A 143,662-nucleotide genomic window follows, 5' to 3' on the forward strand; every position below is an offset into this window, starting at 1 on the left:
CATCTTTGCACTGCACTCTGCATTGCAGGCATCCCCCAGAGCTGTCCCCACTGCTTGCAGCTCTCAGAGCACACACACACCTGCCTCTGTCATCAGGAAAATGAAAGAGCAGAATTATCCTGTGGTGAGATCTCCCAACAGGTTTGAAATGCTGCTGTCAGCCAAGGTATGTGGAGGCATGAGCTGAGGCCTGTGCTGTAGTCTACAGACAGCCTTTATTGTCATGTTGTAATTCCCATCAGTAACCTCTGCCAGTTACAGCTTCATTTTTTTTTTCTGCCCATATGTCCTTTATCTGAACAAAAATTATGCCCCTAAAAACAGCACAGCAACATGTCAAAAGGGGGGGCCTCTCCTGTCTTAGGAACCCCTTGATGAATTCCATCTCCACTGGTGAGGATGCACCAGCATGGAAAACCATCACCACTCAGTCAGACATGCTGCTAGAAACAGCCATGCTTTATCTACCAGTTTAGCCTTTCCTGTCTGAGTATTAAAATATGCTAGACAAGATCTCAAACCTCATATGCTATCAGTTTCCGTTTAAAAGGAGCACTGAATTTCGTTCTGCTGATTCTTGCCTGGTGTATGTAGTAGTGCAAACTTTTCTCTTCTATGTTTTTAGTTAGAATTTGTTAAATTCCAGTATTCAAATTAGAAACTTGCTAGGCACTCTGTAGGTGTGAGTCAGATTTTCCACTGATTGTAGGACATCACAACATCTGAGGATCTGACATTTTAAGCTGACCATATTTGCCCTTCTAGGTCTGTCTGAATAAAAGCAGATAATTTTTTATTTCCAGTTTGGGAATTCTGCCCTCTCCAAACTGTTTCTGAAACCACTCCTGGGATAAACAGGAGTATTTCATGTGGGTAAGATGTGACTTTTCCCTAAAAACCAAATTAAGACGTGTTACCTGATGACATACAAGTCCTCATGCTTGCTGCATGAGAACAACACCTATTTTAAATGCCAATTCATAACTTCTTTACAATAAATCACTTGGACAACTGCAATGTCTTGTTTTTGTTCCCATATAAAGGTCAAAGTGTCGTAGTGAACAGAAGTTCTCTACGAATACGAGGAGCTAATACCCTGCATGACTAAATGCTTGACAGAGAAAACACATCACTTAGAGCTGACCTGGACAGAGCAGCAGAGTTTATAAAAATCCTGGATCAGACTTTCTGATATTCCTGTCTGAGGGACAGCATGCCTGAAGGGCAGCAGAAGCAACACAAATGGCTTTTTGCCATCATCTCACACTGTATCTTCCCCACAGCTTTATCTCAGACCTCATCTTATCTAAAAAGCATGAAGGCTTATGACACTAAAAGCATGTATATGTGTCTTAGTGCAGTCTTGAGCTCCCAAACATTTGCTGCCTTTTAAAAAGAATGGTTGCACAAATGACAAAACAAAGGTGCAGTTTTGGTCTCACATTTATTTTAATCTTCACAAAATTCATGGCTCAGAAGAGATACACGGGAGGCGTAACCAGGATTATTGGGGTGTTTGTTTTTTTATGGCACTATTTGGAACAGTTTTATCAGGAAGGCTGAACACCAAATTGTATTGCAGACAGCTTCCAAGAGCAACTTTTTGTTTTAAGACCATAAAAGGCAAAAATAAACTGCCTTTTTCTGTGTGATCAAAGACCCAGCATAAAAAGTGTCAGGAGGACCTTAAATGCCAGTTCCTGTACTCCCAATGTGTGTATCTTGGACTTCTTCCAGTGTGGGAGCAAGATGGACTTTTATTTTTATTTTCCTTTTAAATGGAAGAAAGCTGCCAAAATACATAAGGAGAAGGATTAGAGCCAGTTGCTTTTTGTTGGTTCTTTGGTGGGAACACTGCCAGGCAAAGCTGTATGCTGAATTCCCAGGGAATTTCACTCTCAAAAGCCAGCTTCTGGATTTCCCTCATTTGGGAACCTCTCCCTGAAAGGGATATTCATATCTAGGAATCAGCTCAATGCAGAATTGTTGTACTGGCAAATTGGCTGCTGTCTATTCAAATGCTGCTCTGCATAGCAGCCTTTGCTGTTTTGGTTTTTTTTTTGTTTTGTTTTGTTTTGTTTTTTGTGGGTTTTTTGGTTTGGTTTTTTTTGGGGGGGTGGGGGGGGTTGGGTTTTGTTTTGAGTTGGTTTTTTTTTATTTTTTTTTTCCCATTAGGTTGGGATGCCTGGTGAGCTGGGCATGTTTCAAAAGCAGGATTGCAGAGCACCCTGGGTAATCCAAAATGTGCTTTTACAAAAGCAGGAAGAGACCGTTGCTCCTGGTATCAATAGCTGCTAACACTGACTCTCCAGGGTCACTTGCCAAGGCTGAACAATTGGCCACAAACACATTATTTCTGTCTTCATGGGGCCTGTGGCAGTGCTGCAGCTGTTATCCCATAAAGGGACAGAGGGATGTCTCTCGCTGCTCATCCACCCGGTGCCAAACATCCTCCCTGTCCTGTGCCTCCCCTCTGCTCTCTTAGGTGGTCACATTGCTGGGGAAGAAAGGAATATTTCTAAAGGAAGCTGCAGCTTCCCAGAATCTTCTTGCTTGCCTACATAAGCAGAGGAAAAGGATGTGAGAATCAGACAAAAGATGCAATTCTGAGAACTGTTTTGACATGGCAACGGTTTTGTCAACTCAAAAAAAAAAAACCTTGGCAGGAATCACACTTATTATTTTTCATGTGTCAAGGAGAGATTTCCTTGAGGCTTTCCAATAAAATACTGTACTGTAGAAAGGCTAGACCCATGATTAAAGCATTAGACAGGGCATCTGGATTTTTCTTCCTTGGAAGATAATTTTTACGTGTCTATGTATCACTTCGTGCCCTTATATTTCACTCTGTAAAATGGGTACAATAACATTTATGTAGTACAAATAAAATCTTGAGCTGTTTTGAGACATTCAGAGGCTGTAGTGATAAGAACAACAACAAAAAGTGCTAAGAAATAGCAGTATATATTACAGATACTGCTCAGAAAAACTAAGCCACTTGTCAGACATTTCAGTTGGCTTCAGCAGATTGCAGAGAAAGAAGGCAAGAGCATACATCATTGGCCAAGAATGAAAACCACATAATCCACCTTTAACCTATAAACTCCTGTGATTTTGAAATAGATTATTTCTCTGTTCATTAGTGCATTAGTAGAAGCATTATTTACCTTTGCAATAAAGTCCAAATGTCCTTATTACTGCTGAACCCTGATGCTGAAATGTAGCTCTTTCAAAGTTAGCAGTAATCATTTGCAATACAGTAAGCAGATGGAGACCCCATCAGAAATCAATGTCCCATTGTAATAGGTCCTGTGTGTCTAGACAGTCAGAGACAGTCCCAGCCTTTTGAAAAGATTACAGGCTGAATAGACAAGAGAAACAAAAAATGTGGAGAAGAAGCCAGCAGACCACAAATGAAGTGTTGTGCTCAGGTTCCCAGTGCTGGTCCCTGGTGAAACGGAGATGAGGATATGCCTGGGGGTGCTGTGGCTGAGTGCCTCACACCCCACCTCCCACTCCGGGCGCAGAGTAAGGACTGCTGAAGGGCTCCTGCTGCCAGGGAGAATAACAATGAAAGAAAGATAACAGGATCATCCAGGGATTCAGCAGCAGAGGAGAGCTGACATGATATTTATCTGCTGTCTGCAGGAGAGAATCATATTTCTTTTGCACAGATGGATGTGCCCACAATCAGCTTCTGAAGATGCAAAACAAGGGTTTCTGATTTCCACCCAGGCTTACCTAGCGATTACTTTAAAGCCAGAGATAGCTGTACCTGCCTCTGAATAATTTTAATTAGCAAAAATTAATTAGTGCTCATACACAGCAGTACCTGCAGGTGTAGTGGACTTGCTTAAGGTTAGTTAAGGTCTAGTTAGGATTTAGCTTCTGTGAAAATAGTTTGTATGACCTCCAAAATCGCTTGCAAGTTTCATCCAAACTTGGCAATTAATTTCCCCATAAGAACTGTGAAAATCTGTGAAAATCTGTGGGTTGATAGTGAAGACAGAAACAGTGATAGTATCTCTGCAGCTGCATAACTTTGTTCCACTGGATTTTGAAGGTTCTATGCAGACAAACACAGTAGGAACTGGGGTTTCTTTTGTCCATTGCCCAACTTGGTTGTAAATGCACTTATTGTATCTTGTTTTAACACTCCCTTACGTACTCTTCTTCTCTTTAACAGCAGTAGGATTGAACAGTGGTTAAACCAGATTTGGGTTTTTTTAGTATATATGCTTTGACTGTGAGGAGTTAGTTTTGATAGATACTCTTTTTCTTCTTAGCATTTTATCCTGAAGCTTTAATCAAAAGTCTGAAGTCCAGAAACGATCCTGTCAAAGTTACTTATGAACAAACAAAAATCAGCATTAATCTGAAAATGCATGTCTTGTACTTACCTCACTGGTCCAGGACTTTGACAGTGTAATCATCTGAGAAATCTGTCCTTGTTGGGTTCCTGGGGCTGGGTTCTGCTCCAGCCCCAGATTTTGTCACCGCCAACTCAGATGGCTGTTGGGACAGGCTTCTCTCCTCCTGCATATCCTGCCTGTCCCTGCCTCTTCTTCCAACCTGCCCCAAGCCTGCACACAGCCAGAACATTGTTTTGAATTCAAAGACAAAACATTTCTGTGGCTAAACCCCCGAATCCCTAAGGATCCCTGCGTGCTGCTGGCTAAGCATGCACCCCACTGCCAGCCCAGGCCTTGCACCCAAAGACTCTCCCACTGCTCCCTCTGCTCAGGGACTGTTTCCCTGTGGTGAAAAGAACAGAGATGTGGTGCAGCCCAGGCAGATGCTCCTGGCAGAAGTGCCAGCTTCTCCTCCATGGCTGGAACCATGGCTGGCTAGACAGGAAGAAGTGGCCTCTTCCCTCACTGAACCAATGTGTGCCACCAGACTGTGCCAGCTGGCCTTGTCCAGGTCAGAGAGGCACTCAGCATTTTGTCCTGGCTGGAAAAGAGGAGCTGAAGAAGAGGGGTTCAGGGTGAAAGGCAGCCAAAGGTCTTAGGGGGATGCAGAGCTGCCAGCTCACTGTCCGTGGTGGTGGTGGTGGTGCTGCACAGCAGGAACATTCCAGGACAAGGAAAAGCCTATTGTGTTTGGGGCTGAAACTGCATATTGAGGTTGCCAGAAGAATGTGAACAAATGGCAGTATCTTTTTCTTCATTGGTGTGAACACAGAAAGCCTTCAATGATTCAATTTTCTCATCAAGAGGATGTTGGTCTGTTAAATCATTGCTTGGCTGTTTGCAATACCGAGGGATGTAGGAGGCAAATTAATAGGTCAGATCTACACATCTATATCCAGCTACAAAGATCACATCAGTGCTTTTGCTGATCACCCACAAACCCACATTTGCTGAAAGCCTTGCTTAACAGATTGTACTATAGGGACATTGAGATTTGTTTTCTGAGCAAGACACAAAACTATCAACATCTTTTTGGTCCAGACTGTAGATTAATTGCCCACAATGTTTCAGTCCAAGACTCACATAAATTTTTTTTTTATTTTAATACATTTACAGATTCAAGAGCTGAGTTACATAATAGTAGTCAAAACATGGCATAGACACATTAAAAACAGACTATACCTTTTTTTTCCTAGTGAGGTGGCAATTTACAACTAAAGAACAAATATCTGAGTTCCAGGAGATCAATTTGGAGAAACAAACATAATTTATTGCAAGAATCTTAGTTATAGATGAAGAATCCACTTTCTTGAGCATATAACTTTCGATTTAAAAGTACGCTTTGATCCAGCTGGGTTGCATACTAATAAAGAGACTTTTCTTAATCAGGAAAAAAGATATAACTCTTCTAAGTAAGTCCATTTTGCACTTTTTTTATTTGTGTCTATCTCTGTGTGTATGCAAAGCAACCTGTTAACCATCCTGCTTATAAACTCTGTCTGATACTAGGGACCCTCTATGTTATTCTATTCTACATTGCAAATTCTGTTCTCACTGTTGTGCATGCCTGTGACCTTTTGCCTTCAGATTCAGCTGAAGTCCTCTGGGAGGTGACAGAAAGGGAAAAAAAAACCCTTTAACTTGGCTAGATATAACAGTGGAGAGTCATTAAATCTTGGTGACCAGCTATTCAGTTACAGTCCATTTAATCATACAGCAGCAAAATAATTGGCAATGGCTCAAGGCAAACTAATTATTCCAATCTGAAACTCGTCAGGGAAACGAGTAAACTGTGGATGAGGTGGTGATAGATTTTGCACATCTGACAGGCAAGATCTGTGAGGCTCTTGACAAGGAGACTAATGACAACCCAGGAAGTGTTCTCTCTTCAGCCATGCCAAAAAATGAGAAAGACTGAGAGCAGAAAAACATCTGCTGGAAGGAGAGGAAAAGACCACTTTCAGAAGGAAAAAGGAGACAAAGAAGGGTGGGCTCTTTAAAAGCCTTTAATCCAAACCTTAAGGTTGCATGGCCACAGGGGCACAGAGACAGGCTAATGTATACAATGTTCCCTTTCTTTTTTTGATGATATTTTTCTCCCCTCTGAATGCCTTGCATCAGCCAAAAAGTAATTAGGCTTGCTGGCAATCATACGTGTCCTGGGAAAACCATGTGGCAAGCTCAGAGAGTTCTTGGACTTGCAGCTTGGGGAAGGAATTAGCCAGAGCACTCTGGATGTCAGCACCAGGGCTGGGAGGCTGGCCTGTGAAATCCCAGCTACCAAGGCTGTGGAGTGTCCAAGAGACAGAGCCTGAAGTCTCAGCAATGTTGGCTCAGCCCACTGGAACTCAAAAGGCAATATTTGGATGAGTATTTGCAGGTTTGTGACAGCAGAGCTTCTTCCTCTTCGGCAGGTAATCACACCACTGCTGTCTGATGAGGCCCTAGAAGGCTCCAGGACACCTTAGGGGAGTAAACATTATTCCCTCCTGGAAAAAACACAGTAGTCAGCTGGATATTGTTCTGGTGCAGGGTGGAAATTCAGGTGCTCCTCACTAAGACCTAAAAAATCAGATCTGCCAAAATCTTTGAGGGATAGTTTTGAGGACAGAATTTCCTGGAATGGAGGGACAAAATTGTGCCTCCTTCTTTCTGTGTGGTAGCACAAAAGCTTTCCAAAAAGCAGAGCAGGGTGTACCAAAGCAACAGAGCAACAAAGTGGAAACTATTCAAGTGGGAGCTGTGAAGAAATTATCACATCTTGCCCTGTAAGGCATAACCTGGTAAGTAGCTGCAAATACCAGAAATTACAACAAAATTTTATCATTAAGAAAAAGTGCTTTTCCACTGACCCTTAAACAGAAGTTAAGAGCTAATGACAGAAGCCAAAGCTCAAACATTATGAGCAAATAATTCCGAATAAAAAATTTAGTGTTTCAGGGAATAAAACCTCTCTCTCTGCAGCTGCTTCTGTGATCTTTAGTGCTGGGGGACAGGACTGTCAGACATACAAGAAAAAGAGAAATAAAGTTTAAACTGAAGGGATGAGCTATGTACAAGTGTTTATTGAAGTCACCACTAGAAATGTACAATGGGTTTGTAATCAGACTACTTTCATTCATTGTAATTCTTCTGCAGAAACCAGAGGTGATCATAAAAACAACATAAAAGTCCAGATTTGAACAGGACTTCAAACTTCCATGGAAAGCAGTGCCTTAGATTAAGTTCTCCATTCTCTGTCAAACTGTCTCTTCAATACTTTCATCAAGAAAAGTCCACCACTTTCCTGGCTCCCCTGGCTAGTTATTCTCATGGTGATTCTTTTACCCCCTGAAACTGGGGAAGGTGTGTATAGATGTCCAGTTTGTGGAGATGGTCCTTAAATGAACTCTCTGATACATTTGTTTGTCACTGCTTCTCAGCACGGAGACCTGGGGGCTGATCTCACCCATGATGACTGATGTGAAGAGGGCACTGAGTAGTTCTGTCTTTTCTGTGGGTGCTTTTAATTAACCTTCCATCCCCCTTCAGCAGCACACCTGCAGCTTTGTCGTGCTTCCACTCTCTAACAGAGCAATAACAGCCTTTTATTTGCTGTGTTTGACATCATTGCCAATTTGAGCTCTGGCTGAATTTTTCCTTTGCTAACTACATCACTGCATGCAGGAGCACTATTTCTATATTTCTTTGTGGTATTCTCACCTTTTCCATCTCTCTCATATATCTCTCTTGCATTGGAGCTCCTTCAGTAACTCACTGTTTACAGGATGTTTTCCTGTTATGACTGTTCCTTTTTCTGATGAAGCATGTAGGCCAATTTTATGCCTTGAAAGTGAAAATATTCCAGTTCTCCTGGGCTCCTTTGCCCTCCAAGGGGCACAGAGAGGTCAGTAGCTGGTGCAGCACTGTGCTGTTTTACCAGCAAATACTGAGTTAGCGGGAGGATGCATGTGCCATTTGAGTGAGCTGCTGATGATCAGATGAAGCTGCTTTTGACAAAGGGGTGGTTTTCCTGCACAAAGGCATGAGAAGAGAGCCTGTCCTGCCCATGCAGGATTTGCTGTGAGCCTGTATGCCCTTTCTCTAATAAGTTGAGACCAAGAAACAAAGAACCAGAGAGGTGCTTCTGAGAGCTGATCATACGTAAGACAGGCATAAGACAGATTTATGGCTGGGGGTGAACACCTGAGGCTTCAAAACATGAAGAAGAAAAAGATCCTTTTCACAGGTAATTAGGGAGGATAGAATTATTAAAACCTGATAGAATTAACAGAACTTGAGCTACCTGCTGAAGGAACAGAGAAGGCCTTTTAATTGTCATTTACTGTCTGCAGTGGGCATGGAGACAATGACAGCTAACTGAACCTTGCCTCCTAAGCACAGTTACAGTCCTGCTCACTAACTCCACGACAAAGAAAGAAGCTGAGGACACCAGTTCAAGTGATGCTCACCTCTGTTTGACCCTCCCTGCCATTCCATTGACTTTGATGATTGCAGGGAAAGAGCCTGCAGACAAAATGTGCTCACAAACCCAGTTTTTTCTCCTGCCAGCAGAACAGGCAATCTGGATATTACCACCCTCCATTTCCTAAAAAAATCTAACCTCTGTGGAGATTCATCTGAGCAGGAATTCTGCTGGAACAATAGACAACTCTTTATCAGTTGTACTGCAGCCGCACTGGGGGTTCAAATGGTGTTGGAATTTAGGGTATAGGGAATGTATTTTATTTCTGCCTTTCTACCAATAACTAATTATTTGTCAGTTCACACAACATTTGCATTGTGGCTCTTTCTAACCAATCACCCTGTGCTCTCAACACTGCAGAAAATGGAGTAGATGAAGAGCAAGAAGGAGATCAGACAACACCCAAAATCCTCCATCTTGTCTTCTATCTACCTCCATACTAAAACCCCAAAACTCAGTTTTTCACCCTGTGATAAGCTATACTGCTATCTGTTTCACACACTCGTAGATTCCAATGCATCCCAAAGTCTTGGAAGCTTTCTCCATTAACAAAGGTTAAAAGCAGTGTTCTCCTGAGGATCAGGACTTCTCAGGAAAGGCAGAGAAATATAGTACTTGCTTATTAAGAATGTGATAAATTATGTCATATTACATATCTGAATAAAACTATTGTTAACCAGCATGGAGAACCTCAGTGAAACAGAATTAAGAATAGAGAATTAGCATAGTTTTTAAGAGTAGAGTCAATAATAATAGAATCAGAATTAATACAAGCTGTAATTTTTAATGATATGGAAAATAATCACAGAGGAAGACACTTGAATGTCCTGTATAATCTAAAAAATATACTGCCCAAAACCTAAGTAATGCTTCAAGAAATCCTTAACAAATATCTTTTTTCACAGAATCCATGCCAGTTGTTGATCCAGATGCTGCTCTTTTCCCAACATCAGTAACTGAATTCACAATGGATAAACTGGGAACAGGCAAAAATTACTCGTCCAATGTCTACATTGACAATCCATTATTCTGAAAATCAGAAGGAATCTCATTGCCAGAAAAGGTTACCTCCTATCTTATTTAAGGCTGAATGGACTTAACTTTTTAAACTTCTCTTATCTATTGTATTGTTCATGTCAGGGAGACACTGAAAGACACCACAAATTATGAGGGATGAGCTACAGTAATTTCATCCATAAATATTTTAATTAGATAAATGGCTCAACACTTTTTTTTCCCCCTAAAAGACTATTTTCTGGATTTCTGAAGAAAAATATTCTACCATACATAAGTTCTGTTGAGCTAAGGGAATTATTTGGACTCCCCATCATGTGTAATTTAATATTCCTGTTGTTGGCCGTGTTAAAATGGTTTTGATATAAAGAAGAACAGCAGGAAAAAACGCTACTAATTGAATACTTTTTCTTGTTCTGTTTGCAACTATAAAAAGTGCTTCCTAGGAAAGAAACTGGCACAAGACACCATGAAGACTAGTGTGTGTGGGATTAGACACAGACAGTCAGCTGTCTCTTGCCATCCTGGAAATGGAAAATCAAATGGGTTATACTTTACTTTTCATAAGAACTGAAGATAATTACAAATTCCTTTCTCCTGACAAAGTATAAAAATCAGAGTCAACTTTGCAACTGAATTCATTAGATCTTATATATATTCACTGTGGGCTTTTTGTATTAGTTTTTTTAAGACATGAAAGCAGCAGGTTTGCACTGAGTATTCATAAGTTATTGAATGCTATACATAAACTGTGAAGTCTAACATCAGAAAGCCATACTATTTAGAAATAATATTACTTTAATACATTTGATTAACATCTGCTCTTTTACCCAAGTCAGCATTCATAGTAACCAAACTTCTGGAGAACAAATATTATTCTAAAAAATGAACTTGAGAAATCAGACTTAAAATGAGATATAAAACAAATCCTCACTTAAAAGTATTATAAGAGAAATTCTTAAACTTACTCTAAGTACCCTGACGGAGAAAAGTAAGTTAAGCTTCAGGAGAAAGACCACAAAATTTTAAAAATGCGTACATTTACTACTGTCAAAAGGTTCTTTTAAGTTAACAGCAAGCCAAATGGAAGCCTATTGAAATAATAGTGTTTGCACCAAGATGTCGAAGCCAAAAAGAACCTGGTCATGGTCCGAGACAGTGGTGACGTTTCTGGAGCTTCGATGCCATCTGCTGTCCGGGTAAAAAGAGTGCAGTGATCCCGACATCCACACAGCACTTTTCCATTCCCACATGGAAAACTGACCACGGGCTGGCCCCACAACTGCCGATTCCTAACAAAGTGACAGCAGAATTGGAAAAAAAAAAAACAGACGCAAAAGCTTCTTGGGACTGGGCAGCTCTCTAGGGAATGGAAAAAAAGAAGAGGGATAAAGAAGGATGTAAACCAGAAAACTGACGCCTCAATTCCATGCAAAGAGGGAATAACTATTTCAAGGAAGAGGGAAGTGGGCACCAACTTCACAGCTTTTGAAAAAGTTTCTCCAGCAAAAGATTCCTTTCAAGACAGTAACCTCTCTGCTTGGGTCCCAAAGTTAGGAGGAGTCTTATCCTTAAAGACTTACACTTCAAAGATGAGAGACATGAGAAGAAGCTGCAACAAAACTGCAAGTGCAGATGGTCTAAGATTTACATCTTAGTTGTAAATGGCAGGAGACAGACAAATAAAACTCCAGGGATAAAAGATTCCAAAGGACTTTATGTCCTTTGAAGGCCCACGAAAGTGAGATTTCTAGTCTATTTTACACCACTGCAGATTTCTGCTGTGCAAGTTTGGACTGTTACACTGACAAATTCTGTGACATTCACAAAGCAGTAAGGTTTCTGTGACACTCCCACTTCAGAGAGCAAATGGCAATGTCACTTGACAGAGAAAAATGAGGCAGTGCAGTAAGTGAGCAGTAAGATTTGGTAATTTCCTACCTGAAGCAGCAATCAGACACTTGATGAGGCATGAGCTAACTATTTTCCCCAACCCAATATAGTCAATATGTGCATATTGGTAACAACAGCACTTATCATATTCCAATTAAATTTTTACTATAGGGGTGAACAATAAAATAGTTTTCCTTGGGGAATGCAGACCTGAATCTTCATGCTAAGCCAAATAATCTCTACTGCAGTCTTGTCTGTGGAGCTTTCTGCTCTTTTGGAGGGTCCTTTGCCCTGTCTTTTTTTTCTCCAGCAGGATACTGAGAGTGTCTTCTGCAAAGCTGGAAGTCTCTGGGATCTCAGAGCTCCCAGAATGGCCTGAACCATGGCAACCAGCTGCAGCAATCGTGCATGCCTGCTGTGCTGAATAGCTGGGACTGATATCACTTGGGTTTCCAAGCACAGGACATGTCCTTTGTCCTGTTCTCAGCAGGTAGAAGAGGTTTAATCCATCCTGAGTGCATTGGGTGGCATTTGTACGTGGATACACATGTAATTCACATGAGCTGCCTGTCTCTTGTGCTTCAGCTGGAAACATAAAAGCCTCGTTCCTTATAAGAAGCAGCACACTACTGAAGGTTGTGGTTATTTGGGTCTTTTGCCTCTCACTGTGAAGTGCTATTGAACATGTACTATTGTTGTTCCACTGCCAGGTTCTTTCTGTTTTCCCCATTATGTCTCTTCTGCTCCTTTTTTAAGTGTGCACTTCTATGGAAGCAGGGTCCTTTCAGTCTTTTCTCTTACAGCAACCATGAAACAGCAGTGCTCAGGAGAAAGGAAATTTATAACTGATAAATTTATAATCCTGATAACTCTAATTTCTCTCCTTGGTGCCAGTTAACTTGGACAACATGACCTCTCCACTGGGTCTCACCGAAGCTTGGGTAAAGTCTGCCTGCTTTGCCTGATCTGATGTTTGCCCTTTATACCAAACTTGAATGACTTTATGCTTAGCTTTTTAAAAGTTCTTACGTCAAGCAAAGTATCCCTTTCAGGCCTCTTGCGCTTCCAATAATCTTATTTGTATGTGACAATTGTTGTAGAAATGAAGTCCCACTGTAACTACCAATATTTGTAACCTGACATGCAAGCAAACTCTGCAAAAATCCTGAAACAGAATTGCTGTTGCTTGGTTGGATCTCAGAAAACACCACTTAGCCAAGAAAGTATGAAGACAAACCCAGCAATACTGATCAAGTTTGATTTTCCCCTTCACTGAACTTGTTTCCTGACAAACAATTAGTGAATGACTGTTACTTCTGTTCTCACTGTCAGTAATTTAATTTCCCTTTTCATTTTAATTAAAAAAAAATTGTGAAGCTAATTTTCAAGTCATTGCATTTTGCAGAGTCTGCCCGATGGGAGAGGATTGAGCCACATACAGCTAAAACCAAAACCATTAGCTGATCATTTACTTTGGGCAGGATTAGCAGGCAGGCCTCTTAACCTCCAGTCAGGCATCCTCCCCACTCCTCTGTACCACTTCTTAAACTTGCAGTTGGAAACTGCAGAAAAAGAAAAGAATAAAAGATTTTAGCCAGTTGGCAGTAAATAGGAGGAAAAAAAAAAAAAAGCTACTAAATCCCAAGGAAATCGGTTCTCTGTTTTATTCATATTTGATTTCACTGGTAACCATGGGAAACCAGAGCCAAACCTGGTACCCTCTTGTGTACTGCAATCCCTCACTACAGTGCAGACAGAGACAGAAGAGCTGCAATGGAGAAGGGCATATCAGCTAAAGGTGGCTCAGTTAGCACTACAAAAGGCTTTTTGCGAGGTTCAGTAGGATCCAACCCTGAATATGAAATGACCGGCTGGACTTGAGAGACTCTGCTTGGGAACAGCACCCTTGGCCATGGTATATTGCAGGGACCTGGTGTGTGCAGCCTGGGCATGAGTCCTGGTGATAGGCTGGTGTCAGAACACAAAATACACTGACTAAAGATGTGTGCAATGCAGTCTAAAGCATGATTCTGGGCTTTGGGAGAGAGGGAAGGCCCCTCTGAGCTAAGAGACTGCCTCTACCTAGAAGCTGAACTTTTTTCCCCCACCAAGGTTGACAGGTAGAGGGAACAATCTGTTCATCTGTTTTACATTTCAGCCTTTCACAACTCTGTAATTATTCCGTCTGCCCTAACTCAATTGCTTGCTGAACCTTGAAATTTGGCTGGTAAGTAGTGCTCAACTGGAATGTGTTCTGCAGCCAACTAAGTATCTGTGCAGATCTCAAAGATAGCACCCAGCACGCTCCTCAGCCACCTAATGAAGCAAGGCAGTGCTTCCCTGTGAGTTTGCCGCCCCATTAGCATTCAAGCACTTGCTGTGGCACTTGTGTGCAAGTGTCTGTGGATGGCTTCCTAAAAAATGATATTGACAACGTTAAAGGGAAGTACAGAACACGGAGATGTGTGTGGGTATCCACTTGGGTGCTAGGAGTGTCTAGGCACAACAGCATCATTCAGCCCAAGTCACCTGAAGCAATCCAAAACATAAAAAACAATCTTGAGTACCAAGAGCCATCAAAAAATACTGTATATTCTGCTGATGCCCTTTGCACAGACAAAACATTATCCACATAACTCAAGGTCATCTGAGAAATAATTAGCATTACTGGCATGAATGGTGATCAGTGCTGTCAAGGTTCAGCAGGTAAGGAGCTGACTCCAGGAAGAGTAGGAAAGAGTAGGAAAAGCAGATGCTCCTTATTTCAGGAGTAAGACCTTTGAGAAATTCTCTGGGGACTCACTGTGAGTTTCCTTTAATGACAGGGCTGCAAAATGTGGAAACACTTTGCAGAAACTTAGGTGTGTTAGCTCAAAGTTTACAGACACTGTCCATGTGGAAAAAGATGTGCCCCTGAAAATGGGAAGAAAGTGTATGAATGTAAGCAGCATGCACTCCAGACCCTTGTTTGGCAGCAATAGTAAAAATCTCTGTGAGACCAGTGGTTGAAAACTGCTGAAAGAGACAGGAAAGTGTGTGTAACTGTGTCCTAAATGTATCAACATGTCGCTAAGAAGACAAAGCTGTGAGAATCTCAAGTGGCTGCACAGGGCAGGTTCAAAGCAAGATCCAGAAGCACAAACCTCGCCAGTGAGATGCTGCACAGGCTCCAGCTCAAGTTCAAGAAAGATTGAATCAACTCAGAACAACTGCAGAGAATGACAACTAAAATATTCATGAGAAAGAAGGCAAAACGACAGAAGTTCGGCATATTTGGTCTCACAAAATGAAAGCCTAGAGTAGTACAATTACTGTACATGAATACAAATGAATGCTGAAAACCTAAGTGGTCGTGCTGGCCCAAGACTAAACAGGTTTAAACTGATCACAAACACATTATACAGCAGACAGGAAGACATTCAGTTACAGGAGAAGCAGTTTCTGACTCATCCTAATTAATTAGGAGAGTCATATGGAGTAAAATACCCTGAACAAAACAACAACACAAAGCCTACAACAAAATCCCTGATTTTATTATGTTTTCAGATATTTCTAGGAAACAGGGACTCATATTTGATATGCTGGCCCTGTCTCATATTCCTGCATTCTACATATGAAATAGAGCACAGTGTGGGAGACAGAACAACAGTGCTCCTGCCATGGTTGAGTTTCTGGTCCCTAGAATTGGTTCTCCTGGAGGGATTCATCATCCCTGACATCTGCAGCAAGGGAAAGGCCATTAGGGAGATTTCTAGAGGATGTCAGGGATCACATAGATGTTAGATGTACCAACTGAGATTATGCTGGTCTGGATGAGCTACTTAAAAATAAGGAAGAACTGGTCAGGGCATAACTGTAATGATCCAGACCCAGGGGAGTTCAAGATCCTGGACCAAGGTGGGGATAGGAAGCACTGAAACTCACTACAGAAAGCTGTGGGTTACTCAGGGAAGAGGTAGGTGTGAAGCAGCTCTTATGGGAGCCAGCTCTTGTGGGGTTTGAAGGGCAAAGTAGCTCAAAAAACAAAAGTCCTTGCTGATGCTCAAGGATAAAACACATAAAACACAACAGATATTTTAGGAGGATGGCTTGGCTTAAAAGAGAATTCATGGCAGAGCAATGCAAAAAAAATTATAAGCACAGTAGGAATTAGGAGAGGTTATGACAGAGATTATATTATTATTTCTGCTGAGATGTGCAGAGGTGTGATCAGGAAAACCAAAGCTAAGTCAGGGTTCAAGAAGTGCTTCAGTTGCTATGTAAGAAGTAAATCAGGTAAAGAAATTATGACAAATGGGTTCAACAGTACATTGACAGCAAATACAGGCAAAAATTAGGTACTTGGTGCCTTCTTCCTCAGTTTCCACTGACACTGTTCACAGGTGTTTTAGCCCAAAGGCAGGGATGAAGAAGCAGAAGAATTCCAGGAGTAGAGGATATTCAGCTCAGGGGTCTCCTAGAAAATCTTGTCCTATACAATTCCATTGGCCTGGTTGGGGGTTGAGTGAGGTGGCTGAATACAGTGTGAGGCCACTCTCAGGCCATTTTTGAGCCTGGGAAAGGTCTCTGATGATTTTATGTGCACCTAGAAGGCACCTAATGATCCTGTGATTCCCAGGGCTCCATCAGGTGACTCTGTCTGGGGCAGTGAACTCCAGGCACGTGAGGTAAGAAGGTTCATCGGCCTCGTGTCTCCCTGGGAGGCTGCAGTGCAAAGTTCCACTGGCTTTTCCCACATCTCAGCACTTCTGGCCAGCCCTCTGGGCTCTCCTGATTCCTCCCACAAGGAGATTTTCATGGAATCTTGGAAAGGTTTAGGTTGGAAGAGACCCCTAAGATAACCTAGTTCCATCCCTCCCCTTCATCCCCAAGAGCTGGGATGCCATCCACTAGATCAGGTAGCTCTGGGCCCCATATGGCCTGGCCCTGAACACTTCCAGGTACAGAGCACTCACAGATTCTCTGGTCAAGTCTATCACCTGAATTAAGATTTTCCTCCAAATATCTGCCATCTTTCAGCTTAAAGCTATTCCCCCTTGTTTTATCACTACATGCTCTTGTAAAAAATCTCTCTACAGGTCTCTTGCAACCCCTTTAGGTGCTGGAAAGTGCTCTAAGGTTTCCCTTCACTTCTCCAGGCTGAACAACCTCAACTCTCTCAGCCCATCTCTCCTTAGTACAAGTGCTCCAGCCTTCTGAGCATCTTTGTGGCCTCTTCTGGACCAGCTCTAAGAGGTCTACATCTTTCCTGTGCTGGGATATCCAGAGCTGGATGAAGCTCTCCAGGTGGAGTCTCCCGAGGGCAGGGTAGAGGGGAATAATCACTTCCCTTGACATGTTTCCCCCCCTTGCTCTTGGTGCAGCCCAGGCTGTAGCTGGCCTTCTGGGCTTCCAGCCCACACCATGGGCTCATATCCACCTTTATTTTCCACCAAAAGAACTCCAAAGTCTTTCTCTCAAGGAATTCTTCTGCCAGTCTATGCTCATGTCTGGGTGCAGCACCTGGCACTTGGACTTGTCGAACCTTATTACGTTCTTTGGGCCCCATCCTTGAGCTTGACCAGGTGCTCCTGGCTGGCTCTATCCTTCAGATCACTGTACCTGCAGCTTGGTGTCAGCTGCAAACCCATTGAGGAGCTGCTCTCCCTGTCTGTGTCACTTAGGAAGGTATCAAAGACCCCCAGTCCCAGGACACAGCCCTAAGGGAGACCACTCAACACCAGCCTCCAGCTGGACATGGAATATTGGAACATTGTCAATGGAACTTTGACCATTGACCACAACTCCTTGGCAGTGTCCATCCAGCCAACTCCTCCTCCACTCAATCCCACGCCCTTCAAACCAAGGTCTCTCCAAAAGCCTCACAGAAATCCAGGTGGATGACATTGGTCAGTCTTCCTTTGCTGACCATTGCAGTCACTCCATCACAGAGGGCCACCAGATGGGCAGGGACAATTTTCCCTAAGTGAAGCCATGCTGGATATCTTAGAACACCTCATTGTCTTCCATGTGCCCTAACATTGCTTCAAAAGGATCTGGTCCATGATTTTCCCAGGCACAGAGGTGAGGCTCACTGGTCTGTAGTTCCCTGTGTCTTCCTTTCTCCCAGTTTTAAAAATAGGAGTGATGCTTCCTTTTTTCCAGGCAAGGGAACTCCCTTGACTGCCATGACTTTTCAACTATGATGGAGAGTGGCTTGGCAACATCAGCCAATTCCCTCAGGATTCTGGGATCTATCCCCACAGACTTGCATGCATTTTCTCTCCTATCCAGGGTGCAGGGAGGTGGGCCAGGGTGATTTCCTCTTCTCAGCACCCACCAGGCTTCACTGGGGCACTGTGTCCTCTTTGGCAGAACTGACAAACCAGTAGAGCTCAGGGGAGCCCTGGAACTGTGGGACTGAAACAATCACCCTGAGAGGAGGGTCTGTGGGGCTGGGGCTGGTTCAGCATGGAACAGAGAATGGTTTGGGGTAGCTCACAGCACACCATTGTGCTTGTGGGGAAGAGATCAAGTGGATGGGGCCAAGGTCTTCCCAGTGAAGAACACTCCCTGGCAGGAGGACAAAAGAGAGTGACATCAGCAGAACTTAGAGAAGTTCAGCATATGGTTAGAAGAGGAAAAAATTGGAATTATTATGCACTATAGCAGGAGGCAGAGGAGGCTGTGGGATCTTTGGAAGTTTTCAAAGTCTGGCTGGACAAAGGTCCGAGCTTCAGGATCTGAATTCTTTCTGGAATCCCATCTTCTCTTCCAAGTAAAAGTTTGGGGTAGAAGCTACCCATATCTGTGCCAACTACTATGCTTTTTTGGTCTGTGACCTAGGAGTTGGTATTGTTTTACACATGGCTTTATGTAGACAGAATAACTACACATCCAATTGAATTCCAATTGAATCCAGAGGGTTCACATTCTCCAGCTGTCAGGTTACACATATGCTAGGAAAGCAACGTACTGTAGCAGCAACATTACTCCACAGCAGATGGCCTGTACAAGCTACGAACACTGTGACAAAAGCTTCAGAGCACAGTGTATTGTTCTCTTTTATCTGGCAGTCAGTACAGAAAGCAATGTGTTGGAAAGTGCATGCTCAAAATCAAGTAATGTAAAAATCCATAGTCAGGTCTCTGTAGAAAGATCTGTTTTGGTGTTTAATTCCTCGCGCCACACTGGAAAAGACTGGTGTGTGTGTGGCTGTTCAGCTTAGGCCAAATTTGTTTACATGAGTTTTAACTGCATTTTGATTAAATTAAAATACTTTCAGATAACCACAGTGATGACTGCAATATGATTAATGACTCATACAAAATAAACTGATCTAATTTACTCATAGTAGGCCCAGTTAACCTGCAGGATTTGATTCACTATTTTTCAGACAAATATTATTCTTGGAATTGATGTTCCAGATTAATTGCTGATGATTCCTGACGTCATTTTCCTAGAAGCTTTTTACAGAGCACTCAGCAATCCACTCTGGAACTGCTCAGTCCTGTCCTAAAGCTGGGAAGACTCACCCTGTGACAACTGTCAATAGAAATGGGCTGGCTGCAGAATTTGCCATTCTAATGGCTCATGAAATTATTGGCCTTGCTTTGGAATATTCAGATGTCTGGCCTTTCCACAGCAGCTCTGCAGAACCACAGGAGCACAATGCACAGCTTCCGGCTCCCATTTGTCCTTGTTATTACAGGACAGGCAGGGACACAGACAGGACAGAAGCTCAAACAAAGCCTAAATATTAGAATAGTTGGCAAAGAGTTTGCACTCTGAAACACTCTAAACCCCCCCTGGAGCCACAGCAGCCCTTCCTGCTAACAGACACAGACATCAGATAACTGTCTTCAGAGGCATTTGTCAAATCCCAATCATTTTTATTCCCTTCCCTTTTAGCTGTCTGGCACTCCAAAGAAACCAGTGATTAAATAAGGAAAATTTACATGTTAAAAATATTTTTTCATTCCCAGATAAACTCTCTTGAAGCATATAGAATTCAATACCTCCCTCTCCTAGGTTGTTTCTGCACACAGAGAGTTTGATTCCAGTGCCAGTCAAGAGTATGTTCAGGGCACTGACACTGCTGGGCTAAGCTTCCAAAGTCACCAGCCATGGGTGTTACAACCCTGGAAGATGACCTCTTCTCTGAAATGCTTGGGGCAAGAAGCACTATGCAGCCTGGTACTCAACTTCAAGTCCCATTTGGCCTCTCTTGGCAAACCTCATTTCCTGCAGCTGCAAAATGACACTGACCTGATGGCAAGGGAGCATATAACCAAACAAACAAACAGATAAAACAGATAAAGCGGTTAGATTCCAACTGCAACCCCAGTGCTGTTGTGAAGCTGGATTATGCTATAGGAATAGCTCCTGGAGGCAGCACGCCTTGCAGACACACCCTGGACTGAGATGCCCCTCCCCACCCCTCATCCCTTACTTCCTTAATAAATGATATAAAATAAATTAATAGTGATTTAAATTAAGAAGTTTATATACTCACTATAGCTACTGCTTGTAAATCTCTGTAGAGAGGAAATAAATTAAAGTAAAAGGCTTTTGCTGAATGAAAACTTTTATTATATGTTTAAGGAAAATTTGCAGATTAGAGTCAGCTGAGAAATCTTTTGCACGTTTCCCCATACTTGGTACTGATTTTACCGATGGAAAATATCTAGATATTCCTAATACAATTACTACACCCACATAATTAGCATAATAAATATATAAGCCTGTCAAGATGATAGCCTAATGCACTTGCCACACTGTTATTTTAAGTGAATTCCAAGTATTCTTGGCAGCTGTTTGAGTGTCAATCAGGCTAAAAAACTAACAACAGAAAGGCAATTGCTCTCAAAATAAAAAATAAAAATTGCTCTCAAGTATGAACCCTGCATAAAAGAAATTTCAGTCCCTTTTATCAGTAACCACTGGGTTTCATTTTGATCTCATAATAACTTTCCATCAGTGTGTGCAACAAAATTGAACTGCAGGTTCTTCTCTGGAGACTCCAGTGCTAACATCCATGGTGTCCAAGGGCTGATAGGAACTCCAGTGGGAATTTCCATGCTTCTGAATGCTGCTGAAAATGTACCCAGTGATTTCCCTCATCCAAGGCAGTACCACTGCTTCAAGGTGAGATGTCTCCAAGTCTGAAGGATCCAGCCCCTTTTGCTGACCTGTTTTTTTCAGACCATGAGGTGTGCAGAGATTACAGATAAATCCAAGGAAAAGCAAGATCCAGACCTTCTTTTCCTGCAGCTGGTAGTGGCTGAAGTGGTTACAACCACCTTGCTGCATGTAACCACTGCTTCCATGGTCAGTGCCTAGTATCTCACTGTCTATACTAGAGTGACAAACAGTGTGAACCTGCTTCAGTGTTAGTCCTGCACAATAAATTAGGATGACTGAGGGAGCGTGGTAGCAGTTTCATAGCACAAGCAAACCTCCAAATTATTTCTGTACCAAAAGCAACAATGCTGCCAACAGGAGGGAGATAAAGCTCCAGAGTGCCTGCAAAATAAGACTGAGGGTGAATTGATGAGTTACTGCAAACTGGAATCTAAGCAGAGGTTCACCTGCTCCAGAGACAGGCCTGCAGTTGGTTCAGCCTTCACAAAAGGTCCACTGGTGTTCTCAATTAATTTGTGATACAGGGAAAGCCAGTGGGAGATCTGCATGGAGAAGTCAACTCAATGGAAAATCTCACCCTAATGGCAAATAAACACTACAGCCTAGGACACCTCCCATTAATTCATTTCTATCCACATCCACAACCAGTGGGAAAAGACTGCTTTAGAAGCATTTTTCAGGGATAGGTCACTTATTGTGAAATAAGTGTGAAATGCTGCTTTTCATTAAGGGTAAGGTCATGCTACTGCCTGTCAGTGATGGTGCTAACTTCCCTCACCTCTCCCTTATCAGCATGTGCTCTATTTGATCCCAAGCCCCTCCAGGCTGTGCTGCCCTTCTGGGGCTCTGCTACCTGTGTAACAACTCTTCCTAACCTCTACCAGCAGCTCAAAAGCTTGCTTCTCCCTTCCATTATGTCTGTTATCCAGACTGACAAGCATCTGCCTGGAGTACTGCCCTCTGCATGCCTCCTCCCAGTTCAACACAGACAAAAAAAAAGTTGCTTTTTACACCTTCAGGACCTTCTTCAGGCCACTTCTGTCAGTGCTCTCTTGTTTTTGAAAAGACTCTACCCACCTCAAAAGGTCTGAAACAGAACGTGCTGCTTTCTTGCAAGCACCATTTCACCCCTTGCTTCCTTAAACAATTCTTCGGGGTGAGAGTCACCTTCATATCCTTTATCTGCCATCAGGCCTAGAATCTGGGTAGGACTTGTAAAAATTATGGCAATGATAAGGCAGCCTGAATTGCACACAGATTTCTAAGAGAGTGGGATGACCCAAGTCACAAGGAGGGTGTGTGTACTTACTGCATGTTACTGTAGAGGTTGAATTGACTTACCAAGAGCACTGATTTGAGTCTTTACCTCAGTATTTGCCATGAAAACCACAGAAACTCTTCCCAAGATAAGCAGACAAACCTGAGTATCGTGCAACAGGGACTTCTTTTGTGGCTGGAGAGGTGACACACACATAACCGGAGGTGACAACACGCAGACTGTGCACACTGATACTGTTACAACAGGTTCTGTAACAATTAGGGTCCTTGAAGCCAGGAGTATGAACAGGTATGGGTAGAGAGCAGTTCCCGGCAAATCATGGGCAACCAAAAAGAGCTGAGGGGGCAAAGCCATGGCAGCACACAGCTGGAGCGAGTGCACCAGGGAAATCAAGTTACTTGGAAGCAAGAATCCAAAAGTAATCATCGTATGCATTTGCCATCAAAACATCTTTCTAAGTCTTTGGCTTCATTTCACATCTCTCTCAAATCGATCCAAGTTTTTTTCTCTTTGCCTAGGAGAGGTTTGTATGCTGACTGAGTCAGCATATAAACTGTTGTAAATGAAGTTAGCTAACTGTGATGCTTCAGTCTGTACACAGGGCGATTACCCAAAATACTTCAGACACAGAATGAAAAAAAAAAAAAAATTCCAAGCACTGGCTGTCAAGGAGAAGCACTATGAAACTAAATGATGAGAGTGCTCTGGGGAAGAAATTCCAACCCTCAATTCTGCAACTGCAAGAAAGAACTGGAGAGCTAAGCCCTGCCAGGTTTTATGGAGCTGAATGGGCTGAGCTAGAGGAAATACCAGGAATCTGTTTATTTATTAGATTCCCCATATAGTAAGTTGTCATAAGTTCTTGAATGACTGAGAGGGGAAAAAAAAAATCCCAGCTTCTTTCCCCTTCCCCCCCTCCCCATTCTATTTCAAAATTCAAATAAATGGTCAGGGAAAAAACCTTCATCCTTAGCTGTTCACAGCCTCTGGAGTTGTTTCCCAGTAATTCTGGGGCTTTTACAAGCAGAGCTAAACAGCCACTGTGCAAATGGACCCTTAGCCCTGGGCAGAACTGCTTCACACACTAACCAGCAAACACAGAAGTCAGAATGAGTAGTTTAACACAATCTAAACAGAAAAGAGTAGTGAAACTGACACAACCCCACAGCATGAGGTACTTTAGTTTGCATGTGAAGCTCAGCACTTACATATCTGGACAGCTGAAAGAAAAGTTTTTAAAAAAAAAAAATCCCTTTTATCTTCAAAGTATAGACTCAGGTATCAGGCAGGAGTAAAAGTGAACAAGCAGCATATTTTAAGTTTTTTAAGTTGTAACCACCTAAGCATAAAATAGCAAGAGATTTTTTTTTTTTTTAATGGCTCTCCACGCAGAGCAAGCAAGTTACTCTGTGCTGTCAAGAATGCTGGACTCCTACTAGCAACAGTCAGCGGTTTCTTTTTAGTTGCGAAAGCTGCAGGAGGCTCTGGCTGTCTGGCAGCTGTGTGTCAGAGCATGAGCAGCCCTGTGTGTACGTGTAGCACGTCCCCATTCCCTCACTCCTGCAGGGAAAGGGGTCTCCCTCTTTCCCTCTGCCTGGCAATGCCGTCTGCTGGCTGTGCTGCTGGGAGGAAACAGTGAGGAAGCCAAGCCTACTGTAAAAAAATGAGTTAGAAGATGGTTCTTATTACAAACATCAAGCTGACAATGTGGCAGGCTAGAAATTCTCTGGCCATTACACAATGCTAGGAAATTTGGAGTTTAACTGCAATTAAGTCAGCCTGACATAAGTATCCCCTTGTGCAGAAAGACAGCCTGTATACAAAGAAAATGCCCCAGGAGATCCCACACCTGCAGATGGAAGAGGTTACATGGCACAGGGGAAAGGGTCTCTTTTACCAACACAGCTGGCTCAACTTTAAAGTTTATTTGTAGCAGCTTTCCTCCTATATTATCTAAGGAGCACTAGGGCAAACACAGGTTAATAACCCATCAAAGGCATGCATCAACTACTCAAACACTGAACTGCAAACCACTAAACTCACCATGAGCCAGCAGCGTGCACTCACAGCCCAGAAAGCCAAATGAATCCTGGGCTGCATCCAAAGCAGCGTGGGCAGCAGGTCAAAGGAGGCAATTCCGCCTCTCTTCTCCTCCCGTGAGACCCTCACCTACAGCACTGCATCCAGCACTTGGTCCTCAGTGTCAGAAGGACATGGAACTGCTGGAGCAAGTCCAGAGGAGGCAAGCAAGTTCATCAGGACCACCTTCCCTGTGAAGTCAGGTTGAGAAAGTTGGGGCTGTTCACCTTGGAGAAATTTCCAGTATCTGAAGGAGCCTACAGGGAAGCCAGAGAGGGACACTTTGTTGGGAACTCTAGTGATAGGACAAGGAGGGATAGGTGCAAACTGAAAGGGGGGAGATTTAGGGAATCTCCCCTTTTTAGGGGAATCTCTGCTATTTATTCCAAATTTAGGTTGGATATAGGGAAGAAATTCTTTACTGTGAGGATGGTGAGACACTGGAACAGATTGCCTGGGGAAGTTGTGGTTGCCCCAGCACCTGGAGGTGTTCAAGGACAGGTTGGATAAAGCAACCTTGAGCAACCAGATTTAGTGGGAGGCGTCCCTGCCCATGGCAGAAGGGTTGGGACTAGATGGTCTTTAATATTCTACGAAACCAGCACCGGCAGAACTGAGGTACTATAAACCCGCAAGCGCGTATTAATAAACTTGTGTGACAACTTACAAGTGGTGTGTCCTGTGCCATTCATTTGAAGGAGGAATTTGAGGGGCTGGAGCATGTCTGGGGAAGGGAACGGAGCTGGGAAGGGAACGGAGCCCCGGGAGAGGCTGAGGGAGCTGGGAAGGGGCTCAGCCCCTGCTGGGGCTCCGTGAAAAAGGAGGCTCAGGGGGGCCCTTGTGGCTCTGCACAGCTCCTGCCAGGAGGGCACAGCCGGGGGGTCGGGCTGTGCTCCAGGGAACAGGGACAGGAGCAGAGGGAACGGCGCCAGGCTGGGCCAGGGGAGATTTAGCTGGACATTAGGAAGAATTTCTTCACAGAAAAGGTGAAAAACATTGGAGCAGCCTGTCGAGGGAGGTGATGGAGTAATCTCCCCTGGCCGGGCCAGGGGAGATTTAGCTGGATATTAGGAAAAATTTCTTCACAGAAAGCGTGACTGGGCATTGGAATGGGATGCCCAGGGAGACTGCAGAGTCACTGCCCCGGAGGTGTTCAAGCAACGACGGGACGCGTCACTCAGTGCCGCGGCCTGGCTGACACGGTGCTGTCCGCTCACAGGGCGGACTCGCAGACCTTTTCCCCTGCAATCGCTCCGTTCCTTTTATCTTTCTCTTTCTCTCTCTCTCGCCATATATATATAAATACATATTTTTGTATTTCTGCGTCTCGGCCCGCGCCCCTCCTCCCGCTCTCCCCGCCCTCAGGCGCGCTCGCGCCTGCGCCGTGCCGGGCGCCGCAGGCGGCGCATGCGCGTCCCCCCCTCCCGCCGAGCCCGGCGCCGCCTCCCTCCTCCTCCTCCCTTTCCCGGCCTCTTCCCCGCCACCTCTTCCCGGGGAAGGGACGAGGGCGGCCGGAGCGCGGCACGTACCCGCCGCCATGCAGATCACGCTGAAGACGCTGCAGCAGCAAACCTTCCGCATCGACATCGACCCCGAGGAGACGGTGCGGCCATTCCCGGGCTCCCTCCCCGCCCCCGCCATTCCCCCCCCAACCTCCGCCGTCCCCACCTTCCCCCCCCCAATCCCCGGGACGCCGCCGTGGACAGGGATGCGGGGATCTGTGCCCTCGCCCCTGGGGAAAGGGAGGGACGGAGTCCTCCTGTGGAGGAGGCTGGAGATTCAGTGAGGGGTTAGGGCCGCGGGGGTGGTGCGGTGTCCGCCCGGAATGATTTTGGGGGATTCGGGGCCGCGGGGAGGGGGTGAGCTTAGCCGGCGGTGATGAGGGACCTCTTTTCCCTGGGATGCTGGTGGGTAAGAGTGGCTTCCCATCGCCGAAGGAAAGGGGCTGCCGCGGCCAAACCTCCGGCGGAAGGACTTTTTCCCCCCCTTGTTTTTGAGGAGAACGCCCCGGAGGTGGGAGGGGGAATGGCTCGGGAGATGGAAAGGGGGAATAGCTCTGAGGTGGAAAGGGGAATAGCCCGGGGAAATAGCCCAGGAGGTAGAAAAGGGAAACAGCCCGGGAGGTGGGAGGGGGAATAAAATATCTCACGTAGTCCTGGGGAGGAGAGGAGCTCTATAGGAAAGGGAAGTTTTTCCTGTCGGGAAGCGGGGTGCCGTGCCTTAGCGGTCAGTGGGGCGCAGACCGCTGCTGGTCTATAATGGGAGCACTGGGAGAGGGGATATTGCGGTTGCATCCCTCTCCCGGGGTGGGGCTGGGGTCCAGCAAAAGGCAAATATGGTGGTTCTTCCCATCCTTCCATGGATTCCCACAAGGGAAACGCTGGGAGGGTGGCGGGGCTTTTCTGCCGTGGCAGGAGTGTGATCTGGAGAGGGGCTGGTGTTTGCATCGCTGTGTGCCCGGGCAGGTGTGTGGAGGTGGGAGGTTTTATTGTTTGGCCTCACGGGGCGAGCTGCAGTGATTAATCAGTCTGCACTTAGGAGGGGAGGGAGTGCAGGAGAGACTCGGCTGACCTCGGTGCAGCCGGTGTTGGGGTGTGTGATGGGGTTCACAGCAGCCTCGTTCCCCCTCCCCGCTGCCTTTGGATGTGTCTGAGGATGCTGTGAGCGGAGGAGGAGACATGTTTTGCTTCCAGGTGAATGTTTTCTTCTGGCACACAGGAGCCCGCTGGAAAATCCTCGGGGAGATGCAGTATTCTGAGTGAGAGGAAGGGCCCTAAGTGAGTTGGCAGGGTTGGAAGTTGCCTTGTCACTTGCCTGAGCAGAGATGGTTGTTTTGATCGCCAAGTCCAAGACACACTTGTGGCCTTGGTTTGAAAGATCTGGGGAGGCTGGCAGCTTTCCTTTCCAGCAACCTTTCCTGTGACAGGTGGGCAGTGAAGCTCTAGAAACTGTGGAGCATTGTATCTGCTTTTATAAATGCTGTTGGTTCATCCTCTTCCATCTTAAGAAAATAAAGGGTGACAGTTAAAAGTTGGACTAAGAGCTCATTTGGGTTACCATTGTGACTGAGGGGCATGGCAAATGCCTAGGAGAAGCAGGGGTCAGAAACCTTCAAATATTTAAGACATAAGTCTGTGCTGTTACTGAGAAAACTCTCTTTTCTTTTCTTTTTTTTTTTTCTTTTTTTTTTGTTTCCCCTCTTGCTCTCTGCATTCAGTAAGGTCCTGGGAAGTAAATTCAAGGAGAGGATTGAAGAAGTGTTGCCAGTCAAAGCCCTCACCAGTTTATGAGACAGCAGAATGCAATGACTACAAGTTGGATTGTGGGAAAATGAGACTGCACCCTCTGTTTATAAATGTAGCTGCTACAGTAGCTCAAAATAAAAATGCTCCTCATGAGCATAGCTTCAGGTTTTGGCCAGGAGGAAATCTGGTAGAATTTGAGGGGAACTTTGTTTTAAAAAGGGCAGAATAAAGACTTGATCTTATTATTAGCTGTAGAGGTGAAAAACATGTTTAAATTTCCATGGCACTCTTTTTAGAAAATTACTTAGAAAATTACTGCTGGAAATACTAAAAATCATAGAACTTAGTAAAGAGAAGTTTAGCTTTGAGCCTTCAGTTACAAACTGAGTATTAAAATCAGAAAACACTTTGAAATATACTATGTTGAGGAAGTGCCTCACAAGTGTGTGCTTTGAAGTTCTCAGTCAGATTTTTTGGAATACACGGATTTTAGCTAAAAGTGTGCTGGGTTCTTAGATTAGTTTCCTGAGACCTTGAAAAATGTTTCATGGATTTTGAGAAACATTACTTTTAGTCTTTGGACCATGTGTGTGTTTCTCAGAGGTAGGCTTGTTTACTTGGATTTCTGCCCTGTGCTGTGACAAGGCCAAAAATCATGTAGTTGCAATAGGCACAGGAAACCAGTTGCTCCCAAGTTGGGTTCTAGTTCTGTAAAATTGGCTTTTGTGTTCCTCGCAGTTTCTCCCCTTACTCTCAATACCCAGTTAATCTGGAGAGACTTGATGTTACTGTGCAAGGTAGCAAGATTTAATGCTTGTAACTGAGAGCTGTCATTGATAGGAATATTTAAACCAACGTCCAGTAATAAGTAGAAGCAACATACTTCCCAATAGCTGATTAGCCTTGCTAATTAGCTCTGTGCACGAGCAACTGGTCTTTTTTTTTTTTTTTTTTCCCTATTAATCACGCAGTTGAATTTTAAACTTGTCTTCAGTAGTGTGACTAGTTTTGGTTTGGTTGTGTTTTAAAACATTGGCCAACTGAGCATTTTGAGTGAGTGAAAACTCTACTTGAAGCTATTATCTAGCTTGCCAAAAGCACTGGGTGAAGACTCTCGGGTATCCTGACTGACTAAAGAAGATGAAAATATTTAGCCTCAGGCCTTATTATTGGGGAAGGCCTGTTATCAAATTAAATTTTTGCAAACCTGGCTGTTTTTCTTAAAGTTTTGTGGTGGGCCCATCAAGCTCCACAGGGGTTGATTTACCCATTGTGGCCATTCTCCTGTTCAGAGTGGAGCCACTCAGGGCTTGAGTGTTTAGACCTAACCGGGGTAAATGAAAGCATGTATCCATCTGTACAAGCTGCTGCTTTTTGTTGGCTCTCTGTGAGAAAGTAAACATGTTAAACATTGTGTAAGGAGCAAATAATAAGCACTGACATTGGTGCAGACCTGTGTAGCCACATCTCTCGTCTGAGGTGACAGTGTAGGCTTCTAAATGTGGCACTTCTGTTGTAGCTATGGCTATATCGACAAGAAGCAGGGTTTTAAAAATCTTCAACAAACATTCTTAACTTTTGCCTGGTGTTTCACTTTCAAAGTTAAGTCTCCTCTTTTGTTTTCAGCTCCCCCTGTGCTGTTAACCTAAAAACCTGATTGTCAAAATGCAGAGAAGTGCAAGGAATATTCAGGATGTCAGCAGTCTTTTGGCTGTAGTCTCTGTGTCACATAATATGGGCTTTCACATTTCGCTGTTCCACCACAGCCCTTGAACACCCAGGCAAAGCCAGCTTGTTTAACACCATGTCAGCAGAACACTTAGTTGTGGAAGTTTGAGCTTCTGCCGTGTTCTGGTGTGTCCTCAGTATGAGTATGCTTTATGTGGAGATTTCGGGATGATAACGTTACTGTGTCAGAAGAATTAACTTTGTAGCAGTTCTGGAAAAATCGGGGCTGCTGCTGGGTGAAATGGTGAAAGCTGACTCGTAGGCTTGTATCTTGTGAATGAATGTGAACATACCCTTAAAAACCTCCTTCCCACATGTCTTTCAGTGTAGGTTAATCCTACAGCAGTTGTGGGTAAGGGGATTGTTTTTGTGTTTTCCTGGCAATTTATCATTTTATGGTTAGAGGAAAAGTGATCAGTTCAAAATCCGGAAGTACAGATGTTTTTCAGGTCTTGGTATTCTTTTTTAATTACTCTTTGGGTTGTACAGTAGGTATCTTTATTCTCTTCTAGAAGATTGTTTTGTTGTTCTTGCCTCTGTTTAGGATTTTATTACTCTGTGTGTGTGCTTGCACAGGCAGAGGAGGTGTGAATTTGAGGGTTTTGTACTTGCTGCTTGTAGTTTGATACATGACTCTGCAAAATTGTAACTTCAGAGATCACTAGAATAAAAGTAGCTCCATTTTTTTTCATTGTTTTCATGTTTTGTGCACAGACTGTAGCATTTTGGAATTTTGGTCTGTTACAATTTATACTTGTTTAATTAACTCTGTAGGGGCTTTTCGTTACTGCATTGCTTTGGTAGATAGTCCTTTTTCCTGATTAGAGTTAGGATTTTCAAGCGAGGAGGTTATTCTGATTCTTGGCTGAAGAAGCCTAGGCTTTCACAAGTTCAGGAATATTTTCCTGAAATTCTAGTGACTGTTTTAAATAAAATTTCCAAAGAACTTTGGGCAGGATGACACATTTTTTAAAAAAAAATTTAATAAGGGAAAGTATAAGATAGCATAAATTAATACAACTAAAATTATTTTATTCATATTGGAATATGTTTTTACATGTTGCCCACTTTTCAAATGCTGTGGCTCTGCCCATAATTTTTCAATTACTTTATTGAGAATGTTCTTACCTAGTTTAGCTGTCAGCAAAGAAAAGTTAGCTTTGTACTTTTAATAATTTGGCAGTATTATGTGCCGTATTTCTCAAAATCTAAACGTCCCGAGGTGGCCAGTACACTGGGAAGTTAAATATACAGATTGTATATACTTAAAGATGGTTCTATACATATATTTAAGGTCTGTTTTGCAGTTATGACTGGAAAGCCAGGGTATCTGTCCTTGATATGGATAACAACAGGCTGGAAGGTGTTCCCTTTGAAAGTTGGTGAAAAAGGAGAGTGCGTTTTAATTAAAAAGAATTAATATGAGCAGATGATCCTGCTGCTGGCTGGAGTCCCATTGCTGCCCTTGTGTGTAAATGGCTGTATTTACTGACAGACCTTTTGAAGACATTTTCTTTGAATTCCTGAAACACAGAAAAGGTTATCTGTAGGTGTGAGGTAGGGTGGTGTAAACTTACAGCACTGAAAGGTAGGGCTGGCACTGTTTTTTCCCACACAGGTTTGTGTCTTTGGTCAAGGTTCCTGTGGGTGGAGTGGGCTCAGTGAAACAAATCTCTCTTTATTTCACAGGACATGGTGATGTGCATGTCTTACCTAGAGCCTGTAAGGATGGCTGTCCTCTGCATACTGCCCTGCAGGGAGCACCAAAGGAACAGGAAAAGGAGATGGAAGGGCTTGCCATGGCTGTGAGCACACAGAGTGTTGCCTACACACTGGCTCTCGTTCTCCCTCTCCTCCTTGTCTTTCCCTGTGTTTTTGTGTCAGAGGTACGCAGTGTTGGAAAAGGGTTTTTTAAGTGTCTTTTTAGCATTGATCGAAATGGCTTGCCGGTTTTCTTCATACTCAAACAACTGTGTCACTTTTATACTTGTAAATCAGTTTGTGGGGAATATGCCTATTGTAAAAGCTGTCTGCCCAAATCTACAGGAGAAGTTTTTGTGCTAATTAACAAGACCATTGCAAGAGTCACCCCTCAGGATGTAAGCTTTCTTCCTAAGACAAGCTTTTGTGGCTTCAGAGGCAGAACTGTCCATCTTGCTATTTTTCTTCAAGTTGCAGGTAGCTGAAAGCTCTGCTTTAGGTTGACATTTGTGTTCCTGTATTAGTATGAAGCTGCTTTTAGTCACCTTTTTGCATCAGAGAACTGGCCCTGGTATCTCCTTTTTCAGCAGGGCATACATGAGTTTTGAAATGCAGGACAGAAGTGTGTGGAGGCCTGGAGGCCAGCTTTGAGATCTGAAATTATTTCTCTTGATCTCTGGTCAGTGCATAACGATGACTAGACCTATAAATGTCACTTATGTGTAGATGAGCTCAATTTTGTAGAGGAAATTAGAAGGTAGAGGTAATTGCAGAGAAAGTAAATGTCAGGGCTAAATTTGGATTTTTACCTTGACAATTCCAGATTATTTTTCTTCAGAGGATGCTGCTTCTGTCTTTGTATACGAACTTCAGCAGCAGTAAATACAGCAAGTAAATAAAGGAGCTTATGAATGCTGTATCCTGTCTGTTTTTAAATACTGGAGTAATTCTAGATGCCTTGTTTAGTTGAGTACAACTGTTGTTTTTTTTTTTTCCGAGGCACTTACTAAGCTCGTAAGCCTGACTGGATTCACAAGGCTCTTCGTCTCCTGTGGTTCTTCCCAATTACTGTATCTGTTATGCCTTTGAGGCCTGAAGTAGGGCAGTGATCTCTTCATGTAACCACCATTATTATTGCCTTCTGACTAAATATGACTGTCCTGTTTAGAAACAAAAATAAGAGAACCCTGTAAATTGAGTTTTGTGCCAGAAAAACCTGCTTTTATGATTTGTAGAAAGAAGTAGCTGGAACCAAATAGATTCTTACCAGTAAAATTACTGTAAAGCACTGACTTATGAGCTTAGTAATTTCTTATCCTCTGCATGTTTTCAGTAGTAGGCACAATATTTGTCATTAATCAGTTGCTGATCATGGAGTTTGATTAAGGGTAGTAAAACCTGTTGCACTGGTCATTTTGTTGCTTCATTAGCAGGTTTATTGTCTGATACAGCTGCATTGTCCTCGCCTGACTTTGAGCAGTATTTATGTAGCAGTATAACGTGGTAAATATTTTTGCAAGGCCAGTGGGAGGAGAAAATTCAGGAATATTAAGTCTAAATTCTACACAAGTTTTCAAACTATGATACCCTTCATCAGGGAGGAGGAAAAGAGCAAAGCCCTTTGAAGTAAATGCTTTTGTCCTTGTCTAACCAAGACTTTGAGAAAAGTCTGGGAGAAACATGTTACCTCTCTACAGAAAAAGATTAAGAGTGGTAGAGAATTATAATGTAGATTTTAAAAACTATGCTCTGTGCAGCATTTATTCTCCAAGAGAAGCAGTTCAGCAGAGCTAGTTTGGTAGTTAGGGTCTTTCAGAGTTGGTCTTGGGATCCATCTCTTCACAGTCCTTTAATCCATTTGATAAGAATTTGATTTCAAATCAAGAGAAGCATGATGACATTGAAAAACACAAGGTTTAACATTAGTACCTGTCTGCCTATTCGAGGGTCAGACTTTAGTAAACAGATCTCAAATGAGCAGCAAGGATTAATTGGAATTGGGTTCATTAAAAGGTGAAGCCCTGAAGATCCTGAAACATCCAGAGAGAGTAATGATGCTGTTCTGCTTCAAGTGTGCTGGCCACCTGTTCCCAAGGGCCATGAATTTCTACCTTTGGAAAGAGGTACCTGGAGCCTGTGGGAGACTCTGACTCTGACATGAAAGGAAACTAAAGACACCTGCTTGGCTTAGCTCAAAGTTTTGGTGAATGTTTTACACTGGCAAGCACCAGTGGATGTGGAAAGGCTACTCATGCTTGAATGATATCAGCATAAGAACAAATCAGTATTAATAGTCTATGAATTAACTTGGGGTGGAATCTAGGAAAAGACTTCCAATATCCGAGTAAACTTTGTATCAGCTTCATGGTGGAGGTAGCAAACAACCTTGTCTGTGGGTGCATCAGATTCCTGATGAAGATCATGGTGTGGAAGATGAGTTTGTGGCTTGATGTCAAAGAGTCCTTTCCATCTTTGTATTCAGTTTCTCTCAGTATCTCAAGAAATTCAGCAATTTGTCTTGCCTATGTAATTATACATTAAAACCGATGAAAATGCACTGTTCATCTCTTCATTAGGATTTATGAGATGAGCCTCTGAATAAACTGATGATTCTTGCCTCTTCTGTGTTAGCATTTATATGAGGTGGGAGAAATGAAAATTGGTGTGTGAGAGGGAAGGGTGGAGGGTGTGTGATCAATGGGAACTGCTTGCCTGGATGGAACCCAGCATGCCCTGCTTGCTTAGCTGGCAAAAAGTGACTGCAAGGAACAACTGGGAAACTCAGCACCGGTGATTTCATGAAACCCATTTTTAGATGCCTGTCTGGGATGCAGCTGATGACTGGTATTTCTTTGGAAGACCTCAGTTTTTCAGTTAGGAGTCAGTCAGCTCTGTCTCTTCATTAAACAGATTGCATGGCGTAGTATATTCTCAAGGACATTGAGTTCAGTTTCTGATTAGTAGGGAGAGTTTCACATCGGAGTTCATAGGGGACAGAAGAAAGTCATCTTGGCTTGTAAGTGTGCTGTTTCTGAATCTTTAGGGTAAAGTGTTTGTAGATGAATTGATACTCCTTGTTAAAGTTGTTGCCATAAAGTACAGGCTCTGTTTATTGTGCTGTGAAATTTCATAAGGGCAGAGGAAAAATGGGATTTGGTGAAGTCTGAAATACATTTTGAATCCTAATCTGGTTGAATAAAGCTAGGAAGCCTGAAGGTTTGGTTTATGGGTCTGTATTTATGAGTGAAATAAATCATAATCTATGAACGGTTTCTCAGTTTGATGGATCAATGTGCTGGGTGTGCTTTCCCAAAATTAATTTTCACTTAATAACCAATGCTGGTGCTGGAGTTAGGTTCTCAACAACCTAATTTGCTAGAGGTAAAGCTTAGGATGTGGTTTTTTTCAGCCTTTCATTGCACCAGTAGCTAGAAGATGCAGTTGTCTTCTCTGAAAAGCTTGGAGAGGGCTCCTCCCTCCCTCCCCTCTCCCCTCTCCCCTCTCCCCTCTCCCCTCTCCCCTCTCCCCTCTCCCCTCTCCCCTCTCCCCTCTCCCCTCTCCCCTCTCCCCTCTCCCCTCTCCTCCCCTCTCCCCTCTCCCCTCTCCCCTCTCCCCTCTCCTCCCCTCTCCCCTCTCCTCCCCCCTCCCCTCTCCTCTCCCCTCTCTCCCCTCTTTTTAATTCCTCCTTGAAAATGGAACCTCTGTGGTTTAAATCTAAATGAAAGTTGGTCATACTACTGTCTGACATACAGGTTGTTGCATTGTTTTGCATTTTCCTGTCTTAGCAGAATTAATGGCACAGTTATTTCTCACTATGTCTTCAGTCACTCCAGTTAGAGAAAATTGATGTATCTGATCTTATCTATTCCTTTTTTTATTCTGAGAATTAGTATTGTATCCTCTGCAAATGATGTGTTTCTGGCCTCCTCGGCTAGGCAGTGATGAAAGCCAGAAGATAGGCAAGCACTTTTTATTTTAGCCTGAGTGTTTTCTTGAATTTCTGTCTCTAAGAGGAGAATGATGAAGTCTGCAGCTGACTGCATTTTTTTGCGGGTTCAAGCTCTAGTAGTTAAGAGTTGGTTTAAGTCCTTTTGTTCCTTTGAATATGTGTGATCCAATCAGTTCATTGTATTCATTTGAGATAGGATAGATTCCCTTATCTAAATCACTATTCTTAATAAAGCAGTTAAGCAATGCTCTGAAATGTTTTTGAATTTAATCTTGAAATTACTTGACTATTTGATGTATTTCCAGTTTTAAAGGAGCAACTTGAATGACATGACAGAATTTTAAATTTGTGATTAGGAGCCCATGGTGGATTACTGTCAGTCACCATAAGATATCGAGTATCTTTGGATGGCAAAAGTTTACAGTAGAGTGAATGCCCATTTAAATGACAGACCCATGTAAATGAACTTCCCCTCTGCAAATGACAATGTCCCTGGCTATAGATAGCAAAATACTGTAAATTGGCTCAGTTATGTTAAGCTTAAATTTCTTTTAGATTTTTGTAAGCTGTCAACCAAAGTAATTTGTGTTCCAATTTAGGATGTAATCTGTTCTTAAACTGATTGATGTATGTGGCAAGAATACAGGCAGAGAATAAAGACCAGTGTTGAAAACTGTAACGGCCTTTTCTCCTCAGGATTTCCAGTCTTTTCAAGAATTAAGAAGTTAATGGTGGCCCCTGTATTGGCAAGCTTTAGCCAAAGATTGTCTCTGTTGTGTAGGAGAAAACCTGTAGTTTGTTTTTATGTTCAGAGCCACTATGGTTCTGTAACCTCATGGTGTTGTTTGCATTGATAACTATTTCACTGAGGCAATAAAAACCAAACTGCATCACATGGATCCAGTTACTGCATAGTAATTAGTGCATGTCTTTAGTCTGTCCTGACCTAGACCACCACAATAATAAAAATTATGTTAGTATTAGTATGCAGAGAAGGTTTTTGGATTGTGGAAGGGGCCTGTACAGCTGAAGCACAGCCACCTGAATGTCCAACAAGGCTGGAACTGCCTGTGGCCGCTGAGTTAGTTTTCCTAGGTGTAACCCTGTGGAACATGGATGGGGCTGTGTGCTCTTGGTGTGCTCAGCACATGGAGGATGTGGACCTTTGGGAGCTGGTCCTGAGGAGCCCATGAAGGTCTTCAGAGGGTGGAGCACCTCTCCTATGGAGACTGGCTGGGAGAGCTGGGGTCATTGAGGCTGGAGAAGAGAAGGCTCTGGGGGGATCTTGGAGAACCTTCCAGTGCCAAACAGAAGGTTCTTTGTAAGAAGGATGGGGACAGACTTCTTAGCAGGCCTGTTAAAATAGATGTAAGGAAGGAATTTTGTACAGTGAGGATGGTGAAACACTGGAACAGATTCCCAGAAAAATTTTTTTCCTCATTTCCCTTGGCTCCATGGTGTAAATGGAAGTTTGCCTACGTCTGGAGGTGAGTGCTACCTGCCAAAGGGATGAAAGCATAGTCCTGTTTGTTGCAGACTTATGGAGGGGGGTTTGCAGACTTATTTTGGGAGGTTTTGGAAGATGGCAATGCCTCTGGTTGCTTGCAGTATATAAATCACAGCACAGTAATAACAAGGGGAAATGCTACACACAGGTGGTCAGCAAAGGCAAATGAATTGTTGGATCCTCCTACGATAAATATCTTAACTCCTTTTCATGGATCCAATTATTGTGTAGTAAATCAACATGTGTGTTCAGCGTGTCCTGGACTGTTAGCTGTTCAAACATTTATGTTTGAAAGAACACGTCTTGATTTTGTTCCCTGTGGGAAAAAGACTGTTGTCTGGAATAAAACAATAGAAAATAAAGGAGACTAACTAGACATTTGAAGCCAGTACTTTGATTGATGCAGTGGACATGAAACAAACTTTAATTTTCTCCCTGAAAATAGATTACGCATGTTAGTCACATTGCAATATTTCTTACAAATCTATGACAAACATGGTACCTGGGTATACAAGTAGTATGGAGTCATTATTTTTGAGTGATTGGTACAAGTGCATAAGTATAAGAATACATAAGGAGAGTGTTAAAAAGTAGACATTTGGAAACATAACAGGCTTGTAATGTGTTTCAACGGATTTGCCCTAGTGCATGCAGGACTTTACCTGAAGTTGTGTGAAGTATTAGACAGTATTATTATTAAAGTTTAGGGAGAAAATCCTTGGTGGCTTATCTGTGGTGAAAGAGATTGTTCAGTAGCAACATGAGTCATTTCCATCCTTAAAACTGGGGAGGAATTAACAAGTTCATATTTTTAATTTTCAAGAAAATACGCCTTAAAAAGAAATGTAAATCCAGGGATAGGACAGATTGTTGTAAAGTAAGTGTGTGAGAATGATGATGCTTTCAGCAAACTCCTGTCAAATTTGACTATCCTAAGGACTTATGGGTGGCAGTGAGCTGCTCTTAGTTTTGCTGTGGGAGAGCAACTGCCTGGTTGGAGACTAATTCCAAAGCATTTGGCGGGTGCTGGGGTGGCATGTATGGTACAAAATACCAAAAGCATCCTTTCTTCATCTGCTGGGGAAAAAGAGCTAGCTCCCTATTTTTGTTTAGTTCCATAGAGGGAAGCAATATGTTGCATTCTGTATCCTTGCAGACCTTTATGAAATAGATTTTTTTGAATATTCAGGAAAAAAATCCCCAACCTTTAGAAGGTGGTGTTAGCTTGTAGTAATAAGCTCATAGCAGATTGGTTGTCTTTGTTTTCTCTACACTGGGAGTGTCTGCAAAAAAGCAAGCAGAATTGACTGTGTGTGCAGGCAGTTTGTCTTGAAACATGACTGCAGATGTGTCAGTGCAGGAATGCTTTTACAGGAGCTTGCTTTACCTCCTCAAGGTAGCACTACAAAGCCTTGCTGGAGAACTGAGAGCATTCTCATACAGAGAATGCTAGCAGGGCCACTTGAGCTATTGGTGGTGTGAAAGTGTGGGTGATGGATCAGTGCAAGCAAGTAAATGTATTGGCTTAGAATTGCTGTGTGAAGCTCCAGAAATTGTGGTGGAGAGGGAGGAGTTGAAAATAATTTATGTAAGAAAAGCATCTGAACACTTTGCACTAGTCTTTGCATATGGGGACTTCAAGGTTGGATGTCATGGTGATCTCACCAAGAAAAAACCCCAGGCATTCCCTGAAAAGTGGTTATGATGATGAAAACCTTCTGCTCTGTTTATAGCAGGTGTACCCTCGGCATTCAGGGAAAGGACAGGGCAAATGGGTCAAGAGATAAAAACATTTTTGCTCCCCAAATTTCTTAATTTACTTTTTCACGGTGTTGTGCACTCATACTAATAACTTCTCGTGGAAAAATTAATTACTTGATTTGATTCAGCACAGACTATTTGGGAAAGGGGCATGTTGCTCTGCAAAGTGGTTACAGTGACATATTCTGAAGGCTGATAAACTTGAACATAATCAAGGCATGATTGAAACTACTCTTCAGTATTTAAAACTTAAAGTATACTTAATTAGGTTTGTACTGTGAACTTTGTTTTCATTAAGACTGTTTTTGTGCTTTAGGTGAAGGCACTGAAAGAGAAGATTGAATCAGAAAGGGGGAAAGATGCCTTTCCAGTAGCTGGCCAAAAACTAATTTATGCAGGTAATGGATATTCTGAACATAACTTATCTGAACCTGCTTTATTTTATGTTGTTGTTTGACTTGGATGTGAATGTTAAGTCTTCTAAGAATTCTAAGAACTGAAGTACAGACAGAATAAAAACCCCCACTAACACAAAAATTAACTCAATGTCAAAGGGAACTCTTAATTTTGAATTAGAATTTTTAAAGTTTTCATGCATGTGTGTCTGTCATCTTTTCTCTTGTAACATGATGTCTTAGGGATATGCTTAGGGTGAAGAAGAAATAGCTTTTTTTTTACAAGAATTCAGGATTTAAGCAGGTCAAAGCTGCTGTTCTGGCTTAATTTTTTTCTTGTTCAATTTATGCTGTGTATAGCTGAAGCATTGCTGTATATACCACAGAGAATTAAAAACTAGATTATTTCTTTTGGATTGACAAAAGGACCCCACCACCAAATCCTTGCTGTACAAAGGTACTTTCAATACTTTTAAGCTCTGTCACTAGAAATGTGCATTATGTACTAGCAAAAAGCAGGCTAATGTCAGTTAAAAACATGAAATTAACTTTATTTGAGCTTACTTGCCTTGTTCATTCTGGTGCTAATACAGAAATCCATTTTTTTGTTTTCACTTCATGTCAGAACTTTGGTGCTATTCCAGTACTCCCTCTAGTGTTTTTTTTTTTTTTCTCTCTCTAAAACTGGGTTTGAAAGAAACTTTGGTGGACTTTTCACTTTTGTCATATACTTACTGCTTTGTAACAAGTATTGTCTCTTTCATTTGTGATAAGCCAAAGCCACTGTTAAGAGTGGGGAGATGCTGATGGGAGAGAAGTTGTGTGTACAGCTCCTCTGGACTACATCTCATAGCAAGTTTTATGTCCCTGGTACTTAAGTGGAGGGAGTGCATGTCAAGAACATGAAGGTGGAAGTCTCATGCACAACCAAGAAATGTGAACCAGGCAGAAGGTTTTGTGCAATGTGTGTAACTGCATGGCACTCTTAATATTGTGTTTCTGTGACTGCGAAAATCAAAGATTGCAAAAGATTCTGTGACATGACTCAAGTGTTTTGTGAAGTCAGAATGTATCTCTAGTGTTGAGTAATCCTCACAAGCAGTAGGAAATATAGGAAATACAATTGAGAATATAATATTGTACAAAGACGGATTCTCTTATTTTTCTTTTTCTTGGACAAGAGATATGAAGGTATATTGATGACTTTTTTATTTTTATTAAAATTAACTGTAGAATTTTCATAGTTTGGTAAGGCAAACTGATCCCCCCCACTGACTTTGATTAGAGAGGCAGATCCATTGTGTTGACATCTGAATTAGGGTGAGTTCTAGAAACCCTGAGAGTGGTGGGTTCTGAGAAAACAGGATGTTTGTATATATACTTTCATAAAGTATATATATCATATTGCAAACACATTCATTAAAGCCATCCCCGAAGTGCCTATAAAAAATTGTGAGTAAACCCTTGTAGGTTCTGAGTCAGATGCTACAGGTATTGCTATTACTGCACTACATGTAATACTTCCTTGAATGTTTGACCTGCAAGGCTGGTGGAACCAGTCTTTTGTGTTCTGAGTGCCATGAAGTGTTTGTGTTGCTAGATTTCCTTGCAATCATCAGGATGTGTCCTTCTGGTTGCAGTCCACTGGAGAGGTTATGAAATTGAAGTGGTCTGCGGCACATCTTCAGAAAATTAATCATTTAAACTGTAAAATATTCCCTGAAAATTCTGTAGTGGAAATCAGTGCTATAAAACTCACTGAAATACAGACTTGTTTTTCTGATTTGTGGTGCTACCTCTAAGTCAGCTTATTCTAAGAAAAGGCAAAAAGTATGTGGCTTACTGTGTTCCCAAGTTCTTGTAGAAGTGATGCAAATCTGTTTTGTCACAGTACCACCTCTGCTTATGAAACATCAAAAGTCGTAGTATAACAGATGTTTCTGGGTTTGTCTGATAGCTTTTTATCCTTCTGTCAGGGTGGCAAGTTACGGAATAGTTCCAGCTTTTTCTAATGTTTTAACCTTGCAAATAGTTAAAGTGGCAAGGTCACACACTTGTTATTGCAGGTAATGCTCTTATCTGAAGAACAAATGGAAGATAAGTAGAAAGGAATTTCTCTTGCTCTGTAAGCAGACATAAGTTACTTGGTTAAGCTTTTTGTGTGTTAATGCCTTTCCTCTGTATTACATCTTTGTTAAGGATCTTTCCAGATTCCAGTGAATCTTTCCAGATTTCATGCTTTTATTTTAAATGGCTTTAAAGCACTTAGGGCAGCAGCCCTCCAGCTATCCACTACTCTGTACATCACATGAGGAAAATTGTAGCTCTGCTGCCAAAACTTAATGGCCAAATGGCTTTTTGTTGGGTTGTTTAACATTTCTTTATAAATCTGCATAAAACATGTATTTGTGAGGAAATCCCAAGATCATTTATTAATTTGTTAAACAGCTTCTTAATTTCTGCCTGTTTAATTTCCCAGGTAAGATCCTTAATGATGAAACTGCTCTTAAAGAATACAAGATAGATGAGAAGAACTTTGTGGTGGTTATGGTGACAAAGGTGAGTAATCATTTCTTTTGAGTAGAAAGCTTCATTAATTTAATTCTATTTTTTCTTGTGATGAATGGTTGTATATGTCCATCCTTAAAACCAGTGGAATTTCATCCTAAGCAAATTCAGGTCAACATTAAAAAGCTTGTGTGAATAAATAAAAAATATTGCTTCACAGTCTTGGTTTGCCTAGGCTGATTTTTACTTTTGCTCTGTGCTGAATATTTGTATCAAGAAAAAATTGCTGATTTTACTGTTTATTCTTTCATGTCTCTGTTATTTTTTTCCCTTATATTATTAAAAGGAAGAAGGCAACCTAGGTAGTTTGTGGTTAAATCTTCTGCATGGAGCTCTTCCAGCCTTGCCATGTTGCTTTTCATAGTTCATGGCTTTTTCTTCTGTCAAAATCAACAGCATAAACCGGTAGAGACAGGATACATCTGGCAGTAAACAAACCTGTGGGTTTTGAAAGACTGCAAGTGCAATTTATAGGGAATGGCTGTGACACGTGTTTGAAGTATGTCTTCTCTGAACCACTTGTCTCGCTGCTTCCAGGAATCAAGCCACTGATTTTCCAGGCATTCCAGACCATTGCGAGCTGAATAAAGTGGGCTTCATCTGTGTTTTGGAATATTAAATTAATTTTGAAGCTAGAGTTCCTCCTCCTGACAAAGAGAACAGATATTCTGATGCCCCTTATTTCTATCTGATAATAGTAAACATAATTAAACAGGTGGGCTCGTTAAAGATAACTGTTGTTGCTGTCTTCCTGAATGAACAGCTTCCTATTCTGTGGTTTGCCACAGGGGCTTTTATCAGTACTAGAAAACAGGTGCAGATGAGATATCAGAGTCCAGTTTTTCATTTTGTTGATAGCAGAAGACTCCAGAGAAGTTGTGCAATTGCCACTCCTGGAAGTGTTCAAGAAATGTGTGGCTGTGGCACTGAGGGACACTGTTTAGTGGTGTGTGTGGCAATGCTCGGTTAGATTCTATCATTTTAGAGGTCTCCTCAACAATTCTATGAGTCTAAAGGCAGGTCTCCATGAAAAACTACTAAATTCGGTATATTCTGATAATAAAGGACCTGTCCCTTGGGCATTTCTTCAGTCTTACAATCTTTTTGCTAGTCTTGGAGCTCAATTGCTCTTTCCTGATTCTGTTGTGGGTAAGACATGCCCAGTCATGTAGGCACAGACTGCTAACTTTGTCTGATGCTCAGACGTTGTTGCATTAAGGGTTTAGGAATCCAGCAGAAAATAACCCTCCTTGCATTCCAACAGTGTCAGTGTTTTTCTTTGAGTGCCTATTAAAATGTTATTTGCTGTGCCCATCATGTTGGAAGCTATTCATTCTTAGCTTTACCTCTCTTTGCCAACAAAAGGAGGAAGTAAATGTTTTCTTCAAGCAGGCAATGTCTGAAAGTGGTGCACCTTGAATAAGTAGTTTTGTTAAAGTTCAGCTATTTCTCTTGAAAAGGCAAAGATTCGGGTCAGCTTTGTCAGCCCTTGGGGCTATTTCTATATAATGGGATTAATACTGCATCCAAGAAAAATTCAGGTTTCCATTAGAGATGTGAAGATTATTTCACAATTGCATACAAGTATTATTCAGTCTAAATATTCTGCTGTAAATTTGGTAGTCCTTCATTCTGCTGTTTCCTGGGTGCTTACTTCATGAACTGAAGTATATGAGATGTTATTTTAGTGCTCTGAATGCAAAGATTGCATAACTGAATCATGTTGCAGACAAAGTTGGGTTTTTTTTCCGCATCTTGTGTTCCAGCAAACAGAATTTATAATGAAATGTGATTTCTGTCTTAATCACTTTTCTCCACATCTGAGTGGTGAGAGAAGCTTATGCTTGTTCTGCAGATGTTTTTTGTCAACTCTCTTGGTTTCTTCTGGAAAATGTGCTTTTGTAAAACACAGGATTGCTTTCCTGTATAGAGTATTGTGGTCTGTAAATATTTATATTTTTGCATTTCACTTTGTCCTCAGAGTGTGAGCGCTCAGGTGTGTGAGTACTTCAGTGACGCTCTCAGTTGCTTGTTTAAACACAGTGAAGGACGTTAGAAAATTAATGTCTTGCAACATTTTAATGTTGTGCTTGATGTTGAGGCAGCAATAGCAAACACAAATGGTCTTAAGACAACTCAGAGAGGCCTGGATTTATGATCTTTGTTCTGTGCCTGAACTCTTTTGTCCTCCTGTAGCCCAAAGCAGCAGCTGGAGCGACTCAGCCATCAAATGCCACTTCCACTGTTGGCTCAACAACTGCAGCTCCCACAGCAGTTGCTGCACCAATCCCTGTTCCTGCCCCTGTGCCAGCTCCTGTCCCTCCACCACCAGCACCAGATGCAGTGGCTTGTGAACCAGCACCTGTGAGTGCTCCGAAAGAGGAGAAGCCAGAAGAAAAACCACCTGAGGCACCAGCTGCTGTCAGTCCATCATCAATTGACAGGTATGAATAAGCCTCCAAAAATGGGTTCCCATTTCTGTTGCTTCAAGTTTTGATTTTAGGTTTTTATTACAGTGTTAGGCCGATCACTCTCTCCATTCTATATAATTTTTCTTCTTTCTTAACTGTAATTCAGTCTCTGACTCAAGTATGATATTACTGGTTGTAAGCAGCACTTCTCCTTGCTTATGCCTTCTCCTATGGGAAGTGTGGTCTTGAGAGCAAACATGTGGAGGGGGGAGTTAAATGACACAAGATCTGAGCTCCTGTTAGGCATTTCAGAGTTGCTATCCTGCAAGTTTCTCTTCAGACTGAGGATATTCACCTGCAGTAGAGATCTACTGCTCACAAAGCTCTTGAAGTCTGAAGAGGAATGTGTCCTGTCCTGCTCATAACCCTCTGATTGTGCTTTTGATAATGTTGGTCAGATTCAAACCATAAATTCCTTATTCCTGTATGAGTGTCTTTAATTTCTGCAAAGAGCTTTTTTCTTCCAAAATGTAGGATGTGGTATTGATCTTAATCATGTAATGCCTTAAAGCTACAAGGTTGGTTTTTCTTCTGAATGTTCTTTGACCCATCTGCAGGTAATTAATTGTGAGACCTAGGAAGACTTTTCACCTCAATTTTCTACAGTTGAGAAAATCAAGTGGAAGTTAGAGGTTTCATCCCTGTTGTATGCTGTTGCCTTTTTTTGCTTAAGTTGCTGAAGTACAGCATGGGATTAAAATGTTGTTAACTGGAATTTAATGGCCCCTGAAGTGCTGCATAGCATCAAATCTTTATTTTTCATGCTCTGGGTTTTAATTATTTGTGTGTTATTTCTGGGAATACTGGTGCAAAAGACAGTATTTTTAAAGTTATTGTATTTAAACACCATCGAATACGGATTTGATGATAACAAAGCAAAACTTGCAATTGCTTAATATCTTGAAAAACTCATCACAAATTTCTTACACTAAATACACAAATTGATGATTAAATTTTGCAGTTCTGAGAATCTAGTATTTCTTCGAAATGGAATGCAAATGAAGTTTCATTTATCAGTCAAATTAACTTAGTTGTTAAAAAATACTAATGAGTGGGGTTATTTTCTTTTTTTTTCCCTGCTCAGTTTGTCCAGTGGGTTCAAAGATCAATCTGTCATACTGAAATAGTGTTTTTCCTGTACAGTTTGCAGTTTTGTAAAACTGCAGTAAGGGACCCTCAGTGTACACACTTGACAGGAAGGAACAAAATAATTTAACATAGACATCAAAGTTATCACCTGCCTTGACTTCAGTGAATGCTGTTTGCTTCTGATTTGCTTTAGAAGCTCAATTACTAAGGCAAGATTTATTGACCCCAAGGCCAGGCCAGCTGGCGTCCTGCTTTGTCTTTGATCTTTTTTTGATTGTAAATCTTAACTACTGACAGATTCTAGTGAAGCACTCTTGTTGGAACAAATTATTTCTTGTACAGATCTTACAGAGATCTCTGTAAGTGCCTTGCTGGATTTTTAGTGGTATCTTTGGAAAACATTCAGATCAATCTGATGATCTTTCACTTGCTGGTAGGAGTTGCCAACTCTGGTAGCCTGATAAATGTGAGGCTCCTGCAGCTCCATGTCGTCAAGTCTATCATGTTATCAAGACTGTGTATTCCCAAAATATACACACAATATGGATATACCTATAAATATATGTCTGGCTGCTTAGGTCAGCTCAGGCAGGGAATATCCCAGCACTCATGCAAGACACATCAGCCACATCCACTTCCCCTCTGGCTGTTTAGAGCAAAGCCCACTACTGCAAAAGGAATATGTCGAAAACACAAATGAAAAATAGGAATTTGTTTTGATAGCTGGCCCCTTAGAGTTTGCCAAGCTTTTTCGGTACCACGGCGTGGGGACTGCCTTAGCCCTGCCACCCTGTTCCAGGCCCTGCTGCTCAGATTGCCATTGCACATGCACCCACACACAGAGGGCTCACCCAGGAACTGGCTGCAGTCCTTGGCCTTCAGACTTTCACACTGTCTGGTCTCAGCAGTTGCTGGCTCCACAGGTGTCTGGATCCCCCTATCTCACAATTCCCTGTTCCTGTGAACACTTAGAATTCCACATACACGCATGTGTGTAGAATAGAGACACACACGCCCCGTATTACAAAAAATTTTTAGAAGTAGAATTTAATAAAAAGGCAGGATGGATGGGTGGTGAGGTGCAGAGCATGGCCAGGCAAGTGTTTCTTATGTATGACTGGCCCTTTTTCTCCTCTTTTTGCCCTCTTGACCCATGCTTTTGTTCTGCATGGTGCCTTAAGCTTTCCTTTCCCTGCCTTTGGTTCTTCGTCTAGATTTCCCCCAACACTTTTTCCTGCTGCCCCACAGTGAGTTGCACCACCCTGTAGGCTGAAATGCCCTTGAAGGAGTCCTGCTGACCCACCATGGGTGTCGCCCTGAGACCAGGGGGCTGATGCTTTAATTTTGCAGCCCTGGGAACTGGGCAGCCTTGGCTGTGGCTGATTAAAACTGGTATTCTTCTGCCTAGTGTTGTGCCTCTGTGTTCCTTGCTGTTCATGGAGGTGAGCTTTTAATCCTGTAATTTAACAACTTTGATAACTTGAGATGGAGTAATTGCAAATGTTAGCAGTTTATATTCCTGGGAAAGCAGTATACTGAGATTTTAATAAGTGCTTGCCACCAACCTCCTTGGGTCCTCATTGAGGTCAAACTGGTGACTGTGGGGAAGCAGTTAGTGAGACTGCTGTGTACTTTTGAAAATCCACCTTGTTCTCCCACCCTTTAAAGCATTCAAACAAGCAGATGGCTAATCCCTGAGCAGATGGGCAAGAGCCAAACTTCTGGGGGGTAGCGGGGGAAGGTTGGCCTTGCTTTAAAAATGCTAGCATTGTAAGTTTGTAAAATCTATTCTCACTATAGGACTAAAAGAGAGGTCTTTGGAAAGCTTTGTTGGTTTTTTAGAAACAAAAGGGGCTATTAGAGTTACAGCTGCTGCTGCTTTTTTTTTCTTTTTTTTTTTTTTTTGAAAACCAGGAAGTTTTCCAAAGTTTTGTAATTACCATTGCACTTGTCTTCATCTTGCAGTACAACAGGTGATACATCTCGATCAAATCTTTTTGAGGATGCTATAAGTGCACTTGGTAAGTGGAGAGTTTTTTTTTTTAAATTAGACATTATTTTGGTGCAGCAGAAACATGACGGATTAGCAGATGTTGACATTTTCTTCTTTATCTGTCATTGTTAAAATTATAATCAAAGTGCTCTTCTCTAAGACCTGAAGTTGATATCTTGGAAGTAGCTTCAAGACCTTCAAGTATCTTGGAACCAGCTTCAATATTCTTCTTTTACTGAAGAATATTTCCCTCTATATATTTTTATTGTGTAAAAGGAAGATCCTTGCACTCCTGCTTTTTTTCCCCATTTGCTTTAATTTCTCTTCTAACTATTGACTTCGAAGTAGCTTGAATAGAAGACTAGATGTAAATATGTGTGTGCTTTTCACTTTTGCACCCCAGAGTGCAGGGCTGGTAAAATGGCAGTCTAACAGAGTATTGCTGCCGCTCCGCAGGGCTGCGCAGCCTATAATGCAAAGGCAAAAAGGAACAGAACTCATGGCAGAGACTGTTTTTCGAGCTTCTACCCCCTCCCAGGAGCAGAAATACTCACCGAAATCGAAGCTGTTGCTGGCAAGGTCGGGCAGGGTGTCTTCACCGGAATAGGACCCCCCGGGCAGGGGGGCTCCCCTATTCTCCTCTGGAAAATTTGCTCACCAGAAAGGAGCTGCACTTTCCAGAGGCGCAGAGCGTTCCACGAGACTTCTTGTGGGACTAGTCCCAAAGTCTGTCTGGAGAGCTGTGCAGCCAAAGCTCTTCCAGTGGATGCTGAGCTGCCTAAGAGCTTTTCCGAGGTTCTGAGGTTCTTCTTGGGGGTGCAGAGTCGATCTGCCCCACGGTTGGGCGCCAAATATCGGAATAATATTCCAATATTACAGATAGCACGTGTCTGGGCTCGTCCGGCCCTCACTGCTCGGCCAAAGGCAGCTCCTGTGGTTTTTCACCACAGAGATCCCTCTGGCTAGCTAGGAGTTGCAGCTAGACACTGAGAACAAGTCCAGTCTGGTAGGAACTCGGCTTTACCTCGGGTGAAAGTCCTTAGGCTAGGTGAGACGAAAGGAGAGAATTCTACCGCAGGGTTTAATCCAGAGCTTTATTCCAGGGTCTCTGAACCTTGGTAACAGCCACAGTAGAATCCGGGCCGCATGGTCCCAGGTCCTTTTAAGCCCAGGAGGAGGGGGAAGGGAGAGGATAGGTGAGCTACCAACCAGGTGGGAGAGGGCGAGTCTCAGGGGACAATGACACTTAAACAGGCCAATGACCCAGGGCTGAGAGGCATCTTTTGAACTTCTGCCAATCACACAACGCCCTTGCTAGAATGTTAAGCTTGATGGACATCACTTAGGACGAGAAAGGGGGAGGGGAACAGAGAAGCTATTGCTACCTGGGAAAGGACTGGGAAGTCTAAAACAGGAAATTGCAACACACTACAACATCACTTGTTACAGCTTTGAAAGTATTTTGCTTTTTGACACATTGCGATTAGAGAGCACCAGATCTGCTGCTCTCTGGGCTGAGAAATGAATGCCTCCAAGTATTTACAGTCAACTTACTCTTATTTTGACAGTTTAAATAATTTTTGTTTCTCAGTGGAATAGACAGAATAAAGACAACGGAAAGCTCTGCCCATCATTTATGCTGATTTGGGTAGCTAGGAAATTATTAGACAAACCCACAACTCCTTACTCCTACTGAAATTTTAGGGTTCTTTTGGAGTGTAACAAATTCAGGTACAGAAATAAGGAGGAGGTGGGGTTTTTATTCTGTCTTTTGTTTTTAAATGTGAAGCTCCAATTTGGTACAAAGAGTGAAACCAAGTAAAGAGTTTCGCTTAGATTTTTATGTGGATATATTGGAGGCAGGTGCTGTAATTAAGCAGCTCAGGGTGATTTAGAAGCAGCAGTAATATTTTACATGACTTAGTGGTAGCTACTAGATTTAGTCTGTCCAGCTGCAGCTTAGATCTTAGGTGTGTCATACTGTTTTAAATTGTGTGATCCAAAATAGCTGATAGAGACTGATAGCAGGAGACAAAAATGTAACACATAAACTAAGCTGGCTGAAGTGATTGTTGTTAACAAAGGTGCTTCCTTAACCATTCATATTATCTTGGTGGCCAAGATGATGTCATCACCAACACTTAGTGTTAACAGTGTTGGTCACCAAGTTAAATGAAAGTGGTGGTCTTGATTCAAATCTCTTTCAAAGTGGGGGAAAAAGCCCAAAATATTTCAAGAGCAGCACCTCACGATCCATTTTGTATGGGAATTCTTTGGTTGGTGTCTGGTGGAGGAAACCCGTGTGTCCCTAACATGTTTGGAAATAAGAGGTATTGAGTGTGATTTTCTGGGTAAGCATACTCTAAGTGTTGTCAGCCAATAAATTTTCAAGGGCAATAGGCATGAACTCAGTTGTTCTTTTTCTTTAAAAGCTGTCCTGAAGGGAATTTGCTCGCACAAATTGATGGAGTGTTTTCACATCCTAAGTTGGATCCAACACATATTCTAACTCTGGCTTCTCAATTACATTGTCTGAAATTAATTAACTTCGCTTTAAAAACTGGGATTGTTTTCTGTGATTTGCTGTTGTTTTCAGTTAAATGCTGAGAATGAGGGGGCTTTGTGTGCTACGTGAAGATCTGCATGTCTTGCAGTCCTTGTGCAACCACATCTTTCACAGAAGCAGCCTAAGATTTCTTTAGGGCATAGGACGAGAATTATTGTGTGGAGTGTGATGAACTGGATTTGAGAGTTAATCCAGACTTAAAATGTTGCTTGAAAGATGAAAGCAGAGAGCAGAATCAATTCAGCATTGACCTCAAACATTTCCACTAGCACTAGGGACAGATAGGCCCGACTCTGTATCATGACATTTCAGAAGTTGCACACCAGCATTATTATTCTTGATCTCTCTCTTCCACAAGTTATAAAGTAGACTGTATGGAGTACATGCACCTGCATTTTCAGTAATTCTGCTTTCCTCCTTTAATTATGCCTTATGTAGTACCCTGTGTGGAGCTAGCCAGCTTTTTTGCACCTTTTTCCTGTATCAAATCTTCTGGTCTCTACCTTGCCTATAGTGAAAAAGCAATACAGAAGTGTTTCAAGTAGTAACTAATTACATCAACAGGTGTTCTGTCTGCTTGGTTAGTTTCTTAGGAGTAGTAAGGGTAAACTAGTGCTGTGTAAGGAACAATGTGAGCAAAAGTAGCAAAATCATTGTGTTGGGACAATTATTGGCTTGGCTTTTTTGCTTCCCTGAAGTTATGTATAGAGGTATATGTCTTTAGAGCAAAGTTTAGGTGATTTTTTTATTTCATGTTTGAAAAAATGGGAAATGAATGATCTTGTAGTTCTGTATGAAGACATGAAGAACTTACCATTCCTTAAACTCAGGTTGGCACTATTACTTTGAAGCCCAAATAATAAATACTCAGATTATTCAAGGCCTTTAAATGCCTTGTTTATGGGTAATGCACATGTGCCCTTGGACTAGGGCTGTTTTATTGTTTGTTCTTGAGTATACTGCCTTAAGTCATACACCCACTGATTGTTTAGAAGCACACATTAAGAAACAGGCAGTGGGTCTGTATTAATGTTGGCTTGAGTTAAACACCTTCTCCCTAGGGGAATAAAACATTATGTTTTCTTTGATTCCTTTAATTACAACTTACTTGTCTTAACTGAGTAGCTCTTGTATTTGTTTTATTTGGGATTTTTAAAATATTATTATTAATTAGTTGTTTTTTTATGATGACTGTTAATTGTTTAACTTTCCTGTCACTAACTTGCTAGTTGCAGAGTCAGTCAGTGGTAGGATTTCACTGAGATCAGGATTACCTTTATCCAAGGAAGGAGATGGTATTTTAATGCCTAGGGTTGTTTGTGGCTTTTTTCCTGCCAGAAAGATAGCCTTGAAGATTTGCCCAATTACAAAGTATGATAGAATAGCTACTTTTTTTTTTTTTGTAATTGTACTACTTGCTGTCTGCATTTGAGGCAGGAATATTAAATGAATTATGAAAAGAGATAATAATTGTCCTTACAGTGACATTAGTGTAGTGAACATTTGCCCTTAAATAGTTCCATATAGAGTGTGTGTACCTTTTGTCTTGATTGCTGCAGGTGGGGGACAGTTTTCATCTATTTTTGCTGTAAGAGGTGGGGGATTTGATGTGATGGATGTCTAGTCAAATGCTAAATTGAGTGAGATAAAAATTAAAACTTAAATGAGATAACTTGGTTTCCTGAACCCCCACTGAAGTCTTGAGCGAGTTTCCTAGATACAACTTTTAAGTCTTCTGCATGATTTGAGTTGGTCCATATTAAGTTGATTAAATTACTTTGGTCATCATCACCAGCATGCAGCAATATATAGCAATATCTAATCACTAATTGTCATCTATCTAACAACAGCATAGCAGAAAGTCTTTATTTGGAAAATCCTCAATGGCTAATAATTTGACAGGCAGATTTCAAATTAATACATTTCCAAATGTAAGCTGCAGGAGACTTCTCTTGATTACATCAGGAATTGAATATTAGCTGTGAGGATGCCCTTGACCTTAAATGAAAACTTGAAGAGAGAACATTATTTCAATTACAAGTACAGAAGCATCACAAGTACTGCTTTTGTCAGTAGAAGTTTACATTATCTTCATTACCCTTCACTATTTCAAATCAAATTCATAATGAAACCACTGAATATATTTGGAATTAAAGCCACAGAACCACGGCGTGGTAAATATGAAGTACTCTTTTCAATGAACGACCAGAATTCAGGTGGAAATTTCACTTACCCATTGGAACTTTTTTGTGTGTGTGTGATTATTTTCATCTTATTCCCTTAAAATGGTGGTCCTGTGACTTCCAGTGACCGGTCAGTCCTATGAGAACATGGTGACTGAGATCATGTCCATGGGCTACGAGCGGGAGCAAGTGATTGCAGCACTGAGGGCCAGCTTCAACAATCCTGACAGAGCGGTGGAATACCTTCTGATGGTGAGCACTTACCTTACCTGCACCTTTGTTTTCCACTTAATACCTCTCACTTTGATTTTCGTGTTATTTTGAACTCAGTCACTGACAGTGACATTTGCCATCTGGAAAGGTGAGATTGGAATTTTGACAGACATGGTATAGTGGTTATAGAAAACACTGAAGTAATCCCTAACCACCTCTACCACTTCTTTGCTTTCATTTTTTGTTGATCGATATGGATATATCTGTAAAGTGTGTCCAGTTACAGTGACAGCTTTAACTGCCAATGGTTTTGTGTCACCTCTTAGTGACAGCATTAATAGATCAGTTTTACTTTTGTATCTATATCATCACTGTTCCTTAGGTTCCATTTTACTGTTTTTGTTAATAATGCAGTGTTCTTTATATACTTCACAAGCAGAAAGGTTTGAGAGGGTGTTTTTTTGAACCGTGCTTAATTTAACTGGTGTTTTCATTTCAGCAGTGTTTTAGGGAAGAAACAGTTTTCATTTGATAAATCTTGAAGGGGTAAATGAACTTCGTTGGCATGAGAGGAAGTAGTAGTGTAGTTTCATTTCAATGAAAACCCTGGGCTTTTTGGATTTTTTCTTATTGTATACCTTTATCTGACAGGTGAATTGTAACCGCATAAAATCTGTCTGATTCTGTTGCTTAATCAGTATTTCTGGTACATTTAATTTTTGCTCTGGCACACCATTTTAACCCTGATGAGGTTTTTCCTTTTAGCAGATCTGTATTTTATTAAAATCTGGCAACCAGATATCTTGACCTAATCCTTGCAAAATACACATGGATTGAATTTCTGATTGATTGATAAGAAATTTGGCATCTTTACCCTCCAGTTATAAAACTTCAATTTTGTTAATGAAGTTCTCCTTCAGTAGTTACAGCTTCAAGTCCCTGGCATGCTTCCTACTTACGCTAATGTTCCCAAGACTGTAATCTTCAGATTTTAAATTGACAACAAATGTTTAGAGTACAAGAACATGAAAAGTTTAATTTCCAGCTAGCATAGGCCAAGCAAGGGTGAATGCAATAGCTCCTAACTCTCTGTCATAAGTCCTCAAGTTCAAACATTTGTTTTTCATGTTGTAAAAATGTTGGGTTTACTGTTCATCTAGTCTGTAAATACACCATGAATTCAGTGCCTCCCCTAAGTGTTTGGCCTGCTGTGGGTGTAGCAGTCTTACACAGTGTGCAATTCTTGTGAACTCAGTTTATGGCATTCCCCTCCTCTAGTTTATTTCTGTTCAGGAACTCCAGAATAGAGATAGAGTATCCCTGTGATGGAGCTACATGGCACATCTCCCAAATGCATTCACTGCTATGAGCATTTAATTTTTAGTCCTTCAGTAGGTCCTGTACAAAAAGTGGGTCCTTCTGTTATATAAGATATCCCTTTATGTGTCGTGTTATCCTTCCCTGGAAAATACCTTTTCTTTTTTTCTTCCTCTTCCTCCTGCTGGAAGACAGAGTAGGGAGGAATGGTCTTGCTCTTGGAGACCATATTAGATGGCAGAGTTTTTGTTGTCCTAGAAGAATACTTTTGCTGTAAATGGTCTTTATAACTGTTCTGGATTTGCTGGGGTCTGAAGTAATCCCTGCTGCATCACAAAAAGGGTCTTTTTAGTTACTATGATCTGATCTGTTGAGGACACTGTTCTTTGACCCTTTCTCTACATTACTGCATCCAAACTAACATCAGCACTATCTTTTATATAATCTGCAGATTAGGATTAAGACATTGAGATCTATAAATGTAACAACACTGTCCAGGTTTAAAGAACCTTGGTACAGCAAGGGTAAGATGTTGGGAAGGATTTAAACTGTAATTAAAGCACAGCTGTTCCTCAGATGAGCCCTGAAGAGTCTACTTGTTGTCCATGGTTCAGATGGCAAATTCTTCAGTTTTCATGGCATGATCATTGAGGATTATAGGTGTAATCCTGTGGAAGGACTTGCAAAAGATGATCTTTATTTTTCTATGCCCCACACTCATGTTTGGGGGCATTTGCATTCAGATCTCTATTTCAGCCAAGGATTTCCTAACCTCTAGTTGAGAAGGAGTTTTGTCATCTCTTCAGTAACCAGCCTCTTTGTCTGGATATTTTTAGGGAACATTTCTTTAGTGTGAGTATAGTCAAATGCTGAACAGAATTCCTAGAGAGGTGGTCAACGTCCTGTGCCTGTCAGTGTTTCAGAGGCATTTGGACAGTGCCCTTTATAGGCTTTAAGTTTTGGTCAGCCACGAATTGGTCAGTCAGTGGGACTAGATGATCATTGTAAGTACCTCCCAGCTGGAATTATTTTGTTCTCTGTTCTGTGCAGAAGCTGGACCTGGTGTGATTATTGCCCTGCAGAGAGCAATGTCAGCTAAAAACCACTGTACTGCTCAGTTAAACAGTAAACAATTGTTTCATCCACCATAAGGCAACAGTGGCCTTTTTTGCTGTCCAAGCAGTGTTTGCATTCAGAGTGGCTTGTGTGTGGTTTAATACCATGCTTTATTCTGTTGTGTGGCTGTGTGAGCAAGGTCCATACGCCTCACTGGCATTGTCTGGTTGCAACTGTACACAGTCTCTGTTATTTGGAGAGTGATACTTCAAGCTTGTTTTCAAGAGTTAAGATGATGTTCAAGATGACAAATAATTTCTAAGTAAATTTGTTTGAACTAGTTTACACAGTCCTTCCATTCAAGAGCAAACTTAGAAGTTTAAGCAAGCACATGTTGTTTGATCTGGACACAGATTGCAGTGATGACGTATGCCTGTGAATAGGTGAAATCAACTAGTAATTTCATAAGATTAACCCAAATTGTTACATTATACTTGGATTGCCAGAAATGACTGATTTGATGGGAAAGGTATTTAATCAGTGGCTCTGTAAGCCGCTGATAAGGGAGAGTTACATCAGAATTATACCATGAATGGAATCCTCCTCCCCCTCAGCAGAGGGAGGGATGTGTACCAAGCTTACTGAGCCATGTGAAGGTAATGAAGTGTGTGATAGGGAAATCTTGCTTTTATTCCCCTGAGTGGCTTAAATGTGCACTTGATGATCAGGTGATTTATACCTTGATGTGCTTCTTAATTAACAGGTAAGGCAAAGAGCATTGCTTGGAGCACTGTCCAGTTCTCCCTTTTCTAGATGTGCCCTCTATATTAGCTGTATATTTGTCCTTTTTGTTCAGGTGTAATGATGAACATACCATGTGAAGATCATGTTACAGCAGGACTTTTAATCTACATTACCTACCAGTGATTTTTATGGTAGGCTTGAGAAACCTTCATTGTCTGGTTACCCTGTAGTTCTGTAATATTTTCACCCACAGAGTTCCTTACATTTTGTGGTTCCCCAACACAAGGGTAACCCACATTTGGGTAACTTCTCTGGGCTGTTCCAACAGGGTTTGTAGTAACATTCTTTGTGTCTGTCCCATGAGTAAGTTTCCAGGCTTCAGAAAGGTAGATTAAAACGACAGACTTGGTGCAGGAGTTCAGTGCCAGTGAGGAAGGCAGGATTAGGGTAGGAAGGATTTCCATGCAGGAGAAAAGTAGTAGAGTGAGGTATCGTTGTATAACCAGCATTCTAGTTTATTATAAAATTGTGTTTTAGCTTTGTCCATTTCAGCCCTCTGAGCAGTCAGTTCCTATATAAAGTTGCTTGCACATAAAAAAAGATAAAAAGCAAACGTTAACTATGTTTTTTAAACTTGGTAAAGCTGGGTGATATACAGACCTTTTCACCTTTAAGAGATAGTGAATGACAGCTTTTCATTGAGGAAAGAGGTCCCAAGAGCTGTCTTCTTGTATCTCTTCTCAGTTCCTTGCCAGTTGTATAGAATTGTTAATCTTAGCATTTTGTATGGCAATTTGTTGCTCTATTGTCACTTTTGCACAACAATATAGCATAGCGTAACAGTATATTCAGCTTAACTTTTTCACTCATATCAAGTATCTTTAAACAGGATTCAAAGCAAGTATTTTTAATCAGGCAAAGTGTGTTTTAAAGTGATGCAGGGCATGCTTTACTGCCTTTTTATACAAACTACACATTTTTCCTGCCAAACAATAAAATTAATCTTTTCACAGTGTTCTCTGTCAGTTTTAAATGCATAACTCACAGGATCTTGCCTTGTATTTGCAGTGAAAGCATTAAGTTTTTTATTTTTCCCCCTTCATTCTGAAACTCAAATACTGCATGCAGTTGAAATGTCTGTCAGCATTCTGTGGGTAATGATGTGAACTGTGGCTTTAGGGTATACCTGGAGATAATCAGGCTGTGGCTGACCCCCCTCAACCACCAAGCACTGGTGCATCTCAGTCTTCAGCAGTGGCAGCAGCAGTAGCAACTATACCCACGACTACTAGCTCACTAGGAGGTAAGAAAGGCTCTATTGGAGAAGATGTGATAAACACTGTGCCCCTAACCAATCTATTTTTCAGTCAGTTTTAAATTCCAAGTACTTGTGAGCTCTTCAGAGGGAATTGGGTAAGAGCTGTTAATGTGCTAATTCCAGGTGTGGTACTTTCTTGGGACAATGACGTGTTGTATGTCATGTGCAAAATTTTCAAAAAATGCAGTGAACTCGCACAGTTTCTTTAATTCAGTATTCTGGATTCTTACGTGCAAGACCACAGATGAGAAAACACAGATGGTGTTTTCTCTCTTAAACTCTGATTTTCTACTCTGTGACTGACTGGGGACTGTCCACTATGACTATATTAATATATTTCCCACACAGAAGCTGTGATATCAAGGGAGAGACCTGAAATTAAGCCTGAAATGAAGTTTAGTACTGGAGTGACCTATAAATGACCTAGGACTCCTCACTCAGCAGTGCAGCACTTTGACAGTGGTTGGTGCCTGCTGAAGAGAAGGGTATTTATCATGCATTTATCTACCTCTTAAAGGGAGATAGAAAAATACATGAAAGGAGCCTAATGAAGGGGCAGGAAAGGTCTGTCTAGAAATGGTGCTCAAAATACAAGAGACAAGACAGTGGATTGGGTAGATGTGTCTGATTGAGATGAACCAGAGGTGAGACATCCAGAAGAAAGTGTTGGAGATAAGGACAAGGCTGTTGGATCTTAAAGTAAGACTGTGTGACAAAGAAATGCATTGTTTAATCTTAGAATAAAGAAATTTTCCTTAAAGCTAGAGTGAGAAAGCAAATTCTTTTATTCTTCAGTGAGTGGTGTATTAGTCACTTTCATGTCCTGTTTCTATCTAAAATTGCAGTGTAGATATGCAGTTTATTAAGATTCTCAGTAACTTTTTAAAAAAACATGTTATTTCACTGATCTTTTTTTCAGGACATCCACTTGAGTTTTTACGAAATCAGCCTCAGTTCCAGCAGATGAGACAAATTATCCAGCAAAATCCTTCTCTGTTGCCAGCATTGCTACAGCAAATTGGACGGGAAAACCCCCAACTACTTCAGGTGGATCTTAAAACAAGAAAATAATGCTTACTGATTCTGATTTAGCTTTTGCAAGAGAGTCACATGTTGATATTGTCTGGGATCATATGTTACTAGCTGGTCCAACATTTTATTGCTGGCTTTTCAGCAGTTGTTGCTGTCCAGAATGTATTTTCTGTGACATTGGGTACAAGTTTGAGACTTCATAAAAGGTGCAGAGGGGGTGAGGAAGCAGGAAGGATCACTGCAGTTGAATTTAAACATAAAAATTGTATTTGTTATAGTTAGATATAACAGTTTTCTTTCTGTGCACTCTTTGCATGTCCCTTTGACTTCTTAATTCTCTGAAAATAAATATTTTTACTCGTCTGTTGGCATGCTTAAACTTCAGTTACTTAAACATACATATTTCTTTTACTGTTCTGTGCATCACAGCAAATAAGCCAGCACCAGGAACATTTTATTCACATGTTGAATGAGCCAGTTCTAGAGTCTCGCCAAGGTTTAAGTGGCAGTGATGATGGTGCCAGCACTGGAGGAATAGGAGATGCTGGGAATGCTCATATGAACTACATTCAAGTAACACCTCAGGAAAAAGAAGCTATAGAAAGGGTGAGCCTTCCTTCTTTAAAATTCTTGTTGCTGTTGGTTGTTGACTCCAGTGCATGTTTAAGACCTACCTAACTTAAATTTTGTTTAGCTTAGTAGTTCTTGCATTATATTTGGTATTTTCATGCTTGGCATTTCACAGCTGTTGTAGCCTTGTTTCAAATCATATCTTTTCTTGCTTTATAGCTGTTGAGTCTAAAATATCTTAACTCTGTCTTACTGAGAAGAGGCTGAGCATTTTAAATGATCAAAGACCATCCTGTGATAATTGGTGAGGGAATGGGTTTCCCTCAGGAATTATTCAGGAAGTAATCCCTCTTGTAGAAGCCTCAGCCAGTACTGTTCTAAATCATGCTATGACAGGTTTCCAGGTACAAAGACCTGGCTGTTTGAGCAGTGTTTGTAAAGTACTTGGAATGTAAGAACACTCATAGTTAAGTAGATTAGTCAAAGTCAAAATGTTACCCAGGTATTTGTCTGTCCATGAAAATGAGATAATTATTGTTTTCTAAAAGTACTGGTGAGCATGAAAATATACTCTAAGGTGGTATATTGCATTCATGAATACTGTCTAACTGACTAAAAATGGTTTTGCATAGATGGCAGTGCCTCTGAGATTTTTCTCAGGACAAATTGCAAGACTTTTGTCATACTGTGGTAGTGTTTTGGTACCCCAAAGAGAATTGTTTTTTCATCTAGCTAAACCAAAGTTAAAGTAAGGATCATTAGAAGATACCTATTTGAATATAGGTGTCAGTTCTCTAGATCTTGAGGAAACTGGCAAATAATAAAATTAGTCTAATAAAATTATTTGTCCATGTACTTCTTCACAGATCATTGTCTTAAGTCTGTTGCATTTCCTTTTAAAGTAATTTTATGAAGTAGAACTTTATTACCTCTACAGCCTGTTCTGAAACCCAGCAGAGATCCATATGCTTCTCTCTCTTTCCATGAAAACCTCAAAATTTAAGTGTCTTAGTATTGCAGCTGATGCCTTCATGCTGTTTGTGGCCTAGAAATAAAATCTAAGAATGGCTGGTGAGGGATAATAGGACACAGTTTTTCTCATGGTTATTTGATCTGCCCTATACATGAAATGCCTTTCAGGTGCTGTGAGGATTTTAAGAAAATCTCCAAATAGTGGAGTGTACTTGCCTTTGGCTAAAACAATAATTCATTTGCTGAGTGCCCCTAAGTGCTGCTAAACCCTTGGCACAGTACTAAGTTCTTCTCTGATGTTCTCATGCCCTGTTGTTGCTGTGTTCCAGATATTAATTAATTCCTTGACTTCTGAAAACCACATTGCTCTCAGCTTACTTGTCTTGGCTGCAGTGTGTAGTTAATTTTTTAAGATAAACAATTGAAAATATGGCCTAATGTGATATGCTGGACAGCCTACTAAAGATCACAGGCTGGGAGCTTTTGTTCCCGGCAATTTTTTGTTAAAAGTGCTTTGGAGCTTTGTATACTTGCTTAAAATGAGCATGGTTTGAAATTGTTTTTGGTTTTTTTTCTGCCGCAGTGCAGTGTGCCCTTACTTCATGATAATACTGTGACCAGGGTCTGTTTTAGGCTTACTGTGGCACTAAAGAAGTGACAAGTTTTTATGGTGGCTCATTAGACTTAATCCAGTCACTTTTTCAAGTGAGGTTCCTCTTTGCTAAAGGCAGAGGCAGCACCCTATTTTTTACTTGCTAAAATCTCCATTGAGCTAGGCAGCAGTATTATTTTCAAGAAGGCAGTAATTGCTTTAGTGACATCTCAAGACACTAGAATACAAAGAAGCCTAACATGCAGAATGCACTTCCTAAATATGTTTCTTTTCTTCAGTTAAAGGCATTAGGATTTCCTGAAGGACTTGTGATACAGGCATATTTCGCTTGCGAGAAGAATGAAAACCTGGCTGCCAACTTTCTTCTACAGCAGAATTTCGATGAAGACTGAAAGAATTTTTTTTTTTTCTATTTCACACCTCACACCAGTGCATTACACTAACTCTGTTCACTGGATTGTCTAGGATATTTGGGCTTATATTCATAATGCTTGGTGTATGGAATATAGGGGGTGGGTGGAAGGGAGAACATGGGAAACAAAGCAAAGAAAGCAACAAGTTTTCAATGTCTGTTTTAAATTAGCAGATGCAGAAAATCGCACAGTGTAAAAAAAAAATATATATACAACCAAAAAATCAGCTTCTGCAGATAATTAGTTCCTTCTGTAAACTGTAGGTTAACTTTTTCTAGGTTTTCACTCTTACTGTACTAGTTCCAGAAATGTAGTGTAATGCACTGCTTCATGTTCCTTTCCACTTAGTATTGACATTGGAAGTAGCCTGTGCTACGTAGATTTTACAGTCTGTATTTCATGGCAACACTGGATAGCAGCTTTGTGAAATCTAAAAGATCTGAGCAAATGTAATCCTGAATGCCAAAATAGGGGTATTCGGGTTTTTTTCTTCAGCTGTGTTAAAGTAGTGCAAGAAACACAGTATTTTTGTCTAATGCTGAACTAGAACAGTGTTGGCTTTTTTTCTTTTTTTTCCAATGAAAACCCATTACAGTTAAATGTGTCCTGATTATTGAGAAACACCACCCCCTCCTTTGTCCCCCTGAAATGATCTGAGAAACTATATACATACAGAAAAAAAATTATTATCCTGTTTACATATTTTCTCTTTGGGAAAAAAAAATTATAGATACCTAATTACTGTTCTTTTAATGTTATCTTGCAGTAAAAGTTTTAAAAGCAATAGATTGCATGTTTGGTTTTGTTATATGCACTCTAGTGAGCTGAATATTCTTTTTCTGCCAGCAAACAAAATGCAAGCTTAATTTTTGTCTGCTGAAATGAGACTTTAACAAATCAAATTTCACCTTCCCAACTTTGTTGAACCAGCTTTTATAGTAGAGCTATAAGTGTTCTGTTGCTCTTGAGTAGATTGTAGTGTTCAAGCTATTTCTGTTAAGTAAGGACTTTTGGGGATTTATTCACTTTATAAGGATGAGAAGTTCAAAACTTGAGATATCAAGCAAACTAGGAATTTATTCCAATGTAAAAAAAAAAATTGACACTCGAAACTTTATATTGAAAATAAACTCTGGTTACAGAGTTTTGAATCTTACTTCTTCATACTTACTTATCATTTATTTTGTTTAGTCATCATAAAATGTTAACAATCTTTTTTTTTTAAAACACGTTTACTTTTGGAGGTAATTTTGCCCATCATTGCAATACTATGAATAAAAACAAATGTAAATTTAATCTAAAACTGTTCTGTGCAACATTACATGAACACAACATGGGGATAGTTTGATTTTTCTACTGTTGTAGTCCAATTACCTGGATTACAAATTTACCTCTACAGTAAGCAGGAAAAAATATTATTAGTGGTACAGCACTGAATTCCTGTACTACTAATGATATTAATGATTTTAATGATTTAATGGTACAACTAAAAAAATTATTTTCTGCTGAGTTTGTTTATCAGTGGATTAACTGCTTAGCTACTACTTAAGCTCAAAGTACAAGTCAAGTGTCTTGAAAAATGAGCTAAAAAGACTGAAACATTTGTATTTCATTTGTTCATTGATTGGCCATAGTCTGTAAAAATATCTGCACAAAACAATGAAATGTATTAAAGCCTTTTACTTTTTTTTTTCTATTCTTATACATCTGTGATATTTTTCCAGATAGTGTGTATTTTAATTATTCAGATTTTATTCTTTTAAAATTTCTTAGGTGAATGTCATGTAAGTGATCAGTAGCACAACCCAAATCTATTAATAGGAGATGTGATACTGCTAAATAGGAAATAAGTCTTTCATAATGTTTTCATTTTAGAGAAGTTAACATTAATACCTGAGTCAGCTAGTAAACATCATCTAAATAGGATTCTCAGTTTGTCTGTGAACTGGGAGAGATGGATTTTGGTTTAAAACTGCATGCCAAAAGGGGCTGTTTGTTATCTGTAAAAGGACCAGCTGTCAGGTACTTAAAAAACACCAAATTGATACAAGGACTTCTTGAATGTACTTTTACTACATAGCTGATACCTAACTAAGACAAAAGCTTTTAGTTTGTGGGAGTCTTCTGTACTGATCAAACTGCTATGAGAAATAACCATTCCTTCTCTAGGAGGGTGGAGAGTAAAGCAAGAATGTCTGGGTGTTTCAGTCCACTCCCTCCAATTTTGATTTTGAAATGTTTACTTATTATAAATGTATTTGAATTAAAGTCTGTTGAGCTTGTTCTTTGTAAAAAAAAAAAAAAAAAAAAAGAAAGGAAAAAAAAAAAGCTAGTAGCTTTGTTCATTTGTAACTTTGTATGCTGAGTGACTGAGGGATTTATGGCTGCTGTGTTTGAAGCCTTACTAGTCATGCTGTTCCCGTTTTTTCCAGCAGTGAAACAGTGTTTTTGTGACTTCTGATGAACAACAGGTGTCTGACCTTACATGCTAGCAAAAACTGTTACCTGTCCAATAGCGGGATACTTGCCAGGGAGAATCATGTCTCTCTTTGTAGTAGCTGCCAAAAGGGAAGAATACATGGAATTCATGTGGTTTTGAGGAGGTGTGACCTGAGCAAGCTGCCTAGGTATGTTGTGCCTCGTTTTCTACCAAGTACTACCGGGAGTTGTCTGCTCAGAGTGCTTCTCAGCTTCTCTGCTGCAGATCTCTTAGGGATTTGGGGATCAGTTTCCTCAGGGCTTTCTGAACAGTAGCTGAGAAAATAAAGTATTTCTTCCTAAGTTTTGGTACTGTAGTCCTTACCTTTGTTGTAAAACTTCTGAATATCTGCTTAGACAAAAGCTATTTATGATGCACTTTTAATTGGGATTAAAAAGTTACTCTGAAGTCATATTAATTCTGTAGTTGTCTGTTCTTAAGTCCTCTCTAAAGCTGCATTTTGATGCTGTGGTTCATTTACCTCGTCCTGAGCTGCCTGATGAATCCAGCTAAAACCCAAGCAATTTTACTGATTAAATGCCCTGTTCTTACTCCACACTAACAACTTTTTAGGAATGTGAGATAATCACTCCTGAAGCCAGTGACTGATTTTGGAGTGCTGGGTTGAGCTTCACTTCAAGAACATGCATGAATGAATCAAACAGAGACACAAAGCCAAGTCCTCAAATAATGCATGCAGATTTGTCACCTGTGGTTTCATTGGACATTTCATTTGGTTTTGTAGAGTTTTGGAGGCAGCCACATTTTTCTTTTTTTTTCTGATTTCTCTTAAATCCATCTCTGCACAAAACTAACCTAGAATTTCTGCACTTGAAAGTGCTCTCTAATTCAATGGAAACAATAAAGGTGGGAGTGGGGAGAAGAAGTTTGTCAGTAACCATTTCAGTTCTTCTTCCCTGCCTGGTTTGGGATGCCAAGTGTTCAACTCACCATCCTTTGAAAACATTATTTTGACACAGCTACAACCACCACGCTGTGGTTAGAAGCCACAATTTACAAAATTTTGTCTTCACTAAACCATCCAGAAAGGCAGGCTTATACCCTCTGTGATTAAGTGGTGTATGGAAAGAAATTAAGTATTCATTTACCACTGAATGCATGACTGCTGCTGATGCCTGTATCTGCAGACTGCAGCTGATGTTGCTGACTTCAAATTGTCAAGTGCCAGTTCTGTATTGATTTCTTCATAGAATATAGGACCTGTGAAGGGGAGAAAAAAAAGGTCATGAAACTTCTTGGTTTTTGTTAGGACTCAATTTCTTTCCTTCTGTGCAAGAGAAATAAATGTTAACCACACACAATTTGACTCCAGTTCTAATCAAAGCACATTTTCATGAAGACATCAGCATCTCTGGCATTTCCTGTCCAATCTGCAGTGAAACTAATAAATAAGTGCTCTTCAGTAATGGTAGTAGTCTGGAATAACTTAATAGTGGTAGAGTCTGAAGATCTTCCCTCCACGTCATCCCTTTGCTTTGGCATTTTTCAAATGGAAAATTGGTCAGCTGTTACAAAGCATTATTTGCTGTGTGCCTCCACTTGCTGAAGGTCTGGCACTAAAAACAGTCCCTAAGGTTTCGTGTTGTCTGTGCTCCATGCAGCTCCTCAGAAACCTGGAGTGCAAAGTGTCTTTCAAAATAGGTGTCTCTCTATTTTTATATGGCTCCACACATAAATGTGAGTACTCTGTGGTGCTGAGGGCAAGGAGCAACATCCTTGAAATTCTTGTTGCATGAGATAAGAGATTTTAGATGTGATAGAGGAGGAGTAACCAGATACACCAGCAGGCAGCTGTTTGCCATCCCAGGGGAAGGGTTGGTTGCTGTCCTTGTAATGTGAAGCACTTGACTTTAAACGTGCAGCAGCCAAAGATTAAAAAAAAAAACCAAAAACAACCAGGCAATGTCTCCCACATGTCTGTTTGGCTGTATCTGTAGAATTGTCTAAAGTCTTGTCAAAGCCTGACACGTAATTTTATATTTGAATTAAGCTTGTTTCTTCCCACCCCCACTCCTTTGTTTTTACTCTAAAACTTTTTTTTTTTTTTTCCTTTGTCCCTTTCTTTTCCTTATTGAAGAAAGCATGCCTGCTGCAGAGGGAGCACTACCAGCTTCTGTTAGAGGATGGAAGAACAGTATTTCATAATAGGAAAAGGGGCAGGAAATAGTCTTCAGGGTGGGATAGGAGCCAGGACAGTAAAAGTGTTGAACATCTGGAATAGAGGTCTCCACAGGGAGGTTGAGGTGAGGACTCTGGACCTGCAATTGGCAGGAAATGCCTGGCAGAGTTACAAGTGTGATAAAAGAATGGAGTGGTGTGACAGGGCCAAATGGGGAGTCAGAATGAGCAAACCTTTGGTGGTGCTCTGGAGGTATAAATAAGAGATGGATGGAGTATTTGGGAGCAGAACTAATGTTTATCTATAGGGACACTTCAAAGACAAAGAAACTACTTGTTTCTTGTAGCTTTTTGTGTAGGGCTTTGGTTCTAAAACTTCTTCTGAGGGAGATGATGAAGAGATTACAAAACAACAAGGGCAGTAAAAAGAAACAAACCAGTTTGTACCTTGGCATTTACCTCACAGACACGACACAGTACTCTTGGGTAGTCTGACTGCACTGAGGTCCTCCTGCTTAAAGGTGGAGAGGAAAAAAAGTAATTTAAATTTTATTTCTATGAGTCTCTGGGTTGCTTGAAGTGAGAGAAATTATCTGCCTAAAAGCATGTATTTGATATTAACAAAAATGCTGCTTGCTTCCCCTGTCTCAAAGTTAAAATATAAAATTTCCCCTTGGTAAAGGGCAGGATTGTGCAGGACACTGTTGGAGCAATGCTGCAGAGTCCATTTGGACAATTATTCATGATGGGATTGTGCCTTTTGAGCATGAATGTAATTTGTGATGCGTGAGTGTCCTAAAATCTGAGCTGTGACCTGTGGAAAGCTGAAAAAACCTGGGAACACTCAATCTTGGAAGAGCAGCAGGGTTAAGACGAGAAGCTACTGCAATATATTAAAGATGTTTGTCAGTCAAGAACCCTGTAATTTTTTTTCAGCTGCAGTAAGAAATTGTTGCTAAATGTGTACATAGCCGTATTTTTCACATTTCACAGAATTTGCAGTAAGTGCTCTCTGCTACACAAACAAAGAAGGCAGAACACACAAAAAGCCATTTTCTAAATCCAGTTGAAGGGTGCCTATGTTGCCCTCAGAACCCGTGGCAAAGGGTCATTCCTGAAGCACTCAGCTTGCCATGAACAAGGGTGATTTAGCTCCCAGGCAGGGGCAGCAGGATGGAGAGCTGTTCCTGCTGAAATTAACCCTTTGCTGTGGGAGAGGCTGGGAAATTCATCCGCTGCTCTTGGCGAGAGGGGGGAACAGAATTCCCTCTGCTCCAGGGTTGTTTGGAAACAACCTGTTGCTTTACAGATTTATCAAAGCATGGCCTTTGTCACTTGAGAGTCCTGCCCTGCTTAAAGGGGAGGGTAGCTGGGAGCCAAGAGTGCAGGTGGGGAGAACAGGGAAGGTCCCTGATGAAGGGGTAGAGCAGCTCTTGGGGAGAGTCACAAAAACTAAAGCAGTCACTCTCTCAGGACACCATTGTGTCTTGATTTTTCCTTTTGTGAGGCCAAGTATTTTCTAAACCCCTAGCATGATTTAGATATTTACCAAATATCTTTATTGTATAAAAAGTCACATTGCACTGGGTGCAATTAAAAAAAAAAGAAGTTTTGTGGTTAAGGCATTTATTTCCATCCAAGAAGTGGAACTAAGAAAATGATATCCACATAAAACAAAAATTCATAGAGTACATATTGCTTTACTTCTAAGCATGTATCTTTCTTCCCAAGAGGACAGGAATATGTAAAGTGTCTTTACTAACAACACTGATATTATAAAATTCCAGAGCATAATGAAAAAGTAGGGTTGATAATCTTCCCATGCTAAAATAACTGGTTAAAGCTGGTTGCTAATCTATTAATCTTATTTGTAAATGTTTAAATATCGGACTGCACTTTATCTAAGCACCTTTATCACAGAATTCACCCAACACCAGATAGAAGGTGGAGTGCTGGATAATGAATTTAACAGCAAAATCAGCACCTGTTATTTAACCATTCTGATGCAAAATGAGGCTGGGAGTTGAGGCCGTGCATTTGATTCACATGGAGTTCACGCTGTCAGGTGTTTTTATAAAAACAAACTGGTGTTTTTAGAGGAGACAAGCACCCTGTAGGAAGGTAGGGTGGCAAGAAAAAATAGATTTCCCTAATGGGACTGCTTCTGGTGCAGAACTCTGCCGTTTTTATATTTGGATTTTGAAAGTGAAGTCACTGATTCTTCAGTTTTGTTCCCTTGCTGCACAGCTGAAGGTTGAGGTGTCTTTAGAAGGCTGTGTTATTCCCTAATAAGCCTTATAATGCCCTAATAATACCTTCTGAATGCCTTGGATGTGAGTGATGAGGCCTGTGCTTACACAAATAGGTGTCTCAGTGGTAAGATGTTATTTGCATGATTGTGGTTTGTAGGTGGAGAAGCTGCAAGCCTGTCATCAAATTACTTGTTCCAGCTGAAAAAAATCTCCCTCTGTGTGGCTGTCACATCATCATCATCATCATCATCATCATCATCATCATCATCATCATCATCATCATCATCATCATCATCATCATCATCATCATCTCTTGCATGGAACAATTGGTGTTATTTTGCAAGGCTCTGGGATTTTGTCCCTTTTCTTCTCCCTGTTTTGCTTTATGGTGAGTGTACTGGTTTTGTCTGGGACAGAGATGACGTGGGAGGATGTATTTTGGATTTGTGCTGTAAACAGTGTGGATAATACAGGGATGTTTTATTTATTGCTGTGCAGTGTTTGCACAACAAGGCCTTTCTCTGCTCCTCTCGCCACCCTGGCAGGAGGGGCTTGGGAGGGGACACAGCCAGGACAGCTGACCCCAAGTGACCCAAGGGGGCATTCCAGACTGTGTGATGTCATGGCCAGCTTAGGAAGTGGTGAGGACACGAAGGAAGGGCAGGGACACTCACAGTCAAGGGGTTTGTCTTCCCAAGTGATGGAGCCCAGCTTTCCTGGGGATGGGGATTTCACCACCTGCCTGCCCACGGGAGGTGGTGAAGGAATTCCTTGATTTGTTTTGTTTGTGTGCATGGATTTTGCTGTCCCTCTGAGGCTGTTTTTATCCCAACCCATGGATTTTGCAGCTTTTTACCCTTCTAATTCTGTCCCCTGTTCCCCTGCTCAGGTGGGGACCAGCTGCTGACTGGAGCTGAACTCTGGAAGTGAGGAGAAGACAAGCCAGTTAGAACACTAAGACAAATTTAAGTTTTGTGTGCACTCACCTTTTACCTGGGTTCTGCTAACACCCAGTTCTGTATGTTTGTGGACACCCCTGTGCTCTGCAATTTTTTCTTTGCTGGGAACAGAAGCAGGGTCATCGTTTTACACTGGCCTTACTCAGGTGGAAATGCAGGTTGCTTAGTTTTAACCCTGCCCTGCCCTCACCTCTCACCCCAGCCACAGTGTTGGCTGTCCTCCTGTTTAACACTCCGATTTTGTAATCAGGAATTGAGCCACGCTGGGGAGATGGAGAATGAGCAGCTCTGTTGTCAAATTAAATTAACATTTAGAGACGTGTGGGCAGAGGTCACACGGAGCTGACCAGGCACCTTGCATGGTTGGCTGGCAAGGTAACTGGGAAAAAAAGGAGGGGGAAAAGGGGGAAAAGTGATTCATTCTGCATTTGGGGAAAGAGAAGGGGAAAGGCTTGCCAGTCTGGGGAGCTCTGTGGGGGCTGTAGTGCTGAAATCCCAGGCCTGAGAGTCTTAGCAACACACCAGTGGGGTGTCTGGAGAAGGGAGATGCCTGAAGAAACCCTGAGGGGTTTATAAATATACAAAAATATGTGTAGCTGGCAATATCAGGGTTGGGCTTGTGAAAAACTCCAATCACTTTGTTTCAAAATTTTAAAGGTTTCATAGTAGTAGAATGGTTATTAAGAAAGCAATACAATTAGAGTAATAATAATTTGGACAATTTGAATTAGGACAATATGAGACAACAAAAAACAAAGGGTTACAGACGTCTGGGTGCTTTTCTCAGGGAAAGGACCCCCGTTAACAAAGGATTACCCTTAAAAACAACAGCCTGTTGCATATTCATACACCTCATCCATGATGCATAAATTCCATTCAAATAAAGGATTCGGTCTGGTCATGTCACCTTCTTCCTCCTAATCCTAACAGCGCCTTGGAGGTGGGAAGAAGTTCCTTTCTTCTGATAAGAGGGCAATAAATTCTTTTTCTCTGAAGGATTTAGGTGTCCTGTGGCTGCTAGCTCGCTGCGAGTCCTTTCTTTAAAAAAGTATCTTACATAGCATAGTTTCTATTTTAACATTTTGTTATAACCCAAAACTGTATTTAACACACTACTTAAGAGAATTAATACTGCATTACTTTCTAACACAACACATACAATATTCATTTTAATATTTGTGAAAAGCCAATCATAGAATATGCATTTTTCACAGGCTCAAGCAATTTCAAGTCAAAGCTGTGTCACTTCTGTCAGACAGACTTTGAGTGTGCCAGAGTCTTGATGGAGATTGCTGTCCCAAATCTGAGGGCAAGAAACAGCTCAGAGAGCTGGGAAAGGCAGTCCTGTGAGTTTGGTCCTGAGTGTGGTGGTGTTTGAGGGTCCCCAGGACGAGGGAAGAGATGAGATTTTGACTCCATGTTTCAGAAGGCTGATTTATTCTTTTATGATATATATTACATTAAAAGAAAATGATGTATTAGAACTATACTAAAGAATGAGAAAGGAGACATCAGAGGGCTGGCAAAGAAAGGAATTAATAATAGGAATTAATAATAAAATATTGTGACTGACCAGAGAGACAGACACAGCTGGCTGTGATTGGCCATTAATCAAAAACAATTCACATGCTGGGTAAACAATTCTCCAAATCACATCCAGAGAGGCAAAACAGGGAGAAGCTGAAGCTTCCCAGGAGAAGAAATCCTGGCAAAGGGATTTTTCATAAAATATGCCAGTGACACCTGTGCTTGATCTCTGTTCATCAGATATGAACAGTGTTAGGGACCAGTAATTTCACTTGGAAAAAGTCACAGTTGTGAAGGTGGTAGGATGAAGGTTTTGGGTAGATTTCCCATTCTGGTATTTTATTGAACTAAACACAACCTTATTTACATCCTCTATTCTAAGATTTTCTGACCTGTTCTTTCTAATTTGCAGCTTTAAGGGAGCTGGAAGGAAATTTCCCATGCTTGGTGTCTGCCTGTGATTTTGTTTTGGTTTGGAGGTACTTGGGGTTTTTTTTTTTTGGTTGTGGGCTGTTTTTTGGCTTTTTTTTTGGTTTTTTTTGGGGGGGGGTGTTGTTTGGGGTTTTTTTGGGAGGGAGGCTTTGATTGTTTGTTTGTTTTTAATGTTTCAGATAATAACCAATTTACTGTTTTGGAAAATAAAACTGGGGGCAAGGAGAATACATTACTTTTTCAAATTTCAATTTTCTTTCACTGAGCAGAGGCACTAGGTATCTAGCTGTTATTGAATATGGTTTCTATTTTTCCTCACATTTGTGCATGGGGCCAGGAAGACGAAAAATTGTGAGGGTTGATTTTTTTTTTTCTCTTTGGTTTCCAGTGCTGAGTGCCCAGGCAGAATTTCTGTGATGCTGAAAGTCTTGGCTGCATCCCTTGTGCCCATGCCAACAAATCTGAAAGCTTCCATGTAGCAAGTCAATGCCTCTGGTCTTGTGCAGAAACATTTATCTGCCCTGTTCTGCACATCCTGGTTTTGCTGTTCATGCACAGGACACCTGTTTATTGTAGGCTGGTGGTTCTTGACTCTGGGACAGCTTAGAGCATGTGGAATCTGCAGGCTTGGAGGTTGGACCACTGGAAAGGAAGAGAGCAGATTGCATCAGGCTTTGGTTGAAAAGTCAGATTTTGAGGCCCTTGGAGTCAAACCAAAAACAGCTGAAACTCTGTTGTGCTCTGTTCACAAGTTTGTAAAGCTTGAGCTCTCCATTGGTGCCATTGTTAATAATTTCATTTTTTCCTCACTTTTTGCTGATGGTTTTTTTTTGGTGGGGTTTTTTTTTGGTTTTTTGTTTTGTTTTGTTTTTTGTTTTGTTTTGTTTTTGGTTTGTTTGCTTTTTTGGGTTTTTTTTGGGTTTTTTTTTTCTGTTTGTCCCATCTCGAGGTCCTGCCTGTGCAGATCACAGGGTATGAATCACCAAGCTGTGGCACATTGAACTCTGGAAACAGATGCTCTGAATCTGGAGCATCATGTCCTCTGCTGACAGCAAGTGCCTGTGAAGGCTCCTGACAGAGTTTGTGTGATCTTGTCTCTACTCTGCAATGTCCTGTCAGAGTTATTAGGGCTGCTTTAGCTGGAGTGGAAAGGTTGTGTGGCTTGGACCATCCTCTGTGAACCACAAAAGGGTGGAATCTGATTAAATCTGATTAGGTTTTTCTTGTGGGCAGCCTGGCAGGGGGATGCACTGTTCACACAGAGTTTTTTTTCAGGTTTCAGTGGTATCTCAGCTTTTCTGAGTAATGGAGGACGTTGTTATTAATAGAATGAAATAATATTTGAGTCACGTGTTGGAGCAGGTTGTGCTGTCTCCACTTTGGAGGTTTCCAGGTCCAGCCTGGTTGCAGCCCTGAGGGCTCTGATATATTTCTGTGGCTCACCCAAAATGACTGGAGATCTCCAGAGGTCCCTGGCTGATCCAGGTCCTCAAAATTAATTATTTTTGTCATGCAGCCTTACCATTCCAGTGGGGATTTATCTTCTGTGAAAGCTTAGCCTCAATTTCCATATCCTGCCCTTACTTTTGGGTTGTTTTTTTAAATTTTTTTTTGAAGTGTGGAAGCTGCCTAAACACCATTTGAATACTGAATTCTGCCACCTTCTCGTCATTTTTTAAGCAGACCTATAGAAATTAACAAAGCAAGCTTGTCTGACATTATTACTTCTTTAAAAATCCATCAGTGGTGTCATGACAAATTAAATTAGGCCTAAATTTATTTCTTTCTTAGGTTCTGATAAGCAAAGAGAAGAATTTGCAGAATCAGAAAGAGCTAGGTGACTTATCCAATGATGAATTGGACAGAAGGATTTTCTGAGCTGGCATATAAAATAGATGCCCTGGATTATTTACTGTGACATTTTCTGACGTCCTTTATTGTTGTGGAAGCAGCTGCCCATTTGTTTATTTCAAAAACATTGCTTCCACAGTGGGCTTAATTCCCCATCTCACCCCCTCCAGCTACAAGCATATATTAGTGCTTGTGAAAATTTTTCAAGAGGCAAAAGCACCCCCCCAAAAAAAACCTTAATTGCATGGCTTTTTTTTTAAACATTGCCCAGTTTTATTTAAGGTGAATAGAAAATGTGACTAGAAAGCCCTTTTTTTTTTTTTTTTTTTCATACAGCTCAGAGATTCAGCCTTCCAGGGCTGGGAAGAAGTGAGTAGAATAAATCATAAATACCAAACAGATTTCAGTGACCTGGGCTCCCAGGCTTGCCTTGAAGAGAAAACCAGCTGAGTCCCTTGGGTGAGTTGCTGGAGAAATTTCACAGTCAACTCCCTGCAGGCTGTGACACCTGAAAATCGTCTGCTGCAATCATCCTGCTGGGAGAAGCAGGGAAATCTCCTTTTCCAGAGTGTGCTGGGTTTTCCCAGCCATTCTGGTGGGTGTGGAACAGAGCAGATGCACAAACCAGGGCTTTCTCTTCCTGCCTCCTGCCTGGGGTTGGTTTCCTGCTCTTTCCTTTCACTCTGGCACAGCTGTGATGGATCTGCAGCATGGCTTCATTTACTGTGTTGGGATGAATTTGTTGGGGTACCAAAGTTCAGCTTTTAACACTGGGGATTCAGGGGGAAGTAGCACCCTGGCATTTCTAAACAGAATTTTCTTTGTTATGAGTTCTGTGAAAGTTAGCAAGAGGTGGAAATCTCTCCCGCTACTTTTAACAGCTGGTACTGAAAATTTTGCAACAGAATTAGTCTTTCACCACTAATAAATGTGCAGTGACTCTTTCTGCTGCATCTTCTGGGGATTTTATGCTTTATAACTTGCTTATTCCAGCTGTGTGAAAAGGAAAATGAGGCTCCCATTATCCTGAACCAATCTGTCACACCACCAGGTGTAAAGCAGTCGTGTTTATCAAGACTTTTAGGAGGCAGAAGGTCAAAACTGCCTTCCATCCACGAAAACAATGCATTTAGCTTCCTGGGACATGCTTGCTAAATTATCCCCCTGATCCTTCAAGGCAGGGCTGCTTTGGTCCCCGTGCCACTCGAGCTCTTTTTTCACTGATAAATGGCAAAAGGGAAAGGAACCTCCACCTGGAAGCTTCTCTGAGGATTTGTCTGAGCTATTAAGAGCAGGTTGGGGGGTGGGACAGCACCAAGTGAGGCACCCAAAACTCTGTTTCACTTCAAAGGGCCCCCTCACCATCAGCCCTTAAAGCACCTTTTCATCTGAGAGGAGACCAAGGGGTAGAAGGCAGCACGTGCTTCCCAATCCTGCCTCCCTTCTAATAAGGCTGAGCTCATCTCAGAGTGCTAAAAGGCTCCTGGCAAACCCAAATTGAACAGGTCTCCCTGCAGTGGGTGTGGGAAGAAATATTCTGGCCAAGAGAGCACTTTGCTGTGCTCCTGAATGGGGGCTTGCATTTTGAGTGCCTGCTTGCCCCGCTCTCTGTCCAAACCCTAGCCTGAGCAGACTGAAAACAATCCTTTTGATGCCTGAAAATAACCTGAGAGGCTGACAATTAACTTGCCTGCTTTTTAGACTTTTGTACACTGTAATGCAGGGGCTTGTTTCCATGGTGCCTGTTTTCTGCACGGCTCTCTGATTTGTGTGAGCAAATTAAAAACCTTGGATCTGCTTTCTTCTCTTCCATCCCAGACCCAGCGCTGAAGATCACCTTTGAAGCAGTCACTCTGATAATAAATGAAGTCTCCATGGTGACTTGCAGGTGTAAGTGATGTAATGAGGCAAGAAGGATGTTTTTCTCAGACTCCCTGCTCAAAATAACCCAGGTGCCCCCCAGATCACCTCTCTGTTTCACCGTGGTCTAGCCCTGTGAAAAAGAGAGTAAAAACGGGGGTATGATTCACATCCAAGGCACTGTAAAGGACATTGCTGTGTTGTCCTCTCCTCCCTGCAAGTCTCCTGTGATCACAATCCAAATCCTGCTCACATGATGAACAATCTGTTCTTCCACCCAAAAGAGGAACCATCACCTGCGTGACCTTGGCCAAAGTGGGGATTTTTGTGAGACTTCTCAGCCCCAATGTGGGTTCTGAGCATTGTGTTTCACAAAGAGCTGGGGGGCTTGTGGTGCCCAAGTGACAGCAGAGTCCTCCTGGGGATCTTGGTGAGGGTCTGGTGTCTTCAGGAAGTTTTCAGCTCTCTGGGAAACTTTTTTTGATACTGGGATGCTCAAACTGAATTTTTGGTAGCTGGGCCATTTGTCACTGGCTCAGCACTGGTGGCTTTAGGTACTTATGGCAAAACAAAATGTAGGGAAAAGATGTAGGTAGGAACTGACTTTTTGGGAGTTTTGACTGACAATACCTGCCAGGAAGTCCCTTGAGTGACAGAAATAATAAAAGCCTGGTGTATGTGTGGGTTTGTGGCTCTCACTGAGCCCTTGCACAACTTTTCCCAATGCTGAGATGCTTTTAAAATATTTTTGTTCCCCCTCACAGGATTTCTTTTTGATTTCTAACTGCATTTGGGGGAGTTTGCAGGACAGTTTGCTTCTCTTCAGCCTGACCAATCCATCTTAGGCTGCCTGACCTCCTAGGGGTGCCAAACCTCTGTCCCAGTCAAATCTGCAGAGCAGGTTTGGGGAGGGAGTGGAGGTGGCTGAAGAGATCTGTGGGACCACAACATACCTCAATTTATCAATGCCATTGATACACCTTCTTAGGGAACGAGGTTCTCCTCAAAAACCTGATGGAAAACCTCAAGCCCTTGGGACTAAGCTCTAAATCCTCAGGGGCATCTGCTCCCTGTGTGTTATTTTGGACACCTTCCTCCACACTGATGGGCCTGAGCCCATCCAGCATTTAGATTAATAGGCATTACTGAACCCTGCTTTTATTTGCTGATGGATATCTCAGCTGCTGCAGTTTTCCCAAGTGCCTTTCCAAGCAGGCCTTTTTTATTTTTTAAGTTTTAAAGACACTGTGACCGTCATGCCAAAGCAGGGAATAATTTGTACTGAATTGCATTGCATTTTTACATTACATAATTACATTGAATTTTTTTACATTACATAATTGCATTTCAGATTTTTAAGATTTGTAATTAAAAAAAAAAATAAAAAATTTAGGTTTTCCTTAAAGGAATGGCTGGAAAGGGACTTTCCTGAAGGGCATGGAGGGACAGGAGAAGGAGGGCAGGTTCAGGAGGCACTGAAACAAAGACAGTGAGCCTTGGAAATTCCACTTCTCTTGGACACCTTGTTCCAAAGCCAGAGCCCTGCAAGGAAGGCTGAGAATAAATAAGATTCAATCACTGTTCAGAGTGCTGAGGGCTGGCAAAAGGAGCCACTAATTTTCCTTTTGCAGTAGAAAAACAGAGGATATTCAAGGGCCAGAGCATCTGCTGATGTAAATTACCAGAGTTTTACTGGTCATGGGGTTCATATCCCATTAACCCAGCTGGGAATGTGTCCCTGGGAGATAGTTTAATGATTTACACCATCAACATGGAGGCAGATGAAAAAGCAACATTAAAAAAGCAATATGCTTAGGTCGATACATGGGGCATTAAAGGCCTACATTAAAAAAAAAAAAAAAATTAGAAGAAGCTTTTACTTTGTTGCTGGTAGTGTGATTTTATGGTCAGGTGGCCTTTTTAAATCTGAGGCTTTTTGTTTGTAATTACTGGCTTTCCAGATGAAATAAAGTTAAAAATAGCACAAACTAGAGCCTTGCTCCTGCAAATGCTCAAGTGTTCTTACAAGTAGGACCTCAGAGTTCAAAGGGGTCTAAGGCCCCTACATGAGCAATGTGAAATGCAGAATTTATGTGTTTTAATTCTCTATTTTCCTGAGTTTTCTCCTGGTGCAACTTGGGGTGCTTCACTTTAAAAACCAGACCAAGGACATCTGGAAAGTCCTAGGGTAATCTAATTACCATAAACAGCTGGGGTTTTTCCCCCCACCTTTTCTCCCCCACCTTCCCATTCCCTTCCCTCCTTACCTCCACACAGTAGATTCCTTTTCCTTTTCCTTTTCCTTTTCCTTTTCCTTTTCCTTTTCCTTTTCCTTTTCCTTTTCCTTTTCCTTTTCCTTTTCCTTTTCCTTTTCCTTTTCCTTTTCCTTTTCCTTTTCCTTTTCCTTTTCCTTTTCCTTTTCCTTTTCCTTTTCCTTTTCCTTTTCTCCTCTCCTCTCCTCTCCTCTCCTCTCCTCTCCTCTCCTCTCCTCTCCTCTCCTCTCCTCTCCTCTCCTCTCCCTTTCCCTCTTCTCTCCTCTCCTCTCCCTTTCTCTTCTCTTCTCTTCTCTTCCTCTTCTCTTCTCTCCCCCTGAGTGTTTGTGAAAGCCCTAAATTACCTTCTGGCCAGGTGTCAAAGCAGCCTGGTCAGGCATCAGGTCACGGAGGTGACAGGAGTGTTGCTCATCTCCTCCTAGGTGTGTCACCGAAAAACGTGGGGGTAAGTGAAACTCCCTAATGCTGTTTTTTTTTTTTTTTTTAGGAGCTGGCATTCCTTTTTCCCAGGCTGGGGAGCACGAGGGAATAGCTCCACCTAGGTGCACATGGCTTCCAAAACTTCCCACTTATTTAGGCACTTTAGGCAAACAAATCACCACTCATGGGCTCTGGATTGCATATTCTCTTTGTTAATTACTGTTTTCTCTTCCCCTGGTTATTTGTTTCTCATTTCTCTTGCTATTTATCCACATTTTTCTGTGTCTTTTCATTATCTTTCTTTCACAGGCAGGGAGTTTCCAGCATATGTTGAATTGCCTTTGATACTTTATCTTCTGGTCACTCCACCATCTCTTTGGAGGGCTGTAAATTCTGGATTCCAGGTGTCCAGGGTTTAGCTCCCCCAGGCTTTCTTCACTGAAGCTTATCAGGGTTTAACAAAACTTAAAGAGTTTTGGTGATCTTATAAATTCATTTTAAAAATAACAACCTGTTAAAAAAAGCTACGTTCTGCCTAAAGTGGAAAATTACACTGCTTAACTGCTTGTGGATAAAATACACTGCTTATGATTAAGTGCAACAGTTAACTAAAAATTAATTGAAACCATTAATGAGAAAAAAATTATTTAGGGAAGCAATGTCATTCCCAAACAGGTGCAGGGGACGTTCCTGGTGCTGGACAGGAAACATCAAAGGCTGAAAGGGGCTGATGCCTTCTGAAGGCTGGCCTAGAACAGAGGCTGGATGGAGTTAAGCAGGGATGGAGTTAATAAAGCAGGGATTTATTAAAAGGATGTCCTCCATGGATCCACCTTGGGCAGCAGAAGAGCCCAGCCAGGGCTGCACCCAAGGTGAATCAAAATGGTCACAAAACTGATGACTGGTGACAGGGTCTCTCACTTTTGTAAGTTCTGGTCCAGTTGCCAGTATATTTTATATTTACCCAAATAACCACTGGAGTTAATTTTCCAATTACAGCTTTAGGTTAAGAAGTCCCATCCTTCTTGTTTTTCTCTCTTCAGTCCATGTTATTTTTGCTCTTGGGCCCGAGATTTGGATCATTTGTCCTTGGTCCCCAGCTGGAGAAGGAATTGTTTTGTCTCGCTGCTCTGTGCAGAGAGCTCACCATCCCCTCATGTGAAGCCCAGACCCACACACTAAAGCAGCACAGAATCTGAAAAATACAAAAACCAAAACCTGAAGCATCAGGGCAGTGTGTCTCCCCACAGCTGGGCTGGACAGGAACCTCCCTCCCTCTCTGCTGTTTCCTCTCACAGGTGCTCCAGGAGGAGGGTTCCCTGGAATTGTGCCCCGTGCTGGCAGCTGACCCAGCCTGAGCCAGGGCTGTTTGCACAGCTTTAGTCGGGGCTGTGTTTCCTATTCAGAAGCACCAACCCTGCTCTGAGGGTAGCTTGGTGTGACCCAGCCAAGCACCTTACAGCCTGGCTGACCCAGCCCAATTAGCCCTGACTGTCCAAAGCTCCAGATCCCAGCAGAGCTGCCGTGAGACGGGAGCTGCTTCCAGCGCTTCCCGCGGAAGTTTTGAGTGCGCCTTTGCGCGCCGTGCTGGGGGAGCACGCTCTGCTTCCTGCACCAGATTAGAAATCCTCTCCTCGCCCCTTCCATCTGCTGCTCTCTCTGCCTGCTCCTGGCACTCCCCAGGCCTCCCTGCAGGTTTGCATCCATGCCTCCTGCTTCCCAGAGGTACCCGGCAGACAAGCCCTTCGCCCGGCTGCGTTTAGGTTAATGGGAATCTTTCCTAATGGGAATCTTTCCTCTCACTTCATCGGCAGCTGGAGCGAGCCTTTCATCTTTCCTCCTCAGGAACTGGTTGGCAGAGGTCCCTTTTTGTCCCTCTGGTGCTGGCCTTTGTCCCCCTGGTCCCTGAGCACTCCAGCCAGCAGCGGATTGCTCCGTCTTGTTCTGGCGCTCCCGTTCTCTCTTGGGGAATAATGGTGTCTGGAGTGTTCTGCATGTCCCCGTCTTCAGCTGAGGCTAAGTGGCAGAGATGAAAGGACAGGTTTTCAAGATGTGCATGGGAGTCTGCTGCAGTTTTTCAAAGATATTTGGAAGCTTCAGAAAGCACCACTTTGTTCCCAGTTCCTTTAAACCCTGTAGCTGTCCTGAGAAGACCCAGCATTGAATAGGTTGGAGGAGGTCATGGGGGAGATCTGCTGCACAGGGGGCTGGAGAAGCACCAGTTCCAAATCTGCCTCTGAATGTTCCCTCCTCTAAAACCTGGACACCTCCCAGCCTTGGGCTCCACCACACTGCAGTGGCTCTACAGGCAGAATGCCACCAGGGAAGGACCCCACCTGGAAAAGCCACTCTCCTGAAGCACCTGGCAGTGGGTGTGGGCTGGTTTCAGCCCTCAAAGGCTCCCCTGTTTTTCCTCAGTTTCCATTTTTCATGATTTAAGGGTCCATGAGCTGAGGAGATCCAAACAGTAACATTTGCAGGGCCCAAAAGAACGCAGGGTGGCCACTGTGTGACTCTGACTTAAGGTTTCAGAGGCAAGGAGCAACCCAGGGAATTGTTCCTTTGATACAGGGACGTGACAGAGGCAAAAAAAAAAAACCCAAACACAAACCAAACCACCACACATCTGCAAACTGCTGCCTTGTTGACACAACACAGCCCCATTTCACCCCATGAAATTTTCTGCTTTCCTGGCTGCTCTGGGGTGCTCAGATATGCACACTACAGCAATGAGCTGTGCCAGCAGTTGTTTGTGCCTCCAAAAAACGGAGCCCTTCATTAAGACCTGGCCCTGGATGTCAGGAGCCAGCAGTTCACCTGGAATCTTTGAAGCCTTTGGATGTTGAAAGTCTAGCAGTAATGATGTGTAAACACATAAATGCTTCCCTAGGATGTCACAACCACATGAAGGGCAGACTGGAGCATGTTGGCGAGGCTGCAAGAAGCAGCAGGACAAAAAGCCTGGAGATTCTGGCTGCACATCTTTGTAACAAACATCATTATTTTAATAGAAATTGCGCACCTTTCACCAAATTTTTTTTTTTTTACCCCCCCAGTTTCTCTGGTGCACATTTTTGGCACTTGGGAGAAGACTGAGTCACTCAGATTACAGAGCAGGACTGGTGTTCCCTGGGCTGGGCATGTGACTGGTCATTTAATAATGCCCTTTGTATTGAAGTGTTGCTGAATGATTGCTTGAAAGGCTCACGAAATTATATCCTTGCCACCTAGGCTGACAGGTAGGAAAAGATCACTAAAATAATCCCTGCAGTATGGCAATGATCAGGCTTGGCTCCACAAACTGCTCCATTAGGGAAGAGGCTGAAATTTAAAAAAAAAAAACAGCCCAGGAGCTCTTTGTCCAAAGAGAGTTTGTGGCTCATAAGGCAAAGGACATTTGGAGCAAACACAGTGTATAAATATATATCTATATATTTTATATTTATATAAATATATTAAAAGGCAAATAAATAGAAATATATTAAGAATAAATTATATATACATAAATAGAAAAAAAATATATTTCTATATAAATAGGAACACTGCTATCCTGAAGATCTTCTCCAGTTGACAGCAGACAATTAATTATTGCTGAGCCTTTAACCAAGCAGAAGGTGTTCTGCCCTTTGTCAAACGGCACTGATGAAAAGTGAAAAGTGAAGTTTTGAGTCTTCCCAAAAAGAAACGCCTGGAAGCTACCAGACAGACACCCACGAGTTCTGCTAGCTGGCAGATTTACTGCCTTAACAGCCCTCCAGGATGGGGACAATGAGGTTTTTATACAGAATGTTGCTCCATGACCTGTGGCAAGCAGCTGTGGTGTGATCCCCTTTCCTGTGTGCTGACTTTGATGGGCAGGGGAGGAGGGTCTTAATGCCAGATAATCCACTCTTTTCAGGGCAAAAAGTCAGGAGCAGGAAAGGGCTTTGATCCAGAAAGGTTCTTTTTGAAGTCTCCCCTGCGAGAACCCAGAGGCAGAGGGAACAGAGCGTGCACATGAGCCTGGCCTTGGCTGCTCCCTCCTGTGTCAAAACCACACAGATGCCCCAGGCTGGGGCAGCTCTGCTGTGGACACAGGCTGGGAGAGGTGGGAATCTTCATCTGGAAAAAAGAGGGCACCAGGGGGACCTCAGAGCCCCTTCCAGGGCTCACACAGGATCCAGGAGAGCCGGAGAGGAATTTTTTTTTACAAGGGCATGGAGGGACAGGATAAGGGGAGGATGGCTTTAAACTGAGAGAGGGCAGGGTTAGATCAGATATCTGGAGAAAATTCTGCCCCTGGATCCCTGGAAGTGCCCAAGGCCAGGTTGGACATGGGGCTTGGAGCAGCCTGGGACAGTGGGAGGTGTCCCTGCCATGGCAGGGGTGGAATGATGGGGATCATCTTTAGTGTCCCTCCCAACCCAAACCATTCCATGGGTCACACATGGCTCAGGCACAGAGCTGGGTGATGCCAGGGCTTACCTCCACCTCTTGTTTCCTGGGTATTTTGGGGTAATCTTTTGCCTTTCTAGAACAAGGACCGATGTTGTTGCCTTTCTGAGCCTGGGGTGAAATCCTTTTAAGTGGAAAGCTGTGCTGTTTTAATTTTGTTGTGTGGGTGAGATATAATCCTCAGAAGAATGAGCAGTCCTGTGCTTACTGCCCAATGGCCATTAAGGTCTCCAATTAATTGCAAAGCCAGGTGGTGCTGAATAAAAAGTGAAATCTGTGAGGTGCTTCCAGAGCTGAGCCAGTGAAACATTACTTTTATTTTTTCCCTGTGCATTCCCTGTGCAGCACAGGGGGTTGGACTTCATGGCACCATGAAATTTCTCTGACCACAGACGCCCAAATTTCTGTGACCTGTTTGCTGGGGAGAGGTTTTGGGGAAAATTGAGCTTCCTGTGAAAGTCTGAAAGCTTCTTTTTTTTTTTTTTTTTTTTTTTTCCTTTTTCTTTTTTTTTTCTTTTTTTTTTCTTTTTTTTTTTTTTTTTTTCCCCAGAAAAGAGACATCCTAAGGGTATTAATTTACAGTTTGTAGCTGGGGCTACAGTTTAGGACACATGAAGGGAAAGTGGACAGGGTGAAGTCTGTAAGTAAGAATTTAGTCTGTAAGTAATTAAATCCATTAAATTAAGAAATTTAGCATTTTCACTATGGAGCAGAAATTTAAAAAATTGTTTGGCTGGACTTTACCAGGAGGTACCAGACACATACTTCTGGAAAAATCTTAAGCCACAAGCATGTAGCTCACTGAAAGTCATGTATCACCTCTGAAAATGTAGGATTGGGGCTTCTGGGCTGTTCAGAATCCCACAGCAGTCCTGCACAGAACACACAGAACTGGAAATCAGAGGGACTGATCAGCATTGCAATAACAGACTTCCTGCTCTCCTGCCAAGAATTTTAGGCTGAGTAAAGATATCACCCTTCTCAAGAAGATAAATTATGGCACATGCCACATGTGGAGACCCAGGTACTTGATTTCTGAGATTTAGACCTGGGATCCTCGCAGGCAATCCCTGTAATTTATTGCAGGAGTCAAACATCCCATTTACTGTGTCCATGCCAACCTGACCTGCTGTAGGGAGGCAATTTCTTCCCCTTCATATGTCTAAGTAGTCTGTGGAGTTTTTTGACATCCCAAAGGATATTTCAGCAGTGTGCTGTGCATGGCAGCCCGTTCCTTCTCAGCACCAAGCCCTGGCTGGTGTTACTTTCACCTGTGCTCATCTGAACTCAAGCACTGAGTGCTTGGTAAAGAACTGGAAGGCATAAATGGGAAGAAAAGGAATCTGTGTCGTTTATTCAGAATTCTGGGGTAAAGCAGGCTGCTGTCTTTAGATGACAACATGTAAATCAGATGAATTAACCCGTTTTGCTTTGCTAGCCACGTCAGCAGCTGCCGGCAGGCACGAGAAGTTTTATGGCCTCCTTCACCTGCCAGTGTCTGTCATGAGCTGTGTCTCCCTCTGCCCCCTTTCCCCACAGCTTTCCTGTAACCCCCAAGCCCTCTTTGCCCATCTTTGCTGCTCTCTTGAGCTCCCTGGGGCGTGGATGAGCTGCGAGGAGGCACCAGGCAGCACCTCAGGCTGCCTTGCGCTCTCTGCCCAGGGATGGTACCCATTTCCCAGCTCCACAAAGGTGCATCTTTGCTTGACTGGTTTCTTTAGCTCAGCCCCTAAAGATGACCCACGCTCCTCAGGTTCTGCTGCCCTTGCAGCCTGTGAGTCATGCCCTGAGTTTGCCTGTGGAGCCCTGATGTCCTCGCCTCGATAGCGGGCAGTCAAACAGAGCAGCCAAAGAAAACAGCATTGCAGCAAGGGGTGGTGGCAGCACAGACCCACACGTTTCTCATGATCTCATGAGCAGCTGCAGAACCTGGAGGACCTGCCACCTCCAGGGGAGAGTGTTTATTCACATGGCATCTTCCCCCTGCGAAAATTAAAATTACGTCAGGCGAGGTCTTACAACAGGCTGTGGGGTGAAAGCCGCCCTGCAAAACCCGAGTGCATCCAGGCAGAGCAGCAGCCTCATTGAGATGAAGTGTTTGTTTCATAAAGGTGTGCTGGCTGGTTTTAATTTTGTGAAAAATGCGTGTTTTATGATTGGCTTTTCGCAAATATTAGAATGAATGTTGTATGTGTTGTGTTAGAAAGTAACGCTGTATTAATTCTCTTAAGTAGTGTGTTAAATATAGTTTTGGGTTATAACAAAATGTTAATATAGAAACTGTGCTATGTGGGATACTTTTTTTAAAGAAAGGACTTGCAGTGAGATAACAGCCACAAGACACCTAAATCTTTCAGAGAAAGAGAATTTATTGCTCCATTATCAGAAGAAACAAAATTCTTCCTGCCTCAAAGGCGCTGTTAGGACTCAGAGAAAGAAATTGACACTGACCAGACAGAATCCTGTGTTTGAATGGAATTTATGCATCATGTATGAGGTGTATGAATATGCAACAGGCTGTTGTTTTTAAGGGTTAATCCTTTATTAACGGGTGTCCTTTTTCGGGCTTGAAAAAGGTACCTGGACGTCCGTAACTTTTTGTTTCTATTGTCTCATATTGTCCTAATTCAAACATCCCCACACCAGGCACTTCCCTGCTGCTGCAAATGCCCCTGGATCAGCTGGAGATGACTGGGGGAGGACATCCCGGTGCTCCTCTGCCCTCCTAGGCTGGCAGTCACTCATGTCCCAGCGTGAGAAGGGTCTTGCCAGTCCCAGATTGTCCCTGTGGAATGCGTAGGATTGCCAGGAACAGGCTCCTGGAGGCGTTCCCCAGCCTGTCTGTCTGTCTGTCTGTCTGCAGGGCTTGGCTGTGTCTGCCTCTGTGTGTGTGCAGGGTCACAGGTGGTGCTAAACCCTGCTTAATTCCATCAGCGCTGCCACATCTGAAATCCACCTGAAATTCACCTGGCAAACAGACTCTGGGCTCCTCTGCTGCACACCTTGTGCTTCTTTTTGTCTGTGCTGCTTTGTTTTCCAGTTTCCTTCAAGTGTAGTTCTCTCTTTCCAGCCCTACAGTAGAGGAAAGAAAAAGCTGAAATGTCATTCATAGCTAAAGCTTAGTGAATTGTCACTGTGATATTTTATGAAAAATCCCCTCACCAGGATTTTTTCTCCTGGGAAGCTTCAGCTTCTCCCCGTTTTGCTGCTCTGGATGTGATTTGGAGAATTGTTTACACAACATGTGAATTTCTTTTAATTAATTACCAATCACAGCCAGCTGTGTTGGACTCTGAGTCTGTCACAGGTTTTTATTATCATTCTTTTCTAGCCTTCTGATGCATTCTTTCTGTTTCCTTACTGCACTTTTAGTATATAATTTCTTTTACTATAATATCATCGTATAACCAATCAGCCTTCTGAGAACACAGAGTCAGATTCTCATCTCTCACCTCATCCTGGGACCCACAACACCACCACAGTGAACCTCTTCTGCAGTCCTGTGAAATCTCTGCGCATGACACGCATCAATCAGCCAGACTGCAGAGAAAGAAGCCTGCACAACGTAAATGAGCACTTTCTGCAGACCTCCTTTAACTCATAATGACCCTGCATCAAGGGGCAGGTGATGTAAACCACATCATTAAGGCCAAAGGTAGGTGGTGATACCCAAGGACTTCCAGCATCTTCTTTGTGATCACCATCTGGCAGCACCTGGGGCCAGATTCTCCCAGGACCTCTTTGGGAAGCACTGGTTTAGATGCCAAGCTGCTTTGAGACTGGTTTCCAGAGGAAATCAGGGACCAGGCAGTCCCTCTCTGACTCCCTCTGTCCTTGAGGGCTCACCCCTGGATAACTCCTGAATCCATTTTCTCCCCACAGGTGACCCAGCAGCAAAGAGCCCCGCAGTGTGTGAGCTCTGCAGGGTGACTGGCTTTTCACACAGCGAGGTGGAAGGGCTGGTGAAACATTCCCTGAAGCACTGGGGAGGGAATCAGCACTCCTGGAGTGAATCAGCTCCTGTTTGCCCAACCCCAGGGGTCAGGGAGTGTGAAGAAGGGGGTGGTGTCGCTGATGCCTTTCTGTGCTACCTGTAAACAGAGGACAAAGTTAAGGGAGTAAAAACTGGCTGTATCAATTAAAGGGCCTTCAGGTGCACTTTGGGCACACAAAGCCCCCCCCCAAAAGGGCTGCACCCAAAATGGATGATGGGTTTTTATACTTTTATAAATTTAGTCCATTTGCATATCAGGTGTTAATCTTCCAATGACAGTTTCAGGTCAATGCCCCAGGTTTTGGCTTTTATATTTTTCACATTCTGTGCTGCTTTAGTGTGTGAGTCTGGGCTTCACATTATGGGAGGGTGAGCTCTGTGCACAGAGCAGGGAGACAAAACAATTCCTGCTCCAGCTGGGGACCAAGGACAAATGAGCCAAATCTCAGCCAGGAGCACAAACCCCGTGGGCTGGAGAGAGAAAAACAAGCAGGGTGGGACTGCAGGGGCTGAAGCTGGGATGGGACAATGAACTGCAAGGTGCAAATGGAGCAGAGCTGATCCCAGGGAGAGACCCCATGACTGGCTGTCCATTTTGGGAACACTTTTGGTTCACCTTGGGTGCAGCCCTGGCTGGGCTCTGGTGCTGATCCATGGAGGAGATCCTTTCAATAAATCCCTGCTTTATTCTTTAACTCCATCCAGCCTCTGTTCTAGGCCAGCCTTCACAAGGCATTTAGGTAATGAAGTCATTTACCCCAAGTTTGCTCCCCCCCCTCCAAATAAATCACTTTTGTTTCCATCTCTCAGTCCTGAGGCAGTGAGGTGTTCTTGATTGCCAGGCCTGGAGAGGAATTGTTGTGTCTGCCCAAAATGGGAAAGCAGTATCCACCACTCTACGTGGAACTCAGAGCTACACACTAAAGAGCTGCAGGATCACAAATATATGAAAAATATAAAAGTCCTGAGGCATCATCACAGCAAAAGGGAGCAGGAGGCAGGGAAGGATTCAGGTCAGCTCAGCCCCCACCCCTGGTTTGATCTGTGGTCCAAGGATGCTGGGGCTTCACACCCTCAGTGGTGAGGAGATTCTAAATAAAACAGCAGCCCAAAGGACAAAGGGAGGCTGTGAGACTTTCACATCTTCTATAAAAACAGATGTGGACACTCATAAAAAAGTAAACTGAGGTGTATCATTAGGGGGCAATGTAATTGCAAAAACCCAATCTTTTAAGTTAATAATTAACAATTTTCAATTTTTAGGCAATTTTTAGGGATCATTGTAGGATTAGGAATTTTGGGTTCTTGTGCATTCATTAGGGTCATTATTGTATTGATGGTTTTTAGGTTCTGTAAAAGTTTTTATTTGTTAGGTTTTGTTTAATCATAAGTACAGGGGTGTTTTATGGGTTAGTAGAAGGATTTTTATTTTTTTATATTTAATTGTTTATTGATTAATTTTTGTATTTGTTGTAGGGTTTTTGGTTTTTTTTTGAGGGGCCACTGAGGGACTCATAGAGGAGTATTTGTATTTTATGTGAATTTAAGTTTTGGTTGTACATCTGTGGCCTCTTTTAAAAAATTGTTGTCGAAATCAGGTTTCTTTCTTTTTTTTTTTTTTTTTTTTACTTTTTACTTTGTTTTATATGTGGACACTTGTGCTGTAACACTGGAGCATGATCTGCACTGGGAGGAGCATGGGGGACTGCATGGCATGGCTCACACTTCTCCCAGGTCCTGCTCCCTTCAGTGAATTCCTATTCTCAAGTTTCATGGAGCACATGTGTGGTTAGAGGACAAGTTTTAAACTGAATACACTTGATCCCATATCTTTGTTACAGAAAGCAAAAATGTGGCCAAAGCTGTAAAAATACAAATGTAACTTTTTTCTCCCCACCCCTTGTACTATCCAAGAGATGAAACTGAAGAAGAGACCTGGGTGCTGGCACTCATGTGTCTTTTGATGTGTTTGCTGGCAAAGTGTGTGCTAATCCCCAAGGAAGGTCCTGCTGTAATAAATGCAGCAAAAATAGCATTGTTCTACATATTTTGCCATAAAATACCATTTCCTGGGCTTATATTTCTACCAAATCCTATTTGGATTGGGATTGGAATTCTATTTCTCACAAATCCTGTCCCTCTACACCCAGCCCGGTACCCTCTAAGGGATGTTTTTCCCTGGCATCTGTGATAAATGGTAACAGAATGGTAAGGTTGCCTTTCTTGGTGTCCTTGGCGAAATCCCAAACGTTGCAAGTAGTCTCCTCCTCCACAGGACTGATATCCTGTGCGAGACATGAATAAATGAAAATGAAAAGGCACAGCTGCCAGCTGTGTGCTTGCATGGCTGTAACAGCTGGAGCACAACCCAGGGGCTTGGTGCTGCTGAGGGACCTGAATCCCTTTCCTTCCTGCACATGTGACAGGCAAAAGTCCTCCCAGAGAAAGGATGCTGAAATAATTCTGGTTTTTTTTTCACGATGCCAACCAAAAACAATTCTACAGCAGATAAGCTTCATACTCTTGGATCATTTGAAGCAGGCATGCCCCAGGTCAGAGTGCTCAGGGGGAGCACTCTGAGTGTACCCTGATTGTACAATCTGATTGTAAAGGGTGAGGGCACTGTGGGGAACCTGCAGAAAAGGAGGCTCGGGGGGACCTTGTGGCTCTGCACAGCTGTCTTGGTTTGGAAAGACAGGTGCCTGCTAAAGGAGACAGGAGCCTCCCCTGAAATGGAGAATGCAAACCCTCCCCACCCCTCTGAATTGCTGTGAATTTTAAATTAAGGGGCTCTCAGGCAAAAATATGGGAGCAGGAAAGAACAGTTCTTTAATAGGGAAGGAAAAAAAATGATAAAATACAACAATGCAATACACTAGAACAACACTGTCAGAGTCAGAACACAACCTGACAGACACCCTGTGGGTCAGGGTGTTGGTAGCAGTCCACTTGGAAAAGGGGCTGGAATGTCAGGGGTGGTTCTGTTGGAGCAGGGCAGTCCTGTAGGAAAGGGGTGAATTCTTCCTCCGCAGATCCGTGGGAGTAGAAGCAGCTGCTGTTCCTCTGGACAGTCCAGTGGAGAAGAGCCGTGCTGGTGTGTCAGAATCTCCAGATTCTATCCAGTTAGGAATGCTTGGCTCCTCCCTCTGGGCGGAGCATCTCACAATGGGATGCTATAGTTCTTATCAGTCATGGGGTGACATTCAACAGCCCCTTATCAGCAGATGTCCCCTGTTGATTATGATCACTCAGGAAGAGAGATAAGGAGCATTGCCCACTTGACACCAGACAACTGCCATACAGATGGCAATGGAATACATCTTGCCTTGCAGTCTGGAACAACAGCTCCTGCAGGAGGGCCCTGCTCCAGGGAACAGGGACAGGAGCAGAGGGAATGGCCTCAGGCTGTGGCCAAAGAGAGGGACAGGATGGACACCAACAGGAATTTCCCCATGGATAGGGTTTTTAAACCTTGGAAGGGGCTGCCCAGGGAGTCCCCAGCGCTGGAGGTGTCCAAGGGCTGCCGGGATGTGGCACTCTGGTGACAAGGTGGTGACAGTCACAGGTGGTGGGCTCGATGATCTCAGAGGCCTTTTCCACTCTTTGCTCAGACGTGCCATAAAAGGCAGTGATGAGGCACAAAACCAGAGAGCAACCCTCACTGTCTGCCTCACGAGTGAGGTGACAGCACCATCAGCACCTTGGGACCATCCTGCTCTCCCCTGTGTGCCAGCCTGAGCTGCCACGTGCAGCTCTGAAGCTCTGGGGCGGGCATGGCAATCACCTTGGGCTGCCACAGAGACCCCCTGTGCCTCTCAGCACCCTTCACTCATGGCACAAAAGGGAAATAAAACTCAAAAAGTCTGTGCTGTGAATCCTGGAGAGAATGGAACCCAGCCATCCTGAGGGCAGAGCTCCTCCTGAGCCTCCCTTGAAGGGACAGTGTCCAGCTCCAGCCACGGTCGGGTGACACTCTGAAGGCAAGCCAGCCTCCCTCTCCTGGAGTACATCTGCAACAAAAACCACATTACTGCAACAAAAATCACAAAACTCCACATGGTGGAGGTCCAGCTGTGATGAGGTCTCCGTTGTCAAGATGACCCTGAAGTGTCAGAAAGTCACTTTTTCCCAGCCCTAAGACTGAAGAAGAAGTCAGGATTCCTTGGCTCTGGTTCTCACAGTTGTTTGTTATTTTCTCTTACCTAATACATTCTTTTTCTGACCTGCTGAGGTCTGTCCACTGCCCGCCCTCTGGGCTGTGTTATCTTTTTTACACTAAAAACTACGTGTACATTATTTACAATAATTTTCCAATACCCATCACCTCTGTTAGACAGCCTGTCTCTACTCTAAACCAATCCAAAAGTGCCACCATCACAGCAGAAGATGGAGCCCAAGAAGAAGAAGGAGAAGAATGACAGGACATGCCCAGATCCCTCCATGTTGCCTCCTGAACCCCCATTCTAAATCCCCAAAATTCTACTTTTTCACCCTGTGATAAATTCCCTATCATTCTACTCAAACCCTTGTGGCTTGTAACTCCTGGCACAAAGTTGGTAATTGTTTCCATGGGTTAAAATCCAAGGCATGGATGTCTGACTCCGTGCCAAGGTCTCTGAGCCCCCTGCCAGGATCTGGAGTCCTCCAGGGCAGCCAGAGGAATATCCTGGGTTCCAACACAGCTGGAAGGTAAATGTAAAAAACAAGGCAGGAGAGAGGATGTGCTGTGAATAGAGATCACCCTTCCACCGAATTTGGAGCTGAGGACCGGCAGTTCTTGTGGCTCTGCCCTTCACAACCAGCTATTTTGCAGCTACTGCTGTGCTGGGATCAATAACCCGTTTTCAAATGTGCTCTCTCGTTCTTGCCGGGAACGGTGACTCCGTGCTTCCCTCTGCTGTTGGTCACTGCCCATCCCTTTAAAAGACAGCCCTCAGTCCCTGTTTCAGTGTCCACTTACAGCTTCCAGCTCCTCTTAGCTCCTCCTGAGCCCTGCTCTTCGAGGTGTTAGACACTGCAGCACGCCCTTCTCTTTAAAATGGATTTTTTCTGCATTCTGCTTTGCTGCAGATACCCAAAGACTCTAAATGAGCAAATTTGGGCTTCAGAGAAGTCTCAGTATAGCAGCATATGCCTTTTTGTTTTGAAGCAGATGGTGCTGGTCACAGAGGAAGAAAGCACATGGGGAATGACATGCGCTTTTGGGCTGATTTATCCTTGTGTGCTGGGTTGGTTTATTTCCAATCACTGCCTTACTATGCAATTAATTAGTACTTTTCTCTGTTGTGGCATCCTGGCTGTAGAACTGGACTTGGTGGTTTTGTCTCAATACACAGGAATCCCGTGACTTTTCAGTGACACCCTTGAGTGCCAAGTGAGGACATCATCCTTAAGTGACACCCTTCATCCCTTTTTCTCTGTATTCCCAAAAATGTAACATAAAATGCTGTGGATTGCCATACCAGTGGCAAGAACCCTGAAGGGCTTTGTTGCCTTCCCTTCAAATGGCCATCGTGCAGCATGGAATACCTGGCTTGGCTTTCCTCAGATTTCTGTGGCCCTGCCTGCCACAGCCTGTGGAATCCTGAGCTGCTGTGGCTCCATCAGCACCATGGAGCTCGTGTTGGATACTTGGAGAGTGAGCCTGGTTTCTGTCTGGCCTTCTAGGAAAGTGCTGTCCATAAGAGTGTCTCTCCATCTTTGTGTCCTGCACTGCAAAAAACCCAGCCTGGACTTCTCCTGAAAAAGCTGAGGTTTGTCTGGCTGTTGCATTTGTGCTGGCCCATGCCCTGCTGTCTCTTTGTGGTTTCCTGGTTTTTGGGTTTTTTTTCCTGTGGTTTTCCTCATCCCTACTGAGTATTTTGGTGGTCGTTTCCTCTTGGAGACTTTTCAATCATTGGATGGGTCCAATTCCTGTAGGGAGCTCCTGTGTGAAATTGTGTCTTCCAGTGGTCTGCACACAATCAGGAACTCCAACATCTCCCAGTGGGCTGAGGCTTGGGAAAACCAGCTTGGACCATTTTCTTTTGCTGCAGTGGGGTGTCGTGAGCACATCCTCGCCCCAGAGAAGATTTAGGCACCACCTCTGTGCTCATTCTGGCCATGGCAAGGGCTGAGACCTTTACAGGAGCTCTGCCTTAGGCCACAGCTTCTCTCCAAGTGCCCTGGGAGAGGTGAGTTTGAAGAAAAACAAGCTGCAGGCACCGTGCTGAACCTCTGCTGGGCCAGGAGAGGAATAGGAAATTATTAAATTATTAAATCAGCCCTGCTGTCTGAGCATCCTTCCTCAGAGCTGGTGGCAGCATGGTCCTGACATCCAGGAGGATGGAGGGGATGACCCTGGTGCAGAACTTGCTCTGAGCTCCACTACAGCCCACAGGCTGGAGGGGTGGGTGCTCCCAGCCTTGGAAACTCAAAAATTGTTCCTAAATAAATATAAATGGTTGTTTTAAAAAAGCAAACAAGCAAGAAACAGGTCCTTCTCCCCTTCCCCACCTGTTTTAGAAGACAGATCAGAAGCAAAGTGTGGCGTGCCACCACTATGAAGACTAAAAGCAGTGAACATAATTTTGATGAATTTCATAATGTAATTAATTCATAAATTCGGCATATGAACAACAGCAGGACAGGGACAAAGAACAGCAGGCCAGCAGGGCTCTTTGCTCACTGCTAGATTTTTATTTGTGTTTTTATCTGTAGTCACACCCTGTGCATTGCTGAGCCTCAGAGCACATCAGCTCTGCTGCTCGTGCTGGTCTAACACCCACCTGCCAGCCCTTCCATGAGGCCATATTTTGCTGTAAAACACTCAGTTTTTGTTTTTTTTTTGTTCAAAGATCCTGGATACAGGTTTCAGATACCTCTGATAAAACAGTGGGTCTGTTTTGTTTTATTGTGCCTCCCTCACATGCTAAGCAACACGCTGAAACATGCCCGAACACAAGTAAAAAGGAGATATTCACCTTCACAGCTGAAGGTGGACCTTGGCTGAATCAAATTCCAGGATGTGGAACCTTAAGGGTGAAATCCAGAACCAAAAGGTTTACAGCTGCCTTTGGGGTGAGGCAAAACCTCCTGGCAAACGTGGACATTCAAATGCAAGTATTGCGAGCAGGGCTTCCACACTGACAACTTTTGGTTTTGATTTGGCTGTGGGCTGGAGAGAAAAGTTTCTCTTTCAGCTCTGGGGTGGCTTGCACATTTCCAAGGGAGGGCTATAAAGCATTTTGGTTGTTTAAATAAGAGGGGGCAGGTTTGTGCTTGGGGTCTGCCTGGCTGGTATCAACAAAGAGAACTGCACAAAAGCAGAGACTCCTGTTGGCAACAGGAAGCTGTAATGACATTCTTCATTCTTAGAAAGTGCAAACCTCCTCAGCACTCGAAGCAAAGTGATAACAACAACCAGCTGACCCTTAAAGGGAGAAATGACCAGGCTGAGTCACTGCTGCACAGCTGTTTTTTGCCTTTCTAAGAACAGCAGGGGTCAGAAGCTGGGAGGCAATGCGTTCTTAGAAGTCTCTCTCCTGGATGTCTAGTCACCAGTTAGTCATGACTGTAATGAGAAATATCAGGCTCTCTTGTCCAGGAGCTGAAGCCATCTTTCTGCACCTAAAATTTCCTCTAGGTTGATGGTGATTTATTCCTTGCACTGACACATAAAAGCTATTAATTCAAATGGCATTGGATTCAGGAATTTTGTTTGCTTGATCTTCCAGAAGCACCTCTCAAGAAGCAAACGTAAGGTTTGCTGACCTTTGCCACCCACTGCCCTCTGACTCAGGAGGCTGCTTCACACCCCAGAGAAGGATTTCCAAGAAGAGGTGAAACTTCCAGGGCATTTAGGCTCAGCAGCTCCTCCTGGCACACTTTTTGCCAAATGCATTTGCAGACCTCCCCATAGTTCTGGCCAGCCTGCCCGGATCAGGCATGTGCAAATCACACACAGCAGCATCCAAAACAGGCCACCCCTCCTGGAATGGGGCTCTGGGGCTCTGACTTCACTGACTGGGACTTTTTCCTTGATTTACAGCCCTGCTGTGGTTTTCCTACAGAAATCCCTGCTGCAGCAGAAGTGAGGCAGTTCACTCCAGGGCATATTGTGCATTAGCCCAACAGCGCTTTCCTAGAGGTGAGATTGGATCTCTGGACAGTGCCTGCATAAAAAAGCTCATTCCTTCTTGGCTGACAGGTCTGTGTTCTTGAAATAGCACAGGGTGCCCTGGAACAGCCACATTTCCAGCTGGGCTGCTGCTCTGAGGCCAGCTGTGGGCTGACCATGCCATCCTTGCCTTTTTTGCAGCTGTTGGAACCTCTTCCACAGGTTATCGCACTCTGATAGTTTTGCCTCCAGGCCAGGGAAGGGGTTCCTCAAGCAGGGGGTGAGGTGACCCACCCATGGTGCTAGTTGTCTGTCTAGAGCAGACTTAGCAGCCCTCTTGCCACTGAGCCTGTGTTTTAGCTGAGCCAGCAAGAGAAAAACAAATTTGGATGCTTTCTCCTCCTTAATCCTCCTGTGTAATTGTGACAGGCAGTGGCTGAGGCTTCTCAGAAACCTCAGTGCTCAAGGAGATTTTGGTGGTACCTCTCCATCAGGCTGTGCAGGCATCCCTGAGCATCCTGGGGCAGCCCCCTGTGCCGGAGCAAGGAGCTCCCATTCTGTGCCAGTGCCACAACCCCCCGTGGCCTTGCCTTTGGCTAAAACTGCTGCAAGAAGGTCTCAGAGCATCATCTTTGTTTGACAGTGGGAGTGATGAGGAGGGTTGATCTCGGGTTTGTTGTTGCTGAAATGGCTCCTGAGATATTGAAAAGTCTCTTTTTCCCAGCCCTACAACCAAAGAAGAAGTCAGGATTCCTTGGCTCTGGTTCTCACGGTTGTTTATTATTTTCTGTAATAATCTAATACATTCTTTTTCTGACCTGCTGAGGTCTGTCCACTGTCCGCCCTCTGGGCTGTGTTATCTTTTTTACACTAAAAACTACGTGTACATTATTTACAATAATTTTCCAATACCCATCACCTCTGTTAGACAGTCTGTCTCTACTCTAAACCAATCCAAAAGTGCCACCATCACAGCAGAAGATGGAGCCCAAGAAGAAGAAGGAGAAAGACAGGACACACACAGATCCCTCCATCTTGCCTCCTGAACCCCGATTCTAAATCCCCAAAATTCTACTTTTTCACCATGTGATAAATTCACTATCATTCTACTCGAACCCTTGTGGCTTGTAACTCCTGGCACAAAGTTGGTAATTGTTTCCATGGGTTAAAATCCAAGGCATGGATGTCTGACTCCGTGCCAAGGTCTCTGAGCCCCCTGCCAGGGTCTGGAGTCCTCCAGGGCAGCCAGAGGAATGTCCTGGGTTCCAACAGGTTGATAGCCTGTGAGGAGCTTCTGTGATCCAGAGTGGGATAACCCCAGATGCACACAGGCTGGATCACAGGGTGCTGCACAAGCCAGGGCTATAGAGCATCTGAGAGGAGGTAACGTGGTCTGCACTCCTCTCTCCTTACAGCTTCAGCTCTAATAAAAATCATGTAAAGCAGCACTCGGCCGAGTCAGCGCCCTGCTCAGAGGAAATGTGATGGACCAGCACCTCCTGGTGCAAAGGCACTGCTGTGCAGGCAGGAGCAAACAAGTGGCTGGACCAAACATGAAATTTCACCTTGAAAACCGAGTTCTGCAAAGAGGAATGTGATTTTCATGAGACTGCTGCTGCACGACTTTATCTTACGTCTTTCTCATGGCTGATTCTAATAATCTGTGGAAAGCCCAGGCTCCTCAAACTGAATTTGTGCATTTGCAGGTCAGCAAATTAAAAACAAAACAAAACAAACAACAACAAGCCAAGAGGATATTTTCCAAAAAATCCCTAGATTAAATAGATATATCCCTAGATTATAGTACCTGGCAGTGCATTTGAACATAGAGATCAGGAGAGATGTGGTGCAGCTGGCACAGGGAACAGATAAAGTCCCCCAGGAGCAGAATAATGAGCAGAAAATATAAATGTTTCAATTGCAGCTCTTGCAGCCAAGCTTGGAGACAGCCCATGTGCGCTTCCAGCTGCTCTTCCACCAGCCCTCTGAAGGTGGTAGTGTTCCCTTCTCCAAGCTTGCAGCACCACGTGAGAAAGTTTAAATGCCTTCTTGCTGCAGGGACCAGGAAGAGACAAGCAGGTGGGAGGAAAGAAAACCAACAGAGGGCAGGAAATAGTCAACAAAACCAACAGCCCTTGCAGAACACACTCTGTGCTGTGCTGTTAAACTGAAACATGTCCTGTTCACGCCAGTGGAGGAGGATCTCCACCCTGCAGTGCTGAGGGCTCCTTCTCCCAGGGCATTCACTCAATTGTCACTTTTTGGAGCAAAGTGAGAGACACAGAGATACACAGAACATTTGCTGTTGGTCCAAGGAGTAGTGCAGAAGACAAGATCCTTCTCCTTGGGCCTGCCCGTGTCCCAGGCAGGGGAAACTGAAAAATAAAGAGGCAGTACAAATGTGTTTAGACCATCTGCCCTAATTCTCATTATGGTGATGCATGTAGGGAGCAAAACACTGTGTTTTTGTGGAGGGAATTGGAAATGCATTCTGCTTCCTTCAGCAGTTGTAAATGACAGCTCGTGTTCAGAATAATCTCTGCTGGATCCTGTAGTATCCCACCAGCTCAGAGGCACAAACCTGCAGTTAGGGGTTCTGCAGCTAGCTGCCTTCTCCATTTAGCATAATCGATGTAAATTACTTAAAAAGGGGGGAAAAAAAAAGAAAAAGAAGAAGACTCTACTGGCAAACCTTTAGGGAGGCAAGGAATCAAAGGAATTAGGGAATCAGAGGTCCCAATTCATAGCAGGACAGTACATACTCTTGGCTTCTGAGCATCTCAGTTTTGTGCATATCCATCCTCAGACAGCAGGAAAAGTTTCTGTGATTTGGTGATAGCCTGTGTTCAGTATTTTATTGAAAAACATTTGTGAAGGCCATTTCCAATGTTATGGAAACCAGCCTGTGCTGTGCATGGCAGGAAGGACCACATCCAAGATCTGGGGTAACTTCCTGTAAAACACTGAGGCACAGGACAGCTGAAACTCCTAAAATCCTGTGTGCTGGTTTATGTCTGGGACCAGGACAAACAGGCCTCTGATGTGGCCAGGAGACTCTGTGGCTGAGGAATGTTTAGATACTCGTGTTTTATGCTAATATTTGCAGAAAAAAACTTGCTTAGTAGAGGAAGACTTCTCCAAACTAGAATTTTTCATGTGCACAGAATTTTTTTTAAACCTTTCCCTGTGCTGTGCAGGAGCAAGCCTGAACATACTGGTCCATATTCCCAGCAGCTGGTCAGAGATGTGGAGAGACAGCACCATCCCTTCAATCACACAGTTCTGTGGATGCTGAGATGGCAAATAAGGCTGGGCTGAGGTCACTTAACCCTTTCATTTGGAAGAAGCAGCAGGGCAGGGTAAGAACCCCAAGTATCTCAGTGCTAAACTGCTTCAGGTTGCTGCAGACAGGCCAAAAGTGGCCAGAGACACTTGGGAAAGCCCTGTCCTTGCAATGAGATATGAGCTGAGAGCTTTCTGGCTGGGGTGATGCTTCCACTCCTAATTTTCCACTGCTGAAGGATGCCAGTCTGTGAAAGGACCGCAAACATTCCAAGGACAGGATACACTTTATTAGCAATTGCTCACTTGTCGTCTTTATTAAAAGAAGACAAAGCAAGAAGTTTAGCTGGAAGTAAGTTAGGGTAAGTTTAAGACAATGCCAGGTACAAAGCAAGTTCTCATGTCTTTGCTCACCAGCTCAGCCATTGATCTGAAAGCAATCGAAACCAAACAAAACCTTGTGATGCTGGCCTCAGAGTGTCTCTCCAGGAAGCAGCTTGAGATGGAGACACAAATTTACCTTAATCCCATGCAGAAAACAAAGAAGCAGAAATTACAGCATCACTGGAGTCACTGAGGTATTTTGAGCTGCCTTCTTAAAGTCTTAATAAAAGACGGATAAACAGGTTCCAAAAATATGTGAAACCACCACACCTAAACCCTGGCCCATTCCTAGCATTAAAATGTTAAATTAAATGAAATGTTTTCAAAGTCTTTGAAATGTTTGGTGGTTATTTATATGATGGCCATGCCTTCAAGCCTAGACAAAAATCGAGGTCCCACTGACCATGCAGAGCTCTTGCCACTGAGGCAGGGCTGTGCTTCCAAAAATCCCAGCTTGGTGCACGTTTTAAAGTCGGGCTGCAGTGACATGAGAGGGCCTCTGGTACACTGACAGACTCCTTCTCCCATACCTTTCTTCCTTTTCCTACCCCTCAAAAATCTCTTTTTAAGTGCATTTTCCATGAACACAGGTCCAGACCCCTGGTGGAGCAGCAGGAGAGGAACAGTGTTGTTAGGTCCAGAATTTTTGTTCTGCTGTAGTTGTGCCAGTGCTTTAACCCAAATGGACAGTCTGGGTTCTCAGGGACGCCCCTGTTCATGGATAAAGATGGGCAATTCCTCCAGAGGTTGCAAGACCCCTGGTTTGTTCAGAAAATGCAGGGTATGGCCACTTCCCCAGCTCCTGAAAACCAGGCCTGAATTTTTTCCATGCTCCTCTGAGAACACTGGGGCTGAAACATGAGTTTGTCACCAAGCACTGTCCCAGTTTTCAGTTCACGTGGCTCTGACATCTGCTTGTTGTGGGGTGCCTGTGAACTGCCAGGCTTTGTTGGCACAATCACCTACAAAACGCTGTCATTTGTGGGGGAAGGAGCTGCAGCTGATGGAATTCCAGGCTGTGCCCCTCTGTGAGGCAGCTCAGCGGTGATCTGTGGAGCAGGGAAGGCTGTTTGCTGCTTCCCCTCCCTTGTCACAGTTGGCAGGGTATGGCAGCTGCAGGAGCAGGAGCCTGGCCTTGGCATCTCTGTCACCCCACAGCCAAAAAACTCAGAGCTTTCTGAGCCCTCACACACCACCCATCTGCCTGACACCCCATGAAGTTAACCCTCAAACCACATTAAACAACTAGCGCAGAGAAAGAGAAATTTTGTGTCAGATCCCAGAAGTTTTGTAGATGAAGCAAGGCTAAAATAAAATGACTGATTATATTCTCTTTATCCACTTGAATGTGGGGGCAAAGGTTACTTTGCCACAAGTGTTTATCTTGCTGGTTATGATTCAGCTCGCCAACTGTTGCTGTATGACCAGAACAAATTTACCCTCACAACTAGAGGACCATTAAGCACCATTTTATCACTCAAATGTCTAAAAATCATGTTTGCTGTTCTAATGCACATCTCCACTACGGAGGGCTGCTGAACTGATTGGCCTGTTAGCTTTCTGCTTCCCCCATGGGCTTTTCAGCTTCCCCTTCAGAAGAGCTAAACAAACCACTTGGTGCATTTAAGGCTGAAATCAAAAACCCAGTGTGGAGGGTGAGTAGTTTGATAAATGTCCTGGAGGGCCTCGGCTGTGCTTGCTGTCTGTGACCGTCAGACTGGAGCCGTGCAAATGTACCTGAGGTTTAAATAACCCAGATCTCACCGAGGCTGTCTTTGGTTATTCAGGCTTTGCATATTCAGGCTGTAAGTGAAGGCAGCTCAGGAGCCTGGTCAAGCCAAACCACCGCTGGCACATCCACTGTGCAGGCAAGAGGAGGACCTGGAGCTGGAGGAGGGACCTGCAGACACCTTTCCATCCATCCCTGCTCACAGCAGGTTCTGCCCTGGCCAACATCAGCCCTGGCACAGGCAGCCTGGCATGTCAGCAGGAGCCAGGATCAATTTTCATTTCAAACAGCGCCAGGAAATAAATAAATAAAACTTAAAAAGAAAATGTCATCAGAAAACCATCCTGAAACAGATAGTGAAAAGTGTTCTTCCTGATGCATGCAAAGTCAATTAGCGGGTTACTAAATACACGCTGGGAGACATCATCATAATAGGAACAATCGGGGCCATTTGAATAGCCAAATATGCTTTTATGCCATATTTGTTTACCTTGTGGAGCGCATCCGCGATATGTATGTAAATGCCAGAGCCTATTTCTTGCTAAGCACTGTAATCCCTCCTGCCCTCAGCCCTCGCTGAGGTTCCTTGTTTGTACCTGTCAAGGGCTGCTGGGACCTACAACTGTTGGTTTAAGCAAATGCACAGCTAACAGGAATATCCTGTTCAGGGCAGCGCTCCGAGGAGCCAGTTATATAAACTTAGCTGTATGCTGCCACAGCAGGCCATTCCCTGAAAAAAAATGGAGAAGCAGGAGACACTCATTGGGAACCTCGCCACTAGCCTAGGCAGAAACACTGATTTTTGTTCTCCAACATCATGGGCTGTGAATGGTTTATTCCCAGTTAAAGCCCTGCTCAGTGCAGGGAGGCTGGTAAGGTATGAAAATATTGGAGTGCAAGCAAAGGCAGACAAATACAAGGCCTCCAACAAGTCTGGTTCTTGCTTGAGCTGCAGTTTATCAGGGGAACAGGTCAGCATGGCCCCGTAATTACACTCAGTGCTACGACAAACAGATTTCAGCCATGGCATGCAAAGTGAGTGGGAATAGGGAAGTGATCTTTGTTCCTCTTCGAGGTGTAGGAAGCTGAAATGCAGGTAAGTTCTGGCACTATTTCAGCAAGGTGCTTAAGCCTGCATTTAATTTTTAAGCTCTGAAATGCGTGGGTGGGAGCTGGCTCCACCAAGTCAAAGGCAAAACTCACATGAAGTGGGATTTTGCCTTCTCTGACTATGAAAGTGTTTCAGGAGGGAAATAGCTTGCCTCAGGTCACACCGGGAGTCTGTGGCAGAGCTGGGAATTGATGCCAGCTCTCTGGAGTCCCAAAGCAGTGCCTTAACCTGTTTTTAACTTACTGCACGCTTCCTCCCAAAACATCATTGGGCATTCTTAGATACACCAGATATCCTGGCACGACTGTAAGCCCGCCACTTGTTTTGGCCAGCTTTGGAGGGTGAGATGAAATATGCAGCTTTCATTTCATCTTCTGAGCAATGTTTGAATATGACACAAACAAACAAACAAGCAAACAAACCGAGCTGGGTGCACACTCATGGAGCACTGCCATGTGTGATGTACACCCCTGCAGAGCCACTGTGCTGCTGTACCAGTGAGTCAAGCAGCTAAAAGACAAGATCCTGGTTTATTTAGGCAGTCTGATGCTGCACCGAGCCTCTTTCCTAGGTTTCCAAAGCTGCAAGGCATCCAGCCGGGATGGCTCCGAAATTTCCTGCAGCACAGCGGCTCCATGCAGCGAGCTCCGTGCATCGATTGATTTAACTCCGGTTGTTCCTGACTTAAATCGATGCTGCCAGCGTAAACTCCCGGCAAATCTGCCCTTGCACAAGCAGGAGGTGCTCAGCAGGGCTGCCCTGGCAAAGGTGCCGATACTCGCTGAACATTTTGGCACGGGCAGCGCAGCTCCCTCCGGGCTGCCGCTGGCGTTCGGGCTGTACGGGAGCTTTCGTCTCGCCGGGAAAGCCCGGGACCAGCAGTCCTCACGGTGGCACTAGAAAACAATTAATCGCGGCTCCAAGGACCGTCTGCTGCCGCCGGTCAGCCCAGCGAGCTCCTCGTGTGTGCGCTCAGGTCGCGCCGCCTGCCTTGGTCCGCGGACGGTGACTTCAAGGGCGAAGCCCGCACCTACTCCAAAGCCCACTTAACCCTTCTGGAATACCCTCAGCATTTGTCATCTAGACAGATGTGAATGTTGCCTGATCTGTTAATGCTTGGCAAAAGACTTTTCATCCAGCCCCCAAGCACCAGCAGCAGGTTCCTTGTGTTAATGCCTCCTTTCACGTTCCAGCAGCAATACCTCGCCTTGTTTGCCTTCTATAAAATGCTAGAAATAAAAGGTAAGGGGAAAAAAAACCCCAACAAGGTGAAGCCTAATGACACAAAAATCTTGAAACATGATTATTCTCTGCATTCAATTAATATTGGGGTTCTTTGTTCCTGAAGATCAGCATATGGGTTTTCCCACCTAGAAAAATGACAATAACCCTTCCTTATTTTGCTGGAGACTCAGATAAGCCAAACTCTGATCAAGTGGCCTTGATAAACCAGGGACAACTGTGTGTCTCTAAGGTCTGATTCAGCCAGGCCATAAAACACGTGAGTAAGGCCCGAGAGGGGATGAGCAAACCTCTGTTAGGTGTGTGCCTGCCAAAACCAGAATGAGAACCAGAGGTTTCCACAAGTGGCTGAGGATGCAACAAGGTATGTGCAGGTATGAGGACAGATGGTTACTCTTCCTCTGAGAACCATGGCTCTCTACAAGATGATCCTCAAGCAATAAATCAGTGCAGCTATCACTTTTTGGTTTTCTTCTTTTTTTTTTTTTTTTTTCCCTCAAATGTCAAAGAGGGGAAGGGACAGATGAATTTCCCCCAAGTGTTCATGTTGTCACCACCATGGGGCCCAGACCACCAGGCATCTTACAAATTCCTACCTAAGAGGTGAAGCAGTGGCAGTCAGTCAGTCCTGGGTGGGCAGTTGACCCCACTGCTGGGGGCAGGCTGTCTTGGAGAGTCAACTCTTATTTTTAAGCATTATCCCCTGTTCATCTGAGTGTGAATATGGCCCACCAAGTACTGCCATACCAGGCACCACTGGCTAGTCACCCACCTGAGCCAGGGAACACATGCAGGACCATCACCAGGGCTGGTGCACAGCCAGCTCAGACCTGTTTGTGTTTTTATAAGAAAGCAGAGCTTCCTCCCACCTTGTGCTGTGGAAGGCCACCTATGCTGTCCTTCCACCTGTTGAATTCAGACAGAACTTACTCTTCTCAGGCAAACTTTTGCTCCAACTTCCCATGCAAAACTGTCCTTGAGACATTGTCAGCTCGTCCTCACAGTCCTCCAGAGAGCCCTGCAGGACGCCCATGACTGTTGCACCAGACACCACAAGCACATTTCACTGTGAAATACTCTACACAAGTGAAGGTTAAAGTCAAATTCCTTTACAGGAAGGGGCACAAGCCAGACTCAGAGGGGAAGTGACCAGTGCCAACTCATGCTGCTGCTGGCTCCTCAGAAAGATCCAGTCTCTCCCAGCACTTGCTGCTTCTCATCCTGCAAACCTTAGGTGAAGGGAAGGGCTGACCTTCCCAGGAGTGCCTTCCACACAAATGTAATAAAAAAAGGTAAAAGAATTTTAAGAGGACTTTGTATTTCCCCATTTAGGGTCTGTGTGTGTGTGTGTTAGTGCTCTTTCAGCCCAGGTGGTGCCTGGAATAGTGAGGAATGCCTTGGACACCCCAGAAAGGTGTCAAATCCAAAGATCCCAAAAGAGGCACTGGACTGCACTGACCCCACACCCCAGGGCAGCAGGTGTGTGAGGGTACAGCCTTAACAGGACTCTATTTTCCCATTCACATGTACATGAAAATGTAACAGCATTGCAAAAGCAGCGTTTAATTTTCATGGCAGAAATCCCTTCCAAAAGCAGAGTTTGACATCCCCGCCAAGAACATGTATTTTGGATAGATTTAATTACATGATACAGGAAAGGAAAGATTTGCCCAGATGACTATGGTGATGAGTGCCATAGAAATGCCTATAAATAAATAAAAACACAGAGTCAACCCAGACATCTTCAACAGAGTTTGAGGGGGAACCTTCCCCCCCAAAAAAACCCAACTGAACCCAAAGAATAAAAAAAGCTCTGTCTCGCACTCTCTACTCACTCCCTCATTTTAAAGAAAGAAGAGATCACCACCACCTCTTTTTGACACAGGACCCAGTGCTCATTTGGGCTCACTCAAGTCAAAAGTCACAAGGTGGGCACATATTTATTTGCATTCTCCACTGTCTCCTTCCTGCTGCTTCTCATCACATGCTCATCACCTGAGAACATATTTGTGCATACTAAATAATGAGCATTGCTGGGAACCTTGTGAACTTCTACGACATTTGAATTCAGAGAAAAAAAAAATTTAAAAAAATTGAGCTTTCACACACCTCCCAGGTTGAAAACCCTGACCACGTTATACATTTCCTTCATTGTAATAAAGGAAACAAGATGAGGCCCTACGGGGGCCTGAATGGTGATGTGTGGCTTGCTTTTTCATTGCACCCCACAGACATGAAAAGCATTTGCCAAGCTGCTGATCAAGGCCCCCTTGTCTCTTGCTTTCTGATTCCTTTTGTGCTTTTCAGTCTTTCATCTCAATTTCTCTGTTCATTCGCAAAGTGTTTCATCATTTCATTCCCACCACTGGGCTCCAAGGACTGGATCTTTATGAACAGCACCCAGGTGTAAAGTGAGAGCCCCATCTCCCAAACAAAATTATCAGCCTGGCTTCACAGCAAAATTGCAAATTCCCTTGCAATAAACTGGTAATCTTAAATGGTGTCACTGCAATCACAGTGTGGGGGACAGAGGGAGGAAGAGAAGCAGGGAGGGCAGGGTTGGACTCAGGGATCTCAGAGGTCTCCTGCTCTTCTACAATAATGATTCCGTGATTCTGTGAAAGAGGGAAAGAAAAGGGAGGGAGGGAGGGAAGGAGGGAAGGAGGGAAGGAGGGAAGGAGGGAAGGAGGGAAGGAGGGAAGGAGGGAAGGAGGGAAGGAGGGAAGGAGGGAAGGAGGGAAGGAAGGAAGGAAGGAAGGAAGGAAGGAAGGAAGGAAGGAAGGAAGGAAGGAAGGAAGGAAGGAAGGAAGGAAGGAAGGAAGGAAGGAAGGAAGGAAGGAAGGAAGGAAGGAAGGAAGGAAGGAAGGAAGGAAGGAAGGAAGGAAGGAAGGAAGGAAGGAAGGAAGGAAGGAAGGAAGGAAGGAAGGAAGGAAGGAAGGAAGGAAGGAAGGAAGGAAGGAAGGAAGGAAGGAAGGAAGGAAGGAAGGAAGGAAGGAAGGAAGGAAGGAAGGAAGGAAGGAAGGAAGGAAGGAAGGAAGGAAGGAAGGAAGGAAGGAAGGAAGGAAGGAAGGAAGGAAGGAAGGAAGGAAGGAAGGAAGGAAGGAAGGAAGGAAGGAAGGAAGGAAGGAAGGAAGGAAGGAAGGAAGGAAGGAAGGAAGGAAGGAAGGAAGGAAGGAAGGAAGGAAGGAAGGAAGGAAGGAAGGAAGTGGCGGAAGGAAGGAAGGAAGGAAGGAAGTGGCGGAAGGAAGGAAGGAAGGAAGGAAGTGGCGGAAGGAAGTGGCGGAAGGAAGGAAGGAAGGAAGGAAGGAAGGAAGGAAGGAAGGAAGGAAGGAAGGAAGGAAGGAAGGAAGGAAGGAAGGAAGGAAGGAAGGAAGGAAGGAAGGAAGGAAGGAAGGAAGGAAGGAAGGAAGGAAGGAAGGAAGGAAGGAAGGAAGGAAGGAAGGAAGGAAGGAAGGAAGTGGCGGAAGGAAGGAAGTGGCGGAAGGAAGTGGCGGAAGGAAGTGGCGGAAGGAAGTGGCGGAAGGAAGTGGCGGAAGGAAGTGGCGGAAGGAAGGAAGTGGCGGAAGGAAGTGGCGGAAGGAAGTGGCGGAAGGAAGGAAGTGGCGGAAGGAAGTGGCGGAAGGAAGTGGCGGAAGGAAGTGGCGGAAGGAAGTGGCGGAAGGAAGTGGCGGAAGGAAGTGGCGGAAGGAAGTGGCGGAAGGAAGTGGCGGAAGGAAGGAAGGAAGGAAGGAAGTGGCGGAAGGAAGGAAGGAAGGAAGGAAGGAAGGAAGGAAGGAAGGAAGGAAGGAAGGAAGGAAGGAAGGAAGGAAGGAAGGAAGGAAGGAAGGAAGGAAGGAAGGAAGGAAGGAAGGAAGGAAGGAAGGAAGGAAGGAAGGAAGGAAGGAAGGAAGGAAGGAAGGAAGGAAGGAAGGAAGGAAGGAAGGAAGGAAGGAAGGAAGGAAGGAAGGAAGGAAGGAAGGAAGGAAGGAAGGAAGGAAGGAAGGAAGGAAGGAAGGAAGGAAGGAAGGAAGGAAGGAAGGAAGGAAGGAAGGAAGGAAGGAAGGAAGGAAGAAAGAAAGAAAGAAAGAAAGAAAGAAAGAAAGAAAGAAAGAAAGAAAGAAAGAAAGAAAGAAAGAAAGAAAGAAAGAAAAAGAAAAAGAAAAAGAAAGAAAACAACAGCAGACCCACCATACTTCATAGAAGTATCATCTGCTGTTGCCCAAAACAGCTCATGTTTGACACATTTGTATACGAAGGGAGGAAATCAGAGCAGCTGTTACTCCATCGGGCACTGCTGAGCCATTTTGGCTGCCTGTAAATTTTCTTTCTATCAATCTCTCTCCTCTTTTCCCATACCTGTCTTGGGAGCCATGCAGGCAGTGGCACAGTGGACTCTGTGTGCTTCCAAATGCTGGCTGTTAGTCCTGCCTGGGTAAAGAGAGTCACAGCATTTATCCTGGGAGTTGTTTGTCTGCTGTCACCTTGTTCCCAGTAGCCAGGCAGTGCAAAGCCACAGGCAAGGAAAGACTGAAAAAATCTGCTGAGTGACTTCTCTGTGCTTCCTTCCCTGAGGAAATTCATGCACCAAGTTTTATATATGATATACATCTGCAGAGGAAGAGATTTCTGTCTTGTGCTTCTGTGCTGCCTAGTGGGATGTTGTTCATGGACAGTCAGTATTTATGTCAATTACTAACTTGGACAGTTATTAAATGTAAACTGTGGCACCTTATGTTTAGCACAAAACAAAGGGCTGGGAGAAGCCAGTCAGAGAAAACCTCTGACTTAACACAGTGGTTTGGCCAATGTTTACATCATTCCTTTGCTCTGTATTCTCCCATACCGCCCTTCCCCCTGCCTCCCTTCCCCCCTCCTTTGCCTTGTTCACACACAGCTTCCAGTGCTGGACCCTGAAGATTCGGATCTTAAACTTTTTCAAAGTGCTACCTATTTATATATAATGCTTTGGATTTGCTTATGCAGTTCATTTGCATAGCCCCAAATCAGCATAAAACCTAACCTCATCTCACCAAGGGGATTTACCTGCAACCAAACGAATTTGGTTTGTTAATGAAGTAGTCAGATTCCCAGACAGCCCTGATACACCTTGACCACTTCTTAGAAAGAGATTTCTCTCACCTGGAATGAATTTCAGTACAAAGGGACACTGTATTTTTGACACTTGCTGCTCAAGACCTAGGACAAAACAACAGGGAAAGACATGCAGAAACAGGGTTTAGAAAGTGTAATCAAAGAGAAAAAACCTGGAGTTAGATTTAAGCCAATAAACATTGCTGTGGTCAGTTTCCCTCTCCACGTAACAGTAAACATAACAGTAGCAAATACACAAACCCTGCAATTATTAATAATGCCTCAGTAATAAAGCTGTACAAATAAATGATGAGTTATTCCAACCTATGTGGATGTTTAGGTACATGAGCAGGAAAACACTTTGACAAACAGTGTACTCATGAAACTTTGCAAGGGGTAACGAAGAAAATCCTGAAAAGTATTTTTTTTCTGTTTTGAATAAAATTTGTAGAAACACCTGTCCTTAAAAAAAAAACACAAAAAGAGGGGAAAAAGGAGATTGATGGGTAGAGGCTTCTCAGATGTTCTGGAAATAATAAAAAAAATAAAAAAACAAACCAACAAACCAGTAAACCAAAACATCATGTAAATATTGACTGAAATATCATATTATGCTAAATATCCTGGCATTCTTCCAGTCTGCAGTAGACTAGATTAACTCATCCATATGTAAAAATCTCCTATTTACTTTCTCTTCACAAATTCTTAAAAAAAACACAACCAAAGTCAAATCCTTCCAGCCTTTGATAGTACACAACAAATTCAAGGCTGAGTTAGAGCTAGGGGTTAGATCCTTTCCTTCTCTGCAGTGGAAAGGGAAAACAGCAGGAATCTGAAAGGCAGCAGCCTCAGAGACTACAGAGAATAAATACCTTTTTTCTTCTTCCCCCTACCACCTATATTTTTAGGCCAGTTCATAATTAATCACGGAACTCCTTGCCACAAGGTCCCTCAGAAGCCAGAAGCTCAGGAAGGCACCAAAGAGGATCAAATATTTATTAAGTAAGTGGAATCTGCAGAGCTACAGCATAAAATAAACACAGGTTGGAAAGGCATCTGTGCTTCTCAGGCTCCTGAGCTTGAACAAACCTGCAATCATCAGGGCTCCCTGGAAGGGAGTTTTCCAGGGAGAGCAAAGTGGGATTACCTTAGAGACGCCCATCACAGGGCCACTTGTGCCTTTCGGCCCCATTTCTGGCCAGTGGCTGGACAGATCACCCATGTCCAGAGAGAAGTGGCCACTGCCCTGCCCTGCTCCTCCTCTGCACCACAGTTACAAGCGGGTCTCTTTGCACAGGAGTGAGTTTTACACTGTGAACATGGGAACCCTGTCAAAGCGAATGCTGGTTAGAAGGTGTTTGCAGAAGGAAGAGAGTGAAATGTCTTGTACAGGTGACAGCAGCATTGTAATATCCTCCAAAGCTGCAGAGAGCATGAACAGTTACTGGGGAGGCAGGGAGGCTGAAAGTGCTGAAGCTGTTTTGCTTTCCAGTGGAAAGCATTTTGATATTTTGAAACGTGGAATAATAATCTGCTGCACAGCCAACAAGTTCAGCTATCCCTCGTCAGCCAGGGGAGTCTGCTGATGAAACAGTGGGATGTGGGAACTGAGAATGGACAGCCAAGCCTTGTACACCCCAGTGCAAAGACAAATGCATCTCTTTGGGCAGCCCCCTTATGCTGCCAACAGCATTATTGAATCAGTATGCTTTGAGTCTAAACACAGGATAAAACCGAGTCCAGAGCTTGGAAAGTAAATTCCAGCATGGCTCAGTCATTGCCATCAGTGTTGCCCCTAGTACTTTATCAGCATACTAATTCACAATGGTAATTTCTATGGGAAAAAAGGAAAGTAACAACAACAGGCGCTCAGCCCCCAGGAGATCCCCCAAGGAGGAAGACCCTAGATGAGGTTTGGACACTGAAAAGTGCTGACACCATGGTACCCTCCCAGAGGCCGGGTGTGTGAAATCAAACTCATGCAGGAACCTCAAGAAGCAGTTTGCCTCATGTGAGAAAAGCCCCCTCTGCAGAATTTCTACACGGCAGGAAGCACAGGGTGGACTCGGTGGCAAAAGCCCATGGAGTCAGATCTTCCCATGTGGAAAATGCAGGTCTGGTTCCTCAGGCCAGCCAAATCAGAGAGCCTTCCCATGCCTTTCCCGGGCTGGAAGGGCAAAGAAGGCAGAGATTCTGCTTCTGCCAGGGTTCCACAGGGCTCCATCCTCGGCCCTGTGCTCTTCAACGTCTTTGTAAATGACCTGGGCACAGGACTGGAAGGGACACTGAGCAAGTTCACAGATGATACGAAGTTGAGAGGAGCAGCTGAGTCCTTTGAGGGTAGGGAGGCCCTGCAGAGAGACCTCGACAAATGAGAGGCCTGCACAGTCACCAGCTGTATGGAGTTTCATGGGCGAAAATGACAGATTCTGCACCTGTGAAAGGAACTGGGGGGCTCCTGTTTGATGGCCAGCTGGACACGAGCCAGCAGTGCCCTGGAGCCAGCAGGGACATCCCTGCCCTGGGGACACCGGGCCCAGCATGGCCGGCCGGGCCAGGGAGGGATTGTCCCGCTCTGCTCTGGGCCGGGGCGGCCTCACCTGGGATATTGGGTGCAGTTCTGGCACCACAACTAAAAAAGGCACTGAACTGCCAGAGAACTGCAGAGGAGCCACGGGGATGGTGCAGGGCCTTGAGGGGAAGCTCCGTGAGGAGCAGCTGAGGGCACTGGGTCTGTGGGGATGGAGGAGAGTGAGGGGAGGCCTCGCTGCAGCTCTGCAGCTTCCTCATGAGGGGAACAGGAGGGGCCGGCACTGATCTGGGCTCTGTGGTGACCAGGGAGCGGCCTGAAGTTGTGTCAGTACTGTCAGACAGATATTAGGAAAAAGTTTTTCGCCTAGAGGTGAGCTGGGCACTGGAACGGGTTTCTCAGTGATGTGGTGACAGCATCAAGGCTGTCTTGAGTACAAGAAGCTTTTGGACTGTACTCTCAGGAGCACGGTGGGATTTTTGGGGTAGTCCTGTGCAGGGCCAGGAGCTGGACTTGATGGTCCTTGTGGGCCCCTTCCCACTTAGTCCTGGGGACACCGGGCCCAGCATGGCCGGCCGGGCCAGGGAGGGATTGTCCCGCTCTGCTCTGCTCTGGGGCGGCCTCACCTGGAATATCGGGGGCAGTTCTGGCACCACAATGTAAAAAAGGCATTAAGGGCCTTGAGGGGAAGCTCCGTGAGGAGCAGCTGAGGGCACTGGGTCTGTGGGGATGGAGGAGGGTGAGGGGAGGCCTCGCTGCAGCTCTGTAGCTTCCTCATGAGGGGAACAGGAGGGGCCGGCACTGATCTGTGCTCTGTGGTGACCAGGGAGCGGCCTGAAGTTGTGTCAGGAACGGTTTAGATTGGATATTAGGAGAAGGTTCTTCCCCCAGAGGGTGTTTGGCCACTGGAACAGGCTCCCCAGGGAATGGGCACAGCCCCAAGCCTGATAGAGGTCAAGAAGCATTTGGACAATGCTTTTGGGCACATGGTGGACTCAGAGATGGTTCTGTGAAGGGCCAGCAGTTGGTCTTGATGATCCTTGAGAGTCTCCTTCAACTCAGCTTATTCTGTGATTCTGACTCTGTGTTTCTGTGACACTGGGATGTGCACAGGCCCTGAGCAGCATCGAGAAGGCTCCCAGTAAAGGAACCCCTTTGTGCCGGTGGCGTGGCATTTCCTGCCAGATCTTTCCTAACTTCTGCGGCAGTAGTGGGGTAAATAATTCTGGATAACTGTGGGATATCTCTTCTTAAAATTAAAGGCCTTAAACCAAATAACACAGGGAAGCTGGATTATTTTGTTGAATACAGCCTGAAAATTTAACAGTGGAGAACTTGAATGGCAAGATTTAAGCAAGCCTTAGCTTGTGCTTGATAAACAAGCACGCTGTACCCAAAGCAAAACCATGCAAAACTTTTCAGGGTTGCAGCAAGATGGCTGCGGTGATAGCAGCACATGATTACCCTTCTGCTCACCCAGGTTTCACAGTGAAAGCACCTTGGCGTGTTCCGTGTTCCCTAAAACTTCTTCTTAATTAGCAAGTCATGAGGTTGACCCCAAGCTAGCCAGGTCTGTGTGAAAATCACCATCTTGGTTACAAAAGAAGTCACAGCTCCAAGAGTACGGAAAACATTACTGAAGGGAAAAGATGCAGCTGCCTAATGCCTCCTGAGAGCAGCTATTAGGGCCGTCTGTCTCCTGTAAATCTCTGGGAACGCATGCTCTAAATATAGAATAAACATTAATAAAGCACAAGCCACTTTTTCCCCTCCCGTCTTTCACACCATTAAGGTTCAAGCCTTGAGGGCTCACAGGTAATGCATCCAAAGGTGAAGGAGAGACTAACAGATACCTATATGCATCCAGGGTGGAGAACAAGGCTGCAGATACACCACCACCGCCCACTTCCACGCCGCAGAGACAATTTCTGCGCTCAGTGGCAATGCCTTCAGCAGTAATGAAAATGTTCCCCCGGTAAAGTCACGGCAAGAGCGAAGGGCAGACGGAACGTGAGTCATCCAGGTGTACAGCAGACAGGGGAATGTGGGTGTGTTCCCCTGTGGCTCCAAGCCAATGTGACCTCAATTAAATTTCGGTGAATGATGGGCCTTCCCCTCTTTTAAGTACACACTCATCTCTGTGTCCAGAGATACATCCACTGAGCCTAAATGCAGCTATTTAATCTGGGGTGCTCTCCTGGCAAGCCTGAGTCAACACGTGGCGGTGCCACTGGTGGCGCTGGGGATGTTCCTCTTCCTCTCCATATCAGTTTTGCTCACCATACCTTGAGTTTACTTCCTCCTACCAGCTCTTCCACAACACCCAGATCCCTGCCCGAGTCCTCCTCGAGTGGGGTAACCACTGCTCTGTCTGTCCCCAGCTTGCAAACCATTCCTATTCTCCTGCTGCCCTTGAGCACGTGACCTAATTGCACTGAGGGGAGGAAAGCCCAGGGACAGACACAGGTTAATTTGGAAATTCTTGTACTCAAATGCTGTTAAAAGTGCCTGCCAGGGACTCCAGTGAAAGCAGGCTAGCTCCAAGATCCAGCACACTCCCATAGGAAACCTGTGTAAACTAATTCTGTCGAACCGTTAGCACTCGGGGTGATTAACCGCAGCAGCCTCTGATCTTCCCTTATTAAAGAGAAGGAGAATGAAATTCACTGATTCATATCAGCTTAATATAAATCCTTGTGAGATTCGCCGTTGAGTTCAGCTGCAGCAGGATGTGGTAGCCACCACGAGGGAAAAGAAAACTCCCTTGCAAGTAGCCCTCCGTCTGACAGGGGGTGGCTGAAGCCACTTGCGCTGGGTCACAGTCAAACCCAGGCTCCCAGGCCATGGTGAACAGCAGACAAGTGCATGGCAGCTGCGGCTCTGAGATTTTTACTCTGGTGCCACTTTTGAATACTTGGCACTCGGCAGGCAGGCATGTGCCATCTTGTTTTAAGCAGCTCCATCTCTACATGCTAGGAGCGCTCCAGAGAGATTTGGGCTAGGGGTGAGCAGGATTAAGGACGGCTGTAGTTTGACTGCAGAGATAACTCCCTGCCGCAAGAGATTTTGCCTTCAGTAACTGAAATAGTGCTCTGGGGCAGCTCTGGAGGTGCTCACCCCATGTCAGAGAGGCCACCCCTAATAACCTCAAACCCTGACTTTTAGATGCCCCAGCAAAGTGGCACATGTACAGCTTTAGCAACGCTAAACAAATCTTGTTTTTCAAGACATACTTACAAGACTTCTCAGTGTTTTACATATGTTTTTATGAGATACGCTTTTTGATACATGTGTTGTTTCACTGCATCCATGTGCAATCCTGCAACTAAGTGCAACTCTGGGATCGCAGACACCACGAAACAGGTGGCAAACACAATGTGCTGTTTCCAGCTCTACTTACCAGAGCACTGCTCATTTCAGCATTTCCCCCAGAGACCTCCTTAAGAGTAAGGACTGCCTCTCATGTGTTGAATGCTGTATGGCAAAAAGTGAGCAGTTGGCTCCTGTCCTCCCAAAAAAGTATAGGAGTAGCATTTTGGAAATGGTTAAAGACACAGCAGCATTTCCTTTTAAATACAAAGTTACAGTCCTGTGTCTTACAGTCTGGAAATTCATACATGAGGAAAGCTTGGTTAGGATCAGGGGAAAAAAAAAGGAATTAAAAAAAAAAATCAAGTGGAATAGGGAACAATGCTCTGTTTCAAAAATGCCATTGTTCATGCAACTAGAAACCTAAGGTCCATAAAAACATCAAGCAAAAACTGAAGTTGGCTGAAGCAGATAATGCCTTAGTAAGAGCTACAGTGCCTTACAAAATTTTTAAGGGTGTATAATGACAGAATGTTTGAAAAGCAAAAGAAACCAGTTTCCCAGATGAAATATTCAGACTTCGGTACTTACAGATGTGCTAGAACATAGATCTTGCACATATGTAAGAGGTTTTGAATGGCAGCCATACAAAGGAGATCCTACACCTACCAAGTATGCCCTGGCATTATCGGATGGGACAACGACATTTCAGGCCCTCAGCACACGCCAGCTTCAACGCTGACCTTGGATCTCTCATCCAGAATTCACAGGCAGAGCAACAGAGGAGGTAAAAAAATGCCTGGTTTAATTGTAAAAAAGTTTTCACATGGAAAAAGCTTCAGATAAAGGATGACTCATAACTTTAATTTAGCTTTAAATGCTTGTTATTTGCAAACCAAACAAGACATTCCCTACTCCCTGTGTTACCTATAAACCAAATCAACAAAGATAGCTTTCAGTCGAACAAAGCATGCCTAGGCGATAGGGGGTGAGAAATATTTTCTGCATCATTATATTACCTACACAATCTGAGGGAGAAATGGCAACGGTCCCCACACAAACACCACATCAAAATGTGAACTTTAGTAGCATTCCAAAGGCACATTCGGACATAAAAAATTGATATTGTCACTTTTGTTTTAACTACTACAAAAATACAAAAGCCTCTTGCCGGCTGTTTTTTTCCCCCTCGGCTTTATTGTGCACCACATACACCCAAATTCCTAGCTGACAGACATTACAAATCAGCTGAAGAGGAATGGCTTCTTCCCTTTTATCGAAGAGCAGTGGGAAAACCAGATCCTATTCACCCGGCATTAATGTGGAAATCATCTGTTTGCTACACGCTCTGTAAGGCAGCTGGAACAATGAGGTCCCGGAGGAGAAGCACCACGGGGCTGGCGATGACCCGGGGCGGGCTCACCGCCCCCAGAGCTGCAGCGCGGCACGCGCCGGGGACCTCGCAGCAACACGTCCTCAGTCCCTGCGTGGTCAGCCTTCCCCGGCTACGTGTGCATTCCTGCAGGAATCCTGGCTCTTCGTTGAGTGACCGGGCTCCCAGGACAGAGCAGGTTTCAGAAGAGAACTCCGTGCGGGTGATGGTTAAGTGGTGTTTTGTGCACGCGTCCTTTTATTCTCCGAGCCGGGTTTAATTCTTTGCTTGACATTACTGAGGGGGTTTTCCTCTGCTCACTCTGAGGTGGTTACACTAGCTTGCCTAAGAAATCCAAGGCAATGAAGATGGGAGTCCTTCATTGCTGAAAAGACTGCTAAAAAAATAAAAATAATTCTAGGATCAGATGCTCGAGGTTTTATGTCCTCAACAGAACTATGTCCTCCAAAAAAATCATTTAAACTGAGTTACTTTAAAAATGGTAAATTACAGTTTTACCCACGCAGGTGAGATAAGCAGCATCTCAACATCCAGAGCAAAAACTTTCCATACACCTTTTTCCCTAAAAAGAGATGTTACATCAGCACTACACTTACACAATCCTGTCTTTCAGAGTCTTGAGACTACAAGCATTTTGCCACCACCCACTCCTTGCCTTGGTAAACTCAACCACCAACAAATACCTAACAAATTTCCTTTGGCCATGTCCATACACGGAAAAAAACTAGAGTAACCATTCAGATAAAATATTATAGGTTTATTTTCACCTCGAATATGCAAAATACAAATTCCAACAAAATGTTCATTATTACTTCGTAGTTTACAAATATACAAAATAGAAGTTTGCTTAAATTTATATTACATATTTATTATGTAAAGAACTATATAGAAAACATTTGTTCTGCTTAAGGCATATTTGGGAATAAACCATTGTACAAACTATTGCACATCGAAACCACAGTGCATTACAGACTGTCTGCATAAAGTTATTTTCTTAACAAAAAAGATAAACCAGGGTTATTCACCTGATTTAGGTCATAATTGGCAATCGGAAAATAAAAAATAGTTCCTTGTCAGATATGCAGCAGTTTGAGAACTTTGGCTTCCTGTTTTTGGTACCTCTAGAACCAACAGTCACTAAGCACCATGAAATAGGCTTTTAAAATATAATTCTGTACCTGAATTTTTCCTCCTCTTTTAACATTGTAATGGCTTTTAGAAGGAAAAAGAAAAAAAAAACAAAGTACAAGATGACATGTACATCTAATATTGCATTGAAAGGAAATTAAGGGAATGTAATTTCCCTGTGTAATATCCCCACCCTCCGAACTACATACAGTCTGTTTAACCCTGATATCCGTGACTTCCAGTCACTCCTTGGCATTCTGTAGTCCAGAAATAATTCAAGTTGGATTTACAAATGGAATGATAGAAGATCCAGTCATTGACCCCAACGTCTTTGGTTCTCTGAAGTGTACAACTATAAAAAAAAAAGTTGCAATGTCCATATGCAGTTATCCCTCTTTTCCACTCTTTGGAAGACTTCACCTCGATTATGTGTAGTGCTTAAAATGAGTTCTCCCCATCTTGTGGAAGACAGTCCTTGTGCTGTAAATACTGAATCTCTGCGGCAGTCGGGGGAAAGATCCACTGCTTTCCCAAATCAGAAGTGCCTCTTCATGTGTAAGGCGAGGTGGTCCGACCTGGAGAAGGCTCTGTCACAGCGCTGGCACTGGAAAGGGCGGTGGCCTGTGTGTTTTCTGTAGTGACGAGTGAGTTCATCGGATCGGGCAAACTTCCACCCACAGCCTTCCCAGTCACAGTGATAAGGCTTCTCACCTGTAAAAAAACAAAAAAAAAACCAAAAAAACAAGCAGTGAAACACACAAGTTAGGGTTTTGTTTCGCGGCTACCACTTGTAGCACCTTCTGGCAAGCAGCTGTCCTAGATAAAACAAAGGGTGGTCAAATGCAATGAACTTCACGAGGCAGATACAAACAAACTACGAAAACTACAAGAGCAAGGCTGTCTTTTTCAAGACGTACAGGTGCTATGATATGCTAGTGTCACTTAAATCTTCACTAAAATGCTCGTTTTCACTGCCTTGCACACAAGGCTTCAGAGCACCTGAGTGTGTATTTTTGCTGGCAGTGTTACACAATCAAATAGCAACCAGAAATAGCTCAGCAGACAACATATTTAGATAATTGTAGGTCTCAAGAATGAAAAAACAGCCGGAAACTGTTTTCATTAGCTCGGCCTGATTAAGGACTCAGTCTTACTAGTGTCTTCATTATACAAAAACTACTGTCGATAGCAAGATGAGCTTCCCCAACAATTACAAACTCCCTGTCCCACACATCCTGGGGATGGTGCTGACTCGCTTGGGGCATATGTTCACTGATCACTTGCCCAATTTTTTCCCCCTTTCTGCCATTACCTGAAGACATAGCCTAACTACTGCAGAGCCAGTATGTCTTCCCTTTCCCATCTCCCCTTCAGGAGAAAGTTTTGAATCAGGTTCACAACCCAGGGATTCAAATTATGCAAATTCCCAGGTTATTTAGTCACTGTTACAGAATGCCCACGCTGGCGAAATACGTGTGTTGTACCTGCTTTCACAAGCTCACTTACTGCAACTCTGCACTCAGCTACAAAGTTAGAGACTGGGCTCACATACACACTTTGGGCAGATTTTATCCCAATTCTAGCAGTGGACAATCGACAGCTAAACTCTGCTGGTGCAGGGGGAGATGTCCTACAGGTGGGCGAGGCACCCCATCAGCGCTGCCAGCTCAGCTGAAAGCCCGTGCTCTTCAGGGAATCTATCTTGGTTTTCCCAAAAAGGGAGCAACAGCTTGCAGAGGTGCACAACCTCTTGCCCTAGAGCCAGCCAAGAGTGGGGTGCACATGCAAAGCACTTAAACACTAGCAAAGAAAGTAGTTATCTTCGAGAGAGGGCTGCTGCCTTCTCAGAAGTGGGCCAACACAATCTGGAGCAACAAATCCCTGCCAGCTTCCAGCTACCTGCTAATTAGCTAGCCACATAGCAAGAGAGAAGGAACAAACTCTGACTTGGCAAGAAACCCACCCGCTCCCACATCTGAGTCACTCTGAACCATTAAGCAAAATGTCAAGCCAATAAGTGAAGGCTGCTCAGGACTTCACGTAGCCAAGGGGGGAGGAAAAAAAAAAAGCCCGGAAACCCAGCAAGGAAAAGCCTTGTCGCTTTTAACCCTGCTCCTGTGCTCATGCCCTTCCACTGTCCGAGGGGGTCACACTCTGTACCCCTCAGGCCAGGACATCCCCCTGAACACGGCGCTGGGACTAACCTGTGTGGGTTCTCAGATGCGCCTTGAGATGAGAGCTCTTGGTGTAGGTTTTGCCGCAGCCCGCATAGTCACAGGTGTGTGTGGCCGTCCTTTTCCTAGGCCATGACCGGCGTCCCCTCTTGGGCTTGGTCTCCTCAGGCAGGCAGCTCCCAGGCGGCATCAGTTCTAGAGGCGGACAGGGAGGAGTGAGCACGGCCAGCGCCCAAGCCGGGACATCCTCAGCCCCAGCACCGCGGGGACTCACCTTGGTACTGCAGCGCGCTGGGAGAGAGCTGCTCGGGCAGGAAGGTGGGGTAGCCAGGAGCCGGGGGGTATCCCGGGGGCAGCGGCGGGTGGCCCAGCCCCGGCGCGGCGGGGAGGCAGTCTCTGCCGCTCAGCATCTCCTCGGGCCCCAGCGACGGCGTACTCCGGGCGGGCAGCGGGCGGCTGCCCAGGGCGAAGTCGTGCTGGGGGGCTCCTCGGGGGCTGCTCCCGTGCGGCGGCGGCGGAGCCAGGGTGCACGGCGGCGCGGCCTCCTGCTTGATTTTGGGGCACATCCGCGGCAGGGAGGTGTAGGGCGCGCCGGGGCCGTCGGCGCCGGGCGGCGGGGCGGCGGGGCCGCTCTTGGGGCTAAGCCCCGGGTGGCTGTAGTCGCCCACCGCCTTCACCACGAACTTGCCCTGCAGGCTGCCCAGGGACGGCAGCGCGGCCGGCGCTGGCAGGTACACCGCGTCCAGGTCTGGCCGCATCAGCTCGGCCACGAAGCCTCCCGAGGGGGATACGTCGGTGATGTCGGCCAGGTTGAAGGGCGCGGCGGAGCCGGCGGCGGGAGCCCCGTCGTAACCGCCGCCGCCGCCGCCGCCGTAGAGGAGACCGGCGGGCTCGGGCCGGGGCAGCGGGTAGGCGAAGGGCCCGGCGGGGCAGGGGCTGGCGGTGGGGGCCGGGGTGGCGGCGGGGGCCACCACTATGGCGGCAGCGGCGGGCTCCTGGTGCATGAGCGAGTTGGAGAGGATGAAGTCGAAGTCCAGCAGCTCATTGAACTCCTCGGCGTCACGGCGGGGCCCGAGAGCGGCGGCGCCTTCCAGCTCCGACGGCGGCGTCTCCACCGGCCGCGCCGACAGCGCCGGCGGCGGCCGCTTCAGCTGCGACAGCTCCTCCCGCCAGCGCTGCGGGGACATTCACGGCTCAGCGCCGGCCGCACGGCGCCGCGCCCGCCCCGACGGCCCCCGCCCCGCCCGGCCCCGTCCCGTCCCGTCCCGCCCGGCCCCGTCCGTGTCGCGGCGCCGCGGCGCCGATACTCACGTTGCCGGGGCCCGCGGGCCGCGCCGCCTTCTCGCGGCCCGCGGCGCCCGCCGCGAAGGTGGCGATGGAGGGAAGGAGCGTGCCGCTGAGCGCCATCTCGCACTCGCCGGGGGGCTGCCTGCGGTGGGGAGACACAGCGGAGTCAGTCGGCGGCCGGGCAGGGAGGGGACGAAGGGAGGGAAGGCGGCAGCCGCACCCGGCACCCACCGCATCCGTGCCGGGGCGTCCCGCCGAGCCGCCGCCGCCGTGGTCCCGAGCGCCGGCGCGGAGCAGAGGGAGGGGAGGCGGCACGGACGCGCCGTCCAGCCGCGCGGAGCAGGCGCAGCGCCGCCGCCGGGGCGGTGCCGCGGGAGCGCCCTGCTGCTGCTACTGCTTCTTCTTCTTCTTCTCCTAGCTGGGCGCCGCGCGGAGCAGGGCGCGGGACGCTAGCGGCTCCGCGGGGACGAGGAAGAGGTGGAGGAGGCGGCGGCCGCCGCCCGGCAACGCGGCTCCGGCACCGGCAGGGCGGCGGCGCGAGGCGTTTCCCGAGGAGCCGCGGCCATGTGTGGAGCCGGGCAGGACGGACGGGGCGCGGTGGTGCCAGTGGGGAAAGGAGGGGTGGATGGAAGGAGGGATGCGCCAGGCGCGCTCCGCTGCCGCCGCCGCCGCGCCCCGCTCGGCACTGCGCGGTCCTGTCGCCGCCGCTCCCTCTTATCACCTCACTTCGCGGGCGCGCCGCCCCCGCCGCCATGGCGACGGCGACAACAAACGGACATGTGGGGAGAAGGGGGGGACGGGGCGGGACGGGACGGGTCCGGGGAGCGCACAGAACGAGCGGCGGCTCCGCCCCGAGCGCCCCGTGACGCGGGCGCGGCGGTGACGCGGGAGCGGCGGGGCGGGACACGGGGACACACGCGCCGGGGATGCCCGCACGCCGCGGGGGCTCCCGCACCGGCGGCGGGGTGGGAACTCCCGTCGGGAATCGTCGGCCCCGCGTGGAAGGGAAGGAGGTGGGACGGAGCATCCCGGGCGGCCGCCGGGGCGCTCTGCCTGTCCGCCTTCCTCCTAGCCTTGCATCTTATTACTATTTTTCGTTTACTTTAGTTTTTCTTTAACTTTTTTCCCCCCTTTACTTCTTTCCTATTTTCCCTTTTTCTTTTTCTTTTTTTTTTTTTGGCTGTTGTTGTTTTTGCTTTATTCTCTTTTCTTTCCCCTTTTTGTTCATTTTCCGAACTGCCCCGACGGCGCGGTCCTTCACACCGCCCGTGCCAGCCCTGAGCTATTCTCTGTTCTCGGCTCCTCTATGACCGGGACCCGGCGGTCCGGGGAGCCGCAGTCGGGCAGCCCCCATTCCCGGCAGTGGTTGCGAGGCTGGGAATAGTCCGTAAAATGCAATAAGAATTAAAAAAAATATGTAAAAAAGGAGAAATTAAAGAAAACTGCAAAACAATCCCCAGATTTAGCACAGCCCCGAGGGGAACCGCAGAGAACGGCCCGGGCTCCTCCAGAGGGCAATGGCGAGCCGGCGCCGCGCCCCGGCGCGGCGGAGCCCCGACGTGCCGTGTCCCGGTGCTCCGATGGGCTCCCGATGGGCTCCGTCCGGCCCCCGTGCGGCGGGGAGTCCCGGTGGGCCGTGTCCCGGCTGTCCCGGCGCTGTCCCGGTCCGAGCGGCGGGTTCTACGGGCGGTCCCCCGCGGCAGCCGCCCCGCTGCCCCCCGGCCCCTCTCCAGAACTGGTCGGGCCGGAGGGGTGAAGTCCCAGCTCTGCGTGATTTGCAAACATGAGCCCGAGTAACTTACGATGACTAAATTAAACCCTAAAATAATAATAAAATGTCGGGCTTTATTTTGCCGAACCGGTTTTACCGGTTTTGTGTTATGAATGTTAATTATTAATAACTTTGGCACTAAAAAGCAGAGCGTTGTTTCTTTTGGGTTTTTGTTGGGTTTTTTTGTTAGGTTTTTTTTCTGCTCAAAGTCCGTGTCTTGGCAGAGGATGTGCCAGGAACCGCAGGTACAAAAAGGATTAGTGTGGGGAGATGAAGGCTGGTGAAATACAGGACGATGCCCAGGAAGGCAAGGGAGGCACCTTCCCCGTTCAGAGGTGCGGGGCTGGGGGTCTGCTCAGCCCCTCGGAGCAGGTCCCAGCTGTGACTCCCAGGCAGGGCTTGTGCTCTTAAGACTCTCTGACAACCACTCTGAGTATCCAAACTGAATGCAAACGGTTTTAGGTCCAAACCTCCCTTCTAGCTTAGTGTCAGGAGAAAGCCCCTGATGGGAAGGTTTGCAGCTCTCTGAACATGTCGTCCCCATCAATTTTTTTTCGTTTGTTTCCTCTCACTGTAAGTTTGCTAATTTACAGCAATGCAGGATTTTACTGGTCCAGATTTCATACTCGGGATCACTTGAGGCCAACATCAAAATTAAAATCTCATCCCTTATTAGAAATAGGAGAACAAGAATGCTTCAGAAGCAGATAAGTGATCTGATATCTTTGAAATAAATGCCAGAACTTCATGGGTTCCAGGAAGAGAGGTTTTGAATATTGCAGACTGAAATAAAACAGGTTTGCTTTCACAATCTTTCATTAAAATAGATTTGATTGCCATGTTTCTGGATAATTCAGGCAGACACGTGTGAGGTATGTGTAAATTTCATGTTAAAAAGATGTGGCCCACTTTCATCTGAGTCTTAATTTTTATTTGTGTAAATGTTGGCAGGGTGCTTAAAGAGGATGTTAGCAGAAATTGGTAAGTCCAATGACACCTGCACTTGAACATCCCACATAAAGATCAACATATCCTTTTTCTCACTAATGAAGCACAATAGTGATTTCTTCCCTTAAATGATAAGGACTGAGATTTAATGGTCCCAAGAGTGGAAATTAAATGCATGAAGTTTGCAACTGCTCACAATTAATGCTTTCCCAGCCTACACAGCAGTCTAAATGCTGCTTTCTTAGGACAGATTTATTTTAACATCCCTTCTGTCGCCAGTTGACCATTTCTCCCAAGTCTCAGTTTGCTCCAAATTTCCCAATTTTCTCTAAAACTTTCCTTCCACTAACTCAGAACACAGCATGTTTCTGTGCTGTTCAAAGCCGGCTTTGGGGATTGCCTAACTCAGATAGAGAATTGCACAGAATTTGTGTCCCCTCTTGCCTTGGGATGTGCAATGACATTTTTCCAGATGATGCAGTGCTGGGACAGAAGGGAGTCTGCTGCAGACCTCGCTGTGCCAGACTGCTGTGGTCTCTGTGTGTTTCTCTCCCTCCCTAGGTGGAAGGAGGAGGTTTCTTCCACATTTACCACATCTCGCTGTGGGAGTGGGGTTGCCCTAGACTTGCCACTGCTGCTGCTCACCCATTTTGGCAGAAGAATTATTGCCTGGCGCAAGCAACTCGTATCGGTGGCTCAAGTGTAGAGCAGAGTAGAAATGACTGAGTGAAGGGCCTCAGTGTCCAGCCTGAGTCAGTGCTAAACTGGTCACCTGTGTGCATAAACCACAAAGGGCAGAGAGAGGAGCCAAAGAAGAACACAGGTTTCTGGAGCAGAGACAGTCCTCAGGAAATGGCATCACACATTGAAAAACATTAGGAACATCAACAAGAAGAAAAAACAGTCGAGCCGATTGTGCCTGAAACAAAGACCAATCTGTTTATCTTGATATGTTTATTTTAAAGCTTAAGTTTGGAACTCGATTTTCAACAAACTGCCTCTCAGGAGCCTCAGTGTGCAGCTTACCCACTTTGATTTGGTTGTCTGTGGGAGCAGCTGATGGCATCAGGGACTGCAGACTTTGGGAAAGATTGTGTCACAGTGTTGCTGTGGGGGGGAGGGTCAGACAAGAAGATGGCTTTCCTGACATTTTGGGGATTGCAGTGTGTTTTCCCTGCGGCTACAGGGCCAGGGGTGCAAGAGCCCCTGCCCCATTCCTGGCACAACATAATGAAAGGGGAACTGGGCACGAACCCACGATGCTGGCTTACATCCAACAAAATCCCTGTTGCTGGTGCATCAAAAGCAGCGATTCCATAATCCTTGGTGCTGTGCTGCATTTTAGCCTGACAAGAGAGAGCAGGTGAAATTCGAGGAGATTCAGCATCTGGAGGGTTTCTTGTGTCCCATGCCACCCAAATTAGCTGCACTGCAGCCCAGAGAGAGGGAAGGTGTGAGAGCTCAACAAACACCTGCTGTGCAAGGCGTGCTCTGGAGAGGGGGAGTGCAGCGCTGAGGATTCACCCTCCTCCCACAGGATCTCTGCTCAGCGAGGAGGATGAGACAGCCCAGAGCCATCCATGGCCACCAAACTATCCTTCTGGCCTCTCCTTCAGGGACGCCTGTCCTTGGGGATCTGTTCTTTTGCTGTGTATTGTATATTCCTCACCAAACACAACTGAGCCCGAGCTTTATTCATCCGTTCCTGCGCAGGTTGCTTTGTTTTTGTTAAACAGAAATAAACCCCTGCTCATCTGGCAATTATACCTGTAGATTATCAGTACAGTGCAAAGGGCACACCTCTGAAGATTGTGAGCAGTTCCAGGCAGGTTTCAAGCAGTAGCAAATGTGTACATACACAGATGGCACATGCACACCGGGGGTCATAAATGCTCCTGCTGAGAATGTCAGCAGTGCCCGCGGTCACACTCGTTCTCACCTGCCTTTTGAAAGCCTGGACATATCTTGTTGATAGTTATGTTACTTTTCTAGGAGGTGTTTAAAAGACATGTGGATGTGGTCTGTGGTTTAGTGGTGGGCTTGGTAGTGATGAGCTGAGAGGTCAGGTTGTGATTCCCACTGAATTTCCCTCAGGGTGATCTCAAACTCCTGTTTGAGATTCCAGAGGTGCTGATTCCCCCATTTAGTACCATCCAGCCCCTGGCAGAGGCAACCACTGCCCTCATACAATTTAGCACCACCCAGGATCACTTGCATGCAGCAATTTTTCTGCTTTCAAACAATCCAAAGGTTGTTGAATTCCTCTAAAAATACCTTGAGTTGCTTATGGAAAACAAAGAGCTTTTCTTTCTTTTTTTTTTTTTTTATTTTTTTTTTTGATTGAGCATAAGCATCCTTGCTTTGATGGGTTAGCCCATCTGTCATTGTTTTTAATGGGTTTGCCCCATCTTTGAATTTAGATGTTCCCCAAACTCTAACAATGACTTAAATGACTGGCTCCCACAGTGGGACTGGTGCAAACAAAAACTCCACAATGAGCATCCTTTTCAAAGTCCTGCATGTAATGTGGGGACACTCACACACAGCGAAGAGGATGAATTCTTGTTTATTTATTTGTTTGTGATTTTCTTTTTTTTGCATGCATGAGGCTGATGCCATTGTATTTTTCCAGACCCAATGGAGGACTCACAGTAAAATAGAGAAGATTTGAGAAATTACCAGCTGCTGGCTAACCAGATGGTCTCCACTGATGGGTGATAGGTTTGGTATGTGCTAGAAGATGCAGGGAAATATATCTGTGAGAAGGCCAGGTTGCTTTGTGGAGCTGTCTCTGAAGAGGCCTAGAACTTGTATTACTATTAATTCACCTATCTGCATCCTTCTTCGGGACCAGGTTGTCTCATTATTATCTGTGTGGCATATTTAAGGCATTGCTGTCTCTGGAACTTGTAATTTTTCTGTGTCTCTGGAAGAATCACTCTTTTTGCTGCAAGAAGGGGATTTATTCTTTGATGATTTTCTATAGAAAAACTATGCAGAAGAGATATTCCCCACCCTCCCTGCCCAAGGCCCTTCTTTCTCAGTGTTCCTCATATTTTAAATAGTAATCTTTAACTAATTATCTATCTCTGTTAGTAAAAATGAAGCACCTTACTACAGAGTTGGCTTCCCAGAACATTCCCAAGCAGTGGCAGTAAAAAACAAGTTCACCCCTCTCCTGTAACTCCTAAATGGAGCAATGTCATTAATGGACCAATGTCCTCACTATTTCAATTTTTCTTGTGGTTGCTGAAGCTGATGGGAGCAGGGAGACTTTGGCACACCTACTGTGGTGTTCAGTGTTTCTTCTGTATGTAGAAAAACTGGCATTTTGCTACTAGGGAAGTTCTGAATTTCAGATACTGCTGAAATTCAGGTTTCAATACCCACCAAGGAAAAGTTGGCTGTCACTCCTTGAGGATTTTTCAAACCTTTCTCCCCGACTGAGCTCCAAGTTTTTTTTTTGTTTGAGTAAAAGTGGTGCTTCTAAGGAATGTAATCTTAATTGATAACATGCTTCCTAACAAAGGATTAAGGTGCTGGCTAGGAGAAAAATAGAAAATATAGGAGAGAGCTGCTTCTTATGTGTAAAACATATGAATGTGCATAAGAGAGCTTAGTGCACCTGAGTTTAACCAGGAGTATTTGCAATTAGATTTGTGCTAATGAGCTAGGTAATCACAGGACAGTAAACAACACCTCTGCCATCTTTCAATGGATCCTCCCACTCAGCATTGTGGATAAATTGACCTGGACAGCTGATTCACCCAAGACTTCTTTCTAAACTATTTGCTGTGCTGAATTCAAGAACATCTGTTGTTTCCCTGCACCTGCATCCAGCAGAGGAAATGATTAGATAAATATTCCCCTCATTTGAACAGGAATAAAGACATTATAGGAGAGCACTGAGAGAAAGGACCATTGCTGCCTTGCTCTGAGAATAAATACCAGGCTTTCCACATTGTTTCCATAAATTCCTTCAGCTTTGCTCCAATGTTAATGGACCAGCAGGAGCCCATAACTCTATGATAACAGTCCTTTGCTCTTTTAATGAGAGCAATATGGCAACTGCTCTCAGATTTTTGACATAGGCACTGCACAATGATGGCATTGCTGAAGGAGAGTTTTGGTGGCTCCATTTCTTCCACAGAAGCTTTGCCACGGGCAGCTGGTGGCACAAAACAGTCCCTGCCCTGGGGGACACCTCACCACAGCTGCCCTGCACCAGCAGAAGAGTTTAAGCTGCCCATCCTTGCTGAGTGTGAGATTCAGTGCTCACTTCCCTTCTGCCATCAAGCAGATTGTGCTCACAACGCCCTGAGAAGGGGACAAGAAGTGCCATAGGAAATCAGTAATGAGAAAACATGGGGAAATTAATAATGGTGCATTCTGAGCAGGGTTTGAATAGCACGCAGTAATTGAGGCCCGGGGCCACGCTCTGCACAATGAGGAAGAAACAAAATAAGGAATAGCTGCTCATTAGGCTCCAGATTCAGCCAGTCTAAATTCCACCTAGGTCTTTCTGCCAAGTGCTTCCTACTGGCAGGCGCTGGGCCTTCGGGGATGCCGAGTCAATGGGAAGCCCTAGGTGGAATTCAGTGCAGGGATAAATCTGTCTGACACCCAGCAGCACCTTCCTTGGGCAATCCATGGTGACGCAGAGCTGCCCTGGGAAGGAGCTTGTGGTCCTGCAGTGAGAGAGAGGGGCCAAGAGACGGCGGTGTGGGCAACTGCAGTTCTGGCACATCCAGTTTGTTAGCACACAAATGTTGTGTGCCTGGTTTTGCAACATTGATTTTTTTTCACAATTTTTTTTTTCCTTTTTTTTTTTTTTTTTTAATGGTAGGCGGAATACCATCCGTTTGTGGAGGAATTATACAGCTGAACTTTAAAAAAGAAGCATTTGCTTCTGAGCTCCTTTAAAGTCTCCTCGAGTGAATTAGCTGGGCTCTTTGTAGCACAGATTTGGGACTTAAGAGAACCAATGCAGCCAAGGCTATGACTAAAATGTGCAAGTAATTAAGATAGAGTATTTGCACCAGTTAATAATTTTGGATGCTGGCATCTCATGAGTGAAGACATACTCATTGTGAGATGAATCCGTGATTTTTATCCTCAGAAGAGTGATTGCCAAGGCGTGTTTCTATCAGTCAAATCTACTTTGCTTTACGAACCCATTGTCTTACACAATAGGCAGCAGTGACTCAGTGGACACCTAGCTTACCCACTGAATTAGAAGCGTAGCTCTGCCTCCAGAGGGAGAGGGAGAGAGGAAGAGTGAGCCTAGAAATCTATTTGAAGCACTAAATCACCTCTGTGAGGGCAAAGCTTTTGGTGGGCCAAGGCTGGGGAAGAAGAGTTTGTTTGGATATTTCCCAAAAGTGATCTGGCCAGTGCTGCAGGACCTACCACATCACTGGCAGCTCTGGCCTTCAGTTCCAACTGTGATTTCTAAAGTTAAACTAAATTTTGCCGTGACTGAAAGCTTCTCAGCCAGACAAGTGACACCTTCTTTACACCCAAATCCATGTGTGTGTAGCTGTGGCTGCACATTTCATCATGTAAAATGGCCCTGCTCTGCATCATATTGTAACTTTGGTGACCAAAAAGGGTATGTGAGTCCTGTGGCTCCTCCTTTGAATTCTCACATTTTTGTCACAGAAGTGTAATGAGACCCTAAATCTCCCACTCTGCTTTGGTCATGAACCAGGGAAATATTATGAGGTGACTGGACTGTAAAGGAAAGGAAGATACCTCTTTAATTTTATGGAGTTTTAATTCACTTGGTGAGGTGCTAGCAAGCCTTATCATCTGGATGTGAGGACTGTGAAAATTCAAATCATATTTCTTTCTTGTAAGGTGGACAATCAGCTGGCTGCCACCTTTTAAACGGGCATGAGGTGCTGATAGGTAGAGATCTCTTGGAAGTTACTGCATGTGGTTTATTTGATATTACAGGCAGAAGAGTTTCCTTTAATCCGAGACCCCAATTGCAGAAACCTCGTCATTGCACACCTGTTCCTTGCAATATTTTATTGTTGAACACCTGTTCCTTGCAATACCTGGAGCTTCTCTGGCACTACCAGACTACTTGTGTCTCTGAGCCTCCTATGCATTGCCTCTCCTTTGCAGATATTACTGGTGTTGTTTTGCTGTTTTGACTCTCCCAGGTTGTCCCTGGTCTATATTTTCTGTAGTATAATTCCCCTCCCCCTACCATTTTCCCCCCATTTTCTTCAATTTTCTCTTCTTTAGGTAGCTAAGTGTAGAATCACAGAATCATGGAACGGTTTTGGTTGGACAGGACCTTGAAAATCATCTTGTTCCCACCGCCCTGCCATGGACAGGGACACCTTTTACTTGACCTGATTGCTCAGAGCTCCATCCTGCCTGGCCTTATCTTTTCTGAAAAAACACCCATTTCTATTTTAAAATAAGTTCATCCTCTCCTGTATCTTAGAGTTGTCATAATTTGGGTGAGAGGAGCCTCCTCAGCTGCCTGGTGAAGCCTTGGGACAGGCAGAGCCCCACATACCACAACAAGTACCCTGCCACGTAATGCCAACTGAATTCACTCGCATTTCCTTTTGGGAAAAGACTGGCCTGACTTTCAGCCATCAGAAATTATGAAAAGATTGGTGACATCTCCACCTGTGCCCAAGTTTTTGGAAGCCAGCAGAAGTTTTACAGGATGGCTGTGGAGACAAACCCTGTGTGTTTCGGGTGTCCAGAAGGCTGCATATCATATTTCTCAAGAGCAGCCTGGAGTGCTTGGTTCATGGTCAGCTGTCTTCTTGGTTATGGTGGAAAAACATGCAATAAGATTGCAGAATAAAGGATTTGCATCAGGGTACAACAGCTCCCTCCCCATCCCAGCTCTTGGGTCTGCTCTACATGACTCAAAAGCTGTGGGTTGCTTGAATTCATAGTCCAGTAGCCTAAGAGAGGACATGACAAAGAGATGTCTCCAGACATGGTTTGAACTGTTCCTGACTCAGTTTCCTTCTGTTGATGTGTTATATCCTTTTCATCATTCTACCCCACTCCTGGGTGCTGGAATTGACAACCCCTGGCTGCTGCAGGTATTTAATCACAGTTTTTTACTGCCCATCCTCCTCCTCCTGCTCTCCGTGTGCTCATCACCGCTGACTGCTCACTTCTCTCCTGAGCACTGATATTTCACAGGAGCCTTTCTCAGCCACCTGTGATTCTCTTCTGCATGGTTCATGCAGGTATGGAAGACACCTACCTAGCTTTTGTGTCCCACAGTGCTGTGCAGACTCACTGAAAGCATGACCCTGAAAGACAAACATTTAATTCCATGGCCAGATGTGTAACAGTGGTCAAGATGACAGTGTGCTGGAAGCACCTGGAGCAGTAGTTCAAAATATCATGTGGAAAATTTAAATACTGTAAGTGAAATATTGAAATAATCATATTTAAGTTAAGAGCTCAGTTAATAATGAGGGAATAGAGGGATGATTTTTAGCCCCAGAATTACGTTGAGTTAAGTGTGCTGTTGTAAGGAAAAGAACTCTTTTATTGTTGTAAGAAAGTGATTGCCTGGAGCAATTTTAAGTGCAGAGTAAAACAGAGAGCGATGAACCAATTAGCCGTGATGTAAATAAGATTTTTGGGTTTATTTTTGGAATTCTGGAGAAAAGGAAAATTAGCAGCCTGTCACGCAGCAGTCAAGTCACAGTGTTGAACCTGTGAGTCAGAGTCATATCCATGTTAATGCTCAATGGAGTAAGCACAGACCTATGACTTCACTCCAGGAATGAGCCACTTGTGGAGGACAGTGAATACTCAGGTAGCTGCCAAATTCCAGCAGAGGCAGGGAAAAGCTAAAAATTGGCTAAAAAGAAGGTCCTGCTTCTTTTTTCTAGTGCAGGCTTATCAATAGCCTATCTCACAGCCTTTTTGTTTTTTGGTTTTTTTTTGGGGGGAATCCACAGGAAATGAATTGAGCAAAAGACATGGGATAGTAATGTGATGTTGCTTTGCCTGGTGGATCTTTGGCTGAGATAGTCTGAATTCAGTGAAGCTGAACTGATTAGTGAGAGGTGGTGAGGCCTGCTGCCACTGACTTCAGTGGTGGTGCTATTTAATTTTTTTTTTTTTCTGAGAAAAGGCCAGTGCAAAACTGGAGACTAGCAGTTTCTCTTCCATTCCTGAATCCTGCAGGAGTCCTGTGGAAACCTTTAAACCTTTCCCCTGTTCTTTGACAGTTCTCCCTCCTGCACTTCAGAGATTGGTTTCACAGGTTCTCTTCAAAAAGAGTGAAGCTCGTGATGCTTTCCTTCCACACCTTTCTTATAGTCCCATCTGACAGAGTGACTGTGAGTTGGTAACACACCTGGGAAAAAAACATTCCTTCAGTGATGGTCCCCTGCATAATGTCTTACTGTTTATCAGAGATTTGTAGTGTATGTGAAATAAATAACATTAGAGGTGTTAAGCTTCAAGAAAACCTGAGAGGGCTTTACAGTACAATTTTTAGATCTTGATTAGTAGATTGTGTGAGAGTCTGGTTCATGTGTGTGATCTTGATAAAAAGCAAAAAAAAAACCAAAAACCTGTGGAGTTGAAGGTGAATGGTCATGAGGTTGGAGGAAGAGAGGGCCGAGCTGGGCTCTGTGCTTGTTTCACAGGGTGGCTTCCTGCAAAGTGCCTGTGCCTGGCAATTCCTCCCTCTGACAAGGAGCTCTTGGGAGCTGAGTGACCTCCCAGCCATCCAGGGGTTCTCTGTGGGCATTGGTTGTGTCCCCCCAGAAGGATGCAGCACACCATTTCCTGATGGCTTGGCGCTGAAAACAGGCTGGGGCTGCAGGTCCTGCTCAGCAGCATCCAAAGGCACAGGTTGTGTCCTGGGTCACCTGGAAATGGCTGAGATGGAATTTCCAGCCCATTGCAGTGCTACTGGCCAAAGAGATGGTCTCTTTTCCTTCCCCAGGCTTTTTGCTATGCCATTTTTTCCCCCTCCTTGTTCTCTTAAAGCAATGAACCCAAAAGCTTTGTTCTGCCTGTGTGGTGCCTCAGAGAAAGTGATCCACCCCCTTCCCAATCTCTGGGTGTCCTGTAGTTACATCTGAAGTATTTGCCACTGAGAGATTTTTTTAACCCAGGCTAACAATTTGAGATAAGTGGCACAGCAGAAGACCATATTTTTTGCTTGTTTGACTAAATTTACCTTTTCGAATCATTCATGAAAAAGCTGTTAGCAGGATCAAGGCCCTTTACTTGGTGAAAAGGACACACCATACAATTCTGATAATTTTTTCTGGAACAGATAGTTCAGCCCTGCTTAAATATACTTCCCTGGCAGAGCATATGTAGCCTTTATTGAGGACTGATCAGCATGCCAAGTTTCAGTTATTAAATATGAAAATATGAGTTTGGATTGTTCAAGGATGAAAGAAAGTAATACTTTTTCTTGGCATGTGAGTGTATCAGAAACATCCATGCTAAATGTAATCAGACATGAAACAGAGGAAGAGAAATGAGCCTGCAGGAAAAAAAAAAACCAAAACCTTTCCTCTCTTGAAGAAAAAACACGGCAATGATTCAAAAAGTAGTTCCAAGTTGGTTAACAATTAAAACCAGTAGAAACTCTAATTCCGTGTGACAGGTCTGTGCTGTTTTTAACTGTGCCATAAATAGATTGCTGTAGGATGTGGTTAGCAAGGCCAGAGCCCTATTAAAATGAGGGTATTTACTGGGCAGCTGGAGTGGTGTTTGTTACTGAATCAAAGAGCCTCTTTTCTGGGCACACGGTGGTGGTTCCACCTTGAGGTGTTAGCAAAAGAAACAGCACAAGTCTTTTTTCCCCTGGAATAGCCAGAGACCTGCCTCAGCCTGGGGAGCCCTGAAAGCAGCCTCTGGACACCTGCCCTCTGCTTCATGTCTCTGTTTTTCTCCAAAACTTTGACAGACACCCATGAGGGTAGATCAGCCCCATCAGCAAGAGGACAGGCAGCTCAGCAGGACCATCCCCAGACCCACCACAGCAGTAAGAAAGGCAACTCAAACAATTTGCTGCTTTGGCATTTCAGCTGAACTTCTCACTTCCTCGAGTTTACTTGCTGTGCCTTTGTTTTCCAGTCTGGAAATACTGTTTTCAAGCCCTTTTGTGCCCGTTTGTGCATTTAGCTGTGTTCTGATCCTGTGCAAAATGTAGTTTTGTGTCTTGGAAGCCCATGGTAGGTCACAGTAGCTGCAGGAAGTCTCCTGTGATCCAGTTTCTCCACCACTTTTTGTGATTTCTTTACCTCCCATGACATGGGATTGCTGCAGAGAGCTGTGGGTAGGAGAGGGGGGGATTTGCTGACTTTTCTTGTCCAGCTTGGTTGTGGCTGGGTGTTTGTCTCAGGCAGAACACACAAATCAGCCCACGGTTTTGACAGCGCAGCTCACACAGGCTTCACCCAGAGGTTACACCTGCCAAAAGACAGATGCCTGGGGCTGTTCCTGCCTTCTTGTGGACACCTGCCCTTGGTGTGGCTGCCTGTGTGTGGGCAGCAGAGCTGTGAAGGACTGACCTCACCACCACGTGTCCCTTGACCCCAGGGTATGGATATGGGACTCCTGGTTACGGAGGTGTTATTGTGGCTTCTGCACCTGGCTTTCCCTCTCATGCACAGGCACAAGGGGTGGGTTTTGGGGCTGTTCTTGCCCTGCCACACAGCCAGGAGGCAGCTGGGGTTCTGCCTCTGGGCCAGGGAGATGTTTATACACAGACACTGTGTCACAGCTAAATGCAAAGTCACTCTGGATGGCTTTGCCTTTGTGGCTGCCTGTGTCCTGGAGACCTGGTGGAGCTGGTTGAGATTTCCTTCACAAGGCAAAAGCACGACCTAAAGGGGCAGGAGTGCAGTGCTGAGGTGGGAAACGGGTTGTTTTCCTCCCTTAGCCATAAACCTTCACAAATGCCAGCCAGACAGTTTTTAGTGTTGCTGGATTTGTCCCGCTAGACATGAGTGTCCTGCTGTTTGGCACAGCAATGTTCCTGTCTGGTATCTAGTGAACCATCCTTAAAAAAACAAAGAGTAATAGTTTGGTGAAAGTGCAGAGTCGATAGTGCTGAGTAATGTATTTGCATACTGGCATATGCTTCATGAAAGTAAATAAGATTATGTCAAACTCCTCTGGAAGAGAGTTAATTTAACATCCTGGCTAAAGTTATGCAACCAGAGGGAGGCGGGGGTGCAGGGGGGGTGGATGTAATAGACTGGCTGATGAAGCCCGGGGGACAAAATGTCCTAGTGGAAATTGTATGTAGCACAAAAGAATGTAACATAAGAACCCGGCAGAAGAGCACTGATTCCAGGCTGCTTATGTGCACACACAACTTTTTTTCTGTTAGCTTTAGGAAGGCATGGGATGACGAGAGAAGGGGAAAAAAAATATCTTCAAGAAAGATTTGATGTCTCCTTCTTAGTGAGGTCTGAGTTGCTTCTTGGTCCTGATTCAGGAAAGCCCCTGCAGGACACAGAGGGTGTGAGCATGCCTCAGTGCAGCTGATGGAGAGTGGCCAGTCTGAATTTGGAGCTGCACGGCTGAACAGAGGCTCAGGTCCTGTTTTCAATAGCTGAGAGCCTGCGAGAGATGATCTCCTCCCAAACACGTCATGGGCTGAGGAGCTGCAGAACTTCAGGGGTGTTTGGACATGGACCCAACCTTCCCATTGGAGCTTTGATTTTTAACAATTCGTTTCAGGCACTTGTTTTGAGCAACTCCAGATTTTTAGGCAGCTCTGGTCTGGACACTCTCCACAGAAGCTTTGTGTAGTTCATGTTTCTCTCTCTTCGTTGCAGGCTTGGAGCTAGCTTTGCTGTAGAGAAATGAATGTGCTTCTTGCAGTAAGCAAAGTTTGAAATGCAGACCAAACCCTTTGAAGGTTTTTGTGCTCAGTATTGCAGATCACAGCAGACAAAGCTCTCTTCCTCTCTGCTGATAGTCACATGTCTCTAAATTCAGTCTGACCCTCAACACTAAGCCCAAGGAGTGAGTTATTAAAGCCTGTTTGAGAACAATTTCTTCTCCAAGAAAATGTAAGCGTGGGGTTGTCAGGTATATCAAGATTTGTGAGCAGTTAGATCAGTGATGCATGACCACAACACGGTGATGGGAGCATTTCTGTGCTGTTTGATTCAGCATCAGCGCGCACACACTTAGGGAGGAAATGTCCTCAAGCATAACCTGAGAGTGAGGATGGGAACTTTTGGGACACAATTCGTGTTTGCAGCAAGGATAAGTATGGCAAATCTGCCTCCAACAGCAATGGGCACAAGAAACCTGATGCTAAGATTACTGATGTCACTAATGCTCCTGCATGGTTAATTTGAGAATGTCTTTTGTGTAAAATTGGCATAGGGCTAAGAAGCTTCTCTGTCTTTACCTAGAAGACTCTGAGCCTGCTTCTCAAGCTGCAGTGCAAGAATTGGTTCCTGTAGCTGTGTGACCTTGTCTGGTTGAGGGCAAAAGTCAGAGCTACACTACAAGACAAGGTCTGCATTTGCAGGGCAGGGATTTGCACCTTCTTGCTCTGGGTAAGGCAGATTTTTGGGTGGACATATATAATTCCACAGATAATTCCAGACTGTGCTGTACAGAAAATACTTCATCCTTTTCCCTGACTCCTCAGGAGGAACCCAGGCTGCAAGGTCATCATCTAAGGTCAGGTAGATGAAAAATTAAGGTGGAGATTATGGGATCCTTGCAAAACAGGAGGAGTCACAGGAGGAGTAAAGGCCCTTTAATATCAAGGAATTTAGGTGCAGCAAAGAAAAGTAGCCAAAAGCACACATTCTCAGCACGCAGCTTTAAAGGGATGCTTCAAAGAAAGGGGCAGTGAGTTCCTGTGAGGGGTGCTACTAAGATGGCACTTCTGTTGTGTGGTGAAGCCTGATTATGACAGAGTCACCTCTTTCTGGAAGCAAGTTTGACCTTACTGGCATGAGTGGTGTTCTGCCAGCACCCCAGGGACACTCTCCTTGCATTAAGTCATCTGTCACGTGAAGCTGGAAGCTTGAAGGAGAGATAGATAAAGAATTGGGGGAAAAACTAGAGAAAATATGGTTTGCCCAGGGGCATTTCACTGATCTTGAAACAGAAGTCTCTTGAGTCTGGAATGGCCACAAACTGAGAGCTGAAGCCTGTGCTAGGAAGGAGGGAATATGTCCCTGAGCAGATGAGCTCAATAAAGGAAATAACTTGAAGCAGCATCTCCTTGAGGAAAGTTTCCCACTCAAAAATCAACCAGTTTTGACTGGAGCAGCACTTGGGATTCAAAGAAAAGCATGGCCTTCATACTTCTGTGCCCATCCTCTGTCCCGCTGTCCTCTCTCCTGGCCTGGTTCACAGGGTAGCCCACAAATGATGAGAAACCAGCTCTGAATGAAGAACCTGCCAGGATTATTACAAAAGAAGAATAAGAAATACATTCTGCTGGAGTGCTACATTTTCCCCTGCAATCTCTTTTCAAATTCTTGCTTATTTATGAGAATGCCTTGGATAGAGGCTGAAGCTGCTATTTGATAAACTTTGTGTCTGTTTTGATTTTTATCAGAACTAAAAGTCTCTAGCTGGATATTACCTGTAAAGGAAAATAGTCTCCACGAGAAGATAGTCCTTTATCAAACATAAAATACCTCTGCAACCTGTGCCAGTGTCTCACCACCCTCAGAGTAAAAAATTTCTTCCTAATATCTGATCTAGATTTGCACTCTTTCAATTTGTATCCATTCCTCCTTCTCCTGTCGCTACATTCCAATCCTGCCACTACAGTGGCAGTTTCCCCTTGTACTGTGTCCCCTCTGTCACTCAGTACCTGTACAAGCCACCAGTGCATTATTCAGGCAGTAATTTACCTTCCTGAAATCCCTGTGGGGTGAAAAAAACACTTTCCTCTGTACTGAGTCCTTTGGGACAGAGGCAACAGATCCTTAATGGATGCTTAAGCATTATTTGCTTCAGGGCTCATGAGGCATCTGAGACGCTCATTAACCATGGCCAATAAATTTGTCCAGCTTCTGGCAGAAGCAGAAACAAATCTCCCCAATCTTTCTTTCATTTCCTGAAACAAGGACCAGCCTATCTGCCTTTTCCCCCCCTCCTCCTGACACAGCATCATATATACTTTCCTCAGCTGTTGTCTTTTCCTGAGCCAGCGTCCTTCCTTGGCTGTGCCTGACCACTTCCCAATCCTTTCTATTTCACCTCTGATTATTATAATTATTTTTAAATTTTGTTTCACTTTGTCCTATTTTTCCTATTTTCTGCTTTTAACTCTTTTTTTTCCCCCCTCCACCTTTGTATTTGCCCAGCCCACCTGATCTCCAGAGGGAAAGCCATGAAATAAAACAGGCAGTGTTGTTGCATAGACAGGTCTGTGCTGGGCCTCTGTTTTTTATGGACAAGATGTTCAAATCTAGCTGTAACCCTTTTCAAATCTGGTTTTCAGTGCCTTGGGTAATGTTTTGGCAAACTACAGGTCACTTATGAGGACTCTTAGGAAGACCCTTCAGGACATTCTCACTGTCAGGAATGTGTTTAAGCCGTGCTCTGATGGCTTAAAGCAGCCTTCTGATGGAGAAGGCTGCTTTCCTCACATGGGGCAGGATCCTTAAGCTTTACACTTGTGTGGCAGATTTGCAGAATCAGGTAAAGGTTTAAAGGCTGGAAAAGACTGCTGTGATAATCTGGAGAGATGTCTGGAATGCCAGAGGTCAAAGAACCCCCGCTTCTCCTTTAAACAGCCAGTGGAGACACAGTTAACTTTATTGTGGCTGCTATCTTATCACCACCAAATAAAATGCTCCCAGACTGGTGCACGTCTGCAATTATCTGCCCGGCACACGAATAATATTTCTGCAATGTCATGCTTATTGTCGTCACGGCGTTCATTTCCAGGCTTAATTTCGGTTATTAATTGTGCGGTTGTGTTTATTGCAGCATCTGCTGGAGTGAGGGCACTGCAGATGACCAAGTCTCCTGCTCCAGACAGTGATCCTTCTGTTAAAAGAAGAGAAACAGCGGTCCAGGGCAGTGGAATGATCAAGGAATGGGAGAGGCTCTGCACTCCCAGCTGGACCAGTGCTGTGACATCAGAGGCAGCGTGCCTTGGTTTGACTGAACCCTTGAAGGGATCCAAGTAAAATAAAAAAAAAAGTGGTTTCTTTTGCTGTGGATCACATAGGCTTAATTTTTGTGTTGCTCTATTCTATCTAGCGTTTCCTACAATAACTAGAGGTAGAATACCAGAGCTGCTGCTAAAGCTGTTCAAAGCTGTTCAAAGACATGGCCTGAGTTCCAGCAATGGGTAGCTGAAGTCTGCCTTCCTGATCCTGAATAAAAGCTGGGGTTTTGAATGACTCTGCAAAGTACCAGATCCTGCTTCCAGGTGTCCTGCTTCTTTTGACTCGTCTTTATCTAAATTTGCCTTCATTCCTTACAGTCCTTGTTTTCCACAAACTGGGATTTAAGATTGGAAGCCTTGCTTGCTGTGCATCAACTTCTGACCAGTCAAGCAGATAATCAAGCTTCTGTGCTGCAAGAACTCATCGTCTTGGGCTACTTCCTAATTTTCCCACTAAAGCAAATGAAAAAAATCACATGCAGTCTTCATGGAATGTCCTTTGGTGAGCTTTGCCTGAAGCCAGAGAGACAGTCACATTGCAAACACTACCCTCACCCCCATTGCCAGCATCTCTTTCCTGCTGTTCTCCAAGCACAGCTGAGGACCCCAGACCTCCCTCTCTGGAGGCAGAGAGGGAAAGGGCAAAGTAGCTTGTTCTGAATCACACATATCCAGAGAAAGTGCTGCAGGAACATCTTTTCATCTTGACAACATGCAGGAGGGGTGATTTCCCTTTTGTTGCCCTTCTGTAGCAGGGTGATTGTGCAAGATCACCTGAAAGGAAGGCACTTTCCCCTTGGTTGTGTGGTGGGTTTGGGTTGTGTACCTCTGCAATGGAAGATCTCAAGAAGAATTTCCAGCCTTGTGCATGGTGTTGCCCTGAGGCACCTGATCCTGAGCTGCTGGAGCTGAGTCTGCTTCACTCCCCAGTTTCTTGGGGCAGCATCTCCATTTCTGTTCACAAACTTTCCAGAGGCAGCACCGAGGTGTTTTAGAAAATTGCTCTTTATCACAGGTATCTGCATTTCTGTGCTGTGGTGAGGGAAAAAATCCTCTGAACAGCATCTGTACCTGGGCCAGGCAGCACTATGTGTGTGACAGATAGTGGTGACAGGGAGCCCGAAATCCAGGCAGAAATACAGCAGATTCAGGGTGTAAATCTGTGCCCAAATAGCCAGCAGCACAGCAGAGAGATGGTCTGGCTTGCAGAAGGAAGTGTCTCTGTGGAAGCTGTGTCAGCAGAGACATGGCACACACACTCTCCACCTGTAAGGATGCCGGTACCTGGTGTTTTGGTGTGCCCACACACCAAATATCCCTTGAGTGGGTTATTTAACAGGCAGCACAAACTTGCTGAGGTGTGAACTTGCCCTCCTCATGCCAATGAAGAGGTTTGGCTGGCCTGCTTGCTCTTGGCTTTCACAGATACCATTGCACGCTTGGCAAAAGCCTGTGTGTGCTCCTGCCATGGAGCAGTGACACACAGTCTGCTCTGCACGAGTTATGTTGTGATAGTTTATTATGTCTGGTGGTGTGTAAGTTTCAAAAGGCTTGGAAGTTCAGTGAATCACTTGAAGCCTTTTGGGGCAAAATGATTCCTTGACGAGGAGCAGTTTTCTGAGCCCTCACAAAAGCCTCGAGTGAGAGAAAAAGAAGCAAAAAGTGAAATACGCCGTGAGTGCAGAGGTGGCATTCAAAACCTTCGGCTGAAGGCAGGGTCCTGCAATGCTGTGTGGTGCTCAAACATCCAGAAATGTATCCTTCTTTCCCCAAAATACATGCCAGCTGGGCAAAACAGGCAGGGGATTTTAAGGATGCTTGTGGTGCACTGAGTCTGAGCCTCACTCAGGCTGGAAGCTCACCCCGTTACAGTCCAACCCATATCTTGTTTAACTTGTGGGGATGCAGCAACAGCTTAAAATGAACTTAGTGGAGAAGATGGCACCATGCACTAATTACAGGCAAGTATTTTGTACCAGGATAGAATTAGCCCTGACCAACAGCAAATATCTGCATGCCATCTTAAGGTAAAAATGGAAACCCAGAACTCTTTTGAGGAAGAAACCTGGGTGAGGTCCGTTCATTTATTACACTGAAGTTGCTGGTTCTGGGCCAGTTTGGCCCTGCAATGAGCTTGGCCCCAGTTAAACTCTCAGGTTTTGCTTCAGTGAGATGTACAGATATACTTAACCTGCAAGGCACATGCATGTATCATTCCCTGGAAATTGTTAGGCACATACGATTAATTAGACATATACACCTTCGGATTATTTGTTATAATGATTAAATCCTTACTAATGACTCTGATAATGAATGGGTAGCCTAAAAATTGCTATTTCCCCACGTCTTAAAATAAAACAGCAATGTTTTGAAATTAAATTCTTGAGTAGGAGGTGGATGTCAAAATACATGTTTAGTTACATGTGGCGAGGTTGGCAAGATACATTTTCAGAAGGAGGAATCTAAAATTAGGTCTTAAAGGCACAGTTAGAAAGCTAAATAAACAACAAGGTTTTTCTAAGGCTGAGCACCCATGAGCTGCCTGACAGGAGCACCAAATACAGATTTAAATGCTTGGATCATCATTGAAAGACAGCACCAAGCTCCCTTGATTTCCCAGCAAGGGTCTAGGCCTGAACATCCACATTCACAGAGCTAAACATTTTGGGTTTTTGAGAATTGACAAGCCTCTCCTGGAAGTGTGGAGCCAGCGTGATGAGCAGAGGAGGTACAGGGACTCAGGCAGACTGGAAGTTGTGTGCATTTAGGATGGGGAAACATATGTTTCTGCTTCCAATTTTAAAATCCTCATGCACTCAGATTTGTTCTACGAGCGCTGCAGTTTATGGCATCCTTAGAGATTCCCCTTCAATCTTTGCACGAAGCTCTGGCTGTGGTCGGTGATGTTATCAGGAAGGAGGACGATGTCTCATCCCTGCCCCAGCCTTCAGAGCAGTGCCCACCGGTGCCTGGGGAGTCTGGTCCAGGAACAGGAGATGGAGATGGGGCTTTGCATTTGTGCCCCCTCTGCTTTCCCACCAAAGCACAAATGCGTCGACACGTACGCGTATTCCTCCTCTCACACGGCAGCCTCCCTCCTCCTTGCCAAGCCCATCGTCTCAGCTCCCCAGAGAAGGGTGGGATACTGATGCAAGAGGCTGCCTTAGATGGCTGCTCCCCTCCCTTGAACCAGAGTCTGATGACATGTCTGCTGAAATGCGTCAGAGGGCTGGGGAGAGAAAGCGAGAGTGACAGAGAGGCAAGTCTGGGTGGAGGGACTTGGTTTTAATTAAAACAAGTAAAGCTGTGTTTCCCAAACCCCAGATTGCAGTCGAGCCTAGCAGTAGCTGCTGTGTCAAAGTGGATTTTCAGGTGGCTTGGTTGTTTTCCAAGGGATCCTCTGCTGTGGGAAAGCTGGGATGCCAGGGCACATTTAGCTGAGGGTTGATGGGGGGCTCAGGCTGGAAGAGACTGCTGGAAGGGCCTGAGGTGGGACTAGGCAGTGAAACTAGGCTGACAGCCCCAAAACATTTCAGCTGCAGAACAGAAATGGCATTTTTCTGGCTGGGAAAGTGTTTTTTTCACTCAGTGTGGTCAAAAGGGCAAGAACACAAGTCTGTTCTACACTCCTCACCAGTCACTGGGAAGCCCTGGGAAGGTCCCTGTCCTGCCACTGGCCATGTGGCAACACACTTGACTTCCCCACGTGTTTCTATCCCCACCCAGCTCATCACTAGTAGTGACTTCAACCTGCCCAAAGCCAAAAACATCCTCTTTGTACATTTTCATGTGGCATGTAGCATTCCTTCTTTTGGAGTCCCCAAGCATGACCATGGCAAGAGCCATGTGAGAGAAGCAGAGGAGATGTCACAGAGCCTCCTACGGTCTCCAGCAGCTTTTCCTCTCCCTCCACCCTGTCCCCAGCAGTGACATGTTCCTCTTCCATGGGATAACTTGCTGCAAGGGAGAGTTGGGGGTTCAGGTTGCTGCTTGACCCCAGTATCCAAAGCTTTTCCTGTTTAGGAAAATGATGGTGTTGTGTCCATGACCCTTTTTATTTAGGAGTGGGATTTGTGTTTGAGACAGTGGTCCCTATCTCAGGCACACCCGTGTTGTCCTTGCTGAGATATTTTCTCTCTGCTGTCATTCTGGAGTTGCTGGGGATGGGCATTGCTGTGCATTTACCTTATGAGTCATGATCTTCATTGGGCTGTATATTGCTCTGGAAGCTCTAACTCCATGGAGAAATCCTCACAGTATTCCAATTCATCCAAAAAACCCCTCTGGAAAAAAAAAAATCACAAACAAAGCTGGGGAGCTTTCTGGTATTAGTTCCTGAAGATGCCTCAGGAGGAAACCACTTCAGAACTCTGTTTTTCAGGATGTTGTCTGGAGGCCTCTGAGTCCCATAGAGTTATGGCAGTGCCTGATGAGGACCTGGATTTCTGGATTTGCTTAATGAGAAGAAGCCAGACAAGAACAGGACATGAACTGTCACAAGCTTGTCGCTGCTGCTGAACACAGTAACAGGGCTGAAATTCTTTCAGTAGACATTGGGTTTTGATGCAGGAAATTAATGAAGTTAATTTTGTCAAGATGTAGCATCTCTTATTTTCTTCAGCCCTCTGTGTCTGCTTGGGTCAGAGATGCAGCAGCAGTGACACTGTTTAGCAGCAAGGATGGTTATATACACATTTATTGTTTCCATGTGCAATCAGTCAGATCACTCGAGGTTTTCTCTCAGATCTCTGAGCAAAGCCCTGGCAGAGCAAAGCCCTGGCAGGATCTCCTGTGTCACACAGGCTGGTTCATCTGCACAAGGACCTGCTTGGGGGCATTTCCTGGGAACTTCTCTTTGGGCAAACTGATCCACCACAGCTGGACACAGGCTGGATTTCAAAATCCAGCTAGAAAAGGAGAAACCCTGCTGCTCTTACTGTGATCCTTGGTTTCCCACCTTCCTGAGGAACAGAGCCCCACTTCCCCGTGGCAGGATGCCTGAGGGATGGATGTTAGGAGGTGCAGTGGCACATGCCTTGGTGTCAGGGACAGGCTTGTGCTGCTCCTCAAGTGTCACCACACACTGTGCACGTGCCCTGAGCATGGTGATGTCCCCATCCTGCCAACCATGGTTAAAAAATCCAGCCCCCATGAGAAGAACAAACAAGGATTTGTTTCCTCTTGCTTTGGTGCATGCCTGGCATTTGCCAAGGAGGATTTTAATGTATTGTTTAGATAAGATGGAGAACCTTTCCTTGAGCCAAGCCAAATCTGCTCTTTCAGACAATAGGAGGGATTTCAGGGAAGTGAGCTGGTGGTGCAGGTCCTGGGAACTTTCCCAGCTGGAGTCTTTACAGCAAGGAAGAGCTCCTAGCTGCTTTTCCCTTGCAGGTAAAAGACCATGAGAAAATAGTCCCAGGACCTGTGGATGCCCCCAGGTGTCTGTTCCCAGGTGGAGGTGGCCTGTGTGGGTGACCTTTTGTGGAGATGCTGGTCTGGACTGAGTGATTCCCCCAGTCAGGATGGCCCTGGGCTTCCCAGCTGTGGAAAAGCAGCTTTTTTTTCTATGATTGTGCCAAATGTGCTCCCCTCACAGAAATCCCAAGGGGGCTGAGCCTCTTGTTGCCTGCCTTGCCCTTGCCTTCCCACTCCCTCCTTTTCTTTTGGCAGCTGGACAGCACGGGAACTCCTTCATTAGCTCACCAATGGCCTGGAGGTAAACTCCCTGCTGCACAGAAAGCAACACCAGCTCATTACCTGCCACACACAGAGCCCTCTCACACACACAGAGCCACCTCTGTGACAGGCACTGCAAGCACATGAGCAAGTTAGTTAACACCAGCAAATCACTGCTAAATTCCTGGCTAGGTGTTGTTTTGTCTGCTGGCATTTTCTAAACACAGTGCTGTTTGTCCTAGAAAGCCTCTACCTGCTGTACCTGGTCTAGATGCAGCTCTGACAGAAATTAAAAAACTTCTTTTTTAAATTTATTTTTTCTCCTAGTGATTTTTACACCCAGCAAGTAGCAGCCTTGGAAACTACAGTTTTGCCAAACTCTCAAGAAGAGTGTTAAAAGGGTCTGCTTGGTGCTTTCTCTCTCTCCAGATGTGTGCACTGCCTGTTCTCAGAAAACAACATACAGGTCTAGGTGGATCCTGGGTCTGACCCACTTCTTGTTTCCTTTTTTGCAGATGAACACATACTTTCTAAAGTTACTTTGAATAAGGAATAATTCCTTGTCCTTGAAGAGTACTCATTAGGTCAGCTGAGTATTTACCAGGGGGAAACCATTAGGACTATTAGGTGCCAAAATATAATGCCAAAATGCAAGAAATGGCCCACAGACTCTTCATCCTACAAAATGACATGTAGGTTCATGGCAGAGGAGGCAAAATCCCATTAACTCAGCTGCACAGCTCCCTGTCTGCAACACAAGGCTCAAACAGAAACAGGGCTGAACATGATTTGCCCTTTGTACTCATGGCTGGGACTGCTGCAGCTAAAAGGCTTTCTAATATCCACATTCTGGAAAATGACTTTTTTTATTTTAAATGGCTGGAAAGGAAAGGATGCTGCTGGACTGTAGTGCTCCCCTTCCTAAGCGCAGTAATAAAATAAAAAAAAAGCCTAATTCACTTATTCTTGTGCAAAATTTCATCCTCTGTTCCAAACTGGGGGGTTTGAGCCTTCTTAGAGCAAGATGTTTGTGGGAAATTCCCCATTGTTTGACGCTTTTAACACAGAGAGTACCACCAACAACTTTTTTAGAAACATAATTATTTCTTACATGGGGCAGAGGAGAACACATTGAAATTCCCTGTGAGTTTCTTGTTCTTGTCCTGACCCTGCATTATGGTGGCAAGTGGTTTATTTAGGGATTGGTTTTGGGATTGCTGCTGCTTTGGTGCTGCAAAATGGGATCAAGGCTGGTGATGGCACTGAGCTGCTTGGTGTGGTCAGCACTGCAGGGAAGGGATCCTTCACAGGCTGGAGAAGTGGGACCCTGCAAACCTTATGAAAGTTCACCAAGGCCAACTGCAAGGTCCTGTGCATGGGCCAGGGCAATCCCTGAGTAAATGTTGTCCTGGCTGATTAATGATGCTGGCTGATTAATTGTGTGGCCTCTGGGGTTGTGGTAGAAGATCTTTTTCCATCTGTGTCCAGAGCACAGAGGTGTGAAATTCACCCCAGTGAATAGGATGAGGGCAGTTGAGCTTTGGGTCATACCTTGGATTCAAAGGAAAAGCAGCTGATGTGTCCTCGAGTCACCTCAGTGGTGCTGGTTTATTGCTGAAGGCTCACAGCTGAAGTCAAATGCTGAATGGTTGCCAAGGACAGCATGTCATTTTGAATATATGAAATTATGGAAGAACTGCATTGCAAGCCTGTTCCTGCAGCTTTTCCTTACACAAAACATGGGAAGTCTCACAGCAGTGAAAACCTGTACCTCTGAGCTTGGTGGGTAGCACTCACAGCCTGCTGAGTCAGTATGAAAGACCAGAAATGCTGTCAATTTTCTTTGAAGATGAGTTAAAACAGAGGCTTCCAATGTGAAATGCTTTGTAAAACTTGTTTTCTTCTTCTGTTGTGAATAAAATAATTTGCTACTGCAGTGCTGTTCTTGAGTATGGCACAGCTATAGTGTTTCATAAAGAATGGCCTGTCTTTGAGGCAAAAGGGACCATTGTTTCTGAAAATTCCCTCCCCTCAGAAACAAAAGAAATTTCATTAACTAGAATGTTTTGACATCTTATTTGCAGGGCTGTATTTCAGTTCTTGTCCCTGTGATCTTAATTTATGAATCACCTCTTGCATTTCCAAAACTTTAGGTAGTTTGTAAATTTGCAGAGCAGCTCATACCCTAAATGGAACGTAGGCTACTCTGTATACTGAAGTTATATTATCAAGAGAAGGAAGTGTGAGTGGTTTTAAAACGCAGTAATCAATAATACATTAATTTCTGGAGTTCTGCAAGAATGCAAGTGATTGATTAATCTTGTAATAAAGACTCATTTGTGATTTATTGTCTCACCATAAAACAAGAACATGACAGAGTTTGGTGCCACTTTATCTTGGTGCTAGAGGAAAACAAGGAAACAGAAATGTTAAGAGATTTCAGGTGTCACGTGTGTCACCTCAGGATGGTTCAAAATGTGATGACTGTACATTTCTAGGTCAGATTCCAGCTGCAAACATACTAAAGGCTGTGAGGAAAGATAATTTCATGGAGTTAATGAGGGAGGGCCTTTTTTCTTTTTCTTTTTCTTTATCTTTCTTCTTCTTCATTATTTTTCTTCATTTTTTCTTCATTTCTTTGTCTTCAGTCTATATATTTGCTTTTTTGGGCCAAACCAGTTAGATACAAGAAGATAAAGAGGTATAAATTTGCTTACTAGAGGGGGAATTGTGTGAGTTGAAGCAAGTTAAGTGACTTAAAATTGAGCAGCTCTTCTAGAGCCTAACTTCTTATGTAAACAATATTGATAGCCTTTGATTCAGCTTGTTCTGTGTGCTTTTAACCTGTTAGAAATTGCAGATTGATACTAGTCCACACACAGCCTAGAGATCAGTGATTTGCTGCCAAAATAGCATTGCTTTTTATACTGTAAAAAATAGGGAAAAAGATTGAAAAGTATAAACTTTTTTCCCCCCATCCACTCCTTTTATTCATCTCCCCATGGCTGAAATAGGTGTTCAGGTGAAAAAAACCACAGCATTCTTTTCCTTATGTTATACCATAATATATTTGATATTTCTGCACATAATGCTTCTCCTTTG

General features: G+C 44.3%; 2 protein-coding genes across 2 annotated transcripts; one reads left to right on the top strand and one right to left on the bottom strand.

The window, feature by feature from the left end:
- The first annotated feature begins 25,713 nt into the window (after positions 1-25,713).
- RAD23B (RAD23 homolog B, nucleotide excision repair protein) lies at positions 25,714-62,527 on the top strand. The gene is made up of 10 exons (XM_084225767.1): positions 25,714-25,868; positions 38,473-38,554; positions 41,031-41,110; positions 43,316-43,563; positions 46,645-46,700; positions 51,546-51,673; positions 55,931-56,054; positions 56,989-57,116; positions 57,531-57,707; positions 59,535-62,527. Exons 1-10 carry the CDS (start codon positions 25,803-25,805, stop codon positions 59,646-59,648), a joined length of 1,203 nt encoding a protein of 400 aa, XP_084081893.1. The 5' UTR covers positions 25,714-25,802; the 3' UTR covers positions 59,649-62,527.
- A 50,723-nt stretch (positions 62,528-113,250) lies between these two features.
- On the bottom strand, positions 113,251-118,738 carry KLF4 (KLF transcription factor 4). Its single transcript, XM_084225009.1, is given in 5 exon segments — positions 113,251-114,276; positions 115,770-115,934; positions 116,014-116,914; positions 117,051-117,221; positions 117,224-118,738. Coding segments are annotated over 5 exon segments (1,452 nt in total). The 5' UTR covers positions 117,263-118,738; the 3' UTR covers positions 113,251-114,100.
- Between the last annotated feature and the right edge of the window lie 24,924 nt (positions 118,739-143,662).

Source organism: Fringilla coelebs (genome assembly GCF_963513975.1).
Source record: "Fringilla coelebs genome assembly, chromosome: Z".
NCBI lineage: Eukaryota > Metazoa > Chordata > Aves > Passeriformes > Fringillidae > Fringilla > Fringilla coelebs.

Bases quoted from the DNA above. Each gene is read 5' to 3' on its own strand.
- RAD23B (XM_084225767.1), top strand. From the start codon at position 25,803: ATGCAGATCACGCTGAAGACGCTGCAGCAGCAAACCTTCCGCATCGAC. The intron at 46,701-51,545 runs GTAAGTGGAGAG...TGTGACTTCCAG, and splicing joins GGATGCTATAAGTGCACTTG to TGACCGGTCAGTCCTATGAG. The intron at 51,674-55,930 runs GTGAGCACTTAC...CTGTGGCTTTAG, and splicing joins CGGTGGAATACCTTCTGATG to GGTATACCTGGAGATAATCA.